Below are 140498 nucleotides of genomic sequence, written 5' to 3' on the forward strand. Positions count from 1 at the left end.
TTGTCTTTAGTAGCTGTGCACCAATCCAATATAAAATAAAGTAGCTCATGGCAAGAAATCGACAAAGCTCTGAAGGAAGACAAAGTTATTTGGTTAAAAAATCAACATCCTGAAAGTTGGTCTTTTAGGGTAATCAATGATAACTTGCAAAAAAATTAAGAGTAAACTTCAATTGAAGAGTGGTGTGGAGAAAGTATATCAGAGGGGACAAAAACCAAAGCCAAAGATAGTAAACTATCAATTTTCTTGCAATATCCAGGTAACCTCAGCCTGCAATTGAAGCAAGAATTTAAAAAACGTACGAAATGACAAGTATCTTCACCACGTCAAAACGACGCCACGCCAAAACAAAACTTTTTCCTTAGCAATTTTGATATCTATAGAAAAACAGCAAAACAAGCTCGTACGACTCAAAACGTGGTAGAAAACTAATAGCCTTAGAAAGTCAGAAAGAAATTTGATCTTGTCCCAACAATCTGGGATCAGGGAATTTTTAAACGCTGATAGTAGTTCAATAGTTTCGTTGTGTATCTATAATCTCCACTCTGATAATCCCTACCACCAAGCTCAGAAACTTTTCAATCTTACGACTGGCTTCTCGGAATCAGTAAAAGTACAAAAATTTCTGGGTACAATAAATCAGTTGATTTCTTTCTGTCAAACCCAAAACTTATTTCACTCATACCCTGAAGAAAAATTTTGTAATAAATTTTGTGTGATAACTTAGCCTCAATGTTGTAATAAACTTATTAAAGATTTTGGCTGTTTATTAAGTCTCTTAAGATTTACTGAAAGTTAAACATCAAGACCAATTGGGCCATACGAGGAATAATTTTGTATCCAAAGAAGGGGGCAGCTATTATCGTCCTGTGTGTACTGGGACGTGATTGATGAGATTGGCAATATCAAAAATGGCTGTGGACAAAAATCTGGAGAAAAGTCTGCCCTTCTCCAAAAATTATTCGAGGCTCTTCCTCCGTGGCCTCTGCGATGCTCAAGAATTGAAAAAATATCATTGCTCTGCTCTAAAGGACGTGTCTTGAGTCATATACCTTGACAGCTTTGATCAGTATAGGATGCAGGGAAGAATTGCGTATCTTTGGCATGGTTGAGGAGCCAGCTGATAATTTTGCAAGGGGGTGAGTGCAGCTGAGAAGACCAGCGTTGTAATCACTGCAAATGTTGTTAGTTATTGCATTACTTTTATCGCAAGTGAAAGCAGAAAACCAAGTCATATAATTACAAATTTGTTAGACAAAGAGTACAGTTGACAAAGAAATACAGTTGACAAAGAAAAAAACGAATTTGAAAAAGGCTCCAGTAATTGTTGATGATGACCTGAACGCTAATCGTGCAAAGACAACTAGTGAATTGATGAAGAAGGTGAATGTTTTTAATGTTTTCATTGTTTTTATGAGGGCCAATGAAAACTTTGTGATCGAAAATGCGTACAAGTTCCAGAAATAAGACACAAATGTTTTTTCATTTATGTATGTAAGAATGTAAAATTTTTCTCTGTGGTCCATTGCGATATCTGACCTATCAGTTTGCTAACTGACATTTCTCTTATATGCTGAGCTTTTTGGATTCGCTGTGGTGACATTGAGCAAAATTTGGCTCTGAGAGTGAAAAAACGTTCAAATTGTCCACGAAAAACAAACAAAACGTATGCGTTGCTCATATTAACTTCAAAGATGTATCTAAAAAGCGTTTGCAAGTGAATTCTTTTGTTAATGGCATGAAAAAGATTGCCATTGTGGATCACAAAGCTAGCCAACAGCAGATCATTAAAACTGTTTCGCGAATTTATCGCCAATAAACATGAACTAATTATATGTCAATAAACTCAAAAATGAATCGACTTGTTGGTGTAATGGGTTTTCTGCGCATTAAAACCGGCTCCTAAGCGATAAAATCTGTTTGAGCAATCGAATTTGTATAGGATGCAGGGAAGAATTGCGTATCTTTGGCATGGTTGAGGAGCCAGCTGATAATTTTGCAAGGGCGTGAGTGCAGCTGAGAAGACCAGCGTTGTAATCCTTGCAAATGTTGTTAGTTATTGCATTACTTTTATCGCAAGTGAAAGCAGAAAACCAAGGCATATAATTACAAATTTGTTAGACAAAGAGTACAGTTGACAAAGAAATACAGTTGACAAAGAAAAAAACGAATTTGAAAAAGGCTCAAGTAATTGTTGATGATGACCTGAACGCTAATCGTGCAAAGACAACTAGTGAATTGATGAAGAAGGTGAATGTTTTTAATGTTTTCATTGTTTTTATGAGGGCCAATGAAAACTTTGTGATCGAAAATGCGTACAAGTTCCAGAAATAAGACACAAATGTTTTTTCATTTATGTATGTAAGAATGTAAAATTTTTCTTTGTGGTCCATTGCGATATCTGACCTATCAGTTTGCTAACTGACATTTCTCTTATATGCTGAGCTTTTTGGATTCGCTGTGGTGACATTGAGCAAAATTTGGCTCTGAGAGTGAAAAAACGTTCAAATTGTCCACGAAAAACAAACAAAACGTATGCGTTGCTCATCTTAACTTCAAAGATGTATCTAAAAAGCGTTTGCAAGTGAATTCTTTTGTTAATGGCATGAAAAAGATTGCCATTGTGGATCACAAAGCTAGCCAACAGCAGATCATTAAAACTGTTTCGCGAATTTATCGCCAATAAACATGAACTAATTATATGTCAATAAACTCAAAAATGAATCGACTTGTTGGTGTAATGGGTTTTCTGCGCATTAAAACCGGCTCCTAAGCGATAAAATCTGTTTGAGCAATCGAATTTCGAAAGTTCGACGCATTGTTGGTGGAATTTCGGTTTAATTTTAGAATGCCTAGAATGGTCTAGAATGCCATTGAATTTAACAAAAAATACCCTCAATATATGTTAAAATGAGTTCCTTGAGCAATTGTTGACTAAAATACACAATTTATTATGCCAATCAACTTCAATCTTACGAAGGAGTGATCGTAAATTTGATTACCTATATCTTCGCCAAAAGGATTCCTTGACTCTGTAAATCTAACATACGGTTTCACGATAGCTTTTTCATGTGTTTTTCTGTGTGTGTTCGTAACAGAACAAAAACTCATATTGATTACCTTTAAGTTGAAAACATTGCCAACAACAAAAACTTCATTTTTGACTCCAATTTCGAAGGCGGCCAATTTGAGAAATGTCATGAAATTTTTCTATTCAAATCATTGCGATATTAATTTTTCGAAATATACGAACGTTCAAAGGCAATGATATTTTGTTTGATATGTTTTTTAGTCTTCATCGAGTGCATTGTAAATGCCTGCTACCTTTACGGAGGTGTTTTTACAGAAACAATTCTAAAGTTGTTAAAGGAAATTTGGTTTGACGAGGAATTCAAAAGTGTACGGCGCTGACGTCAAACACCGTAACAGAAATTTTGTTTGAATTCACTGCCAGACATTGCGTTTGTAAGCAGTAAGCTTCAAAACAAACTGTTAAAAAATTTGATAGGGAAACGGGAGAAGTTCTCTTTGAATTGATTTCTCTGACTTATTACTGCTGAAGGTCGCTGGAGCTCATCAATATTGTTAGGAGGACAAATTAGCAAAGTTTAAGTTTTGCCTCAATAAAAAGTTCCTTCGACGATACGAGTATTGATGTCGAAAATTGCATAATAATTTACTTTCTTGTTCTCAAATCTCGTGCAGTATTTTGGCTCAAGAAATGAAGCAACAGCATGTTTTCTTGTTGGCACCACATTGTTACAATTTTTGCCAATGTCAGAAAAAAGTGGTTTTGATATCATCAGAGAGCTATATCCCAACGAGTCCGCCGGTCCTTTTAAAATACCCGCTTGAGTTAGTATCGATGGTAAGCAAACTTTAGCCCCCAACTGGCGTTTATTCTAAATAAATACATTAATGACTGTGTCTTTCTCACGATGCTTAAAACAGCTGTTATAAATGGCATCATAGACCCTGTAAACTATCGTCTTATCTCGATATTTTTTTTTCATTTTGGAACACAGCTCACACATGCAAAACGTATTGAGATTGGGTTATTACTATCGCCGCTTCAATTTGGATTTCGATGTTCTTTTTTGGCCCAAAACGCTATTCTATTTGGATTTGAATCAGTCCAACATGGAATTGATTGGGTGACGAAGTTGTAAAAAAGGAAAAAAACTCTACAAAAATGTCAACCAGAAAGTCATATAATTCATACATTTTAACCCAATAACCAATGGGAGATTTAACTCAATAATCAAAAAAATGAACTAAAATGTTGAAAAAATCTTTTCACCGGTAAGTTCAGTCAAATTGGAGACAAAATTTAATTTGGATGTTATTTCACCAGAAGGCTGACCAGATTTGTTAACTTTTAGACAAGGTCATAAGTCGACAACAAAAAAAACAATTAAAGGTAATAATTAAAAACACACAATTCATATAACACAATTAAAAGAACTGATAAAATTTAAAAAATAAATGCCTGAACATTTGCTCCACTAGAAAGCGGCTGAGATTTCCTGTTAAGGAGACTAACTTACCGCTTGACAAAAAACAATGAGCTGCACGAAATACCTTATTTGTTGTACACAAAGCTTAAAAAGGCTTATTCGCTAAGTGTACCTAGGTGGACACTCCACTAATGCGTACTGAGGACGCCAATTGGACTGTTGAACGTCTGCTCAAAATAATAACACACAATCTTCGAAATCAAATTGCGTCAATTACAAATCCACGATTAGCAGTCAGTCGAAAACAAAATACATATTTATATAAGCTTCAATTTTTACATTGGGAAGCTTTCATTTATTAGATTAAACAGCAGACCACAAAAATGGCCTCAAAGACGGTCATAACTACACTTCCACTAAGAATTTTAAAAACAATTGGTGCCACAGTCCGAGACATAATTTTCTATGAACTCAAAACGTTAGTGATGCTCGTTCATACCACTGAAAAAATCAATGACACTGTTGATAACTCAGTCTGTGATATAACTAAGAACAACAAAAAAAAGAACTGCGGTCAAAGTTCGAAAGTTTCATTTTACTTCCAAATTAAGTTGTTAAAAAGCAATCAATAACAAGAAGTATTATCTGAAAATTTTATTTATGTTTATTCAGTCCTTGTTAGGAATTCAATGACAGGCTGTCAGTATGGAGACTCGGTAACAAAACAAAAAAAAAGAAAAGAATGTATGAAATTCAAAACCTTTCATTTTTTTTCAAAAACACATGTTGGTAAAGTAAAAAAAATCCAGAGTTATCCATAAACCAATTTGGTCAAGAGTATCTATTCGACCGATTGTAAAATACTTGCTTATATTTTAATATACATTCTCAAATTATTATTAAATAGAGAGAAAAATGCGAAAATAGAAATCAATTGACCGCACTTTAAAATAATAGTCTAAAAACCTACCCTTTTACTTTCAGATCCGAGTCTGTTTAATTTTACAGCACTGTTCATCGCAATATTAGTCTGGTCATCGCTTCAAGGCCAGCAGAACTCGAAAATTTTTGAAATTCGTAGTTGATTGAAATACAACAAAATTTAATAGAAACGGCCAAAGATGTGAAAAAAAATCACAGTTTAAAGTGTAATGTTCATAAATCTCGTAAACTCTTCGAAAATGACAATTTTTTCAAAGTTTGATTTCTATACTCTACACTAGACTGGTTTTATAGTTATACCATGATTGACTGAATAAAAAATGATTCAAAAACTTTCGACAGCGATTTAAAACGAGCAACAGATCCTAAACTAACAAAATCTTGGAAGTGAAACAACTGAAAATTTTTTTAAAAATCTTGAATTATTGGCGAAAACATAAGAAGAGATCCCAATAGAGAAACCAAATAATAGAAAAACCGAATAAGAAATGTTCCAACATTTTGTAACGAAAAATATTAAATAATATATTGAAGTGTTCATCAAGAATATTCAGCAACATTTTGGACTCTGCACAAATGATTCAAAACGGTTCCCCTAAACAAAATGTCCCCTAAACAAAATGGAGACGTGATTTAATGATTTATCGCACAAAATGTGCGCACTCATATTTTTTTTCAGGTTCTTGTCCTTCAATATAAACAAATTCTTTCTAATAATCAGTATTACGCCGCAAGAGTCATATTATTTTAATTGCCTTTCAATCAGACGAGATGTAAACACTGGAATAACACAGATACATTTTTGAATTTGACTATTTGATGAACAATAATTTTTCTAAAACTTAAATTTAACTGCATGCAATAGAGAAAGCTTTAGAATAAAATGAATAAATTTTGAATTTGACTTCCTCATGAACAAAATAATTTTCTTAAACATAATTTTAACTCCGAAAGAATTTGTTTCTTTTTGTTTTTATACCAAACTTGTGTCAAGTATGTACCAAATGTGAAATTAGACATATGAGATAGAAGAGAGTAACCTGATCTGCTTCACAAAAAATTTTTGAGAAAAAATTCTGTTTTCATTGGTGTAACAACAAATGCTTCCTGGGCGTGGGTACAGACTGAAAGAATTTTTTTGACATCGCCGCTTTTTTAAGCGTATTCCCCGCTATTTTCAGACAATTTACTAGCAAAACTTGACTTTTTTCCTAACCTCTGCTCATTTACTACAATAATTCGTGATCCAGGTGTGGAACAAACCGACAACAAAAGTGATAAAATTGTAGTTCTGAATCAGAGATGCTGAGACTTGCGGTCAGACTTGACCAATACAGGTATTAAATCGATATTTGTTTGCGCTCTTGAGACTAAGTCTTGCATTCCAAAGTAATTACTATCAAACATTTGTTTCTTTTTATTCCCCAAAATAATAGAATCAATCCCATCAGCATATAAAACATTATGTTTAAGCCTTAATAAAGAAACTGTTGTAGCAAAAAACTTGTGATCAGATATTCGCGCCATGAGTTTACAAATTGTATCAGGTTTCATAGGTTTCATGATGAATGCGTCAATTGACAGGTTCCATTTCTCTCCAAGGACTCTGACAAAGTCATTGCTTTGTTCAATGTTTTCAATTGGTAATTTTTCGAAAACTTCGGGTTTATCGGACACAAACTTTGCAAGACAAAAACAGTCTTCAAAAACACTTATAAAAGTCTGCTGAACATTATTTGAAGCGTTGCTAATTGTTTCAAATGATTGGATGTAGTTGTCGATATAAAAATGGTTCTTGACTGTTCTGACTGCAACGGGATATTAGTTTGCGTTTTTCTCAACGCATTGGTTAAAGACGTAGGTTGCGCACAATGGCGAATGGCGAGCAGGTGGCACCAAATATCACTTTTTTAAACTGATACTGTTGAACTTCATTGTCGTTTATCCACAAAAAACGAAGTGCAGACTGATCAATCTGGTTGATTGCGCATTGCATGAACATGCCTTTAATGTCAGCTAGGACTGCGACCGACCGTGTTTTCACGAAAGCGCATGAGGACTCCAAGAAGACTATTAAGCAGTTCTGGACCTGTTAATAGGTTGGTGTTGAGGGACTGTCCACGGAACTTGGAGGCAGCGTTTGGGACTCGCCGAACTTTCGCGGGCTTGTTAGGATTCTCAATTGGGTGATGTGGGAGATACGATATTCGATCCGGAGGTGGTTCTTGCATCTCAACTGGTTTCACACAGTTTCTTCTCCAGTTCAGTTTGTAAAACCTTTTTGCAATTATCACGGAGTTGAGCATTACATTCTTGTTTCTTATTAAGACCTTTAACTTGATTGAAGGCGGAAAAATATTTGTTTTCCAACTTGGAATTTTTTTTCTACGGAAGTCCTTTTTCAAATCTTTCTTGTTGAAATTCATTGAATTATCCATTATTCCAAGAAAATTTTTATGCTGGGAAGAAGAAGGTTTGCGGTCAGGCTGAACGCTTTCTGATTCGGTTCTCCAGAACTGTTGAACAAGTTCGTCTAGTGCGGGTTCTTCTGTTCGATTTCTTGACACATTGAAAACAAAAGTTTTCGTTATTTTGTCCTATACTTTCTGATGATTTTTTTGAGAAATGGTTTGCATATTCATCGGCATATATCCAACCTTATTTAAGTTTTTACGACAAAAAGTTGATTCTGATTTCCTTGAATGACGTGAGTGAAGTAGGTGAAAGCAGAGGCGTTAACACCAAGTAGTCCACCGATTTTGACATCGACATTATTCGGAAAAAGAATATGGCTTAAATGTTTGAACGCAACGCAAGTTTGGTTTAACTGAAACAAATTTGCAGCACCGACATTCAAAGATGGTGTAAGCTCTAGAGAGTTCAAAAGAAATTTCTGATGACTTGTAAGGAGTAATAGAATGAAGCTACACTGGCTACCAGGGTCAATTAAAGCGTATGTGTCACAGGCCTTTTTTCTTTTCAAGAAGGAAACACGGACAAATTGAAGCTGCTCATTACAGTTCTTTGGTTCATCGAGGCTCTGGTTTATGCTAAAAGACTGCCTTTTGCATTTTCCATTCAGATGTTGTCTTTGGGGGTTGTTCAGGTTTTGAGCGTTCAGGGATTGTCCATTACGACTATTCAAAAATTTATTCTGTTGGTTTTTTGTTTGGGAGCACAACTGACAGTATTTTCAGTCGGTGTCTTATCATTCGACGAGTGTTGATCAGTTTTTCTGGATTTTTTTAGTTGAAAAGGCTGCTGTTGGGCGTTTAAATTGTTTTGCTGGATTGAGCTTAAGTTGTATGGTAGAAATCATTGCATATTGGCATCGTTTTGTTGAGGGGCAAGTTTCGTTGTAGTGGTTGTTACTCAGACAGTTCGTTCACAACCTGAGTTTGCCTTCGAAGCTGTATATTTCACTGGGATGGCAAAGTTGGTACTTAGGGCAAAAACCAATGTTTTGATTGATTTTGCATTTTTTACATGACATGATCAGGAGGCGTTGAAATTCGTCGGAGAAGAGTTTATTGAATTTCATTGCAAATTCTGTTGAAATGAAATTTTTTATTCACTTCCAAGTTGGTAGTTTGATTGTCTGACGATTGTATTATGTTACTTCGGTATTTGGTGTTGGCATGGCAACCAGATTCCAATAGTTTTATGTGGTGTTGTGTTTCTTAAAGGGTTTTCTCTGTTGACTTTGGCGTAAACCCGAGCTTGGAGCTCTAACCACTGCTGAAAGTCTGCAAGGGAAGGGTCTGATTGAAAACCATTCAAACAGGGCTCAGTCGGTCCATTTTAAAATCAGATGGCGTGGAGTCTTTTCTTTGGCTTATCTCAGCAAAATTATCGACTGGAGGTCTGCTATGAAACCAAAGTACGGAAAAAACTGCGGAAGTTTTTCTTTTAAAAATAGGAAAACGCGATAAAACTTTGTTTGCTCTGGTGGTTCATTTGCCTGTCTTCAAGTTGATTGACAAAGGCATTAACAACGATGGTTCTGTCACCGATGTGGTTTTTCCGCATCGTTTCAGGCTGTCTGATAATAAGACAAGTCACACGAATACGCATTTATCAAGTCTCTTGCATCAAATTCTTTGCAAATCTGTGTTTTGATTTTTGATGTGTAGCTGTGATTGAAGTGTTGTGGTGAATCATACAATAGAAGTTGTTGATCCACTCATGGAAGTGAAGAGGATTTCCATTGAAGTTTTGTAGCTTTAATGGTGGTAATTTATTTGAATGTTTATTATCAATTTTTTTAGGTAGTGGAACAATGTTGAAATTAGGATTTGAATGGTTGACTTAAAAATCATTGGCAATTAAATTATCGGGCACAAGATTGAAATGACGAAGCTGATTTTGTTCTGCTTTTTGTTGTATTTAGGGAGACCATGAAGTCTGGTATACTTGCACCGGGCATGAAAATCGTTTGAGAAACAGTCGGGCTATGAATCTGATGTTTTTGTATACCATTGGGCCAAACTCTGGGCTGCAAAGAGGGTGCGAAGAACTTTTAGTTCAATCGGTAATTGACGAAGGTTCTGATGGTGAGGAAGTCTCGGAGCTTCCACAGCATTTGAATTAGGAAAGGTATATGGATTTTCAAGAAAAGTTCAGCTAGTAAGGGTCTGGAATAACTGAGGATTCTGCTTCTTGGGGGAAAACACATTTGTTATGAAGGGAAGCGTGCTCAGTATATGCTGGAGGATGGGTGCACTGAGAATCGTTAAAATTGAATTAATCTGGAGCAACATTTGAGGGGGTTTTGCGGCTGCTGAGGGAAAATATTTGACCTCGTTGGAACATCGGAGGGGTGCTGAGTTCCCGTGAAATTGTTTTAGGTGCAATGCAATCAATTTCGTTAGCAAACGCTAGTAGGGGTTGCTGTTTAAGTCTACTAATTGATTAGGTTCGGTTGCTTTTGGCCATCCGCTCCTTTTCGGTACCATCAAAAATTTGCATTGATTGGAAAAGAACCTTCTTTCCATATACTGGTTTCGACATTAAGTGCCCAGAATTACAATTAGGGCGGAGATTTTGAGCACAAATGTCTGCTTTTGTTCCAATGCCATTGCTGGAGATGCTCAAGTTAGAGATAGGCGGCAAAACATTAGGCAATTTATTTTCGTTTGATTCATTGTTGAGATTAATCTGCGCTGTTTGGTGGCTGAGGCAGAGATAAGAAATATTAACTGTATCAATTTGGCTATTAGTAGTAACTCTGTTGGGGGTGAGCGCATCAAGAACTTGTATAAAAGGATTGAGAAGAGAATTATCAGTTACAGCAAGAGGTTGGTCTTTTCGACTATTTCCTGTGTTTTGAATCTCTGACTGTTGTTGACGGTGATTGAGCACAAATTTCGAGTGATTTTTTGGAGCAGTTGAATTTTGAAGAAAGAGCGTTGGTCTTCCTTGCCGAGGCGGGATTGCAGGTGGCTTGTTAGTGTTGGCTGTGCTAGTTTGCTGTTGTTCTGTCTCGCGTCGGAGCTGGTTTTCTTCGTTGTCATCTATTAAGACAGGGTTCAATCGTCGGAACTTGTTGCCTCTGCATAAATCTAAACCGATGTCATTTCTCATCCGGCTGGAGGACTTTCTCAACTGACTATCGTCGTCCAAAGGATCGGCTTGCAACTGTAGATCATCAATACGATTGGCCAGTTTGGCTTGTCCACCCAGAATTGATGTAACTGTCTTCAGATAAAGCTGCTTTTTCAATTCTTTTTCTTGAGCTCTGCGTAGATCGAGCAGCATTAAAAGGATCAAAAAATTTTCTATTGCTGAATAGTTTTCTCCAAGTGCAGACCTTTCATTGTCATTTCTGTCGCTTTGAACAAATTTATTGCAAACTGGCATTTGGCACTGAACTGCATAGAAATCTTGTAGTTTTTGTCTTCTATGAACTGAAAGTTGCTGTTAAACACTTTGAAGTTCTTTAATGAAGACAAAAAACGCCGGAGGGATTTGAAAAATCGTCTAAGAGTTGATTGCTAACGAACCTAGTTTTTTCTTCGCGAAAACACCAATGACGCAAATTTTCCCAAACATTGATATCCTTAATTAATTTCTGTTTGTTATATCTACTTTTTATTCTTTAGAGAAAAAGTAAAGGCTTTTCTGAAAGTTCACGCCTTTTATTCGACTTTTGTCTGAGATACCCAAATAATTGCTTGCTTTCGACCACGTGAAATCATTGTTTCGTTGAAATCGCTAACTCAACGATGCAAGATGAATGTCTATGCCACTTTAGTAGGCAGGAATGTTGTGTTATGTCACAAATATACGGTAAAACTAAATTAAGCGAGAAAGATAATTTTCAACACAAATCAAATTCTTTGTAAAATTTTGGAACCTGATAAAAATTCTCAACTAATAGCTAATGATCTACAACCAGGATTCAAAATTAACAATCTGTTTTTACTTCCCTAGCCCTAATCTTTCAACCTTAGCCACTAAACTCTGACAAAATTTTCCGTAAATTTATAAGCAATTTTCTTTTTTTGAGGAGTTGTTTTTCTGTGGGCTATAAACCTAAAAAATTTTTTTGAATCAGATGCACGGAGGCAACAATGGCTACAGGAAGTTCACGAAAAGATGAGAAACTTTATTAAATCACAAGGAGCTTGAAAGATTTGTCGAAATTGTAATTTTCTCCTTTTCTAAAAACTTTTCTTTTGATCCACTTGTCAACCTTAGTGAACTTTTGCTTCTTCTGTTGCCCTCCAAAACTAAGCCATGAGACCAATTTTTTTCAGTTGTTGCTGAACTTCCTTAAAAATTGATGGTGATGACGTCTGATATCTCTCTGGGAAAAAGAATCCGTTTCGATGATGAAAAAAATATATCGGTAACTTCTGAAACCGTTTTTCTTTCGTCATTTTTTGTTCTCAGTATTGTAACATCTGAAACCAAGGGGCTGAAAGACTTCGCAGAAGGCAATGTCCGAAACCAAGGAATGCTGCAAATATTAATTATCGCGGAGAAAATTTTGCTCTTTTTTTGGTGGGTATGGCACGATTTTCTCGGTTATTTTTTGACGAGCTTAATTTTTTTTCAGCTAATTTTCATTGAAAATTTTCAAGAAATTTCGTAAATTTTCAATTCTGAAAAAACTAATTGAACGTATCCAAGTGAGGACATCTTTAGTTTATTAACAACAAGTTCAAAAGTGAGGTTGAACTATTAAATTGAGTCTAATTGAGTCTCAAGAGTATTTTTTTGTCAACATAATATAATTAATCGAAGAAATTATTTTTTGCCACAATGGAAACTACTTCAAAAGTGAGTGTGAATAATTAAAAGGCGATTCTATAGGAATATCAGTCAAAAATTTTAAAGAACGATTTTTGAATTTCTGTTTTCAAAAACGTATTTTTTTTTCGTCAATTAATTTTCGATTTTGAGAAGCTTATTGAATATTTCCAATTATTTTTTTTTTGGCTCACTAACAACAAGTTGAAAAGTGAGCCCAAACTATTACAAGTAGATTGTATAAGAATATCAATAATTTAAGGAACTTTTTTTTGAAATTCCGTTGTCAAAAAGGCTTTTTTTCGTCAATTTACGTATTTGAAAAGCTAATCGATCATATCGGAGAATTAAACTTTTGGCTCACTGGCAACTAAATCAAAAGTGAACTATTAAATGTAGATCTATAGGATTTTCAGGTAAACAATTTCAAGAACGTTCTTTTGAGTTTCAGTTTTTGAAAATGCTTTTTCGTCCATTTTGGGTTCTGAAATGGCTAGTTGAAATTATCCGATCAATGACCTTTTGGGCTCTCTAACAACAAGTTCAAAAGTGAGGTTGAACTATTAAAAGTCCATTCTATCGGAAATTCAGGCCAAAAATATCAGAACGTTTTTAGAATTTCTATTTTCAAAAACGTTTTTTTCGTCAAGTTTCCTTTTTAGGAACAACTTTTTGCTTTAAGACTTTGTCATCGCGTTCAAATAATTTCAACCAGTATCAATAAAGGACATTTTGTCTAAAATGCCAAGGAAAATTTGATAAAGTGAACAAATTTTAGGTTTTGTCTTTTTTCTTTTTGACCTTTAGAAAAATATAGATTTTTGGATAAAAATCACCGGGGAAGAGGACTTCTTGAGGTGACGTCTGAAACCTCGAGCGATCAGCCACGTTTCCATCTGAAACCGTAGTAGAAAAAAATCCTCCTGGGGTATAGTGTGACACCCCAAAAAGATCGTCCTTCTGGGTAACGTCTGTGAATCAAAAACTTTGTCCTCAGGGCCGTTGTGGTTAGTACTTTGATCTATTGTGTTTTGTATTTTGTGCGTTGCAGAGTCTGTGGGCCTTACGTTTTTTCTGTGACAGTTGTTTGGCGATGCATTTGTCTGGTGCCCAGCACAGAATGTAAAACTTGGATGTGGGGAGACTCAAGTCCTTTATTTAGGGACGTAAAAAAGTTTCTGTTCGAAGAGGGCTCGAAGAAGGGTCACCAATTACTTGTTCTATATATACTAAAACAAGTTCTCTAGTCAAAGGGTTTTATTCAGTAATGGTTTTTGTTACAGTCTTTTTGATGATTATATATTTGCGGGTGACCGTTTTCAACTTGTCCAATGACTTGTGTCAAGTTTTCATGCGCTGTCACTCTTGACTTGATTGTTACACAGCACATACCAAAGGAATTTCTTTCAATTTTTTTTATGTTCCCAAATAATTGAGTCAATCCCATCAGCATATACAACATGATGTTTACGCCTTATTAAAGATATTGTAGTAAAAAACTTATGATCACATATTCGCGCCATGAGTTTTCAAATTGTGTTCGAAGATGGAAAAACGTAGCTATAGATAGTGTCGAAAACAAAATTAAACTTTAAATGATTTTGCGTGACTGAAAACGGTTGACTTGCTCCAATCAAAGAGCAAATTGGTAGCGGAGAAAAGAAATATAACGAAATTCTGAAGGTCCGTTTGTTCTGAAACGAGATGCGATTTGGGTTCTACAAATCTAATTGGTTTATTATTGCAATTCGTAGCTGAAAAATAAGCATATGTAATAACAGGAAAGCTTGCATAATATTTTGTGTCGAAAAATATGCCCACAATAGCTTTTACACTAATTTACAGCATTGAGAAGAATAACTGGGCAATGTTTCTCTTCCCAAATTGTTTAGACAAGTTAAAGGAAAACGTTTTTTCTAATTTTATTTATTTCACAGTTTACGTACGGTTACACCTTTTCTTCTCAAAACTAGGATTGCCAAAATCGTGTTGATAAGAAAGTGTCTTTGAAGATTTTGGAGGATCTTTTTATCGATCTTATGTTTGTATTTCGTTTCGTCTAGGCATCAAAACTTCAACGGGTTCAAGCATCATTGCTTGAATCTATAAACAACTGTTTGAAGAAAATTTAAATAAACTAGATTAAGGAATTGCTTACAGAATTGCCTTACTATCTCAACGCAATAGTACGCAAGTTTTATATTCCGAAAATTTGTTGTTGATACTGTTTTCTCAGGCCGATCACTTGTTCCAAGAGGTTATCAAATATAATTGGAATCGGGATAGAACAACAACCAGTTCAAATGTTCTACGGCAGCTACTGTAATAAAAGAAACTGATTAAAAAATATTTTCAACCCTTTTCTGGCCTTGATATTCCAAAGTTTAGAAAAAAATTTTAAAAAAAGCGGGACAAAAAATTGAGAGTTCTACTCAAGTTCTAACAATTTAACCGTAGAGGAAAATTGAAAGCCATATTTTCAACAAGTTATTTTTGTTCTTTTTAATATTTCTCTTATAGCCAGAAGCAATAACCAGACAAAAGGCCAGAAATATTTTTAAAAAACTCTTTAAAATGTGACTTAAGTTTGAGCTGCATTTTACACCAGACATTATAGTACTTCTCACAAACAAAAAAAAACATAATGAGAACCCAAATTGATTTGAAATTTAGCAATCTTGTTAGACATTCACATTCGTAATCAGCTAAATTTGAAAGCAGCATTGTAAATTACGAAGCATTACAATTTTGAATGTCTAACTAGATTGCGAAATTTCAAATTAATTTGGGTTCTCATTATGTTTTTTTTTTGGTTTGTGAGAAGTACTATAATGTCTGGTGTAAAATGCAGCTCAAACTTCAGTCACACTTTAAAGTTTTTTTTTCAAAAATATTTCTGGCTTTTCAAAAATACATAACGCTCCATTGATCTAAACTTTGCGCGAGAACATGAACAAACTTATTAAAGCATTGATAACAGGTTTTGACCTATTTGATCCAACCAAATTTATTGGAAGTTGAACTACATAATCAAATGCGTTTCTTGTGTTCAGTCAATTTTTACCAATCGATAGATTCATCGCTGTGGGTGGTATCAGTAGGAAGCTCGTCCAGCGTAGAATAACTAATACGATTTTTTTTCGTGTTTTTTTTCACGGAGTTATCGTGGTTTAAAGTTTTATGAACATATGACGGATTTTTGCTGTTACTGTTCTTATTTTTCGTTTTTTTTACGCTATTATTTTACAGTTTTCAACCAAAATTATGCTAAAATCAGTAAAAGATAGTCCTATTGGTGGTTTACTTCTAGAACAAAAGGGTGCTGTTGAACTTTTTAATCTAATTTTGGCTAAAATCGTTGCGAAATTTTCCAAAATTTAGCCTATTTCATTAAAAATGGACCAAAATTACTTGGAGGGAATCTTAAATTAGTCAGATTAAAACACCTAGGAACTGCTGGCACAAACCTCGTTAAATCCGAAGAAGGAACGTTTCACTTGTGCATTCTTTGACAGTGTTCCTGAGTTAATAGTTCGTCAATTCTTTGCTAATTTAACTCGATAATTGTGCAATCCATAATTTGCTCTTAATTTATAGAATTTTCGTCAAAAGATCTATATCCACAAAATTTAGAGCAAATACATGTTCCGAATTGATGAACGGCAATACTATGGCTAACTTTTTGCAATCGCAGATTTTTGAAAGCCCAGACAAATTCGGATTGTAATCAGTCGATGTTTTTCTAAAAACTTTCACTTTTTGCATTTTTGTACGTCTATTACAGAAAAGAACTATTCAAATCAAAGCGTACTTTTGACAGGTTCAACTGGTTTTCTGATGAGTTTCAAGGACACTTATCTGGTTTTTCGTCAAAAACTTATGGTACTTTTGACTTCTAAAAATACATTTTCAAAAAAAAAAACAACTAATGATTGAGATTTGCAACTTTTTTCATTTTTTTGGTCAACTTGTAATATAAGGTTATTAAAAACAGGTCGCGTTGTCTTTATAATGGGGTAATATTTTTATTTTTGCGGTTTTATGGCTTTGGTACTACGAATTTTCACATTTTCATTTTTTCATTTTTGATTTTTTTTTGTCTTTTCACATTATTGACAGGTCGGATTTTACCTTGTTGACATTTTAAAAACGGCACAATTAAACACATTAGTTTTTGAGTTGATGGAATATGATTCTAACTGCTTCGGCACCGTCTAGCAGAATTAAATGGATTTTCTTTTGTTTTACTTGTCGTTCTTTTGTATGATTCCAACCTAGTCTCATTGTTTACTGGTTGTAAATCAAGTTGGTTTTTGCAATTGATACATTGAACACATCGGAAAATTAGTGAAAAAAAAAATTGTGTTTACATCTGCTGACCAACAAGTTTTTGATTATTATGATCTAGCAAAAACAATTATGATCTGTATTGTTCCTTTTGACAGTTTCTTTCAAATGACCTGATTCTTAAAAAAATTTAATGGCCTCCATAATTAAGTCAATTTATTGATATGTTTTTGATTAACAGCTTTGAAAACTTTTTCGAAGATAAAGAACTGAGGGATCAGCAACACTTTTAGAAGAATTTTCTGAGTTTTTGAAAGTGGATCCGAAGGATAAAACCAAACAAATTGTGTCACAAAACATATTGTTTTGTATTATAAAACAAACTACCTGCCACAAGCTGAAACTCTCTATCGTGCTCAAACTATTTGGTAGATTAATATTCGCCAATTTCTTATCATGTAGTTCAAATTGAGTGAATGAAGAACATCAGAAACGATAGGAGATCCTAAGTTTTAAAAAAACTGATCGTGTTTGACGCAATGACGAATGAATTTGAACTTGATAGCTTTGATGAGAAACATACACGATCTTGAAAAATCTTGCCAAAATCTTGCCAAGTTATATGGCAAGATAATATCAAGACATGTACATACTTGCAAGATCTTTGCATGATGTGAAGAAACAAGATCTTGGCACAATTTCCGCAAGAGATAAACCGCGACATGTCAAGACGTACCAACTGCTGAAAATTCAAAAGCAAAAAAAAGAATTAGCTCGAATTCGTAAGACCTGTCAAGAATTATAAAGATTTATCAAGCATTAGCAAGAATTATGAAGAATATTGGAAATTGCAGCTCCCGTTAATTTATTAACCAACAAATGATCAGATTTTTCCTGGATAATAAAAATTTTGAGTGAGCGCTAGTCAGTATGTGCATAGTACACACCTTATACAGGACGGCCACCAAGAATAACCCACAAAGGTCCCATGTAAGGACTTAAAAACGAAAAATTTTTTAACGTGATATATAACAACATCAAATAAAAGGAAAAAAAGTTTCAGTAAACTCAGTAAACCGATTCCTAACTAAGCGATTACAGTACTCAAAACATCTGAACAAAAGAAAATTGACCATAAAAATCATTTTTCTTTAAAAAATTCATTTTTTTCAAAAAGCAGCATATCTTGGCGCTCAGTGTCATCAAGGTAGTCCATGCAGTGGGTGCCAATGAATCATGGAATAAAAAACCGAAAAAACTGGAAAAGGACAACATTTTAACTTTTAAAGTGTGAAGCATTTTGACACAGAAAAATTTTTGCCCGCGAAAGACAACTCTTGTTTTAAGGAGCACAATTAGGTTTAAAATTTAGTACTTTTTAGCATCGGACACGTCTACTTCTAATAATTAACTGATCATGATTGACAGAGTATGAGAATAACCCAAATTAGAGAGAAATCAACAAAAAAATTCGAATTTTTGAATACGAAGTACACCTAATGCTTCTACTATTTAAATATATATAATAATAAGTACAAAACCTTTTTAAAAACAAAATTTGTCACTGCACTGGGCTTATCAAACGACTATAGTTGCAAAAGAATCCCAAAAAAGTTGATTTAAAAAAAGTCAAATTTTATTTCAAAATCATCAAATCTGGTTTTGCAGGTGCATCAGAACTCTCTATTTAACAAAAAGGCACCAAAAATGCAGAAAAATGGAGAACTTTTTGTTCCCCTCATCTGTGCCAAAGTTTAACAAGTTATTTATCAAGTTATTAGGTTTTTTTTTCAATTTTAGAGATCAGAGGTCGAATGAAATCAATATATTTTTCTAAGAAATAGCAAATATTAGCGACAGTTTTTGAAGTAACGATTCTGTAATTATACTGATGGAAATAATTTAGAATTTTGTCATGAAATTGGATTTGATTTGAGATTTATTTTTGCTCATTGTCTTTTAGCAAACTTTTATGAGGTCACTTTATATCAAAAATTGTCTTTGATCCACTTTACAATTTTTTGCATTGTTTGCACTCAAAATGAAATTAAATATAAAATTATTGAAAAAAAAAAACGTTTGTTTGCGGATTTGAAAGGTTTTTTTGTGTGTTTTTTGTTGATATATGACCAAGACTTCAAAAATTCAAGGACAAAAACGTCTGTTTAAACGCGAAATGTCTCGGAGAGAGCAAATAAAATATATAATGTTGAGAAAAATAGCAATTAGTACATTCTGATTACACATAACTCTAAAATTCCATATTTTTTTCCCATGATCTTGGCAAAATTACTTAAGAAATTTTCTTGATTTACCTTGACAGGATCATGGCAAGATCTTATCAAGATGTACCCGGAATTTTTGTCCTATCAACATCTTGGTAAGATTATCCGTGCTTTGTCAACAGTTTCAAGATCTTTCATGTCTTGGCAAGGTGTATCAAGCTTCGTTTCACTGGGTGTAAACAGAATAAAGTTTATTTAAAGGAATCTCTCCAAAGATTGGGAAAAGTTAAACAACATCTATATAATAACAAAAGTGTTTCAACACTAATTTTGTAGGAAACTAATTCTAGAAATTTTTAACGTATATCAGTCTCAGCAGACTATATTTTTTGTTCTATGTGCTTTTTCTGTTTTTGTTCGAAAATATGTCTATTTTATTTCCCTAAATTCATAGAGATAAACAGTACTCTTGAGCTAAGAACCACTAGCAAAACTAAAGATATACAAAAGAGCACAAATCATCACAATAATTGTTTTTTCGATCATACACTTCTATTTAAGGTCTGTAGAGCAGCTCTAATGTCCTAAAGTTAGAAATCGAGCACCAGTTCACGTCTAAATGAAGGCAATTTTAGGAACGCCACTCAGAACGCCCCCCATAATGTCCCAAATAAAAATTTAAAAACAATTAATTTTTAATGTGACGTATAGCAACATAAAATAAAAGGGAAAAGACTCAGTAAACCAAATAATAAATAAAAAATTACAGTAATTAAAACATCTAAACTAAAAAAACGACCACAGAAATCATTTTCTGAAAACAAAGTCATTTTTATTCAAAATCAGGAAATCTTGGGGCTTAGGCTCGCCAGAGATCAATCCATGCAGTGGGTGTCAAGGAACTATGGACCAAGAAATTGAAAAACTATGGAAAAGAATAAATTTTTTATTTTTAAAATGAAAACAATTTTGAGAACTCTTGTTCTACAGAGCACTAGTGGGTACAAACGTTAGTTCTTTTCAGAATTGGACACGTCTAATACTAAAAATAAACAGGTCCTGAACGATAAAGAACAAGAGAAAATCCAGGTTAGAGGGAATCAAAAATTAATCTCAACTTTAAAATACGAAGTATGCCTAATGCTTCTGCTTTCCAAATCTATAAGTGCAAATCACTTTTAAAAACAAATTTGGTCACTGCACTGGTTTTATTAGACCAGTATGACACCACAAAACTAACAAAAACTAAGTGATAATTTTTGTTCAGAGCACACAAACTTAGTTGCAAAAAAATCCCGAAATTATTAATTTTAAAAAGTCAAAATTTTTTCAAAATTATGAAATCTGGTTTTGCAGGCGCATCAGAACCCTCTTTTTAACAAAAAGGCACCAGAAAAGCAGAAAAAGAGAAATTTTTGCTCCATGAATCTATGCCAAATCTCAAATATAACAAGTTTTATTAACAAATTATTTAACAATTTAATAGGTTAATTATTTTCAATTAGAGAGATCAGAGGTCGAATGAATTGAAAATTTTTTTCTAAGAAACAGCAAATATTAACGACAGTTTTTGAAGTAACAATTCTAAAATTCTACTGAAGGAAATATTTTAGAATTTTGTCATGAGAATGGATTTGATTTGAGATTTCATTTTGATCACTGTAATACAGAATACATTTATGAGTTCACTTTTTATCAAAAGTTGTCTTTGATCCATCTCACAATCTTTTCATTGATTGCGCCCCCCGAAAAGAAATTAAAAATGAGAATAATGAAAAAAACGGTTATTTATGGATTTGAAAGGTATTTTTTGTTGATATATGAACAAGAGTTAAAGAGTTCGACAACAAAAAATATTGTTTAAATGCGAAAATTCCCGGAGAGACCAATTCAAAAATATAATGTTGAGGAGAAGAGCAATTAGTACATTCTGATTACTTATAACTCTAAAATTCCATGAAACTTTTTTCCATGATCTAGGCAAATTTACTCAAGAAATTTTCCTGATTTACCTTGACAAGATCATGGCAAGATCTTATCAAGATGTACCCAGAATTTGTGTCATATCAACATCTTGTAAGATTATCATGGGGGTCAAGATCTTTCATGTCTTGGCAAGGTGTATCGAGCTTCGTTTCACAAGGTATAAACAGAATAAAAGTTTATTTGAAGGAATCTCTCCAAAAATTGGGAAAAGTTAATCAACATCTATAAAATAACAAAAATTTACCAACAAAAATTTTGTAGGAAGCTAATTCTAGAATCTATTTCCAAGTTTCTAGAAATCAATTTTTTAGGTTTATCAGTCTCAGCAGAAAATATTTTTTGTTCTCTGTGCATTTTTGTTTTTTTTTCGAAAATAAGTGTACTCTATTTCTCATAATTTCTCTTACATTCATAGAGATATACAGGTCTTTGAGCTATGAATCATTAGCAAAAATACAGATATTTAGATGGGCAAAAATCATGACAATATTTCGTTTTTGATCATACACCTCTATATAAAGTTTGTAGAGCAGCTCTAATGGCCTAAAGCTGGAAATTGAGCACCAGTTCACGTTTAAATGAAGACCGCCTCCGAGAATGCCCCCCAAAAGATCCCATGTAAAAATCTAAACACAAACAATTTTTTATGTGACATATAGTGACATCAAATGAAAGGAAAAAGACTCAGTAAACTCAGTAAACCGAATAATAACTAGGCAACTACAGTATTTAAAACATCTAAACTAAAAAATGACCACAGAATTCATTTTCTAAAAACAAAGTCATTTTTATTCAAAATCAGCAAATCTTGGGGCTTAGGCTCAAGTTCAATCCATGCATTGCGTGTCAAGGAACTAAGGACCAAGAAATTGAAAAACTATGGAAAAGAATAAATTTTTTTGTTTTTATAAATGAAAACAATTTTTAGAACTCTTGTTCTACGGAGCAAGAGTAGGTACAAACTTTAGTTTTTTTCAGAATCGGACACGTCTAATACTGAAAATTAACGGGTCCTGAACGATAGAGAACGAAAGAAAATCCAGGTTAGCGAATCGAAAAATAGGCTCAGTTTTTGAATATAAAGTTTACCTAATGCTTCTGCTTTCCATATCTATAATCGCAATTCCCTTTTATAAACGGAATTGGCCACTGCACTGAGATTATCAGACCACTATGACACCACAAAACTAACTAAAACTATCTGATATATTTTGATCTTAGCACACAAACGTAGTTGCAAAAAAATCCCAAAAAAACTTGATTTTTTAAAAAAAGTCAGAAATTTTTCAAAATCAACAAATGTGATTTTTTAGGTGCATCAACACCCTCCATACAACAAATAATGCACCAGAAAAGCAAAAAAATGGATAATGTATTGGTCCCCTCATCTATGCCAAACATCAAGTTTAGCAAGTTTTAAGATTAATTATTTTCAATTAGAAAGATCAGAGGACAAATGAGCACAAGAACTTTTTTAAGAAATAGCAAATGTTAGCGACTGCTTTGAAAGTGAAAATTCTGTGTATCTTCTGAAGCAATTAATTTAAAATTTTGTCATGGGATTGGGTTGGCTTTGTGACTTAATTTTGCTCATTGTACTTTAGAAAACATTTATGAGTTCATGTTTGTTCATGCACCGTTTTCTCACTCTACTTTAAAAATAGAGTGCAAAAATTGCACGTGGCAAATGCACTCGTTCTTTTCTCCAAATCTTTTGGGCGTGTGCGTGACCAAAATCACTGCTCCAATTTGATTTCAAAATTCACGAAAATGTGTGAACAGATTTTTGTTAAAAACATAGCCGGACAAGTCCGGAATAACAACCCAAAGAATTGATTTACCTTTGACCTCACCAAAAAGTGAGCCGTGCTAGGTGTCCAATTAGAATATTTAGTTTCACGTCATAGAGATCAAGCAATTTACAAAATTACCAAATTACAAAAAAACAAGCAAGATTGAAAAATCAGATCTGTTTTTTAAGATTTCTAAACTATTTCTAAGAACTCATGCCACTAAATAAATTCCCTTGTCTCTCATTATCAGTCAATAAAACTTGTCATTAATGAGCTGAAGTGATAAGAGAGCAAAAAGTTCAAAAATTACTTGCAAAAATCAAATTTTCATTTTTTTAGAACCGGCAGAGTATTAATCAAAGAAAATAATGGCTATGAATTGAAAAGATTTTAAACAAAAAGAAATGATTTTCTTTAGAAATTAAAGAAAATGGTCAACAATTGAGCTGCCCCTTGATGAATTCTAGAATTTTCAACTAGGTCCAATTAGAGCACATATGTATCAAACAAAAAGCACTCAAGGACAAGAAACTTTGAAAAGAGTCAAATTTACGCAAGTGACAAAAAACTCCCTCTCAGAAACCAAAAATATTGCACAAGTCTGTTATCTGTTGTCCAAAAATACCCCTTAATGAGTTTCCTCAGTGTTACGTCTATCAATAAAAAAAACTTCTCTATACATCTGCAGGCCAACAAATTTTTCATTAATTTGATCCGGCGAAAAAAAATTATGGTCTGTATTGTTCCTTCTGACCATTTCACTCTAAGTGAGCGGAAAATTTCGCAAAAAAATAGTGCAACAGTTTTCTTAAATTTTATAATGAATTGGGCTCAACAATCAAGTCAAGTTATTGATATGTTATGATTAGGTGTTTTGATTTTTTTTTGAAGATAAGGAACTGAGAGATCAGCAGTAACTTCAAAAAAATTTTCTGAGTGTCTAAAACTGAATCCAAAGGATAAAACCAAATAAATTTTGTTACAAAATATATAATTTCGTATTACAAAGAAAAACTACTGTCCTCCAGCTGAAAATCCTCTTCGTGATTCAACTAAATAGTAGTTTAAAATTTGCCAAATTCTTATCGAGTAGTTCAAATCAAGTGAAGGAAGAACATCAGACATATAAAAAAGGAGTTCAAAATTAATGAAAAACTTTGACTTGCTGCTCATAATCAGCAATTCGATTTTTTTTCCAGAATTGATAGGAGACCCAAAATCTAAAAAAAATAATTGATCGTGTTTGCCGCAATGGTCAATGAAATGAAACTTGATGGCCTTGTTAAAAAACATACGTAATCATGAAAAATCTTGCCACAATCATGCCAGGTGATATGGCAAGATAATATCAAGATATGTACATTTTTGCAAAATCTTTGCATGAGTGTCATGAAACAAAATCTTGGCAATATTACCATGAGAGATTAACCGCGACATGGCAAGACGTACCAAGTACTAAAATTTCAATAGCACCAAAAAACAAGATTCAAATCGACTTCATGACACTTATCAAGAATTATCAAGATTTAACAAGCATTAGCAAAAATTATCAAGAGATTCGGAAATTGCAGCTCTCGTTAGCGTTTTAACCAACAAATGAGCTGATTTTTTAAAATAAATTCTACTATATTCTACTATATTTCTAATGATATTTTTTAGTTTTGAGTGAACGCTAGCTCAGTATGTACATAGTAAACACCTTGTTCAGGACCCCCACCGAGAATGCCCTCAACAAAGATCCCATGTAAAAATCTAAATACAAAAATATTTATTGCGACATAGTTCACTTTTTATCAAAAATTGTCTTTGATCCATTTTACAATCTTTTTATTGATTGCGACCAAAAAGAAAAATAAAAAAATGAGTTTAATGAAAAAAAAACCGGCTATTTACGGATTTGAGAGGTATTTTTGTTGATATATGAAGACGAGTTAAAGAATTCAACAACAAAAACGTTTGTTTAAATGCGAAAATTCTCGGAGAGAGCAATTAAAAATTTGCAGAAAAATGGAGAACTTTTTGTTGCCCTCATCTATGTCAAATCAATCTCAAGTTTAACAAGTTATTTATCAAGTTATTAGGTTTTTTTCAATTAGAGAGATCAGAGGTCGAATAAGTTCAAAATATTTGTTTAAGAAATGGCGTTTGTTAACGACTGCTTTTAAAGTAACGCTTCTGAAATTCCACTGAAGGAAATAATTTAGAATTTTGTCATGAGAATGGATTTGGTTTGAGATTTTTTTCGATCGTTGTATTTTAGAAAACATTTACGGGTTCATTCTATATCAAAAAACGTCTTAAATCCACTTAACCTTCTCTTGTTTACAAACTTTTACATATAACATTTTTTCAATGGTTGTGACCAAATCAAAACTAAAAATGAGTTGAAGTGAAAAAAACCGTTGTTTGTTGGTTTGAAAGGTTTTTTGTTGATATATGACCAACAGAATAGAATTCAAAATTTCGAGGAATGCGAAAACGTTTGTTTGAATGCGAAAAGTCTCGGAGAGCGCAATTAAAAATATAATGTTAAGGAAAAGATCAATTAGTACATTCTGATTTTTTATTACTCTAAAATTCAGTGAAACTTTTTTCCATGATGTAGGCAAATTTACTCAAGAAATTTTCTTGATTTACCTTGACAAGATCATGGCAAGATCTTATCAAGATGTAACCAGAATTTGTGTCATATCAACATCTTCGTAAGATTATCCGTGCTTTGTCAAGAGTGTCAAGATCTTTCATGTCTTGGCAAGGTGTATCAAGCTTCGTTTCACTGGGTGAATAAAAGTTTATTTGAAGGAATCTTTCCAAAGATTGGGAAAAGTTAATCAACATCTATAAAATAACAAAAAATTACCAACAAAAATTTTGTAGGAAGCTAATTCTAGAAACTATTTTCAAATTTCTACAAATCAATTTTTTAGGTTTATCAGTCTCAGCAGAAAATATTTTTTGTTCTCTGTGCACTTTTGTTTTTGTTTCCATTGTCTTGGTAAATTTATTCAAGAATTTTTCTTGATTTACCTTGACAAGATCATGGCAAGATCTTACCAAGATGTACCAAGAATTTTTGTCCTATCAAGATCTTGGTAAGATAATCCATGCTTTGTCAAGACTGTCAAGATCTTGCATGTCTTGGCTTGGTGTATCAAGCTCCGTTTCAGTTCACGTCTAAATGAAGACAATTTCATATTTACCACGCAAGCAAGTAAGATCAATTAGTTCCAGTTTTGTTTGCATAAACAATAGTAAATTGTTTTGAGTTACTTTTCGTACTTGTAATTTTATAATTTACTGTATAAAGTTTTGACATTATAGATAGTTAACTTGGATATGTTCTTCATAGTTGACAAAAAGTTGAGACCGCGAGATGGTGAAAATGACTTTGCTTGGATTATTTGGGCGCTAGTTGAGGTAAATGTTTGTTCACAAATTGAGAAGAGTTGGCTATTTGGGAGAAATCATGCAAATTTTGGGATAATTTGGCATTTTGGATTTTTGGGCTTCGTTAGTTTGTCCTAACACAGACGTGAGTTCAAGTTATTCCTCTCAAATCAAACACAAACATTGTTTCTCCAAAAAAATGTCGGATTTCTTTCCAAGTAGTTGTCAGTAATGTGTCTGTAATTGCAGACGCAGAGAGTAAACTTTACAAATTAACCGAAATTGCAATAAAAACACAAAAAATCAACCAAAACGCCTAATAATTACAAAAAAATCACATTTCGTGTTTTCAGAGGAATTTTGGCGGATTTAAAACAATTGATTAATACGTTCAACCCGTATTCAATTTTATCATCTACTACTGAAAGTTCATAATCAAAGACTATGATGACTTGAAATAACTGATAGTGCAATTATTTTGAAGGAAATTAAAAAAATTTATTTGGTTTCAAAAACATTTTCGGCAAAAATTTATATGATATTATTTTGTTGTCAATAACGTAGCCAAAGACAATCCCCAATAGATGCGCAAGCAAATTTTCACAAATTGGAAACATTTGAAACGTCAATTTATACCAAGTTTTTTTCCTATTGTAAAGAAGAAACAGAGCAAGACTCATGCGTGTCTTTTTCGACACTGAAAAACGAGGAGGCTCGGTAATGTGCGTTCGCACATATTGTTACGACCCCAGCTCGTCCACATTTTTTTTATTTAATTGTCTACCAAATGAGGAAGAGATGAAAAACCTCCAAAATTTCCCATATTGTTTGACAAAACAACTAGGTGAAAATATAATGCTGGATTAGAGGGCCGATGAGAATTGCCATTAAAAAGAGTAATAGTCAAAAACGAACATAAAAATCATATAATAGAAAACACTAATTACGACCAAAACTCGGTGTCAATATTTAAAAAAAAACCTAATAACAAAATGGATATGGAATCAGATAAAACTTGAATTGATTAAACTAACTTGTTCTTCATTAGATACGTTATGGGACCTGTCAATAATGAGACTCGGTAACGGGTCGACAAATAAAAGCAAGAAGGGTAAATTTCAAATATACGTTTCTGTTTTTGAAAACAACCAATTTCAAATTGTTCAAAATCTATACGCATCCAAGCAATTAAGAACTGTTGTTCCATAATATATGAGACGTCTACAAAAAGAACTGCAAAAATGAAAAAAAAACAAATAAAATTAAAAGTAACCAGAAAGCGTTGACACAACCGTAACAACCATCAGCTTTTCATAAAAAAGCAATAAACAACCACAATTGTGCATTTTTTCAAATGCAATTTGGGTCACTACATTTGTTTAATCATGTGGTAAAGAAACAAGAAAATCTCAGAAAGGATCGAATACCCAAAAATCATACTTCTCTTATGAAAATTCGTAGTACCAAAGCCAAGAAACCACTAGTCGAAAACAAAACCGATAAAACTGGTTGACGAGAAAGAGCATTCGACCTCTATTTGCTAGAAAGAGGATGCAACCTGTCAATAGAGAGACCCAGCGAAAAAAAAATGAGAGAAATTCGATAATAATGACAAATCTGAAAAATCCACTAATTTTTTTCAAAACAAAAATTTTCAGGAGACTAAATAATCGATCGATTTAAACCAAAACAGATTATAATGCAGCGCTTAAAAAGCCAGTTTCTTATCAATGAGACTGATTCTTAAGACGACAAAAAACAACAAACAGGAGCAGAACGCAAGAACTCAAAAAAAATTTCAGCACGAAACCAAAGTGCTGAGATCATTTAAATTGTTAGACATTAAGGGTTTTAATCTAAATAAAAACGCTTGAATTCCTGGGTTGTATCTCTTTGGATTTTAATTGGGTCTTCTTTGTAAAGATTCCTTGTGAAATAGACAATAAAAGGAACCAAAAATTTTGAAAAGTATCTTAGCAAATTATTATGAAAACACATTTTTAAGCTGTAAAAATGATAGTCAAAATATAACCAACAACAAAAACTTTGTTTGCAGCAACACCAAGTTGTTGAGCCCTGTCAACATTTAGACTGAGTTACTGGATGATTTAGAGAACAAAAATTGGGAAATTCGAAAATGTATTCTTGAAAAAACTAAATAAAAGTCTTGAATAATCTGCAGCTATGAATTTAAAACAGCAAATAGCTTCAGTTAAACATTCATAGAAGCAGTTTAGTTCTTTGATTATCAAAAATATGTTGAACGAAGAAGAACAGTTAGAGGCAAAGCAAAAAATTCATTAAGTCCAGACAATTTTTTCAGTGATATCTATAAAAAGGTTCTGTTGAACGTTCTAACAATGCCAGTTGGAGCTGTCTTTAACTTGATGGTTTGGTGGTTTGAAAAGGCAAAAAATAACCTTAATATTTGGTAAAGTGCAAAAAGGACAAATCGTTTGAAATTTCGTAGCAAGAAGACCCAGAAACCATTGGTTAAACATAAACCTTTATAAAGAACGTTTTCAATTCTTTAAGAATAAAATTTCGCTGCATGTGTTGAGACTAAGTTTCATGTGGACAAAAATAAAATTTAAGGAAAACTTCAAATATTAACTGATATTTTTGAAAGCAAACATATTTGAATTGATAAGAGGCATTAGATAAAAACTGAAAGAACTGTATAGGTTCATGTAGAGTTCGTAAAAATACCAGTTGGATCTTTGATTAATAAGAACAATACCTGCGGCTGCCAAAAATGATAAAAAAAGCCAAACAAGAGAAATCAATTAAAGTTCGCAAAAAACACATAGCCAAAGTCATAAAAAGACGATCGTATCTCTGAAAACATATGGTATATTTTTTGACCTCATTTTGTTGTAAGTAGGGTCTGTCATTAATTGGGCTTTGATTTGAAATCGTTTTTGTCAGTAATCAACCTAAAAAGAAACACAAAGGTTTTTAATTAGACCGAGCCCCAATAAAATTCGAAAAATTATCGTATGTAAGATACGTCCAAACCTAGACCTGATTTCTTTCCCGTACAACAAAAACAGTTTATTATTCCAAATGTTTGCAAATTAGGTTAATTAACAAAAGAAATAATTCAACAAACCAAAAATAAATGTTGTTTTTGTAAAATTATTGAGTTAGTTTATCAAAAAATTTGAAAGATTTCAATTCCAGAAGATTCCTATAGGACGTGAGAGTACAACCAGCATTTTTGAGGAGTTTTCAAAGATTGTGACAGCAGATGTTAGGTCTCTGCTTCCGACTTATTTATACAAAGTGGGGCAAAATAGCGAATTTGAGCAGCCATTTTTGATTAAAAAAGACTTAAAATCAAAAAATTTGGGCAAAATTGACAAAAATTTTGTCCAGAAACACGCAAAATGGGAATAAAAACAACGTGATTCCGTCAAATGTCCTCAATATTCAAACCTTCTTTATATCCGCGTAAAAAAAACAAATATCAAAAAAATCTTTTCAATTACATGTTCTACGCTAGACGGGATTTTTAATGATACCAGTCTCAATTCTCTGCAATGAATCGATCAACCAATACTGACTGAACAAAAAGAAAACCATTTGAGTATATAGTCCCCCCATAAGTTGGTCGGAATAAAAATTTGCCTATACATACACAGCACATTCAACCAGTTGTCAGCATAAATTTATTGCATCAAAATACGCACAAATTAAAAATTTCCAAATGGATCCAGGCTTGAAAGCAATATGTTTCATAAAGAATTGTCAATGATTAATTCTGATTTGGAGGCTGTTTTTTGTACATTTAGCAGCAAACTAAAGCTAGGTTTTTTTAATAAATATGAATTTTGATTAATTTTTTTCGGTTGTTTAAATTTTACGTTAGAAATTGAAATTAAAATCAACGTTGTGATGAATAATTTGTCTCAATTGTACTCAATATGGAAAAAATACTTTTTTTTTGCTTCTAGACTTGATTTTTTGTAAAATATTTTTTTAGGTTCACAGATAGTGAAAACAAACTCAATTGAATAGTTTTGAACTCATAATAAAGATGCAAATTGGATCGGGGAAAATATTTTAATCAATCTTTAGGGCCTTAATTTTTTATTAGCCACAATATTTACAAAAAAGACGGAGCAGTAACAAAAAAGCTCAGCGTGTTGTAATTTTAACAACTACTTTGTATAAAGTTGCATTTCAATCTGTTTGAGAAACAACAATATAATTATTTGTTAGGCGCTTTTTCATCGGTATGTTATTAGCTCTGTCATTGAGCGTGCCAAAAATATCATGGAAAATAGTAAATTAACTTCACGAACATCATCAAAACTTTAATCTCCTATTGAATTTTTTTAAAAAAAAAATTAGCGATTCGTGAGACCACAGTATGACAAAAAATCTTTCCATTGAAATTCTTTTTCAGGTTTTGCTCGCAATTGAAAATTTTTGATATGAAGAAATGAGTTTTCAAATCGTTAAGCACTCAAACATGCTCAAACATGCTCAAACATGCTCAAAACTTTTTTGTTTTTGCGCTTTTTTGTTTTATTTTGGTGTAATTTTCTTTATAGAGAATTAAAACACTTGCCAGATTTGATGAAAAATTTCACTAATTTTCCCTTGAATTCCTGCATCTTAGAAATACTGATGTATTTGAAACTTTTGACGCTTTTGTGAGTGAAAATGAGAGTAATAATGACGCTTATGAGACTGCAAATTGCTGTTGCCTTGAAGCCTTGTTTTCTTATCAAAACTTGATTGCATCACATTTTAACCTCAACCTTTGATAATTAAGAAACTGCAGTAATTAACTTTATTCAATCGTCAATATCTAAAGTTCCTCAATTTTTCCGAAATTTCTGAATTCTGTAATTTTACGCTCAAAATCTTTTTCAATTGTTTCGTTGCGCCGTGAAAATGCTTACAGTTATTTAATTGAATATTGATGTGCAATTTGTCGCCAGCAAAAATACATAGCTAATTTTTCAACATCAAGGTTTTTAATTTTAAAAATCTGGTAGAGATATCTGGTATGGTTTTATCTGGTTTATGGAATTATATCTGGTTTATATGGATTAATGAAATGGATTTTTTTATTTCCCGTACAAGTTCCTCCAAATTAAACTATGGATTAGAGAGATGCGGAAACAAACAATTTTGTTTTTCTTTCTGGAATAATGGTTTTGAATCGAATCACGAATTTTGACCTGTCACGAGCACCTAAAATAATTCCACTGAACAAAAAACCTGTTCTCAGAAAAAACTTTTCTAACTTTTACTCGGATAGAGAGATTAATTAAACCTTGATGAACAAGAGGCCACAAGAGAATGCGTACAACAGATGCCAAAGTTCGACAGCTGAACACCATTTGTTGTGATGGTTGCACACTAGCCTTACAAGGAACAGATGATGGTTCGAACCCAGAAATTGTTCATTTTCACCAATTGCGCCTGCTCAGAGCCCCCACCCCCCAACGGATCATGAGTTAAATGTTTGCAACCAGCATGATCATTTTCAGGGTGGCTACACAAAAAAGTCACGTGACCAGATATGCAAAGTTGTGGTGGCATGTGTGGACTACTTGGAAGATTCGGTCTGTAAAAGCAGAATCCGCTTCATCACAACATCCACACTCAGAATATCTGTTCTCACTGTGGACGACTTCGTTATCGTAAGTTATCCTGAGTAAATTATATATTCGCTTGGTCGAACAATTTCTTAAGCAATCTCTTAGAAATTGACTGAGAATTTCAGCTAAAATAGTTCAGCTAAAGAAAAATTTTAAATTGAAATCTGTAATAAGCTTACAAATAAGCTTAAAAAATAACGCTCAACAAGCCACGGGCATGGATTTGGGCACATAAAGCAAATTACTTTAATTATATTATCGTTTGGGTAGAAATGAACGCATGGGTTAAACACGTACATCCATGCTGCGATTTTTAATTCCAATTTTTAACTTAGCACATAGTCACTTTATTTTTCTCATAGAGTCTAATTCTCACAAAACTGCCAAATGACGAAAAAAACTGCCACTGCACAAAATTGCAGTATCATTGCTCGTATAAACTAATTGGATTACTTTTAGAGCGTGAATTGACCACGGCTCTTCAACGATGATGTATGACATTAATTATTATGATGAAAGGACGCAGATCATGAAGGTGATGAATAATGACGGCTTTTCTCATTTCATTTCAGCAAAATTGAAAAATCGGTGATTCCTCGTCTTTTCTTTGTTGCTTTATTTATAGTTTACCTGGTTCTGATTAGAAGCACTGAGAACATATGGAATTAATAATGGAGCACTTAGCGGTTCCAGACGCGAGCCAGACTTTTTAAATCTACAAAATGTAATTTCAAATTTTATAGCCATAGCAAAAAAGTTGGTTACAGCAAAACATTTTAAGAATCATTTTATTAACATATGATTAGTTTGGTCCTTGTTCTAATAGAAGAAATTAGTAAAATATAGTATGTGTCTATCCATTGAAAAACGTTCATGTTATTTTCTTCTTTTCGCTATTTACTCTCTTATTAAGTTAAATTGCTTAGAAATTTCTGATCATCGATCGGTAAGGTCACTCCATTTAGTTTGGCACATATTTTCCAGAACACGTTCGACAGTAAGCTATTTTTCTCTCAAATTTACTCAAGAAGGAAGGTATTCGTATATTTGACAATTTTATATAGTCCTAAATTAAATTTTAAGAAACCTGCAAATAAATTATGCTTTCAAAGTGACGTTGGAAAAATTTAGCGTCACTAAAACTGTCGGAATGACATTTGAAATATTTGAGTAATGGTTAAGTGACTCTGCTTGAAGTCACTGAAAACTTCTCGCGTCTATCGAGAACCGCGAAGTGGTTAGAGATATTAAGTTAGAACTTCTGCAGAGTCACTTAATCATGCTTAACACAATCACGTGCACATTTTATAATACCGAAGATGCCAGAAGTTACTACTTAGCGAGAAGTTGACTTCCGTTGACTTTCGTCATTTTAAAACGTGCGCGTCTCGTGTTTTAAGCATGGTTAAGTGATTCTGCAGAAGTCTCTTCAAAATTTTGACTTATTAACTTAAAAACGCCAGAAGTTCACAGTGACTTCAAGCAGAGTCACGTAACCATTACTTAAAACGCGAAACGCGCACGTTTTAAAATGACGAATTTCAACGGAAGTCAATTTCTAGCTAAATAGCAACTTCTGGCATTTGGACTTCTGGCACTGTAGACTTTCGGCATTTTAAAATGCGCATGCGAGTGTTTTAATTGTCAAAAAACTTTCAAAGTGACGTTGGCAAAGGTCACAAAACCTTGCTTGAAATACGTATATACAAGTTTTGGAGTGCCAAATTTCTACAGTGCCAGCTTCTACAATGCCAGGGGTACCTATATAAATACTTCTAACATGAACCTGCATATGAAATCTTTGAAATGTGTTATCTTTACTAACTCGCAGTCTTCAATTAATATGAAGAACACAAACACTCAGTTTAATATCTGGCACTGTATATACCAAAAAGAGAATTTAAAATTTAAATCTGCATGCATAAAGCCCTTCTATCTATTCAGACATAGAAACGAAAATATTATTTAAGAGACGAATCACTACATGATACAGAGCAATAGTCCTGAGAAGAATATAGGATAAAAAGAGGGTCTTGGGTACCCGCAGAAACAAATGAAGTTAGATCTTTTTTGAATGAAAAATTTTACAAAAATTACGTACAGTGGAAATAGAAGTGGTACTATTAACACCATAAAATCTAACTAACATCTGCGTAAAATCATTCATTCGTCAGATTAGCAGCTTACTGATTCTTTTGATCAGCAAATTTAAGCATTCAATTTGCACTTTCTGCTATTTTTGGGTGAGCAAAACGAAATTGCTTAAATTTGGTGTTCATTAAAGATACGGGGTTTTATCAAGTTTAACAGCCACCTCCATAGGCCCGTTTGCTTCCATAACTCGTGAATCTAATTTTTTTTGATATTTATAGGACAATACTGTTAGTTAGTCTGAGAAAGCGGGAAGCCAAGTTGACTGGTATGTCACACTAAAGAGCTATTCTTTTCTCACAACCTTGCTTTTCATGTTCATGCCGAAATCTGATTAGCTCAGTGCCTGGCAGAAACAGAACAGTAATGACCGAACCTATTACCTAGAAAGAGATCAAAAACCTTTTTGTCGACAAAAAATGATTTTCGTTTTTTTTAAAATAATTTTTCTGCTGTTTAGTAGTACCTTTTATGCTGCGGTTATTTTAAATGCATGCGTTAGAAACAGTAAGCCTTGCGCTAAAATCTATACCTTGCCACCTGAATACTAGAAGAGGTGTTTGCTTAACTTGTTGATGTTTTTGGCAGTCATTTCAATATCGAGTCAAGGCATTTCACAGATATGATTTAATTGGTTTCATCATTTTCAAAACTGAAAGACCTTTATACAATTTAAATGATTCGTTGAATAGTTATAAAAATCAATACATAGTGGCTTGAATTCATGGGAGAGATAAAAAAGACGTAATTAATTTTTTTAAAGAAAATTTTCTCTGAACAAGTTTTTGCTATTTGTGTTTTCTTGTTGGGATTGGTTTTGAAGCAGCCGTCCTAAAGAATTAATATTTAAATTATGATAACATATGGTAACATCTACAGATGATTTCATTATCCTAAGAAATGTGGTAGTGGAAAAGAACTGTGGAGCTCGATTACGGTAATACCTCAATTCTGCTAAACTTAACTATATATGAATAATGTCTTTTTTTCAAAATGACTCCGTAATTACATAAAGGATAGACTGTTTTCATTTTAAGAGTTATGTGGCAAACGAAATACTGAATGTAGACTTTCATCCAATCAGAGTCTGAAAAGACTCTATTCTCTTATATTTAGCACGGCTGACTTCAGTTAGTCTATTAGATAGTAGCATAGTAGCTACAACATGCGCGTAACTCCTCTATTGACTCCGGTGTCATGTACCTAATTCACCGAAATAACTAAATCTTGTCTTTACTGTTTTAGTTAGTCGGCTAGTCTGAGAGAACTAGGTAAGTCTGCTGCGCGCGCAATAATAAGTAGCCCTAAAATAAGGCTGTAAAAGGCGCACAACTAGGGCCTGCCTTAGTTAGGTCGTGAAGTCAGTGTTGCTTTCGCTTAGCTTCCAGTACTAGCTCATATTTCCATGCCAATCATCAATGTTGTTTGAATTTGAACGAAATAATTGCCTTCGTTTTTAATAAACTTCAGTGTTCACAAAGTAACTGTGGCATCTGAAGGAAGGGACTTAGTGTGTTCTGTGGTTGAAGACGAATTTATGGTCATTTATCAAATTTGATAAATTTTTCAAATTTGATAAATTTTTCAAATTTGATATCATTTTTCAAATTTGATGTATTTTTCAAATTTGATATATTTATCGAATTTGATAATTTTTCAAATTTGATTTATTTTTCAAATTTGATATCGATGTTTAGGGAAGGCACTTCATGGAAACGATGTGAACATAGGAGAATCGTCGTCGGTAAGATATCCAGGAATAATACTAGACAACAAATTAAACTTTAAAGAAGAGATCAAAAGAATACTCTCCAGAATGGCGTGCAGCATCAAAATCTTGAAAGATATAAGGAACTGTTTTCCTATAAAAACTAGAGTAACACTATTGAACGCGCTTGTTTTAAGTCACATTCATTTCTCATCTCTTATGCTTGTTGGTATCAGAAAAAATCTCATGATAACATTAGAAGAACAATTTAATTGGGGAATAAAAGTGTGTTTCAAAAGAAAAAAAGTTTGATCGCTCGACTGATTTAAAAATAAAAAACAGAATCATGCCTGTTGAATTCCTTCTCAAATATCGATGTATGGTATTTTTCATGAAATATGCTAGGAAACAATTACCAGCTTTTAGTAACAACAATGAATTGCAAACTTCCAATTGTAAGCAAAATGCGAGAACGGGAAAAATTTATCCGGCTATGAAAAGTAATTCGGAATTCCTCGATAAATCATTGATGCTGCAAGCCATGAAATTGTACAAGGAAGTTCCATATGAACAAAGACAAAAACTTGATAAGGTTAAAAACATCAAAGGTTTTTTGAAAGAATTCTATTTCAAGGAATATCAGAAGGACCCAAAGGCACTGGAGTACAGAGATTTGTTGAGGGACCTTTTTTAAGCTTTCATTGTTTTTAATTTCCTAATTATCCAATATAATTTTTTTAATGTTTTTAGTATTCCAAACGTTGTAAATAAAATATATTCTTATTGTTTTATGTATTTTAGAATTTGTACATTGCCATTTTGTTGACACTTTTAAGGTGTGTAACATTTTGGAATTCAATGTTTTCTTTTTTTATGATCTGAGCATGCAATTTTATGTGAGCATGCAATCTTGAGTAAGAAGCAGATCTAAAACTTGGAATTGCTTGAATACTCCGTCTGTAGAATAGTTTAGCAGAGGCCGATTACCTGGCCTCATTGGCCATTGTAATTTTCCAAGGAGATGTGACAGCCTCCAACTTTTTTGTTTCACTTATTGCAGCATCAACAGCTAGCAAATGTTCTCGAATAGGCAAACATTAATCACAAGAAAAATTTTTTCTCATGCTCATGGCCGTCAAATGGCCGATAATGCTCATGGCCGATTTCTTTTCATTGATAGATCTAATTGTAACCGCAAATATTATTGCAAAAGGGACATTATTAAACTCCCAGGCGGGACCGGGGCGTAGGATAACTTCTAATGGGTGACAATAAAGATCTGGCATTTCTATAATCAACTCGCGTAGCATCTATATGATTGCAAATTTAACTCCACCTTTGGTTTCTAGCCTCAAATTCTTGGTTACAATAAATTCACAAAAATTTAACGCCAATTCACAAAGAAACGCGATTTACATTTCCTAGAAATTGTTTATTTCTTTTTCATCAGTTTTCTAAACTTTTTTCTGTGCTATTTATATTTACTGGTATATATAGTTTACCTGGTTCTGATTAGAAACACTGAGAAGATGAGGCATTAATACAGACGTGAGCCACACTTTTTTAAATCTACAAAATGTAAAATAAATTTTTGTAACCATAGCAAAACAATTTGGTTGAACATATACATTTTAAGAATCACTTTATAAGCATATGAATATTTGGATCTCTGTTCTACTGCAAAAAATAAGAAAAACATAGTATTTTTTATACATTGAAACACGTTCATATAATTTGTTCATTTCGCTATTTACTTTCTCCTTTAATTTATTATTGTTTTTTCATTCCGGAACTCTATTGTTAAGTTGTTGCAATATTTGGATGTTAAGAAGCTTCTTAACTCGAATATTTCGAATGACAACAATTTTGAAAGGAAAAAATCAAAGTTTGAAATTATAGAGTGATATCAGGGCCAACGCAAAGATGTGATTCAGCAGTAAAAAATTTCTGTCATTAGAACTTGATTTTTAGGGTTTGGGTTGCAGCAAATGTTTCACAAATGCTCAAGTGGATAGGAAACTGAGAGCCATTGTTGACATTATTTCCTTCTACTGCGGGTCATTCCACAAAATTAGACAGGTCAGAATGAATTCCGAGATTAACAATTGGCGCTGACAATCTTATGATTATCTTTCCATACTATCCGGTTTATCGAGCGAGAACCATGGCTGAGCTTATATATCCATAAAGAGACCGTACGTTGCTTTCGATGTGTATGCTATTGTTGATGTAAATGCTGGGATTTTCCAGACCTTGATCCATAGTTTAATGCAATCCAGACTGATTATGTTTTGAATATATGCACTGATCCGTACGCTACGATCTGAACTCGGATCATTTCAGTCTCGGATCAAAATTTCAAAGATAAAAAGATACAATGAAAACCTTGAATTTCAATATTTTTTTAAATTTTTGAAAAGATTTTATCAAGGTTTTCGTAAAGATGCTGACTATGGCTACATGAGGAATATGCTGCACATACATTTGATAAACAGGCTGAAAATATTGAAGTTTATTCTCGACTTTTTGTGTTTTTAAAAGTTGTATTTATGTGAGAAAATTGATGTATTGTGCGCTGAACTTTTGTGAAAGGTGTTGATAAGAGATAATGGTTTCACCACATTTAGCCACTGGAACAAATATGCAATACATTCGGCATTTTTCATAGATAGTTTCTACATTGAAAGGATTCCTTAAAAAATATGGAAAAATATCACTTTTCGAGACGCTTAACAGAGTCGGATCGAGATAGTTTGTTGTGTTCAGAAAATCTTCACATTACCACAATAGCTTAATCGCTCGATACGCTCTGCTCCTTATTCATTTTGTACTATTTGCCATTTGCTTGAGATTTTTTCCAGAGCATTCTGGGTCCTGGTCCGGAATACGAACGAAACAACGAGTTCAAAATGTCCTTCTACCCGAAAGACTACCAGCTTTCAAGCGAGGAGGGAGCCAGCAGCGGTGGACCTCTGGATTCTACCCCTGAAACTGATCAAACCCTGTTACAGTTGCCAGCCTTGGGTCACTTTTTTGAGAGATATGTCCAGGAAAGGTTCTCCAATACTCCAGGGTCCGCATTCAATTTGAAGTTCATTCCACAACACAGAGAGGTACGATTTTTGGAACTGGTTTTGAAACAGTGTTTAAGGGGGTTTAATTTTTAATATACCAGTTATTTAGACGTTCATGATCTTAATTACCGCGACGATGCTAGTCAGTGTATTTAATTTAACAGAATGATTGATGCCCTGAGCGATCTCTTTCCAGATCATTTGGCTACAGTCGTTTCTGATTTTGTTCTCTTTCTTCTCTACAACACTTTTTGACCAAAGGACATAACCTACGCAGTACAGAATTCAACATAATAATAATAATAATAATAATAATAATAATAATAATAATAATAATAATAATAATAATAATAATAATAATAATAATAATAATAATAATAATAATAATAATAATAATAATAATAATAATAATAATAATAATAATAATAATAATAATAATAATAATAATAATAATAATAATAATAATAAATTGTTTATGGTTGGTACAGGATAATTATCATTAATTTTACAATGATTGCAAAAACAGAACACTATTTGTAAAATCAATAGAAATCGCACCAACCAAGAGCACACTATTAGGTCTCACTGACCTGTTTTCAAGTGCCTCTAGCGGAAAATAATTCACTGTCAATACCTATTCACTAAGGGTAAATCAAATTGTTTGTTTTTAGTAAATTGAAAACAAAAGAGACAAAAAAAATAAATACCATAATCCGTAGTTTTGTTTTTTTGTTAACTAAAAATTGCTTCCGTTAGTTGTTCATTTTCCAGTATGAAATTGTCTAAAAAATTCTGTGAAAGTTTACGTATTTCGTTTTCTTTCAGGTTTTTTACATTGTCTACAAACATTGGTTCGATTATTAAAACTAGGTTTAATAACCTTCTTAACCTTGTATACAAACAATTTTTCACGCATGAGTTCTTACTAGTTGAGATCCTTTTAGACCGACTTCCTGAAAAGTTTTCTAGATCCTGACCACTCAACAAATTTGACAAGGATGCAATTTTGCATTCGCCCCGAAGGATATTAATCAGAGTTTTGAAAAGTTCATATATGTGAAGTTCCCTAACAGTGAAGAGTTTATGTTCTTCTCTCAATGAGCCCAGCGATTCGAAACTCCTTTTGTAGAAGATAATTTTAATTAAACGTTTTGTAAGTTTTTCCAGATATTTTAACACATTTTTAGAAATTGAGCCATAGATGAGAACTCCATATTGCAATATTGGCTTGATGTATGTTCTAAAAAATTGGATCATTTGACGAGATGTTAAGACTTTTCTGAGCCTGTAGAAAATGCCACAAAACTTGACAAGGCGTTTTTCGATGTAGGATACATGATGTTGGAAACATAATTGAAAATCAATAATCACACCTAAATAATTGTACTGCCTTACTGACTCAAACGTTTCATTACCGAAAGAAAAATCTTTTTCAAACTAAATTTTCCGTCGACCATTAAAGAGCACGTTTTTTGTTTTATTTGCGTTGAGGACCAGCTTGTTTTCTTTTATCCAATCATTTGTGTCATTTAGTGCTAACTGATGATTGTTCAGTAGTTCAATGTTCCTACTTCCTGTTATAATTGCTGTGTCATCACCATACAGTATTAGATCTGTTTCTTTCTGCATTGATTTGATGTCATTAATATAAATAAGGAACAGAATTGGTCCCAGTATAGACCCTTGGGGGACACCTGTTTCTACAAGTTTCAACGAAGATTTCTTTGTTCGAATTTGAATGTATTGCTCTCGGTTCTTCAGGAACGATTCAATAAGCTTATATGTTTCCTTACGAAAACCATAACAAAAACATTTTTGTAACAAAAGTTTGTGATCAACTGTGTCGAACGCCTTCTTTAGATCGAGAAATATGCAGCAAGAAACATTAGTTCTGTTTGTCCATAATTGACGAATTGTTTCCACCAACGTAGCAATGGCATCAACTGTGCTCCGTTTGTTCCGAAAACCGCACTGTTTTTCACTCAGAATGTGATAGCGATCGAGGAACTGTACCAACCTATTATAGATCAGTTTCTCAAAAATCTTTCCGATTGTCGGTAGCAAGGAGATTGGCCTGTAGTTTGTTGGCTCATGTTTGTCACCCTCCTTGTGTAAGGGTACAACTTTGGCAATCTTTAAAGCATCAGGAAAATTACTTTTGATAATGCATCTATGAAACAATCGTTCCAAACAACTTGCAAGAGGATCAGACATTTTCTTTAGAAATATGTAATTTAGGCCATAGCAGTCTAAGCAGTACTTAGGTCGAATTTTATGCAGTACCTCTTCTATTTCTTTTTTGGTAATTTTGCTAAAAAAGAAAGAGTTGATGTTTTTCGGTGGTAATTTAGTTTTATTGTTGGGTTCAATTTCAGACGAAAGTTTTTTTCCCAATACTCGCGAAAAAGTTATTGAAGTTTTCAACTTGGTTTTGGGTGAAAATATCTTGTTCTGGTTTTTGTGATTTTCCCATCAATTCGTTGTAGATGTTGAAAAATTCTCTCGATTTTGCCTACTTTCCACGTGTTATTTTTTTTGATGAAAAGTCCATTTTTTTCCTTAGCAAGTTTTTTACAAGATTACTTGTTTTTTGTATGCAAGTTTGTTTTCTTCGGAATTTATTTCATTCAATTTTCTTCTTAGTTGTTTCTTTTTAGTAGTCTCTTTTTTTATTTCATTGTCAATCCAGTTTTTTCTTTTGCTAGGTTTCACTTTTTTCATGAGACAAAATTTGTCTAGAGTTATCGTGAGACTACTGTGAAGCTCAGAGATCTGTTTATCAATTGTTTTCATGGGGCTGCAGAGACTTTTTAGTTTTTTTCCTAAGAAATATTGGGCCTCTTTGAGCACATTTTCATTCTCTAATGCTTTCCAATTTCTCGTAAAAGTATTTGATTCTTTGCAGTTATCATTAAAATTTGTGTTAAAAGTTGCTAGTACAGTGTGATGATGTGAAACATCCGATTGGTCCACTTTTATTTTCAATGGAATGTTGGAAAAAAAGATGTCCAGGCTTGAGTTTGAAGAAACAGTTTCCCTAGTTGGTGTTAAAAGTTTTGGAATATCTAAGTTGTTTCCGTTCATTAGGTTTCTCAAACGCTTTTGCTTAATTCCATTTTGAATCATATTAACATTAAAATCACCACAAATAATCTGATGAGTTTTTGGTGGAACAACGAGTTCATCGAGATATTGATCTAGTATCTCGAAAGTCTCAAAAGTTGTGGCGTTAGGTTGAATGTATACACATGAAATTAAAAGTTTCGATTTTTTCAGTTGCACCGAAACACTAATTATCTGCAGATTGTTTGTTGTTAGTTTTTTTTCCACTCGGTAACAAAAGGTTTCTTTCGCATAAAGACCTACGCCTCCCCCTCATTTTTTTCTTGAAGCTACTAAAAGGGGATGGTAACCATCAAATTTAAAAATTTCACACGAAATCTGTTCAGAAAGCCAAGTTTCTGTAATGCAAATCAAGTCAGATTTCAATTCCATGGTATTCAAGTAAACATTAAACTCGTCAAAGTTTCGCGGCAGTGATCTCATGTTTTGCAGCCAATTTAATGAATTTTTTGTAACGCAAGCGTCGTTTGTGTCTCTGTTGAAAATCAGTTTTTTCTCATAAAAAGCGGATACACAGGCCAAATCGATCCCCCGGACACATAACAATAGCCTAAATTACATTTGGTTTTTGCGGCTCTTCACATATGAGGGAGAGAGAAAAAATTACGGGATTTACCCAAAAAAAAGAAAAAAGAGAGAAAAAAAAGGTTTATGTTACTTCATGTTGGCACTAACCTTTACTGTTCTGTCTTTTAACCAATACCATATTTGACAATTTGAACGGACTCCGCGGAAATCACAGAGTGTCAGTTCAAAAAGCCAAGGGACGGTAGTGTAAAAATAATAATCAGCTCCAAACACCAAAACCTGGAATGCCAAAATCACAGACTAGGTTCAGGTTTCCCGCGGAAGTCACAGGTTGGAGCCGAAAACGCGAACATATGACAATATTTTTAAAAATAACTACTAATTTTTTAACCTAGATTTTTAAGTCTTAGTTGAAAGAGTTATTATCCGCTAGAAACAAAATACTTAATTTAGCTAAAGCAACAAAAAGAATTAAATTACTTCAAACAAAATCACAGTCAGTTATTTACTTCCATAGTGAGTTGAGAGCAATGAAAATTTAGTTTGCTTGGTTGTTTGACCGTTTAGCATCAGGCATCTCGCAATCATTTGCTGAGAAGGTGTTTTCGAATGGTCGTTTTCGTTTAACCGGGATCAGTTTAACCAAATCCTCAATTTCATATACTCTAACAAACTTTGTTTTGTCCGATTTGTCATCATTCACCATAACAGAGACCGTACAATTATGAGTAGACGTAATAAAGTTTCGCTTGCTCGCCTCTTGCTTTATTAGTGCTTCGCACTCAGGCAATGGTTCGTTTATGTAGATATTCAGTCCGTTGATATTGTTTTTCACATTTAGTAATTTTCGTTTTTTTGTCCAGATCAAGTTTTTATCCGCAAAGTATAGAAACTTGCAAACCACTGTAGGCATTGAGTTACCTTTCAAGGTTCCTGCTACGATATGGCATGCTTTTATATCACAATAGGCTAGCTTGATTTGCAACAATTTTTCAAAAAAAAACTAGCGTCTCACTCGTAACATCTTTAGCTGTTCTGGCGTCAAAAGGGGGGTTTATTATTAGTACACTATCTTTCCTCGTATAGCGTTCTTGAGCCCTGAGGCGGTCGTTTATGTTTCCTTGTTTATCTTTCAGCGCATCAATTTGTTTCTGTTGTTCAACTACGGTTTTGCGGAGGCTCCAAACTTCTTTTGTTAGATCATTTACCTTATCGTTTTCAATTGTACTCACGATACTCTGCCCTTTGCTACTGCTGGTTGCATCCATGCTCTCCATCGATGATAATCAAAGAAAAAAAGTCAAAACAGTCAAATAATTCGCTCAATAAAAGTTAGATCAAGTCCAATAATAGGTTAAAGATACGATGCAGAGAAAAGAAATCAGCCTGTGTAAGCGCTGTCTAGAGAGAATGCAAAAACATCAAGGTCAACCGACTGTACTCAAAGCGTTCTATTTGACGTTTTTTTCCGCAGGTCCTAATGTATTCGGTCAGTCGTTAGGGCGTCATTATTGTGGTCTCGAGCACAAGTCAAAAAAAGTAATAAAGTAAATTTTGAATTGGAATTAGTTCCAGAAATAAACAAAATTTAGCCAGTATTTATAGTTCTTAACCATGCTAAAATATACAGAAAAACTTAGATTATCTAAAAAACACTTTACTTGATTGACATGTGAGATAGATTTTGATTCCGATTTCTAGACGCGACCATCTACTTTGTATTTTTCATGAGAATCTTGCATGGTTGGGTTGTAATCGAGTTCATCTGTTTGAAGTCAGTAGTTATTAGAATCAGGTTTCTATAGGTGGGAGGATTTAAGCGAGCAGTGTGTGTTTTATAACACTCTCATGCGCTTTGTATTGAGGTGAATAAAGTTGTGACTTTATTAAGTCTGTCTAGTCTGTCTCAAAAAATGGCTCGCAAGTTAACGTTTTTCAATTGCTAATTATTCAATTTAGAACATGAGGATGTCTCCCATTTTACATCTTTGCGGTTCTGGAGTTTTGTTGCTTGCGATGTTAATTGTAGCACTTGCTATCGAAATGCTAGCAAATGTTGATAAAGTCCATTTCATAAAATTGCAGTAAAACCGAGCGTCCAAATAACAATGATAGCAATTGATCAAAGTCCATTTTAACGAAAAAGATCAGAAAAATAAACGAAAAGATATAGTAAAAAATTATTTTTCAAATGAAATAAACATATAAATGATATTTTCTTCTTTCAGTTGTTTTCGAGTTCGCTTGGACATCGTCGGCTGTGTTCATGGTCTATTTAACATGTTTCCAAGAGTCCGAAACAAAAACGCTCAAACAATCCCGTATGTTAATGTTTCCCTTGATTCATGTTTGTATATTTATTACTAAACAAGGAGGCTCGGTAATGTGCGATTGCACATAAGGTACCGATCCCGCTCATGCACAATTTTGGCATAATTGTCTATCAAATGAGGATCAGATAGAAAAACACAAAAATTCAAGCATTTTTCAAAAAAACTGGTGTATAACGAAAAGATAGCCTCCAAAGCAAATAACTCAGTGGAGTAAAAAATGATGCATTAGATTGTTGAGAAATGCCGACATGAAGAAAGCGAGCGCAGACGAAGGCAAAATTAAACAACAACAACAAACATTAATTACATCAAAAAACTTATGTAGGATTTAAAAAACAAATCCTAATAACAAAGTCAAAATAGAGTCAGAAAAAACTAAAAATAAGCAAAATGACTTGTAATTCAACAAAAAATGGTTATTCAGTTGCTCATAATGAGGCTTGGTAATAAAAAGACAAAAAAGAACAGAAACTTTAAAGTTTGAAAATTTGCTAATTTTTTTTTAAAAAACAATTAATTTCAAAGTAATGAAAACCATTAGGAATCAATTAAAATATCCCATAGGTTTATAATTACCAATGCTTCTATAGAAGGGAATTAAGAACTCTCGGTATTCAATTTTTATGCAGTTACAGGAAGAACAACAAATAGACAACAAACAAAAAATCAATTAAAACTTGCCAGAAAATGCTTTGGAAGCCATAAAGCCATAATTTGGCCACCAAAAAAAGTGTTCGATTGCACCTTCGTCAAACACCAATAATGTATTATGGGATCGCTCATCAATAAAAATAAGTAACAATTGGACAAAAAAGAAAACAAGCAAAATTATATAATACTTGTTTTTTTTTCGAAAAAAATTTATTTCCAAAGAAATAAAAGCCATTAATTACAAAATAAAAAATATGAATAGGTTCGGCCATTTTTGCAACGGAAATTTTTTTTACCTGCAATTATCTGGCATATGTCTTACGTCTACAAAAAGATCGTCAAATATGACAAAAATCAAAAATTAATTCAATTTTTTTGTGAAAAACCCGTGTGGAAGCCAGTAACGTCATAACGAATTCTCTTAAAACATTAGATTTTGTGATACCAATCCCTTTTGACAGTTTCCCTTGAAACGTTTTATGTGATCTCTTATTAAGGAAAATAAGTATCAGTTAGACAGAAAAGAAAAAAGCAAGATTATGTAATAATTGTTTTTTATCGAAAAATATTTTTTTCCAAAGACATGAAGACAATTAATTGCAAAATGAAAAATTGAATAGGTTTGTTTATTTCTCCAAATGAAGTCCTTGAGACCTGAAATTATCCAGAATATGTCTTACGTCTACAAAAAGAGCGTCATATATGACAAAAATCATTTTTTTTTTTCTTTTTTTTTTTTTGAAAAACCCGTTTCGAAGCCAGTAAAGTCATAACGATTTCCTTAAAAACATTAGATTTCATGACACCAATCCCTTTTGACACCTTCTTTGACAAAAATCATGTCATCTTTAACCTTTATTTTATGAGATCAGGTAACAAACAGACAATAAAATGAACAAAATTGCGAAGTTGAAGTGTTTTTTTTTCATTTTGGAAGACAATCGTTTCCAACGTCATGAAAGCCATCATCTAGATTCTAATATCACAACACCGACTCATAAACTTGTCCATGAAAAGTCAATCCAACTGGGTCATTGTACAGGAAAAAAATACGACTAAAAAGACAAAGTAAAAACGACAGTTACAGACAAAATTTAAAATTTCAATTAAATTCTTCGAGAAAGTATTGTCGAAGCGGTAAAGAACCACAATCTATATCTTTAACAATTTAAATATTATCAATTGTGCGTTAATTTGAACGCGAAAAATGTGATATTTGAAACGCCGATAACGTGATAATTTGACAAAATTAGGATAATGAAAAATGGGCAAAACTAAAAAAAAAAATGAGAAATCTAGTAGTATCAAAGCCAGAACACCATAACATAAGGCTTAAAATAGCAATTAAGACTAATTTGAATTCAGCAGAAAGAACGATCACTTTTTGATTGCTGTTACTAAGCTACAAAATGACCAAATTAAGAGCAAAATGGAGGCAAAGTTCAATAACCCATTTTTTTTTAAAATCAATTATTTCAAAAGTCAAAACGACCAAAAGCTTTCAAGCATCCAACTAGATAAACATTTGGGAGCTAGTTAGGAAGCCAATAGGACCTATCACTAGGAAGCTTTGATTTAAAATGTGCTGTTGTTTGATTAATATAAAAAAGATCGAGTTTTTTATATAAAAAACCGACTGATTACAATCCAATTTATTTTTAGATTGTAACGCTCCAAGATCGGTACAAAACTAGTTCTGCTAAAGATGATTTGATGATTGTCCCTTAGGAATACTTAATTTTTCGAATTTCATTGATATAGATATTTTGTTAGTTAAAAAAATTTAAAAAAATGCAGCAATTTTAATTACAGAGCACTCTCAACGGAAGTTGAAGTAGAATTAGCTCCCTTTTCATTCTACAAAGATTGTGTTAGTGGTTTTTGCGTGTACACTTCCTGCAAATTTAATCAAAGTGGACTAAAGAAACTTATTTGCTTTTGATAAAAAAGTCTGAATTTTGTGAAATATTTGGCCGGAATTTGTGACAAAAAAAATTCAATGGAAATAGCCGACAATATATATTGTCTTTAAACGTAAAATCAGCATCATTTTACTTGAAAATTTTTATTAAATTTTATCAAAATTGGTGAAATATTAGTCGAAAATTCCGAAAAAAGGTGAATGAAATCAACGGAATTCACTCTATTTTCTCAAAAGTTTAAACCTCGATATCTCCTTGTACAAAACGAAAATCAAAAAATCTTTTTAATTCCATATTCTAATGATACCAGTCTCAACTCTCTAAGATGAATATATCTATCGGCCAAAATTGACTGAACAAAAAAAACCCATTTGAGTATATAGTCCCCCCCCCCCCCCCCCCCCCCCCCCCCTCAAGAGGTGTCGGAACAATTACGATCAAGTTGCTCACAGCGATAACGCTAGATCGTTTATTCCCAATTCTCATGTCCGAAACATTATTGTGAGCGAAAAACGTTTGGCTTCAGCCGTAATCAGCGTGCGCATGTCATTAAACCACATATAAGTTAATCGCTCTGTTCTGCCCCTAGTTTTGAGGGGTTCATTGGTTCAGTAAACAAGCCTTCCAATCATGTCCAAAAATGTCAGAAAAGTGACATCACAATTTAGTTGTTTCTTGCTATATCTCTCGTTATCACTATAAACACTCCTTTCGTTTCGTATGTAGCCACACATGGCTGGCCAAGATCAACTTTATATTGAAGCAAGGTCCTACTAATAGGTTTCTTTATTGTCTTCCAATCTGTTCGGCTATTCAAATCTATGCGTACGATCGTCAAACGCAACATCTGGAGCAATGATTGATAATCTAAGCTGGCGAGGTCTCCCTTCTTTTGGTCCTTTAAAGTTGTCTGATCTTTCGAAGGCTCAGTTGAGTTGCTACTTTACTTGCGACTTACTATGCCATGTTTTCAATGTCAACTTTGAGTTTAGATTTATTATAAAACGCAGGTAAAGCTACCTAGAATTTGCAAGTAAATTGCTCTTTGTTGCAACTCCCCCTGATCTGACCTGCAAACGCTTTACATTACCTGCAATTCTAGGTAAAATTACCTACAAGTTACCTAGAATTTTTGCACTGCTATCAATACAACTATTTCTACCTGCCATTTGCATTTAAATTTTGCAGGTACACTCACCGAAAACTTTATTATTCACTAAATTATTAGTATTTACCTAAAATTTGAACGTAACTGCAAATGTGTTAGGTAAATTCACTAGCCATTTGCGCATGTTTCTTTTAAGGAAGTCTTTTTTGTCTTTCAGTTAGTCTAACTGCTTATCTGTAGCTATTAGGCGTTTTCATATCTCAGACTCAGTCATTTGTAGGGAATCTGACACCTTTTGAGACAATCACAATATTGTTTATTTTCAACAACAAGTGCAAAATACAGTGAAATTATCTGTTCTGTCCGTAAAATTTTAAGCATAAATTTCCCATACTTCTTTTGGTGATTAAACATTTTGAGCCAAGTGGAAACCAAATGAACGTCAAGAGGGCAACGAAGAATTTATTTATAACAACTGCACGGATGCATACTTCTTATTATAGGGTGGGTATAAGTATTGTTCAAATTGTCTAGTTTTCTGGTCGGTCTTACTTTGAAACATTCTAATAAACATGGAGAAATTTTACTACACTTTAATCACAATTTTCAACTGTATTTTCACGTCAATAGGTACCTACTTAACATAAATCTGTTCTTTTGAGTTTGCTGGTAATTTTTGGGCAATCTATTCTACATAAATGGCACGTATAGTATTTTACAGCTAATTTCGCAGGCATGCTACCTGCAATTTAGCTTGTCTGCAAACGCTAGATGTCTAAAAAGTAGAATTTAATCCGACAACCCACCCGCACACCAATTGTAATGGTTGTACAAACTTGTGATATGTTCACCAACAAGATTTGTAGACCAATTAGAATTAAGCTGTCGTTCTCTTTTATACTTGTCAGCTGAAGCCCCTGTCGTCTGTCGGCCACTAAATTGTTAGTATTCACTAAATTATTAGTATTTACCTAAAATTTGAACGTAACTGCAAAAGTGTTAGGTAAATTCACTAGCCATTTGCGCATGTTTCTTTTAAGGAAGTCTTTTTTGTCTTTCAGTTAGACTAACTGCTTATCTGTAGCTATTAGGCGTTTTCATATCTCAGACTCAGTCATTTGTAGGGAATCTGACACCTTTTGAGACAATCACAATATTGTTTATTTTCAACAACAAGTGCAAAATACAGTGAAATTATCTGTTCTGTCCGTAAAATTTTAAGCATAAATTTCCCATCCTTCTTTTGGTGATTAAACATTTTGAGCCAAGTTGAAACCAAATGAACGTCAAGAGGGCAACGAAGAATTTATTTATAACAACTGCACGGATGCATACTTCTTATTATAGGGTGGGTATAAGTATTGTTCAAATTGTCTAGTTTTCTGGTCGGTCTTACTTTGAAACATTCTAATAAACATGGAGAAATTTTACTACACTTTAATCACAATTTTCAACTGTATTTTCACGTCAATAAGTACCTGCTTAACATAAATCTGTTCTTTTGAGTTTGCTGGTAATTTTTGGGCAATCTATTCTACATAAATGGCACGTATAGTATTTTACAGCTAATTTCGCAGGCATGCTACCTGCAATTTAGCTTGTCTGCAAACGCTAGATGTCTAAAAAGTAGAATTTAATCCGACAGCCCATCCGCACACCAATTGTAATGGTTGTACAAACTTGTGATATGTTCACCAACAAGATTTGTAGACCAATTAGAATTAAGCTGTCGTTCTCTTTTATACGTGTCAGCTGAAGCCCCTGTCGACTGTCGGCCAACATTTGCAGTCCCCTCCCCCATACAGCATCTATTGGCATTCAATTCAAGCACTATTTCTTTTATTATCCTGAATAACTAACTGTATTTGACTAGGGTTTTGTGTTTCTGATCTTATTTGTGCTTTTTCTTAGGGGGACATCGTATTACTGACTCACCAGATCTTGTGCAACTTGATCAGTAGGCCATTGGTCTATGGTGTGGTTGTATTCTCCAAAGGAAGGTACGAATCACGCATATGTTGTGTCACGTTTTACAAAATCATTTTCAACTGTCATTGTGAGTATTTTTTTTTCAAACAAAGATTGTGTGATTCTGCTGAGTTCATTTTGAAACTTTGACATCATAGTCACGTTACCTTTTTCTCGGTTTTCCTAAACTTCCGTCAAAGATCCAAAGTTCTTTCAAATTTGCCGATTTGGCAATGTTAAGCTGGTTCTCTGCCAGATACAAAAGATGTTCGTCAAACTCTCTTTCATGTTTTTAGACAGGAAAATTGACGGTAATAACTGTCTAAGGGAAAACATTGAGTTAATGGGAGCTATCGATATATAGATTAAAAAACCGGCATAAGTTTGCACATTAAATATTTTTAAAACAACCGCTCTCACCTGTTCAAGTATCTATCATCCATGAGCGGGGACAATCTATAGTGATAAGTTTTTGACTCACCCAATGAGCGGGGAGCCCAAATTTAATGAATTATCATACTAGTTGTACCTCAGTGGCGGCTGAAATGTGATTGTCCAGAACAGGAAGTTTTACCTCAAACATTTTTTCCAAAAAGGAAACTATTTTGATTGCATGATTGATTGCATGGGTTGAACTGATAACAATGATCGTTGATCGTTTATGAACCAAGATTTTCTAATTTCGTGAATTATCTATTATAAGGATGCTGGATTTCGCTGATATTCAAGTGTTTTGAATTTTTTTGGGGAGGTGTCATTCTATCATTCAACAATAGTTTTGGTTGAATACGTGTTCTGTCTTTTTATAATTCAAAATTTTTGGTCTCACTATTTGCATGCTTTATTTTGCCTTTGTTACATTTTATCTCAAAGTTAAAGCTCTAGATCTTCAAATTAATGTTGGTTGAGGTACAAATTAAAGCTTTTGTTTGCTTTCTATCTGAAAAATTGTGTGTGCAGTTGGCAATTTCTTACAGTTTACTGTTATTTGAGATTGAAGTTTGAAGTATTTTTGCGATTGTAGTGCTTTTTTAACGGTTTATCGAGTTTCCACAATCCGCAGTCAATTTTGGTTTGCAGTACTTTCGTTTGGCAGTTTGTTTCGACATTTGAGATACTTTGTTATCAGATTTACGAAATTTAACAAATTTAATTTTGAATCAGGAATTATTTAAATTGCGTCAAATTTGGGCGCTCTATTTCCCACAATAGCCTTTTGTATATTTATTTATTTGCTATCGGTCTCTACGTTTTGTAAAGCAGCTTTTGGAACCATAATAATTTGCCACATCGAAAAATTGTTTTTCTATTCTTTTTCATTTTTTTAACAAGGAGGATCGGTAATGTGCGTTCTCACACTAAGTTCCGACCCCGCTCTTCTGCATTTTTGGCATAAATGTCTACAAATGAGGAACAGATAGAAGACCCCTCAAAAATTCAAGTATTTTTCAAAAAAAAAGTGTAGGAACAAAAAGATCACCTGAAACGCAGATAACTCAGTGGAGTAAAAAAAGCCACATTAGATTGATTAGATCCGCAATTATTAAGAAAGCAAGTCAAGACGAACAACAAAATGAAACTACAACAACAACAAACATTAATTACATCCAATTCATTGTCCGTTTGTTAAAAAGGTTATTAGCAAGGTCACAAATAGCGTCCCATAAAACTTAAGCTAAACAAAAACAACTTTTACTTCACTAGAAAAGATATGAGACCACTCCATAATAACGCTCGGTAACAGTTAGACAAAAAAGAAAAAAAACAGCAAAGTTAAAATATTTGCTTAAATTTTTAAAAACAGTCAGTTTGAAAACCATTAGATAGCAATTGAAAACATCCTACATGTTTATGATCACATACGCCTCTATAGTAGGGCATTAAGACCTGTCTTAATTCATCTTTTTATGCGGTTACAAAAAGAACAAAAAATAGAAACAAAAAAAATTCAATTAAAATTTGCCAGAAAACGCTGTCAAAGCCGTAAAGGCATATACTGCGCGCCAAAATATGTTCATTTGAGCCTTCCTCGAACTCCACGAACTCCAATGATACAGTATACGAGATCTTTTTGTTTAAAATCAGTTCAAAAAAAAAGAAAAAAACGGGGGCACAACCAAGTAATACTTTTGTATTTTTGGAAACCAAATATTTTCAAAGTCAGGAAAGCCATTAGCTTCAAAATGAACTAATTAAATAGGTTTGTTTATTCGTGCAAAGCAACCGATTGAAACCCGTAATTAATCAGAATATGTCTTACGTCTACAATAGGAACGTCCAATATCGACAAAAATCAAAAATGAGTTTATATTTTTTGTGAAGAACTTGTGTCGAAACCAGTCACTTCATTACGAACTCCTTAAAAAGGTTAGATTTTGTACACTTGCAACTTCTCTTGACAGCAAAATGTCATATGTGACCTTTAAAAAACGAGAATAAATAAAAAATAGGCATAAAAGAACAAAAGTTTAAAATGTTATTTTTTAAAACAACTGCTTAAAAAGTCATGAAAGCCACCAGCTATATACTAAAATCTGAATAAAAGCTCACTTAATCCATCATGTAATGCCAATGATAACTGTGATTATTCAGATATTTTCGTACTACTAAATAGACAAGGTGAAAACAATAGTTGAAGAAAACTGTAAAAAAAATTCAATTATACTCTTCGAGAAAGAGGTGTCGAAGCCGTTAAAACCATAGTCCATGCCTTTAAAAGTTTTTATATGTTCCAATGTGTCTTATTGTGAACGCCAATAAGGTAATATGTGAGTTTGCAATATGTGGAAATGTGACAAATCCGACAGCCCATCCGCACACCAATTGTAATGGTTGTACAAACTTGTGATATGTTCACCAACAAGATTTGTAGACCAATTAGAATTAAGCTGTCGTTCTCTTTTATACGTGTCAGCTGAAGCCCCTGTCGACTGTCGGCCAACATTTGCAGTCCCCTCCCCCATACAGCATCTATTGGCATTCAATTCAAGCACTATTTCTTTTATTATCCTGAATAACTAACTGTATTTGACTAGGGTTTTGTGTTTCTGATCTTATTTGTGCTTTTTCTTAGGGGGACATCGTATTACTGACTCACCAGATCTTGTGCAACTTGATCAGTAGGCCATTGGTCTATGGTGTGGTTGTATTCTCCAAAGGAAGGTACGAATCACGCATATGTTGTGTCACGTTTTACAAAATCATTTTCAACTGTCATTGTGAGTATTTTTTTTTCAAACAAAGATTGTGTGATTCTGCTGAGTTCATTTTGAAACTTTGACATCATAGTCACGTTACCTTTTTCTCGGTTTTCCTAAACTTCCGTCAAAGATCCAAAGTTCTTTCAAATTTGCCGATTTGGCAATGTTAAGCTGGTTCTCTGCCAGATACAAAAGATGTTCGTCAAACTCTCTTTCATGTTTTTAGACAGGAAAATTGACGGTAATAACTGTCTAAGGGAAAACATTGAGTTAATGGGAGCTATCGATATATAGATTAAAAAACCGGCATAAGTTTGCACATTAAATATTTTTAAAACAACCGCTCTCACCTGTTCAAGTATCTATCATCCATGAGCGGGGACAATCTATAGTGATAAGTTTTTGACTCACCCAATGAGCGGGGAGCCCAAATTTAATGAATTATCATACTAGTTGTACCTCAGTGGCGGCTGAAATGTGATTGTCCAGAACAGGAAGTTTTACCTCAAACAATTTTTCCAAAAAGGAAACTATTTTGATTGCATGATTGATTGCATGGGTTGAACTGATAACAATGATCGTTGATCGTTTATGAACCAAGATTTTCTAATTTCGTGAATTATCTATTATAAGGATGCTGGAATTCGCTGATATTCAAGTGTTTTGAATTTTTTTGGGGAGGTGTCATTCTATCATTCAACAATAGTTTTGGTTGAATACGTGTTCTGTCTTTTTATAATTCAAAATTTTTGATCTCACTATTTGCATGCTTTATTTTGCCTTTGTTACATTTTATCTCAAAGTTAAAGCTCTAGATCTTCAAATTAATGTTGTTTGAGGTACAACTTAAAGCTTTTGTTTGCTTTCTATCTGAAAAATTGTGTGTGCAGTTGGCAATTTCTTACAGTTTACTGTTATTTGAGATTGAAGTTTGAAGTATTTTTGCGATTGTAGTGCTTTTTTAACGGTTTATCGAGTTTCCACAATCCGCAGTCAATTTTGGTTTGCAGTACTTTCGTTTGGCAGTTTGTTTCGACATTTGAGATACTTTGTTATCAGATTTACGAAATTTAACAAATTTAATTTTGAATCAGGAATTATTTAAATTGCGTCAAATTTGGGCGCTCTATTTCCCACAATAGCCTTTTGTATATTTATTTATTTGCTATCGGTCTCTAAGTTTTGTAAAGCAGCTTTTGGAACCATAATAATTTGCCACATCGAAAAATTGTTTTTCTATTCTTTTTCATTTTTTTAACAAGGAGGATCGGTAATGTGCGTTCTCACACTAAGTTCCGACCCCGCTCTTCTGCATTTTTGGCATAAATGTCTACAAATGAGGAACAGATAGAAGACCCCTCAAAAATTCAAGTATTTTTCAAAAAAAAGTGTAGGAACAAAAAGATCACCTGAAACGCAGATAACTCAGTGGAGTAAAAAAAGCCACATTAGATTGATTAGATCCGCAATTATTAAGAAAGCAAGTCAAGACGAACAACAAAATGAAACTACAACAACAACAAACATTAATTACATCCAATTCATTGTCCGTTTGTTAAAAAGGTTATTAGCATGGTCACAAATAGCGTCCCATAAAACTTAAGCTAAACAAAAACAGTTTTACTTCACTAGAAAAGATATGAGACCACTCCATAATAACGCTCGGTAACAGTTAGACAAAAAAGAAAAAAAACAGCAAAGTTAAAATATTTGCTTAAATTTTTAAAAACAGTCAGTTTGAAAACCATTAGATAGCAATTGAAAACATCCTACATGTTTATGATCACATACGCCTCTATAGTAGGGCATTAAGACCTGTCTTAATTCATCTTTTTATGCGGTTACAAAAAGAACAAAAAATAGAAACAAAAAAAATTCAATTAAAATTTGCCAGAAAACGCTGTCAAAGCCGTAAAGGCATATACTGCGCGCCAAAATATGTTCATTTGAGCCTTCCTCGAACTCCACGAACTCCAATGATACAGTATACGAGATCTTTTTGTTTAAAATCAGTTCAAAAAAAAAAGAAAAAAACGGGGGCACAACCAAGTAATACTTTTGTATTTTTGGAAACCAAATATTTTCAAAGTCAGGAAAGCCATTAGCTTCAAAATGAACTAATTAAATAGGTTTGTTTATTCGTGCAAAGCAACCGATTGAAACCCGTAATTAATCAGAATATGTCTTACGTCTACAATAGGAACGTCCAATATCGACAAAAATCAAAAATGAGTTTATATTTTTTGTGAAGAACTTGTGTCGAAACCAGTCACTTCATTACGAACTCCTTAAAAAGGTTAGATTTTGTACACTTGCAACTTCTCTTGACAGCAAAATGTCATATGTGACCTTTAAAAAACGAGAATAAATAAAAAATAGGCATAAAAGAACAAAAGTTTAAATTGTTATTTTTTAAAACAACTGCTTAAAAAGTCATGAAAGCCACCAGCTATATACTAAAATCTGAATAAAAGCTCACTTAATCCATCATGTAATGCCAATGATAACTGTGATTATTCAGATATTTTCGTACTACTAAATAGACAAGGTGAAAACAATAGTTGAAGAAAACTGTAAAAAAAATTCAATTATACTCTTCGAGAAAGAGGTGTCGAAGCCGTTAAAACCATAGTCCATGCCTTTAAAAGTTTTTATATGTTCCAATGTGTCTTATTGTGAACGCCAATAAGGTAATATGTGAGTTTGCAATATGTGGAAATGTGACAAAACGAGAAAAACATGAGCCAATGTCTAATAATAGAAATTTTATGAAATCTAGTAGTATCAAAGCCCGAAAACAACAACTTAACGCGCAAAAAAGATGAAAATTCAATAAAAAGGCAAAAAAATAAGAGGAATCTTACTTCCGTTGCTGACACTAAGCTACCTGTTGAGCAAATTAAGAGAAAAGTAGTGGCAATGTTCAATAAGCCAATTCTTTATTTAAAATTCAAACACTTTTAAAAGACAAAACGACAAAAATTTTACAAGTAAAGAAACTAGATTCATTAATTTTGAACCGCTTATGAAATCAATTGGACCTATTAACACTGAGCTTTGATTTGAATTGTTCTTTCTTTAATTAATAGAAAAAAGATGGAAATTTTTTTTAAATAAAAGACCGACTGAACACAATCAGAATAATTTTTGGATTGTAACAGTCCAAGACTGGACCAAAACCAGCCCTGCTATTGCTATTTGTCTATTAGTATCACTCAATTGTTTCGAATGTTATGGATCTAGATAATTTGTTATTAAGAAGATTAAAAATATATCCGGCGTTTTTGATAATCATAGAGTAAAGTTCGCAAAAAACGGCAAAAATTAAATTTCAGAATACTCTCAATAGAAGTGGAAGTAGGACTAGCTCTCTTTTAGTTTACATATATTGTGTTAGATGTTCTTGGGTGTGTACTTGCGGCAAATTTAATCAAATTGGACTAAAGAAGCTTATTTCCGTAAATTTTTGATTGAAAATTCTGAATTTTAAAAAAATTAGCCAAAAGAAATTTTAGCCAAAAGACTTTATTCAAAATAGTCAACAATAATTTTTGTCTTTAGAAAAGAAATCAGGACTATTGTTAACAATTTCTACATATAGTAGCAAAATTGACGAAATATTAGTCTGAAGTTCCGGAAAATGTGAATAAAAATTTGGAAATTAGACCGCAAATCGGTCTAAAATTCGCAAAAATTTAAACCACGATAACTCGCTATAGAAAAAGAAATATAAAAAAGCTTTATAATCGATATTCTACGTTAGACGGGCTATTTAATGATACCACTCACAGCTCTTTCCGATGAATATATCTGTTGGTCAAAATTTTCTGAACAAAAAAAACCAGTTGAGTATATAGTTCCTCCCCCTCAAGAGGGGTCGGAACAATTATTCTTCATATAGTTTTACCAATCACTTAGAAAATCGGTTTCGCATGTTTTGTAGGGAAGTTGTAACCTGTTAGAAACTTAATAAAAATCAGATTAAATTTTCTCCCGATTTTCCGCTTCCTCCACTGTTTTTTTTTTAAAAATTACGCAAATTATATAGTTGAATTGTTAAATTCAGTTAAGTTTCTACTGATATCTAATCTCAAGTTTTTCTTGGAGAGTGTTCTAGGGACACCCAGCTCCAGTTTCTTCCTAAATTCTTTCACCATACTATTGATTCTACTGAATTCAGAGAACGAAAAACAGTATTTTTAGCATTTCAAACTAGTAAAGAGGGCTCAGCATCACTTTAATGTTTCTGAAAGAGATTATTTGTTCACGTGCATCAATTTATGAATTGTTCCTACCACCTTTCTGTTGAGTTTGCGCTTCAATTTAAAAAAAGTGTTGTCAAGTCCAAGCAAATCTTTTGGGAAACTGACTCAAAACAAAGCACACTTAGAGAAAACTGTTGTGCCCCATGTTTTTTTATAGATCTTTGTTTTAGGTCCCAAAAGATGTATATTCTTAATTTGATCAGACTTTTAATTTTCAAGTTAAATGTGGCATCCTGTAATATTTTTGTTGTGATACTCTTCAGTTTTTAAAAAAGCTGCCAAATTTTATGACTTTTGTTTGCCTAATTGTATGTTTTTTTTCTGTGACCTTTACTAATTTTTAAGAAAAGTATTTCCTAAATACAAGTAGTTTTTTACAAAATTGTTTTTATATAGCTCAATGTATCTGCTTTAGATTTAATTTTTATAGAGAATAAATTTTATTGAAAATTTCATTACGCTGCAAAACGTAAGTTCCACTTTGGTTTTTCGAGGCTTTTTCTGGGCAACAGTGGCAGTACGTTGTCGCGTTTCTTCTTCACTTTATGTCAGTGTTTCTTATCATGAATTTCGTCAATCCTTTCCACGTTTAAACTGGCAACAATGTTTTTCAATTAGCTTAAAATGCTATGGCTTCAATTTCTTTTACATTTACTTAAGACCCAACTAAGAGAAGTTTTTTGTTAAGAATTGTTTTCAATATATGATCCAGGTAGGAAGTAGTATATGGCTAAGAACTTTCAATCAATCCCTCTTTCAATTCTGTATACTTGACACGTTGTTACCGGATTGAGGTCTTCAGGTACTCTGACCGTAGGCAGGAGTAACTTTGAGGCCGACAGTTTCTAATCAACTTTTCACTTTGTAACCTACAGGTTTTCGTTATATTGAAATCAAAATCAGAAGTTGCGCCTGACAAAATTGAATCTGACAAATTTTTGGGCGGAACGAAGTGTAAATTGAAAAGTTACAAAGTGAAAAGTTGATTAGAAAGACAAAAGTCAAAGAGCAGAACAGTTGGTAAATGCATTTTGCTGCGTGAATCGAAATCCAACCAAAGTTTTGGTTAAAAATGCCTCAGCAGACTAAAACTGAATTGAGTAATGAACTTTCAAGACTTACAAACACCATCGAGGACATGCGAAAACAGCTAAAGCAAAAAAACGAAACCGTACAAGAACAGAAGCAATTAATCGACAAACAAGCTCAAACGATCTCAGAACAAAACCATGTTATTGACAAACAAAAGCAGCAGATAGAATTGAAAGATAATGCAAACGCGTACCAGTGTCGAATGATTGATCAATTCCAATCGGAAGTCGGATATTTAGGGGATCAGAACAGTTCGCTATTGGAAAACGTAATGGGTCACAATATTCAAAATTCAACAAATTTTTTGGAGCCGTCGGAACCAAATTTTTTTTCCAAAATTTATTAACAAAAACACTAACCATCTTATAATTTCAGACAGTACATACAAAAAAATACGACAATCTGATATTTCTTATGATACTGGGATTCTTTCTTATCCCTCTGCAACAATTATTGATTTGGGACAAACAGTCGAACAGTATTCGTCAGGAGCGAAATGCCAATCACTCATTTTTCATGCGGGTCATAATAGTATAGATAAGGGTGTTTCGGGGGTGGCCGCAGCATCTCAATAATGTGAAACTGCTACAAAAGCAATCAAAAAGTTGAAACCTCACAGAGTTCTACTTTCTGAAATTCCACAAGTTAAAAATGGCCATTATGAGCGTGAATCGAATAATTTTGAAATTGAAGAGTTCAATAAGCAACTGGGAAATATTGCTTTGGAGTTAAATGGAACATTTAAATGGACAAAAGTAGAGGTTTTGAAATGCAACATTACAACATACGAAATATCTAATGATGGTGTTCACTTAAATTTGGCAGGAGTACAAAAAATTGTCAAGAGTATTCGGAACTATTATCAACAGCATAATATTACTTTGTCACAAAACAACATTGCACTGCGACAAATTCAGCGTTTTTAATCAATCCTTTGGTTGTGTGACTTAATGGTTTTTTTGTCAGCAAAAATGAGCATTTCAAAACTAACAGTTTTTGCTTTTTTTACTTAGCACTTCAAATGAAAAATTTATATATTCGGTTATGTCACACAACCAAAACCATGATTTTTATAATGTGAAAATTAGGTTCCGCTTTTTTCGGTTTGTGAGTATTTGCAAAATAGTTTTTTTACACTTCATGCGCTTGCTCCTAAGCGGTGATATTCATCTAAATCCGGGTCCTTTTTCTCACATTCGTGAATCGGACATGCTGATAGAAATAGTTACAAAAGATTGCAAAAACCTAAATATTTGTCTTTTCAATTCACGCAGTTTAAAAAACAAATATGACTTTTTCACTGACTTTTTGACAAATTTGACTCAAAACACAATAGTGGTCCTAACTGAAACTTGGTTGAATGAAACAGATATTTATCCAGAGAATTTTTTGAGTCCAAAACACAAATTTTATTCAAAATCGAGGTCATCAAAGACAGGAGTAAACAAGGGTGGGGGTGTTGCCATCTGGGTTCCTAGGGACATATCTTCAAAACAGCGAAATGATCTAAATGTACTCAATGAAAGCTTTTTTGAGTCTTTATGGGTAGAAATATCTGGGCTATCGGTTAGCAAAATCCTAATTAATGCTTCGTATTGTCCAAACAAAAACTTGGGAAACTATTTCATTGACGAATTAACATCAGAGACTTCCTCGGCGTACTCAATCACTGACGAAGTTTTGCTTTTTGGCGATTATAATCTCAATTATTTCAACAAAAGGGAATCCACTTTATTGGATGAATTTGCGAGTAATTCCGGCCTTACCTTGGCAAACACAGAAAAACCAACACGAGCCACCAGCCAAGGCGTAACACTAATCGATCATGGGTTTTCCAGCAAAATCCAAATTCAAGATGTTCAGATTTTTTCGTCATCAGTTGAAATGGATCACTTGACTGTTTTATACACTACAAATTTTCCTGTTGAACCTAAAAACAGGAAGCAAAGTTTTATCAGAAGAAATAAAAGAAAGTTCGATGCAAATAAATTTAGTCTTGATCTTTCCAATCAGGACTGGAGTAACTTATATCAATGTGAAGATGGAAATAGCATGTACAATGCTTTCATAAACGTTTTCAGTACTACTCTAGAGTTCCACGACCCAATTATAAAAAGCTTTCAACCAGAAAGAAAAATTGCTGAAAAACCTTGGCTGACAAAAGAGTTGAGAGAAGAAATCGCCAAAACCATAGACTTTTTAATATCTGGAAAAATAACCCATCGGAGCAAGCGCATACCAATTTCAAATATCAAAGAAATTTAGTTTATAGGCGTTTAAAAACAGCCCAAAACGAGTTTTGCAAACAATTTTTCAAAGAACTACCAACAAGTAAAGAACAATGGAGTTTCATCAAAAAAAGAATTGTCAAAGAAAGGGAGTGTCTCGTTATAGACAAACTAGTCGACGGTGAAAGAGAAGTAGGAAATGAACTTGATATTGCAAATTGTCTCAATAGAAGTTTTCAAAAACTAGGCTTATACAATGGACAATATGTGAGCGCTCCAAATATTCCTCGCATAGAAGTTAGGGAAAGTTTTGCTTCAGAACAGTTACACTAAAGGAACTATATGATGCCATCGATTTTCTCGACAACAATAAGTCTCCGGGTCCAAGAGTTTTTAATGCTTGGGCAATCAAGGCAGCAAAGCTTCCAATCGGAACCCATTTGCAATTTGTTTTTAACACATGCATTAGTCAAAATATTTTCCCGAAAAATTTAAAAATTGCTTTCATTAGTCCGGTCTACAAAAAAGAGACGTAAAAATTTGCGAGAACTATAGGCCTATCTCAATTACTCCGATGTTTGCAAAACTCTTTGAGCGTATACTTCTCAATCAGGTTAACGAATTTATACAAAAAGAAAAAATTTTGAACGGTACACAGTTCGGATTTCAAAAACATAAGTCTTCTACAGATGCTGTTTTACACTTAATCGAAGCATTACAAGAAAACTATGATAACTTAAAAATTTCAGTTGCTGTTTTTATTGATCTAGCTAAAACATTTAATTCAATATCGCACGAATTCATCATAAGTATGAATTCGTGCAGACCTCCCATTTTGTTGTCATCCATATAATTTTTCTTAACTGACGTCTTGTTCAGGTCTGAAATGGAAATGTGCTAAAATTTATATTCAGAGATCGGAATTTTGAGTAGGACGATACAATGATAGCATATTTGCAGGTGTTTCGGAAGCTTGTCTAGAAAACTTTTTGAGGCAACTCCGATTGTTTGTCAATAAAATCTGTATTGCAGTGTAAATCCATTTTAAAATTTGACAAGCTTGAGCTAACTAAAGATAAGTATTTTCATTACAATAAACCACATTATCTTTCGGTTTTAGCACAAATGAAAGTTCGAGTCGAGAATTGAACATCTTGTTCAGTTTCACCTCTCACAAAAATGATAAACTCTCAGAAAATGACGACAGAAAATTATTTGATTCCAATTGGCCATGATTTTATATTTCTCACCGCAACTAGCTTTGTCACCTGGAAAATGAAACGTTTTAATTATTTCTATTGAAAACCGATTGAACTGGCTTTGATTGTGGAGCCTCTTGAAAGCTAAATGACAAATATAAATGAGACCCGACGGGACAAGTGGTTTCTTGTTATGACAACACTTGCGAACAAACATTGAACTAGATATTAAGAATACAAATATATAAATTCCACCTCACCATCTTTAGTGTCAAAAGCAGTCTCGTTGACGAAACACTTTTTGAACTCCATCTCGTTCTGAGTTAGAGTTCCTGTCTTGTCAGAGAACACGTGCTTAATTCGACCCAACTCATCATTCAGATTGGACGTTCTCGCTCTTGCCTTGATCACGTTGAACACCATCTGCGGATCCTGCATTTACAAAAATGATCACAATAAACTAGAAAAAGCTGAAAACGAAGAAAAATATGGGAACAGATCTCTAGTCTGCAATGCAGCGAGTTAATCGACAAACCAATTGGGGTATTAAAGTTTGCTATATGAGAAAAAAGTTTGAGAGATCTACAGATCTCTTAGTAAAATCTGACATTTTGCCTGCAGAGCTTTTAATAAGCCAGATGAATGTTTCAAAACTTAGGAATGATATTTCATTATTGAAAACACACGGCACTGAGAGATTTTGTCTAAGTGGTAATGTCTTAGCAAGAAAAAACAACAGAACTGAACAGCTAATTCTCTTAAGGTCGAGCAGTCGATCAATACAAAAAAGAAGCATTCAAAAGTGGAATAAATTTCCGCGTGATGTCCGGACTATCAGATCAAAATCAAAGTTTAAACGCATGTTAAAACAGCATCTGCTCCAAAAATTCAAACTTGTACCGTTGGAAAGGAACGTTGGTGGCTTCAAAAGTTATTTTTACCTTTAGAAAACGGAACCACTAATTTTGATTTTTAACATTGTACTGATTTTGTTTATATAATTTTAAACTTGTAATATTTAAGCCCTGGGTTATATTTTCAATTTACTTGTTTAAAAAGAAAAATTTTCGCTGAAAATTAGACCAGGATTCACGCTGTGAATAGAAATCTGATATCTGATCAAATATTTGATAGTTTGCTATTACAAATAAACAAGGAAGTGGGAAAACAGATAGGATCATGTTTCTGTTTTTTTTGGATGTATTCACTTTTCGTCCACAATGTACATGAGCTACTGCGAATTGCATTTCTTTCAGAGTAATTCTATCAACATTGCCTCATCAGTTGACGAGTAACATCCAGTATCTCATCGAGCAGAAAGTGACCATGGCCGAAAGGGATAAATCAGCCGAAGAACACATGAACAAAAGGACAACTATTTCGAAGGAAGACAGAAGCAAAGAACCGAATTTAGAATTACCACGGGTAGGCAGACTTTTTTTACTGTACGCCATTTACAGAGATGGCATTTGTTCATTAGTTTTTTTTAAACAAGTAAATTAAAAATATAACCCAGGGATTAAATATTACAAGTTTAAAATGTTATATTCAAAATTAGTACAATGTTAAAAATCAAAATTAGTGGTTCCGTTTTTTTAAAGGTAAAATAACTTTTGAAGCCACCAACATAATCATTTCTGTTTTGCTCACAAAAATAGCTGATGACTTGACTGAGGTGATGCAGAAAGTGAAAGTTAATGAAACAAGGAGGCTCGTTAATGTGCGTCCGCACATGCTGTTCCGACCCAAGCTCATCTACATTTTTGACTTAATTGACAACCAAATGAAGAGATAATAAAAATAGATATTTGAGTTTAAAAAAATCGTTTCAAAACTTAACTACTAATTGAATTACATAATGTCATACATTCTTACAGAGCTCGCGAGATATGCCATTGAAAAGATTACGAGAAAAAAGCAAACAACAAAGTAAGGAACAACAAAAATTGCTCGCCAAAAACTCAATATCTAAATTTAAAAGCACCTAGTAACAACGTCAAAATGCAATCAGATAAAACATTAACTATACAAAATTACTTTTTCCTAGCTATTCAGCACATGGATCTTTCTTAATGAGACTAGGTAACGGCTCAAAAAAGAGACGAAAAAAATGAGGCGAAATTCAAAAATCAAACAAAGTTTTTTAAATCAAATAATTTCAAAAGGCTTAAAATTCAATAGCTTATAACAAAATAGTCTTGATAATTTTACCTAAAAGTCATCATGAAACTAATGGGACCTGTCCCCGGTTAGAGTAAGCCATAGGAAAAGACTAAAGAAACTCAAAAAAGTACAAACAATTTGGGGAAACACAGTTTATTGAAGCCATTAAAATCATTAGCTATTATCTGAAAAATATTTATTTGTATTTCAGATTTTTTTATACACAGTCATCTAAATTTTACTGAAAAAATATATATGTTCATTTGGACCACGTGTGAAAATCATTGGGTTCTGTTATTACCCAAATGTGCTTAAAGAATAGAAAAAGAAACAAAAATACACCACCCACAAAAATTTTATGAAAACGCATGTTGTCCAACAAACAAAACATCATAAACGAAAAATTATCAATAAAATGTTAATTTTTGAAATTCAAGGAATTGGATGGGACTTCTCAATGATGAGAATAAGTTACAAGTTGACGAAAAGAACAACAAAACTGAAAAGTTTGAGAATTCTTTGAAAATGTTTTGTATCATAAACTTTAGGACTATTCGCAATACAACTTCAGTTAACATTGTTCATTCAGACTTCAATTTTATGTTTAAGTGACCAGTCAGCATATTACGGATAAATAAACAGGCAAAATCAGCAATTTCAAAAAAAAAATTAATCGAGAAAATCGTCGAATCCGTTAAAAAATGAACTTTTCAGTAAAAGTTTTCTATTTTCAATTATTTTTTCCCAGCAATGGGATTTTTCTTTTTTTAACAATCTGACCTCAAAAAATAAACAAATATGAACAAATAATTTAAAACCACAAAATTGTTTAGAAAACCCGTAGTATCATGCCGTTAAACTCAATGGCCTTCAACGGAAGCCAATAATTAGGCTCGGTTGGCTCAATTATGCCCCGATGGGATGCTTGTCAGTCATGAGTCATCAAAAAGACATTACAATAAATCAATGGCTATGCAAACAGCAATAAAAACAGGTAAAGTCCAAAACTCGGAAAAAAGTGCGAGAAAAAAGCGAAAAAAAAGACCAAAAAAACTTTAAAAAGTATTATGAAAAACTCGTGCATCGAGCATCGAAGTCATAAAAACAGAAGTTAGAAGACAAAACCGCTAAGCAGATTTTTTTTAGTTGCAGTAGAAAAGAAGAGGGTCCTGTCATTACTGAGACCGTTTACGAAAATAAAATAAAGGTTGACCAATGTTCAAAAAATTGAAAAAAAAAATTTAAATTTTTAACAGCCATTAAATTCAATAGCTTCCAACGGACGTGAATAAATACGCTAAGTTATGCCTCAATGGGTGGATTAAAAAATATTCATGCATCAACAAATCAATAAAACATCACATAAAGCCATATGACAATGAAAACAACAAAAAATACAAGCAAAAACCAATAGTTCTTGTAGAAAAGAGCGAGAAGGAAGTGTCGAAGCCATTTAAATCATAAGCTTTTCTCTGAAAACTTATCAATGATTCATGATTCAGCAAAAGTTTTCTCTAAACCAATGGGACTATCGATTTTAGAATAACGTGATAAGATTTCAAAGGAGCCATTAATACGAGAATGTCCAAAAATTGAAAAAAAAAAATTTGAAACCTTGTGGCATTGAAGTCATATAAACAATCATTATAGGATAAAAACCACTCAGCAGATTACAATTAGTTTCAATAGGAAAATACGAGGTCCTGTCATGACTTACCGTTCTCCAAAATAAGCTTACGATTGACTAATGTTCAAAAAAATATATTTTAAAAAAAAAGTTTTAAAAAATTAAACAGACAACAAATTGAATAGCTTCCAACTGACGTCACTAAAAACAATCAGTAATGCCTCACTGGGCAAACAAGGATAATTCATGCATAGATAATCAATGAGACATCTAAATAAGCCTTTTGACTGTGAAGAAAACAACAATAACAAGCAAAACCCAATAATTACTTAGAAAAGTGCGAGAAAAAAATTTCGAAGCCATTTAAAACATAAGTTTTCCTATGAAAATATTGTCATTGATCTTCGCGAAGCCAAAGGGGGCTATCAATATTAGGATAACGTGATATGATTTCAAAAGGAGCCAAAAATACGAAAATATCCAAAAACTTAAAAAGTATTTTTTTATAATCTTGTGGGATTGAAGTCATATATCCAATAGTGAGAAGCTGAAACTTGTAACCAGATTACTTTTTGTTGCAGTAGGAAGCTCATTGGTGAGACTGACGTACAGTTCACGAAAAAAGGGTTTATGATTGGTTAATTTTAAAAAAGTTCTCGGAAATTTGTTTTAAACTTATTAACAGCCATTAGCTGCCCACTGAAAGCACTAGATAGGTTCTCTTAGTGGTCATTGAAAAACTTTTAGCACATCTTTTAACACATGAGTTTAGGCCAATGGGATCCAAAAATATAGTTAAACCTCATAAAATATCAAAATTTCATTTAAAATTATGAAAACTGAGAGTCGAATCCAAAAAAAAACATGAGCGATTCCTTGAAAGCGATTTTCTTGTTAATTGAGCTTCAATTGACTGTAAATGAAGTTTGTCATTAAAGGAACCTGGATATGAAAGGTGACCAGTCTCTAGTTGACTTAAAATATTGTGAAAAAATTTCTAAAAAAAACAGCTCAAAAATAGAATTCAATTTTTTTGATAGTAAACTTCCCCATGAGACCAGAACTAGTCATTTAATTGCCTTTCGGCTATAAGGAACACAAAATTGGTTGACTTTGTGACGTGAAATGTATTTTTGAATTACTATTTTTATAGAAAAAAATCTTAATAAAAGTGAACAAAATCATGCCAAAATTCCCTTGTTCACACAGAACTGCAATCCTCGATAACTCCTCGAAAAAAAAACTAAATTCAAAAAAATATTTTTAATTTCGAATTCTACGCTGGACGAGCTTTTTAATGATATCACTCTGATTTCTCAAAAAACCCATTTGAGTATATAGTTCCTCCCCCGACAAGTGGGGTCGGAACAATGATTCGAGTGAAAGGGACTTTAAAAATACCATTGAGTGATTATGAAGTTGAACCTTGAAGCCCATTCATTAGCAGTCAAGTTCTCAGTCAATAATTTTAAGTTCCAAATTAACTAAAGACAATAGCGTTTGTGCTCTCCCGACTTTCACCAGGTAAGAACAAAACAAATTAAATCGCACACTAAACAGTTATGATCACAATTTTGTACTACAACTCCTAAGCAGTGTTAGCAAATGTGATTTGAATTCCCTCGTGACGACAAATTTTAATCAATTTTAATGTCTGCTGTAACTTTTGTTAAAAACCATTATAGTATTTTTTGATAGTCAGCACCGTTTAACTCATCGCCAGCTAAGCTAGAAGAGACCCTATAAATTTGCCCATTTCGCGCAAATTTGCTCGGTTTTGATATCATTACACGGGGTGGTAGCAATTAAACTTAATCCTTAACTTCAAATAGATTAACGCTGCAACTATCCCCACGGTGCCTGCTTGAGCTGCTAAGACTCAGGAAGTTGATTGCCAAATAAAGTTGTAGAAAAATTAAGATATTTTATACTGAATTGCGCCTTCGTATTTAAACAACAATTAATTCTGTCTTCAAACAAATTAATCGGCTGTAAGAAACGCACGTTGAAGTAGATTTTAACAGATGTCAATTCGATGAAAAATATATTTAGTGTGATTGAGTAATATTCTAGTCAACCAATTTATTTTGAACCAACTTCGGGCATAGTTTGCGATATTAGTTGACAATCTAAGTACTCAATTAGGAGTAAATAAAATATAGAAGATTTTAAACTTGTTAAGCCGTATATATAAGCCATAAAGAGTATTTTTGTTAAGCCATAAAGCCATTCTTGTTAAGCCATAAAAAGTATTTTAAATTATTTTCCTGTTATTTCAGATAACTGTAGAAAGTAGGAGTTATCATAGCGTGACAACCAGTTTCATGACAACTGTTATCCCATGCCTGATGTGCACTTAAACAAATTTTAAATGATCTCTTGATTGTCTGCATCTGAAATCTCTTAAACTAATATGTAACACAAAAATTCTCTCGTTCTTTATAAGGTAATGTTTGATCAAATATGGTACAAAAATGTAAGAGAAATCCAATTCGAACTACTCATTACAACGTAGTACAACTTCCCTTATAGTAGTGCCAAATCAAAAGCAGAGAGGGTCTCAGATTCCTGCTGTCTTACATGCTTTGCTGTTTTATATTTTTTAACGCAAAACAATTACAGATCCTTCATTGATCTTTTGTGGTTTTTTAAGGATACAGTGGTCTCAAAGAGTTTTGATTGGTAGAATGCCAGCAACAAATTAGGATGAGAAATCAATGCCACATGTAAAAGTAACTTAAGTAACTTTAGTTCAATTTGCTTACCAAAAGTCAAGAACAGAGAACACAGGTGGTTTTGTTAATGCAAAATTTTGAAGAGAGCGAGAAAAGTGTGAAAGAACTTCCGAACAATGAAAAAACTGATTGCACATTCTTTTCATTTGAAGAACAATCTGTTAATAATGCGCCAATTTATTCCGCCAAATTATTTTTTTAGATGTATAAGCGTATTAGGGTGCTTTTGTGAGATTTAGGGTGACTTTCTGGCCACTTTAAGAACTAAATAGCAAATAAAATAGCATGTTTTCTCGTTGCAGCTTCTTAAATGGCTCATATGTCTAATTAATTTTTTAACGATTTTTTTTTCTTTCTTCCTGAATAGATATGCAAAAAATTGGCCAATTAAAAAACCGGCTTTTTTTTCTGAAATTGATTGTTTTGAAATTTGTCTCTATTCCCTTTCAACTTGCTGTTTTGTCAAAGCAGATTAAATTTCTCTGCATAAAACATTCAATATAATTCACTTTTAACACCTCAATCTTCGCGAAGAATTTCAAAAATAGCAGCTTAGGATTTTTGTTCATTTTTGTCTATCGTATCCTTGCTGTTCTCGGTATACGGTTTTTGGTTTTTGTTGTATTTTCTATCATCTGGGTCAATTCATTCTGAAAATTTGTTTAATATAAGCAGTAAGACTTAGTCTTTTAAGATTAATTGTATTGAAGTCGCAACTTGAAGAGATGTTTCAAAAACATGCTAATTGTTTTGTTTTCTCATTAGTACTTTTTTTTCAATTGGCCCTAATATTCTGTATATTAAGTGACTTGATGAAATCAACTATTTACTGAAATGGGTGGTTAGCTGCAGTCTGAATCGAATTTCATTCTTAGTAGAATCGATAATTTTTAGGCTATCATTTTATTTACTTGCTGTCCTCGTCAGTTTTTCTTCTGACCATTTGATTGGGCGCCAAGAAGTCAAACTACTTTCAATACTATTTTCACTGACTTTTTGTTCATTCGGTCGTTCAATTTGTCTGCGGCGTCATTCTGTAATCCTTTTTGTGATAATTTGTAATAAAACTTTATTTAATGTAATAAATAAACTTTAACTAATATAATAAAATGTTACCTAATGTAATAAAACGTTAATAAAATATTACCTTAATGAAATCACCCATACACTCGGTAACTAGACAGTAACCTGTGCATGAATATCAATTCAAGTTAGTGAAGCTAGATTGTTATCAGGCTCTAACAATATAAGAACATTAGTCTTTGATTCAATAATATTTAGAATTGGAATTTAGAATTTCAATGATCAGAGCAGCACGCCATTTAATTTGGTCTTTTTAATCGAGGGGTTTCAGCCGCCTATTTCTTGCTTTTTATCCAATCTTCCAGCGGTGTTTATATTTTATCTTACAATATACCCTAAACTTTTATACCCTCTTGTAAGACAAAACTCTTTTTCAACAATTTCCTGACAACGTTTTTGCAAAATATTTTTCGGTCCGACTAAGGCTGTTCTCTAGTTTACATAAGCCTTAAAATATTTTTCAAAAAATAGCAAATATATACCGGATGATTTGGCAAAACAATATAACGTCGTCTATCACACCTACTTTTTTTCCTCTGATCAGAGTGAAAAGTATTTTTTTATGAAATTCGCATGTGAAAGATTCTTTCTTTCTATACATTACGTCGCCAATCCTACAATGAAGAAATATGGTTAAACTTTGGACAACGGTGACTATAAAATTGCGGACAATCCTTACAAAATACCGTCTCTGATCTCTGATTTTCACGTTTTTAATGTCCACTTCTATGAGCAGGGGTATCGTCATCACTGCACTTTAACCTTTAAATTAAATTGAAAACTTTGACGGAATAAAATTATAACTACTCTCACTTCACTTTGATAAAAAGTAGTACTTACATGCCACTTTATCTCCTGTAAACAGTTTCAGAAATTTCAGCGCAAATTTGAACTACTTCTCCTTACTTGCATTGTTGTCCTAAAAAACCCAACTTTAAAACATCGAGGAGCGGACAATGCTGACATTTGTGATCAAATTTGCTTGCTCAAAATGTAGATTTGACAACGTAATGTAATTGGATTAGTATTCATACCTCAGCTTCTAATCGATCTCCAAGTGATTTTTGCAGTGCAACTATTGCTTTTCTCACCATATAGGTCGCGTTAGTGTCTTTTCCGTTCAAAATTGTCTGAAATGATTTAAATTTCTATAAAAAATTATAACTTCCCAAATAATTTTCGATAGCGTATGGGTGAGAAAAAATAAATTCCTTTTGCAAACGAAAACATCATTGAGGCAGAAATGATAAATTATTAAATACAGAGAGGAAAAAAAATTGCTGTACTAAACAATGTAAGAAGATTTGATGTCATCTGCAGATTAGATATGTTGTCCTCTTTACTGTTTTTTAGTTGATAGACTCTGGATAAGAGAGTTTTTGGTTCAAGAATTTATTGAGTCTTAAATAGTACATTTGCTTTTTATTATTACTGCAACAAGAGAATTTCGAGCGGTCCAGATAATAACAGACATCCATTTTGTACAGGAAAGTGTCAAATTTGGACGAACCACTTTCGGGAAAACAATTTTTGTAGGAAACATAAACGAAAAATCAGCTTTTTTTAAATAAAACATCAGCCAAATTCTTTTAGGTGGTTTTCCTTTTGAAATGATAATAGTTAAATCATCATAACAGTTATAGCGAATAAAGCTTAAGAAACCTAAAAAAATTTGATAAGACTGTAAAATATTTAGCAAACTGGTTTCATAAAAAAGCGATAGCATTCACAACTGTCAGCATTTCTTGATGCAGCTATAAAAATCGTTTTAAATGATGTGAGTTTTCAGTCCAAAAACTGGCATAGGATCTGATCTGAAAACTTAATTAAAACAAATGTTTAGAAAAAAATAGCTAAAACCGTAATCTTGCACAATTGACTTTCTTAATCGTGCAAAAATAAAAATGAACAAACAAACTCTATGAGATCGTCAAATATCAAGTGAGAGTCAATAATCAATTATAAGTATTTGAAATAATGACAGTTCTTTAAGAGGCAGTCTCCATATTGTGGCATGGTATTTTTTCTCAAAAAAGTTTTAAAAAAGCTTTTCAAGCTGTTAATTTCCAACTTATTTGATGAGTGTTATCCATTTTAAATAATGCGGTTTAAATCTGATATTTCCTCAAGTTAATGATCAGAATTGGTAATTTTTCAAAATTAATAATCAAAATTGCAGATTCTTATCTCTAAATGATGCTCAACAACGCTCATTTACAAAAAAATACCTGTCTGAAACAGTGACTTTCTAAAAAAATAAAATGCTTTAAACAGCCATTTCTTAGAAATAATACTCAAAAAAGTCATTTTCTATTAAAAAAAATGTCAAAAGGAGTCATTTCCTACGTTTAAAAAGCGGTTGATCAAAAACTATCATAGTGGTCGAAAAACCATAAGAGAGTTTTGATTGTTTTTAGTTTAACAATACCGATGGAAAACGGTTTTTTCTTGGGCTTAAAAGCTTAAAACTATTCGAAAACCGTTTTTTCCTGATAATACTCTTTTTGGACAAAATCGCATGTGAGGACAACAGAAGAGAAATATTAACTTTGAACTAACTCAAAGTTTTTTGTCATTCATTTTCAAAACATTTTCAGATGACGAGCGGAGTGTACGCCCCGAAGAGCTGAAATTGCGCAATTTGAGAGAAGTCTACTTGACTGAAGATCAATTCAAAGAGTGCCTCAAATCTTCGTCCACATTCGCCCAGAACCAGCATATGAGTAGTGGATTCAGACCACGCGACTATAAATTGTTGAAGGGGGGCGCTACGTTGGGTATAGGGAACCCTAAAAGTCTGTTTACAGAAAAAAAGGAAGCACAAGAGATGCCTGAATTGGTAGGTAGAAGCCTATCTCTTGAAATTTTTTAAATTTTAGAAAAATGTTATTCAGAGCAGTTTTAACAGTTTTTAAAATCTTGTCAGATATTCTTTAAAATGTTTTCTGATTATTGTTTCGTACGTGTTGGGCGTTTGACTAAAAGAAAGCTTAAAGAACTTAAGCGAAATTTGTTTGACTGTCAGCCAATTGCATATGCACGTACATAAAAGTACGGACGCGGTCTACATTTTCCCTTACATAAAATGCAGGATAGGATTAAACTATATATGTAGTTTTAATGAGTGATCCCAACTGAGAGGATCAAGCGGATCAAGAGTATTGAGTGATCTCAACGGAGGGCCACGAATACAACTCAATGGAATTATTTGGAAGCGAAAAAATAGAAAAAATACATTTTTACCTGGGCTTACCACCCAGAGAGTTTAACTACTGAACTGTATAAATCCAGAACTGTATAAAAGTCATTTTTTCACTTGTGAATGCTGTGTTCATGTAAAAAAATGATCAGTCTTTTTCAGAGTAAAAGTGTATTAGTGATTTTAACTCTTATCTGACAATTACTATTATCATGCAATATCAGCTTAATTCGAACATTATTGTAGAATTGTTGTCCGCTAAATAACATTCTGTTTTTACCTTACATGGCAACAGTTGACAGGCGTATTTGCATACACCATGATACTACATAACAAGCATATTCACACATAATATATCACACTGAATGCATATCCATACAGTACAAAATCTCTCAACAGGCATAATCACTTAAAACAAATTGGACAATTTATTACTTATAATGATTGCGGTTCAGTTCAAAACAAAAGTGCTTGATGGTTTAGAATTTCGACAGAGTGCGCTTGAAAGAAGTAAAGTTTATATCCACCCTAATATAATTCCCGCTTATTCTTTACGAAAAAAGCATTGGAAAGTTTGGTAAAAAAAAAACAAATGAAAATTGAGTAATTTTCTTTATTTCCTTGGACAATTACCCTTCGATTTATTAATTAAAGAGCATTTATCAATTACTTTTATCAATTACTGAGGAAGAAAGGCAACGACATGGATGGTGAGGTATCTCCCAGCGGTTTTTCTAATACTGCAACAGGTATGAGTGGTGATACTGTTTTGACTAGGAAAGTTGATGAACAATCGAAAGTAGTATGTGGATTAAAAGACACGAACAAAAAACAGGAACAAAAAACTATTGATCTCGAAAAAAACAGGTTGAAATAAACGACAGACTGAGAGCTCAGGAACGTTACACAAGCAGGGACTGTATTATAATCTGCAATCCACCCTTTGACTCCAGAAACAGTAGAAATGTGTTGCGAAACACGTTGAAGTTTTTGAAAATTTTTTTGAATATAAAGCTGGATGAAAACAGAATTAAAGCATGTCATATATTACATGGCAGAGCAGCTGATGAGCTAGTGGATGCTCCGAGTCGGTGATCTGCAAGTTTGTCTATTTTGACGAAAAAGATAGGGTTTTTGGTGCAAAAAGGAAACTTAAGAAATTCAAGAGTCCACATAATAATCTTAGTATATACCTTAATGAAAGATTTGTCCAAATATGAAGCAGAAAAAAACAGTGAGGCGAAGAAAACGGGAATGATTACCTCAACAATAAACTGTAAAGTGTCAGTTATGGTTAAGAATCTGCAAAACAAAACATCATTTAGAGCAGTAAATCACGTGGACGAACTGAATAACATCCAAAATCCTGTCTTACGGGAGAGTGGACGCAACAAGCGAAAGTTTATGAGGGAAACGGAAGATAAAATTTCTCTTGATAACAGGAGACAAATAAAAAACAAACTCCATAGCTTGCTATTGTTACCAGCGGAAACTAAAATTTTTTGTTCAAATAATTTAATGTTTTTTTTCAGTAATTTTAAAATTAACCCCACACAGTAACACTACTAAAACATTGAGAGCCTCAGCTAGAATTTTCCAATTCAGTCAATTTGCTTACAATATGCGCAGCAGGATGGCATGGTAGTAAATTCAAGGCACATGTTTTCTTTCATTTTAGAGTTCTCACAGTGTTCTATTTCTCATTGTTCTAGCAGGTTCTCATTGTCCTTTTCGCTCGCGATATCTGCAGCTGAATGGGAAAATGAGAGAAGATAAAACTTTAGTTTTATACCTCTCGCTTTACAAAGAAAAATCAAGCCCCTTCCGGCTCACAGTATACGCAGCAAAGAAACAGAATAGATGACGATTTTGAAATGGTTTTTAGTGGCAACATATGTCTAGCGATATCCGCAGAAAATGATGCCCTTAAAATTGGCAGTCTTATTTCTGTTTTATATAAAAGAATTTTATTGAATTAAAAAGTCAAATTTTGCGATATCCGCAACTTTGAAATTAAAAAAAATTAGGTTATATGAAAATTTTCAATTTTTCAATTTTTTTTATTGTCAAGGCCTACGATATCCGCGGTTATTGACATCCACATTCACTTTCATACATTTATATTGATTTTTCCTCTTTCTCACTTTTTCTATCTTTTGTTCAGATTTTCAAATTTAAGATTCTATTAGATTTGACCAAAATGCATCTGAAACCCTTATACAAAATTAGAAATCGGTAATGTGTTCAAGGAAAAAAATTCAAAATGAGTGCAAACAAAACAAACAAAATAATCTCGCAAAACATCAGATCGGTCTACGAATATTTTAATGAGTTTGAAGTGTTGATGAAACTACAGAAAAGTCATCCTTTGGCAATATGTTTGACGGAAACGTTGCTCAAGGATCATTCCAACACAAAGTGCATTAACCTTGATGGCTAACAGGAGATTGCTACAAGCAACCGCAATACCTCTAAAAGAGCAGGGGTCGGCATTTTTGTAAGGACGGTTTTACTACAAACCATTATTAAAAAAATTCAGCTGTACCAGTATTCAAATATTAAGTTTGAAAATCAACTTAAAAATGGCAAAAGTTTTTTATTAACAGTGATCTATAACAAACCGAACACAAGTATAAATGAAATATAGGAAATTTTTGTATTTTTTTGAAAATTAGACTCCGGAACCAGAACAGTTGTATATTGTTTAACATTGACCATAAAAGCAAAAACATCAAGCTTACAAAAAAAGACTTTTTTAGTTCTTACAACTTAAGCGATGTCAAACGTTTGGTATACTAGAGAAACAGCAAAGTTGAAAAGTAATATTGACGTCGTTTACATCTCGAAGACAGTAAAAATTGAAATCATCAGGTCTGCAGTACCTGATCACTATACTGTCCAAAAATTTTTTCTGATTACGTTGAAAAGACTGTACCACCGAAAAACAAAGATTACAGAGATTGGGCCGTTCTTGAAAACCACCTAACTTTAGAGAAATTAGTTTTTAAATTTAGAGACACATTAGGCAGATATTTGTAGCAATTTTATGCTTTGGATTGTGATCTCGCTTTTGAAAAGTTCCAAGAAGCTATCATTGAGAAAATTGACAATTATTTTCCATTGAAAAAATCAAAACCTTCTCAGCAACCAAATTGGATTGACAACACTATAAAAAATTTAGCAGCAAAAAAACTGAGTTTATTCCAAACTTTTTTGAGACATAAAAATAATAAAAATAAGGAAAATATCAATAAAATCAGGTATAAGCCGCGAAAGAAAATAAGAGAAAACAAAAGAATATATTATCAGAAATTGTTTCACAAAAACGCAAGAAACAATTCCAGGAGCTTTTTTAATACATTGAAAACATTGAGTGGAAATACACGAAAAGAACAAGAAGATTTTTCTGAGAAACAGATTGAAAGTTTTAATCTCTACTTCAAAACTATCGGAAAAATTTTGTCGAATAAAGTAATTGACCCTGGACAAAAAATGGAAAAAAAGAAATCTAAACTGTAAGTTTTTGACCTCAACAAATGAAGCCGAAATATCACTAGTCATCAAAAAAATTGAAAAAAAATATAGCTCTGATTTTGACGGACTCAATAACTTTATACTGAAAAAAAAATAGATTATGCTATAGTTCTTACATTGACGTTTTTAGTCAATAAGTGTTTCCAAAAAGGAATTTTTCCAAAATTTATGAAAAAAGCAGTGGTAATTCCAATTTATAAGTGCGGCAATGCTTACGAAGCAGAGAACTACAGGCCAATTAGCTTATAACCAACGACCGGAAAAATCCTAGAGAAAATACTCTGTGATCGAGTGATGACATTCCATGAGAAATACGATTTGCTTGATAAAAATCAATTAGACTTCCGAAAAAAAGAGGGACTACTGATGCATTAGTTAATTCCCTCGAAGGAATCAAAGAAGAATGGGAAAAAAGATTCAAAGAGCTGAAAGCTGTCTTCATAGATATGAAGAAAGCATTTAATACAATTGAACAAAATTTGCTCCTGGAAATGCTAAAAACATAGAAATGAGAGGAATCGTGCAAAAATTACTGAAATCCTATCTGAGTGACAAAAACAATGCGTCAAATCGGTCGAGTTTGGGTCAGAAATCTTATCAATAGAATATGGAATGCCGCAGAGCTCGGTGATAGGACCACTGCTCTTTCTAGTTTACATAAATGATATTCTGGAGTGACTCAGCTGCAATTTAAAGTAAAAATGTGCAAGTAAAAATGAATTTGAGGAGTCAATCAAATCTGTATCCGACTGTTTTTTGTGAAACAAACTGACACTCAATTTAAAAAAAACGCACCGTGTTTATTTGAATGCAGTCAGAAAATCTTCTCAACAAGAGATAATTTTCCAGAACAATGCGATCAGTCAAAAAACGTCTTTAAAATACTTCGGAGTACATATTGATGAAAAACTTAGTCCTAATCGGCATATCCTCAAATTATGTTCAAAACTATCCAAATTGTTGGGTCTGTTTTATAAGTTGAGATCAATTTTGACAACTACACAGCTTCTTGTAACATATAAAGTTTACGTACAACCAATAATAAATTATGGTGTTTTCGTTTACGGAACCAGAAGCAAGGCGACACTTCTACCTCTAGAAACAAAAATAAACAAATTGCCAGAATCATCTTCAAAAAAAGAAAAAAGGAGTCAACACTGCAAAATCGAGAAGAATGTAAAATGCATTCGATCAATGATTTGCGCGTTTTTAAACTGTTTAAAAAATTAATAGAGATACTTAGATCGGAATGCGAAACTAACAGTCTAAAATTTTTTTACAACAACGTTATTATATTAAGCCGATCATTTCAAATCCTTTGCATCTCAAGCATTTGACAATCTGTCTTTAAGGTTTCATAGTACTGGTACTGGCATCACTTGATGAGGACTATCGGACCTTTGATGACCTATCAATTAAGTGGCGGTTCTGTGCGGCCTGGTTTGTACAGCATGGCTAACTTACTTGAAAACAATTAACTATTATTATTATTATTATTATTATTATTATTATTATTATTATTATTATTATTATTATTATTATTACTATTATTATTATTATTATTATTATTATTATTATTATTATTATTATTATTATTATTATTATTATTATTAGTATTATTATTATTATTATTATTATTATTGTTATTATTATTATTATTATTATTATTATAATTATTATTATTATTTTTATTATTATTATTATTATTATTATTATTATTATTTTTATTATTATTATTATTATTATTATTATTATTATTATTATTATTACTATTATTATTATTATTATTATTATTATTATTATTATTATAATAATTATTATTATTATTCTGATTATTATTATTATTATTATTATTATTATTATTTTTATTATTATTATTATTATTATTAAAGTTTTTTTAATTTTTCCGACAAATCCTCCGCAATGTGTAATATTATGAGCAGGAGTGTGAGCTTCTTTTTGTGACAGTCTGATTCAATTATTGTTATCAGAGCAACAGAAAGCGCAAACTGTCAGAGATGGGCAAGAACTTCAAGATAAAAAAAATTTTAGCCTTTGTCAAAAATTTGCTCTGGTTTGTACAGCATGGCTAACTTACTTGAAAACAATTAACTATTATTATTATTATTATTATTATTATTATTATTATTATTATTTTTATTATTATTATTATTATTATTATTATTATTATTATTATTACTATTATTATTATTATTATTATTATTATTATTATTATTATTATTATTATTATTATTATTATTATAATTATTATTATTATTATTATTTTTCTGATTATTATTATTATTATTATTATTATTATTATTATTATTATTATTATTATTATTAAAGTTTTTTTTAATTTTTCCGACAAATCCTCGGCAATGTGTAATATTATGAGCAGGAGTGTGAGCTTCTTTTTGTGACAGTCTGATTCAATTATTGTTATCAGAGCAACAGAAAGCGCAAATTGTCAGAGATGGGCAAGAACTTCAAGATAAAAAAAATTTTAGCCTTTGTCAAAAATTTGCTCTGCTGCAGCAGATTATGTTTAGTTTTTTTTTCAATAACAAACTATCTCGCCATGCAAAGCATTAGTATCACGTTGTAAAAATTAACCCACCAACTGAAAAGTTTGATACAGTTTGTCTCTGTTTTTTTTCAACCGATCGTTTGCTGAGGATTGTTTTCTTTTTTTCATAAATTGTTTCACAAAAGAGCCCATTTATTCATGACTTTTTTGTTGCTGGTTTTGCTGTTTTAGGATATCAAAAAGTTAAAACTACTTCTTTCAATTCAAACTGGGCAATCCGAAACAAAAACAATTCAACGACTTAAACATAAAAGGACATATACCAATGAAACGAAAATATTATGAGAGATTTCAGAACAAGAAGAGCTTCAATTTGATTTAAATAGAGCTATAAAATGGTCGGGCTCAAACAAAATAAATTTCAACTTTGACAAATTTAGCATTTTCGAAATCTCATACAAAAATAAATATGATTCGTCCGCAGAGTTATTTGCAAAAGGCATTGCTACCAAAAACGAAAAACAAATTAAGCACCTCGGAATAATTTTTACGCCCAGCATGACTTGGAATTGTCACCCCGATATGACCAGAAAGAAAGAATTTCAGAAATTTATTTATCCTAGAAGACTAATACACCGCCCCACAAAAAATAAACTGTCAAATGCATATTAGTGGAAACATTTATATTCTCTGCGGTTGTTTATGCGTCAAATATCTGGAACCCAGGACCTCAATATCTCCAACGCTTGGACAAACTGCAAAGATCAAGTTTAAAACGGATAATTTGCCGTTCAATTTTGGGTGAAAAGGAATACGTTGAAAGCTTCATTCGAAATCGCTTATTGCCAGTCAGTGATATTGTAGTCCTTAACGATCTAATTTTGGCCAATAAACTTCGGTTGTGCAAAGACCAGATCAAGTGCAAATTTTTATTCTGAAACCAGAAGATCTTTTTATTAACGTTCTGAAGGTAATTACTTTAACGAGGTTGCCTGATTCAAAAAATTTTTATCTCATTTAAACAGTTTTACTAACTATTCACCACACAACATTCCATGTCAGTTTCAAAGACAAGTGAAAAAGATTTTGAAAGGGGAATCAGTGATAAAATTTAAATATAAAAGTTACCCTTGAAGAGGGAAAGTCTGCCAGAAATTTTAATTATTGAAACTTGATTTTCCCCTATTCTGAGGACTACCAAGCTGGTTATAACTATGTTTGGTTGAATTCATTATTATTTTTTTTTCTATTTTCGTTATTTTTATAGTTTTTTGGGTTCTCAAAAATAACTAGCTCAATTCTAAAGCAGACTCAAATTCGTTAAGGAAAAAACAACAGATAATGGAATGAGAAGAATTGCAAAAGTTTAGAAACATTGATTTCACCTTACAATTCAAAGGGGACTGTTAAGAAGCAAGCAACGCGCAATTAAGCATAAATCGTGTTCCTTTATAGCTTTCCTTATCAACGACGAACACGAATCCCATGCTTATTTTGAAATATTTCCCATATCTAAAAAATCTTCCTGCAAAATTAACAATTTTAGCGACAAAATCGAGCAACCGATCAACAACAAAGTAAATTAGAGAAAAATATGGTAAGAAGAACTAGAATCCAAAAGATTAAGAAAAACGTTCAGACAATTAAATTGGCAACAATTTGCCTCGCCTCTTTTGAAGAAACCTTCAACAGCAAATGCCTGTACATGTACCAAATAATACAAATTTTACAATATTATAAGAAATCACTAGTCACATGTCACAATCTTTTTGGGACGTTTCATAGTTATTTAATTGAAGTTGAACCTCGGAGAGGAAGAAGTGGAATCTGATCTATGAAGATAGTGATTCTGTTGAATCGGTCAGAATTGAACACTCTTTGAATACTGTTTCCACGATCTTTTTAGAGATAGAATTGAATTAGTCAATATCCCTAGATTATCCCAAAAAGGAATAATCATTATTCCAGTATTCACAAGAAAATGGTTTACGTACTTTTTGTCGAATCATTTGTTAAAGGTCTGAGAAATTTTTGGAATGTGAAATAGAGAAACTAATTGACGCACTTTCTGAGCTCGCAGGTTACTGTTGTTAAGAGAAAAGGCGAGTTTGAGACTGCCAGAGAAAATTTTCACTGTTTTTCAAGTTGCATCACCTGATACTCTTAAAGACAAAACCACGTTAAATTGTAGAGACTAAATAATAAATTTAAAACCAGAAAACAATTTCCTTGGAGCATTTTTTTGAGAGATAGTTCAAAAAACAAAAGAGGTTAAGTTTTGTATATTTGCCCAAGACATGAGCACTCAGGAACACACTTCCGAAATCGGACTGCTCACAAAAAAGATTTTCAACACTTTTGTTCTCTCATATTTAAAAATCTTTTGTTCCACTTGCAAGTTTGAATCAAAACTTCATAACGGCATTAGAAAACCAGCTCAACTGAGTCAACGAAACTGGTTGCGATAGAGAAAAGCTTGACTCAGCCTCAGACCTCAGAACCAAACTGGAAGTACAAGTCTTGCTGCTTTTTTAAAAATTCTTTTGAAAGTACCCAACTTAAACATTTTGACAAAAGTATTTTTAAGCTGACGGTTTGAAAAACTGAACAGTCTCACTGCCTCCCGAGGTTAAAAATTTTTTTTGGGAAACAAACTAACCGCATGAAACAACATGGTGTGGTTTTCTTCTCATCTCCTTTGGACATTATGAACTCGAGTGAAAATTTTTGATTGCTAACTGCAATAAAAATATAATATCAAATTGATGCAGTGCGGTAAACATTCGTTTTTCTTCCTTTATTGAAGTCTAATCGGCTGTAAATTTTGAGGTTTGCCATCATTTTTAGCCTAACGAAATCTATGCAAAATTATTGTGGCGAATGTGCTGAACGTTTTCTAGATTCAACATCCGCACAAACTAGGGTTCCATACATTATTAGGGGACATTTTTAAACTAACGGTTTTCAAGTAGTACAATTATAAACAATTGGACAAAAAAGCAAAATTTCAAACTTACTTTTTGAAATTAAATAAATTGCGCTTCAAAAATCACAACTCATTAGTGAGTGTTGTTGCTTCGTTTCTGTTGCTCGAGTTAGCAATCTATAATTGAAGTTAAAGAATCTCCTAAACGAAAAAAATGGAGAGATAGTTTGTACTGTCATGAAAAATGGAAAGTTAGATGCTTTGAAAGGGAATGTCACCTCATCGCACCAAACAAAACTGTCGAGTTGAGAGCACTTAATTAGAACGGATAATTAATCCGGCATATAATCTAATAAATTAATAGCACTACACTAGGCGCTAAACAAATTACCGGGCGCTGAGACTAACAAGGTATTGGTAAAAACAACTTTGTGCTTATAAATAATAAGCTTGCCTCAATTCAGGCTTGAATCACCTCGACAAGAATTGGAACTGCGCAAACGGATTATTTCACTAGATACTAATTAATATCTCTTGATCTGTTGATTTGTGCAGCTGACAGAGGCAGTTAGGAAACTTTTTCTATACCTCAACAAAAAAACGCAGGTCGCTTAAAATGAAGGAAGAACGGGTTCAACTCAGTGTTCTGACACAACCACAGTTTTGCAGCGTTTTTTAAAGGTGGAAAGTAGATGTTGGGTGCCGGTAACATAAATAATTGATTCTCTCAGTTTTTAAAGATCCAGGTTATTTTTCAATAAATTTAATAAATATTCCTTGGAATAAAAGAATAGTTATGGTAATCATATTTCCCCTCAAAAGGGAATATTAGAAGACTGCTCACTATGAACGAGATCGAAAGATGCGCTGAAGATTGTATCCCGAACAAACAAGTACGGGACAAACCAATTCACCCAAATAACGCATCTCACCTCCATTCAGTTTTTATTTAGTAGGAGTATTTATTTAGACCACCAATTTCGTAAATTCAATCTTTCAGCCCCCCCCCCCCGCCTCGCAACTTAACATTAAGTTGAACGCAAACCAGTCATAGGCATATATTTTTGCCTTTGACTTTTATATTTTATCAGGTTAGACTGGCATACATATAGAGATCCGCAGTGCGTGTGATCTGTAACTGTCGGGTCTGATTTGATAACACTCATAAATGCATAAATGCATTTCGGTTCATTGATTTTAAGTATTGCTTTTTAATCAACACCTGTTGCGATAATAGCAGTTAAATAAACTGCCAGTGTAATAAATTTTAGTGCCCGATCGACACTGGAAAAACACCTCAGCATTAGACTACGAGTTTATCACACTCTTTTATCGCCATTGTTATTAAATAAACAATGGCGATAAAAGAGTGGTGATAAACTCGTACTCTAATGATGGAAACAGTTTGATAAACTTTTAGTCTAAAAAAACTCGTGTGGCGTGTGTGTTGTGTGTATGCGGTGTGTGTGGTGTTGGTGTGGTGTGTGTGTGTGTGTGTGTGTGTGTGTGTGTGTGTGTGGTGTGTGCGTGTGTGTGTTGTGTGAGAGTGTAGTTTGTGTGTGGTGTGTTTGTGCTATGTGTGTTGTGTGTGTGTTGTGCGTGGTATGTGTGTGTGTGTTTGCGAGTGTGTGTTTGTGCTGTGTGTGTTGTGTGTGTATGTGTTGTGCGTGGTATGTGTATGTGTTTGCGTGTGTGTGCGCGTATGTGCGGGTGTGTGCGTGTGTTTGTGTTTGTGTTTGTGTGTGTGTGTGTGTGTGTGTGTGTGTGTGTGTGTGTGTGTGTGTGTGTGTGCGTGGGTGCATGTGTACATGTGTGCTTTGATAAACTTGTAGTCTAAAAAAACTTGTGTGGCGTGTGTGTAGTGTGTGGTGTGTATGTGTGCGGTGTGTGGTGTGTGTGTGTCGCGTGTGTGTGGTGTGTGTGTGTGTGTGTGTGTGTGAAAGTGTGTGTTTGTGTGGTGTGTGTGGTGTGTTTATGGTGTGTGTTTGTGAGCGTGTGTGCGTGTGTGTGTGTGTGTTTGTGTGTGTGTGTCTGTGTGTGTGCGTGTTTGTGTGCGTGTGCACGTGTTTGCGTGCGTGTGCGTGCGTGTGTGTGTGTGGTTGTTTTTGTGGGCGTGTGTGTGTTTGTGCGTGTGAGTGTGTGTGTGTGTGCGCGCGTAGGTGCGTGTATATGTGTGTGCGTCCCTTTCCTTGTGTGTTTGTGTGGGTGTGTGTCTGTGTGTGTATGTGTAAGTGTGTGTGTGTGTGTGTGTGTGTGTGTGTTTATGTATAAGTGTATGGTTGTATGTGTGTGTGGGAGTGGGGCGCATGAGGACAAAACGAAGAACAGATCCGAAGAAATATCACTTACCTTTGAAAATGTAATTGTCCACAAAAAATGAAAATGAAAAACCAATAAAACTGTGTTCAAATTTGAAATGATCGCAACAGGTGTTGATTAAAAAAATTACCACAGGGTTGTTATCGCCCTCGAAGTTATCATAACACCTCGGCTTCGCCTCGGAGTTTGATAACTTCTCGGTGGCGATAACAACCGTGTGGTAATATTCATTAATTGAACCGACTATTTTGCGTAACCAATTGGATTAACTCACGAAACGAGTTTATTTACATATATTGTTCATTTTCAATTTAAAAATGAATGCAAAATAGCATCTCAACCTATCGCATTTCAACTTTTTTAATGATTTTAATGACTGCTTTTTTACTTTTACACAGGAATGGGGTGGGAGGGTTCCTCTGTTCCTGCATGACAAAGGAGACGTGGACATTGCAGTGTGTACTCTCTTTCACAAGGCTCCACTACCCAAAGTCGACAAACTGCTCAACCTCATTGTTAGTACATTCATAAATATTACTACTACCCGTATCAACGCTAAAAACGAAAAATTATGTAACATTGGCGTTGAATTTATGTAAGATCAACGCTTGAGCGTAGATCTTAGATGAATTCAACTCATTCAACGCCAATCCTACATATTTTGCGTTGAATTTAGCGTAGTTCTTACACATTTTGCGTCGAATTTAGCGTAGATCTTACATATTTTGCGTTGAATAAAGCGTAGATCTCACATATTTTCAACACATTCAACGCCAATCTTACACTTTTTTTGCTTTGAATTTAGCATATATCTTACATATTTTGCGTTGAATTAAGCGTAAATCTCATATTTTCAACGCATTCAACGCCAATCTTACATATTTTGCGTTGACACTACTTAATTTTGCTTTTTGATATTTCTGTGGGCCAGCGAACGTGGGGGGAGGGGGGAGAATTTGGAGTACGTCTGGAGGGGGTGGGGCGCAGTCTAGGTGAGTACGTGCGGAAGGGGGCACGTGGGGGTGAGGTTGGGGGGGGGGTACTACGTGTGGGGGGTACGAGTGGGGTGCTGGGAGGGGTTTGTGGAGGGGGTGCGTGGGTGGGGGGCTAGGGGTTACGTCTTGGGGGGGGAGGGGGTGAGTTGGGTGGTCTATAGGGGGGGGGGGGGGGAGGAGGTAGGTTGGGTCAGGGGCAATTTTTTGCAATTTTTTCTATAAATCAGAAACTTAGAGCACAATTTGAACAAAAATCGAATGAGATCTGAGCTGAATTCAACGCAAAATTATTTAAGATCTACGCTTAGAAACGGCAAAATTATGCGAAACGTGATGTTACAGTCCGATTTGTAAAGAGTGCGGATCCTAAGAAAATGCAGGTTCTGTGGCAGCGTGGTAGAAGAGGTGACAAGTAAACAGGAGGTCAGTGGTTCGAGTCCCATACCAAGAGTTTTACGCGTTTAATTTTTTTTGTAAAGTGAACGCTAAATTCAACGCAAAATATGTTAGATCAACGCTAAATTCAACGCAAAATAATTAAGATCTACGCTAAATTAAACGCAAAATATGTAAGATCTACGCTAAATTCTGCACAAAGTATGTAAGATCTACGCTAAATTCAACGCAAAATATGTAAGATCTACGCTAAATTCAACGCAAAATATGTAAGATCTACGCTAAATTCAACGCATTCAACGCAAAATTATGTAAGAAAATTGCGGTGAATTTTCCGACCTGCAACGCTAGTTACCGCTGATCTTAGATAAATTTGGCAAAATTCCTCGGCCCGGGTTCTCTTCAATTATTGTAAGATAAGGTTGTGTATGTGTATGAATGTGTGTCCGTGGGGTGGGGGGGGGGGGGGTCGTAAAGGCCCGATTGCCAAAGAAAATTGATTCTGGGAATTTTTCTGAAAAACCTTTGAAAAGTTTTGCTCAAATGTTTCCTGGCCTATCCGGCTTCCTTCGTCAGAATTTTTCGAGACCTGGACTAATTTTAATCTTTGTATTTTTGTGGTTATAGAATAGTCTTCTGAGCAAAGCCAAAACCAGTTTCGACGCCATTTTTGCCAACAAGTCTCTCATGTCAAACACAAAAGCACAGGAGATGGCCAACACCGTTTTCAACTACATGGAACGCAAGCCAGAGTTCGAGGTGCTGCAGACACTGCAGATGAAGACCAATAATCAGGATGGCGCAACAGGAGGGGGAGGAGGAGGCAGCGGGAGTGGGGGAGGTGCCAGTCACTATAATGTGGCATCGAGACATTCTGTCAGCGGGGCCTCGTCAAGGTATGTGCAATGCCCAAATTTACTCCGGGAGGGGAGGGGGTTCTCTTTTCAGGGGGTTCCAGATTTAGTCCAGCCAATACATAAGGCTGTTGTTTTTGAACTGATGATTTTTTTTTATTGAATTGAGAATTTCAACCATATATTTTTATCATCTTATTTTTACCATTTTATTTTGGTTTAAAAAGATTTTGTGTCTTTTTAATTTGGTTTGGAAAGATTTCTTAGCTGACCATGGACTCTCACAGCTACCCTTCTAGTGAAATTGGTATCCAAAAGTTTGGTTTCAGGGTGATTGCCTGCAGGGTGAAATCCCACATCAACTATCCGGCAACAGACCATTTTCACAATTTGATATTGCGGCATTAAAATTTCAGCAACATGAGGATCTGAAAATTTGAATAATTGCATTTTTTTATCAGTCAAAGATGTTTTAAAATCGGTAGGAATTATATTCTTGGTGCTAGCTATATGCTTTGTCATTGCTTCTTAGGGCGGACCGTCTGTTTGGCGTTGATCTGATGACAGGTGCAGTGCGTGGACGGGAGGACTTGGAACTGACTAGTCCAGACTCACGGAGGACGTTTGCTTTGGCTCAGGGACTCCTCGAACACAACGAACAGCTGTTCCCTGGATATCCGGCAGAGATACACATCAAGTAAAACTTCCATTCTCTTTTTATATGAATTACCCACTTCTTTTTGGCTTTTCTTTCTCGAGCTATAACCCCTATTCTGGGTTTCATAGGGAAGAGGAACATTGATAAAGATTTGTTCTAAAACTGAAGTCAAAATTCTTTTTAATATCTGGTAAAGCGTTTGCAGGTTAGTAAAATACTCTAGGTAAATTTCACGTGTCAGTTTTTGCAAGTTAGCTTTTCGGTATTAGCACCTGCAGTATGCTGACTACAAAGCGCAGATGAAAGGCAGAAATAGAATAGTCAGAAGAAGGTATTGGTATCTGTTTTTAAACAAACTTTTAATAAACATCGAGTCACCACTGTCTTCGGAATTGCTCATTAATAGTTAAAACACTCATGTGCATAATTTGAAATGACTGAAGTCTGTAGGATGCAGGGAATTGTTATAACCAGATATTGTAAATTAGATAATTTAGGTTAGACAAAATATCGTAAGTTAGACAAGTTAATTAGGTGTTTGAAGTAAGGGTTCTTTCTTAAGAGGTTATTGTTTCGAATGCGCCAGAGAGGGGAGTTGAGTGATATATCTTAAACAAACAAATTAATGAACAAAAGCATATTGAGCTGTCGATATATTTCATTTACTTAGCAAAGTTGTATTTGTGCATCAGGCCAAAGTCGAAGTGAGTGACTTATATTTAGAAGTAAACTAGAGTGCGAACATTTGAACTGAACTAGATACTTTGAACAGAATTGGAATTTCAATTTGAAGTAACTGAAAATGCAATTTCGAAATTGCAAAATAATGGGCATTTGGAGATCTGGTACACTCAACTCTTTAAGTTATATTCATCATTGGACTCTGAAATTTTGTGACGAGGTTCCCTTAGTGGTTGTTCAACTATAGTATGGATGCGCGGCCAGTTACACGTTTTCGATCAGAGTTATTAGCACGGGAAGTGGTGTTATTCGAAGTTTCTTTTCATATTTTGCAGTATATATTTGATAGTTTCTGGATGAATTAACGGTATAAAGCAGTCGTACCAGCATATACTGGTGTAGTAATGTATTGGGTGAGCATGGGAATGGTTTAGAAGGTTGTGGGAGAAACTTATTTGCTTTTTGAAATAAGAAAAGTCAATTTATCAGTTTTTCTAAAAACCCTGGGTTTAAAATTTGTCCGACCCCTCCCGGGATGAGAAGGAGTTATTGGTTGATAACTGGTCAATGATGGGAGGAACCCCTAATGGTCCTCTATTGCGAGTATAATTTTCAGGCCAATCCGACCATCCACCCCCGCCCCCCCCCCGTTTTTAACACCGGAAGTAGCGTGATTTGAAGGTTTTTAGGTGTGTTACTGTGAAATATGACTGTTTGATTAAGAAATAAAGGGATTAATCAGTCGTAATGTAATGCACGTATGAATTAAGGATTTTGCATGATCTTGGGAAGGGTTTAGGATGTAAAAAAGCGATTTTTGAGAACATTGGTAATTATCACAGGAATGTAGTTAGCACTTAAATTGAAATAGTATTTTTTCCAGAAGTTGAAGTCGGATTGACCTGAAATTTGGTGGATAGACTAATTTGGGTACGAGGAGTCCGATTTTAATGTCAGACTTGAAACCACACCAACCTGCACGGAATAAGCGCACGCCCGTGCTGCGGAAGGTAAAATTTGAATTGCTTGTGGAGTATCGGTAGTAGCCCTATATTTTTTGGAGGGTGAGTGTAATTTTTCAAGGTCTTTCGATTAGTGATATTTTTAACACCAGATTCCGACCGGTAGTCGGTGTTTCGGGATAACTCGAGTACCGAAAACCAGAAAATGGCCTTTTTGAGCGGCCGAATGAGTTTGATATGGTATACATATGATAATCCAGGACAGTTAGTGACAAAAATACCCAACTCAGTCAATTTTTACGAACTCGGATTTTTCGGGTTTCGGCACTCACGACTCGTTAAAAATTTTCGAATTGCAAACGACTCTCAACAGCTGATCCGTTGGTCATAAAACTTAGCAGGCAAGTTGGTGGCAACCTGTATTTACTAAAAGTTTTTATTCAAAGACGTTTTGACCACTACGTCCCGAGATATTGCGTTCTGAATTTTGAGGTCATCCGGGAAGTTGATGAAAAGTCTGCGCGGTTATTGTTCCTGTTCTATTGGGAGTTAGGTTATGTAAACTTGTAGTAAACTTGCAACTACAAAAGAATTTTCCATGACAATAATTAGTTTTGATAAACTTGACTCCTCATTTTGGAGGGGAGACCTTTGGATGACCCCTAGAGGTCAAATTGTGGGCTTTTAGGAAAAAGAGATTTTTGGGCAGTTTTAACTGGGGAATTGCATGAAATGTTGAGAAAGCTCAGAATAACAGTTGCTCTTAGCCTTGGGGATTGAGATTAGTTATTTATTCAACACATGACTTTCGACAGGGATTGATTGCAGCTAGTTCATTTGACAGCGGAAATAGAAAAATATGAACTTTACAGAACAACGTTCAATGTTTACTAAGCAAACACTGATTGACATGTCAAGTGCATGTTTGAGATGAAGCGAAGTAGGTTTGTTTACATAAGAGTCCAAAGGTCATTTCCTTAAGATAAGGAGAAAGTTGAACAATGGCTGGTAGCAGTTGAATGACAGCATAATTTGATACTGATTTGTTTGCATAGCAAACAAAGCCTTCCTACAGAATGTGACAGATTTCAAGTATAAGTTGCAATGTTTTCATAAGAGATTAAGGTTTGTTTGCTTAAGATAAGAGCATATTGGTTGAGTATAAATTGAAGTGACACAGGGAAATTTTGGCACAGGCGGATTTTGGAGATTTTGGGAGAACTTCAGAAGCGAGAGAAAGTAGTTGGTTTAGTGGGACTAAACTGTAACAGATAGTGTGAGAAGCAAGGAAGAGATTGAGAGTGAGATTGAACTCTGGAATTTTGTAATTGCAAGACCAGTTGGGATACTTTGAGCGTTTTTGATTTAGTTCGTTTGGGAAGTGAACCAAAGATACTGTTATTATTAATTTAATTACTATTATAAATTGTCTGTGAGTTTGTCTTTTCCACTGATGTGCAAGTAATTCTCCTACCTTTGTTATCCAATTAAATAGAATTTAGTTTACGAGCCCCATTGTGAATTAACTTATTTCAAGGCAATCTAATTTGCAACAGTATACAAGAGTGGAAGAGGGGAAATAGAAGAGTAACAAAATAACGCTCGCTTCACCAATTCAAAACCTTTGGTTTATTTTATTTGATCGATCTTCTGGGCGACAGAGTCCCCTCACTGTTCAGCCTAGCAGAAATTAAGATGAAGACAGTGGCACTCCTGGGTGGGCTTCATTTCTTTGTTACTTTCTGCTGTGATTTATTTTCCGATTAGTTGGAGAGCGTGCGATATTTTTCGTCGCTCAAACTGCTGAGAGCACACCGAAAGTTGGCTTAAAGTAGCGATTTGGGTTACCAATAGCTTGAATATGTTTGCTTATCAATTAGTGAAGCGTTTTCCTACACCAGGCTGGCTACGAAGTTTGGGAAGTTTGGCGTGAACATTATTTGAGCCTGGCATGAAGCTGGGATGAAAAGATGAAGAAATGATGAAGTGGTTGCCTACAAAATTGCTGGGCCTTGAATGCAGTAAGTGATTTACCAAGAAGTTGTTGCCGGTCGACTCCAGGGAAGCAAGCATGGACACTGACAGTGACGCTGTATCAGTTTGACATACGATTGTCTGACGATCCACTTTTTTATGAGCGAAGCTACAATTTTTTTGTTAGAGAGAAAGCGGAAAATAGGGAGGAATTCATTGAAAACAGTGATACTACGGATCAGAGAACACGACAGCAGTGTTCTCAAAGGCAGATAATTGATACAAGTAAGGGCGTTGACATTTCTTCAATAGATAGATTTCGGCAATCCGGCAAAAGTTCTGAAGCGTTTGGCATTTGGTCCAGCATTGGTGTATCAAGAAAAGGAGTTTTCGGTAATGATCTGTTTGGAGAAGTGGAAGATACGAAAGTTGCTGAGAGTGGTAGTAGATTGGGAACTCCAGGTTACGGCGATGAAGTAAGCCTAATAGTAGTGTTTCGGTCGAACCAGCGGATGAGCATCAAGCAGAAAGTGCTAGAATTGACAGAACGGGGAAATCCGATTAGAAGTCAATGGCTAAAGTGTTGCACAGTTGGGTTCATGATGATCAACAGCCTGGGAGTGAGGAATCTAGACTGTTTTCGATGGATGCTGAGCAGAAAATGGAGAGAAGAATTGTATCGCGTTTTCCGAACATTGCAAGGCTTTTGCTGGAGAACCGATGGTTGAGCCGGAAAGAGACGTGGAGCCGTTTGGAAGCATCAAGACAGCAGTGATGGCAGGATTAGAGGAGAAATGGAAACTTCAGTGGAGGAAGAGGTAGACATCTATTCAAGCATCAGAGGAGGAAGGTTTTCATGTACAGGTGCACGAGTGTATGACGAAAAGAACGTTGAGAGCTAAGTTATTCAAGCCTTTTTACCCAATTGTTGCCTACATTGTATTAATCTATTTTATCGAGACAAATTGATCAAGCACAATAGCCGTAGAGAAAAATTTATTCTTAAAAAAATGATATAGGGAAAAGTGTAAATTTAGTAAATATATTTTTAGGATTTGTCTTTTTTACATTAGTGATTTTGGGGTTACCGGGGAAGATGTCTGTCAGAGGCAATAGAGTTTGATCAAAAATCAATGTCGATGATTTAGGTAGAATATGTAAAAATGTGAAAAGGCGAAAGTATTTTCAAATCTGATTTAATCAACCGCGTTTGAAAATTTGGTGCAGTTAGTTTATATTACCCGGAGCTAAACTCATGGACTCCTCGAACACAACAACCAGCTGTTTCCTGGATATCCGGTAGAGATACACATCAAGTAAAACTTCCATTCTCTTTTTATATGAATTACCCACTTCTTTTTGGCTTTTCTTTTTTGAGCTATAACCCCTATTCTGCGTTTCATAGGGAAGAAGAACATTGATAAAGATTTGTTCTAAAACTGAAGTCAAAATTCTTTTTAATATCTGGTAAAGCGTTTGCAGGTTAGTAAAATACTCTAGGTAAATTTCACCTGTCAGTTTTTGCAAGTTAGCCTTTTGGTATTAGCACCTGCAGTATGCTGACTACAAAGCGCAGATGAAAGGCAGAAATAGAATTGTCAGAAGAAGGTATTAGTATCTGTTTTTAAACAAACTTTTAATAAACATCGAGTCACCACTGTCTTCGGAATTGCTCATTAATAGTTAAAACACTCACGTACATAATTTAAAATGACTAAAGTCTGTAGGATGCAGGGAATTGTTATAACCAGATATTGTAAATTAGATAATTTAGGTTAGACAAAATATCGTAAGTTAGACAAGTTAATTAGGTGTTTGAAGTAAGGGTTCTTTCTTAAGAGGTTATTGTTTCGAATGCGCCAGAGAGGGGAGTTGAGTGATATATCTTAAACAAACAAATTAATGAACAAAAGCATATTGAGCTGTCGATATATTTCATTTACTTAGCAAAGTTGTATTTGTGCATCAGGCCAAAGTCGAAGTGAGTGACTTATATTTAGAAGTAAACTAGAGTGCGAACATTTGAACTGAACTAGATACTTTGAACAGAATTGGAATTTCAATTTGAAGTAACTGAAAATGCAATTTCGAAATTGCAAAATAATGGGCATTTGGAGATCTGGTACACTCAACTCTTTAAGTTATATTCATCATTGGACTGTGAAATTTTGTGACGAGGTTCCCCTAGTGAATTAAGGGTTTTACATGATCTTGGGAAGGGTTTGGGATGTGAAAAATCGATTTTTGAGAATATTGGTAATTATCAAAGGAATGTAGTCCGATTTTAATGTCAGATTTGACACCACACCACCCTGCACGGAACTAGCGCGTGCCCGTGCTGCAGAACGTAAAAATTGAATTGCTCGTGGAGTATTGGTAGTAGTCTTATAAGTTTCGGAGGGTTAGTGTAATTTTTCAAGGTCTTTCGATTGGTGATATTTTTAACCCCAGATTCCGACCGGTAGTCGGTTTTTCGGGATAACCCGAGTGCCGAAAACCGGAAATTGGCCTTTTGAGTGGCCGAATGAGTTTGATATGGTAAACATATGATAATCCAGGACAGTTAGTGACAAAATTACCCAACTCGGTCAATTTTTACGAACTCGGATTTTTCGGGTTTCGGCACTCACGACTCGTTAAAAATTTTCGAATTGCAAACAACTCTCAACGGCTGATCCGTTGGTCATGAAACTTAGCAGGCAAGTTGGTGGCACCCTGTATTTACTAGAAGTTTTTATTCGTTTTTTAAGACGTTTTGACCGCTACTTCCCGAGATATTGCGTTCTGAAGTTTGATGTCATTCGGGAGGTCGATGAAAAATGTGCGCGGTTATTGCTCGTGTTCTATTGGGAATTATGTAGTGAAAATTTTTGGGTAGGTGCAACTACAAAAGAATTTTCCATGATAATAACTAGTTTTGATCAATTTGACTCCTCATTTTGGAGGGGAGACCTTTGGATGACCCCTAGAGGTCAAATTGTGGGCTTTTAGGAAAAAGAGACTTTTCGGCAGTTTTACTGGGGTAGTCTAAGCTGGCTACTTACGAAGCCAATCATCCCCCAGTCGATTAAGATCAATTCGTCTAAAAATTTGTAGTGAAAATTTGTAGTTAGGTGCAACTACAAGAGAACTTTCCTTGATAATAATTAGTTTTGATCAATTTGACTCCTCATTTTGGAGGGGAGACCTTTGGATGACCCCTAGAGGTCAAATTGTGGGCTTGTAGGAAAAAAAGACTTTTCGGCAGTTTTAGCTGGGGAATTGCATGAAATGTTGAGAAAGCTCAGAATAACAGTTGCTCTTAGCCTTTGGGGTTGAGATTAGTTATTTATTCAACACATGACTTTTGACAGGGATTGATTGCAGCTAGTTCATCTGATAGCGGAAATAGAGAAATAAGAACTTTACAGAATAACGTTCAAAGTTTACTACGCAAACACTGATTCACATGTCAAGTGCATATTTCAGATGAAGCGAAGTAGGTTTGTTTACATAAGAGTCCAAATGTAACTTACTTAAGATAAGGAGAAAGTTGACAGGAGAAAGTTATTGCCACAGTTCAGTGTTCAGATAACCTATAGCCCCCAATCATGATAAATATAAAATAATGGGGAAATTATAATGGGAAAAACCCAATAATCAGGGGGCAATATGTTCTCATGGAGTTTTTCAGCTCAACTTCTCTAAATATGTAATTCTGGAATTTGTTTAATAGATATAAATTCGTTGTGTGAAGGGCGATTTGTCGAGTTTTATTCTCTGACTTAACCGCCCCCCCAACCCCAACACAAACACACAAACACAGACACACTTACACACACGCACGCTCTTCGATCCCCACCATCAGTTCAAACCACCCCCCAAACAACATTTCGCCGCTACTTCTTTTCATTGGTATCCCCGACCGCTCCACCCCCACACCCGCGCTTGCAACCCACAACCCCTTCACCCATGCTCACCCCGCACAATTATTTAAGCTAAAGCTAGCCTCCCTAAGCCTAAGCTGGCTACTTACGAAGTCAATCATCCCCCAGTCTATTGAGATCAATTCGTCTGAAAATTCGTAGTGAAAATTTGTAGGTAGGTGCAACTACAAGAGAACTTTCTATGATAATAATTAGTTTTGATCAATTTGACTCCTCATTTTGGACGGGAGACTTTTGGATGACCCCTAGAGGTCAAATTGTGGGCTTTTAGGAAAAAGAGACTTTTCGGCAGTTTTAACTGGGGAATTGCATGAAATGTTGAGAAAGCTCAGAATAACGGTTGCTCTTAGCCTTGGGGATTGAGATTAGTTTTTTATTCAACACATGACTTTCGACAGGAATTGGTTGCAGCTAGTTCATTTGATAGCGGAAATAGAGAAATAAGAACTTTACAGAACAACGTTCAATGTTTACTAAGCAAACACTGATTGACATGTCAAGTGCATATTTGAGATGAAGCGAAGTAGGTTTGTTTACATAAGAGTCCAAAGGTCGTTTACTTAAGATAAGGAGAAAGTTTAACAATGGCTGGTAGCAGTTAAATGGCAGAGCATAATTTGATACTGACTGGTTTGCATAGCACACAAAGCCCTCCTACAGAATGTGACAGATTTCAATTGTAAGTTGCAATGTGTTCATAAAAAATTAAGGTTTGTTTGCTTAAGATAAGAGCATATTGGTTGAGTATAAATTTGTGTTGAGACACAGAGAAATTTTGGAGATTTCGGGAGAACTTCAGAAGGATTCTCACAAGTGAGAGAAAGTAGTTGGTTTAGTGGGACTAAACTGTAACAAATAGCGTGAGAAGCAAGGAAGAGATTGAGAGTGAGATTGAACTCTGGAAGTTTGTAATTGCAAGACCAGTTGGGATACTATGAGCGTTTTTGATTTAGTTCGTTTGGGAAGTGATCCAAAGATACCTTTATTATTATTTTAATTACTATTATAAATTGTCTTTGAGTTTGTCTTTTCCACTGATGTGCAAGTAATTCTCCTACCTTTGTTATCCAATTAAATAGAATTGAATTTACGAGCCCCATTGTGAATTAACTTATTTCAAGGCAATCTAATTTGCAACAGCATACAAGAGTGGAAGAGGGGAAATAGAAGAGTAACAAAGTAACGCTCGCTTCACCAATTCAAAACCTTTGGTTTATTTTATTTGATCGATCTTCTGGGCGACAGAGTCCCCTCACTGTTCAGCCTAGCAGAAATTCAGATGACGACAAAGTCTGCAGTGCCAGAAGTTAAAATGTGAAAGGTTGCTACTTACCTTGAAGTTGACTTCCGTTGACTTTCGTCATTTGAAAACGTGCGCATTGCGTATTTTAAGTATAGTTACGTGACTCTGTAGAAGTTACTTCGAAATTCTGACTTAATACCTTGAACCGCTTCGCGGATTTCGATAAACGCCAGAAGTTTTCAGTGATGTTTCAGTTTTCGTTTTCTCTAACTTAGCGTTTTCTCTTACAGATAGCGGAGCTACTTTACGGGTCCAACACCCAACCTATTCGAGCCTCGAGTTAGTATAGTGCAGATTATGGCTCCAATTTTTCTAGGTTGTGCGGTTGTTAACTAATGTGCAATGTGCAATGGTACTCCTAGTCCACATTGTCCATAACCAGCAACAAATACTCGGATTTTTGAAAAATTGCACGTGCGTGTCGGGGGTGCAAATAATATTAACCCAATAAGCTGGGGGAGGGGGGGGGGTGACGCAAATTTAAAAAATGTCACCTATTTGTATTTCCTTACAAAAATAAACACCATTGAGGCCATATCAAGCTTGGAAAAATAAGTTTCAAAGGAATTTGTAGTAGGCAGAAAGAAGTGGGTTTTTGCACCAATTATAATAGTCCTGCTCGCTTTTTGATGCAATTTTTTTGCAATACCAACATTTTGTCAAATCGTTTTTTGTTTGACCTTTCGACTTTTTCTCCTCATAAATGAGATAAACAGGTATAGATCTCATTATAGCCACAGTTCAGTGGTCAGATAACCTATAGCCCCCAATCATGCTAAATATAAAATAATGGGGGCGTTATAATGGGAAGAACCCAATAATCAGGGGGCAATATGTTCTCATAGAGTTTTTCAGCTCAACTTCTCTAAATATGTGATTCACCGAATTTGTTTAATAGATATAAATTCTTGGTGTGAAGGGCGGTTTGTCGAGTTTTATTCTCGGACTTAACCCCCCTCCCCCCCCCCCCCCCCCAACACAAGCACACACACAGACACACAAGCACACACACACACACTTACACGCGCACGCTCTTAGTACACATTTTTTCTTTAAATTTGTGGAGTTTTGGACATCAATCTCACGACATTAGCAAAGAAAAGATACACTTCAAAATTGAATAGATGTATTTGAAATATTTTCGAACTAATCTCAGAAATCGTACGTGAATCTAAAGTTTCAATTACAGAATTGAATGTTACACATACAGTGAAAAATATAAATTTACCATTAACGAGTTCATGAAAAACCATTATAGTTGTTTTGTCGCTTGTTTCAATATCAACAATATCATCCAATTTCGTAAGACTTCGATTAGCCGGTACCAAAAAGGTTTAACCATCATTATGCTCTGGACAGAAATTGCAATTGACAACCTATTGACCATCACTGAAATTATAATAACGAACAGTTAATTTCCTTATTATGCGTTTGTAAGGCGCTACCCAGGTCGAGGTCCCAGACGAAAATGACCTATGATCAGCCCAGAGATCAGATGACCTATGATCAGACCCAAGTCCATGTCGACCGCACACGGTGCTGTGTTTCCAGACATAAATATAGGGTCTAATAATAGGTTCGAGCGCATGAAAGTCTGCTTAAACGTGTATCTTTTTCTCCATTCAGATCTGCTAATTCGTACCAGAGTGTGTACTCTATGGGCGATCACATGGCATTCTACGAGCACGTGTTCCTGCCCAATGCAGTCCATGACAACTCACTGCCAGCCATCATTATGAGAATGGAGAAACAGGCACTCGACACTGCTAAATTCAAACAAAACAACAACTCCTCAAACAACAGTTAATTTATACAAGAATCATGTCTGCTAATGTAAAAGTACGAGCCAAACTAATAAATCGCAATCGAATTATGACTTTAATTTAATAGAGCTCAAACATTAAACTAAAATTTTGGTAATTTATTAAGGTAAGCCAGAACTCTGCGTGAAGATATATCATCATCAGTTTCATCAGTTGTAAATATTTCGACACCCATGAGTTTTCGACTGTAAATAACAAATCATATTGTTCACACAGCGATCGCCAATTTGGCCGACATTGAGCTCAGCCGTCAATTTAAAAAAAAGAAAGTAAGTCGACAATGCGACAGCGCACTAATTGTAATGACTGGACGAACTAGTGGATTATAATCAGATCTGTCGACCAACCAGAATTAGGTTGTCGGTTATACTTCTTCTCTTTCCTTTTTGTCGAGTAAACCGGCTGTTAAGCAATATTCAAAGAACCAATCTACAAAGTCGCGTTGCGACAGTTCCACTTCCAGTTTATTATTAATTAGGAAAATTAATTGTTTTTTTGGTTAGATTTTATGTTGCCATTTGGAGGCAGCATGCAAAGTGTCATCGAATGTAACTGTTATGTTTGGGAGAAAGTTTGCAACTTTTGGGCTTGGGTCTTATTTTGAGGAAAATAAAATGGAGGAGGGTCCCTCACCTCTGCCAACAGGGGTGAATTGGTTTACAACAAAAAAGGCGACCACAAAAATCACTGGTGCTAACAAAAACTTTAGTTTCTGGTAATTCTCCAGATTAACTCAGGAAATATATTTGTAAAATTTTTATGTAACTCGATATAAGTCAAATTTGTAATGTCACCGAAGCGGAAATTTTGACATATCTCCTGAACCGTCTGTTTCTAATGACTATTTAATTTCCCTAATTAATAAGAAAAGACAATGCACTTTCTGTTTAAAATGAGACCGCCAAATATTGTATGCGAGCTTATTCTTAAAAATTAGCCAACAGGAATTGTAGTGAGTAAGAAAAACTCCACACCGCTCAAAATGGAGACATGCGAGCAGTTTAAATCAACAAGAACGAGTATTACGACTAATCAGACAAATAACCTCATGTTTCTGGATCAGGTCCAAAAGCTTATATTGTAGCGAGGTTAACCTTCTCTTTGATGCATTGGTAGAGGCTGGTGGAAAAACATTAATAGATTTAAGAATCAACTGCAACTGAGAAAACCGAATGCTCTTTTAAAACGGGAACGTAAACCTGATAAAATGCCTAAAGTTCTCTATACATAGACCGAAAGTGACCCTTCCTTGAATTTCCTTCTTTTTCAAATAAAGCAGGTTGAGTGTTTTACGCAAGGTTAACTGACTTTGTAGACGTCACTTTTAAATTCTGGCTTCACATTGCATTTCCTGACGTCAGAATTTCTCAGTGTCTGCAAGCAGAGTCTAATAACCTATTCTTGAATGACAAAAGAGATAAGGCAAATGGAATTATTTTTATTTGGGGTCACCAAGCCCTGCTAATCGAGGCATGATAAATCCAAAGCAATGGAGCTGGAAACTGTCTTCGTGATCAAAGTCATGCAATCCCTTTCTCTCTGTGTGATCGCAACGATTAACACAATTAGAACACATGGTTTCCTGTTCAGCACATTTTACTTATTTCTCCATGACAAAGGAGAACAGACTAAAATTTTGTTTGGCCTCTGTCAGTTCGCTCATTGAACGAGTCCAGACGAGACAACATTTATCACAGAGAATTCGTTTCAAAATTCAAACTTTTTGAGCAAAGTTCAGAAATAGAAAAAAGTCGAAAACATTGACTCTCTGAAAAAGCTGATTTCAATGACCTCTCATTTCTCTGCAATTTATGGCAGCCCTTCCTATGCCTGATTGAAAATATTGCGTACTAAAAAAAGCAAAAACCACAAAAAAGTGTCGTCGACAATAAATGTCAATTTTAGGACAATGTTTGTGCGACTTCGGCTAATGAAAATGAAATGGCGGAGGGTCCCCTACCTCTTCAACCACCGATGATTTTTTTATAATGTAAAACGCACCCGCAAAGATCTCTGGTGACATCATCGACCCTAGTCCTTAGTAATTCTCCAGATTAATTTGCGTATATTTAAGACTACGCGGTTTTTGCGGCACAATATCAGATTAATATGTATACGGAAGGAACAGAAACCATATTCCAGAAAACAGGAGCCGTTTAGCACCTCAATGTTAAAACCCTACCTCAACTATTTGTCAATTTTTAAACTTGAGTTATCCCATTTTTGAAGCAAAAGATACAAAATTGTGATTGCTTGACGACTCTTTACAATGGTTGACAATTGCTATAAGTACCTGCGATTCCATTTTAATTGTTTTTAATATCTTTTTTGCCCGAAATGCTCATAGAAACCACCTCGAGCTACAAAAAAAATTAATTGAAGAAATGGTGTTTTCAGAGACAACCTTCAATCAATCTGCCATCAATCTGAATTCAAAACATAATGAGATAGTACTATAAATGTTTTTTGAGTTGGTAAAGAACGATTTTGAGTAACCACAAAATGATGAACAAAATGAACCTAATTTAGATGCAATCATTATCGATATGACAATACGTTTTTTTTCTATATTGTTAGCAAAATTTTGAATACACTACATAGAGCCATTTTTCGAACTGGTCGTTAAAATTTTGATGAATTTAATAAAGTGAAGACACGTAAAATGATAGGGTCATTTTTTATTGGGTAAAGATGGGATGCAAGGATTTGGTTCAACCAAAGAAGACCTTTGTGTTTGACATCTGATTGATTGAATTAAAAAGTGTTTGTTTTTGGTGTCTAGCAACAAAAAAGATTTCATCATTAAACTGATAATCTTTTCAAAGAAATTGATAAAAACAAATAGTCAAGTTAAATCAGAGATTATTGAGAAATGTGAAGAACAACATTTTTTACTCCTGTCGTGGCATAGCATTAAATTAGATTTTTGAAAAGACAGCTCAACATTGCTGGATAGCAAATGCCAATAATAACTGATCACTGCAGAGCCAAGCTGCAAAAAAGAGTGCAGCTTTCATTTAATTGCTGAATCTGGTATTGAAAGGAATGCTGCTGAAAACATTGACTTCACGGCAAGAAATCTGATGGTTCAGACAAAAAATACTAATTCACTCTAAAACTTTGACTGGCATTATTGCTTAGAAAAGTGTCAATAGTCATATGACCGCGTTTGGGAGCTCCCAGTTTAGTTCATTTTGCTTGGATTATGCGAGAAATTGTAAACGAATATATTTTGAATCACCGGAACTCGCTCTGTAAGTCTCAGCAAACAAAAAAAATGGTCAACGCCTATCCGTCTTCAATAGCCAATTTGCTTACTTGATTCCATGAATCATAAAATTTTAAAATCATATCCCTCAAAATCTAACTAAAAAAACAGTAGAATTTTTTCTGGATATTGATTAAGACTTTTTATAAACATAATATTCGAAAGATCCCGAGTTTGACAAAGATTTGAATTAAATAAACTGAACTTTACGAAAAAACAAAAAGAAAACCAGAATTTAGGACAGCGACGAAACATGGGAGTATAGGGTGTTCCGCTAAGTGGGTATCCCCTGGATACTCAAAATGGGATTGAATGGGGGATATTCTATGTGAACCATTTGCATCCTAAGGAATTTCAAAATGAGTAATATAGGGGTTATCCTACGTGGGATTAGGTTTGGTTAATGCTAGATCACTATGGCTCTGTTTCTTTCCTACTTGACATCAACAGAAACAGAGCGATCAGTTTTGGAATTTTATTTGTCAGGGAGCACTCGATGGCAACAATTGAGACGGCAGATTTGAAAACTATTCACAAGACATATCAGGAAGTGGACAAAAAACCTAAGTATAGTAAAATATATTTGTATTTCTTAGCAACTTGTTTCTACCGGGATACTGATCTCGATTTGCATATTGCATTATGTCTCAGACCCTATGGAAGGGCCATTGGTATTGGTAATTCTAACCTTGACAAATATTTCAACTTGTGCAAAATTTGAGATTGCACGCTCTTGTCCATATCGCTTCTGGTTTTGTCTTCGAACACAGTAAAACAGGAACAAGTTATTCTTAAATCCTACTTTTGCCAGGCAGGAATGAGCAAGTCGATGACGTGACAGTCTTTTTTGTCTCTACGAGAATACTTTTAAGAGAGAGTTATCCAGTTTGTTGAAATGTTGAAACTACGGCCAATCTTTTTTTATTTTAAGACTTTCGACATCAAAAAATGCCACATATAATAAAAAAGTTTTCTGTTTGCACCTAATATTGCAACAATATATTTTAATTTGTACCCCAAAATCATTCAATATACTGACTTCTAGTGAAAAAAGATCTTATCAGTGTGTTGAAAATTTCCTCATGTTTTGCCTTGGAAGAGTGGAGATTACCCGTATTGCTACTTAGAGCAAATTATTCACAGCGTTTCACTTCGTTTTCTCTTTGACGAGTTTTATGCAAAAGTAACGGAAAAGATGGAGAGTTTAAAGTATTTACTTGGAAGTGACGTTATCAATTTAGATTCTTTGTTATGCCCAAAAGTTTTATTACCTAAAATTACATGGCAACATACCAGTTTGAGATTCACATCTAGTAAGTTGTTGCAGAGAAACAGAGAATTGAACACTGTGTTTTTTTAGAAGATATTGTTTTAAATGTGTCAACTTGGCGACAAAATTGACGCTGATGAAGCTATAATTGATCTTGGCCGTTTTGTAACACAACAGTTCCATAATCCAAAATGGTTTATTTTTTATTTTACCCAGCTCCTCACTATATTTATTCTTATAGCTATTTCTTACTCAAATTGGTGTTTTTGAACTTGATTCTGATTTTCTTTACTCTCCTGCACAGTTGAATACACTACGACAAAATTATGAATAAAATAATTTTTTCTGCTGGTAGAGGTTTCATAGCTGTTTGTGGTCGATCATGTTCTGGAGAAACTGAATTGATTCACAAAATATTACTTCAGGACACGTTCTCACCCAAATTCCAGTCAATGTTTTAACTCTACCATCATTATCAACATAAATTTCAGCTCTTAGAGAGAAAAAATAACATCAATTTTTACATAATTTCTAATTTTGAACAAATAACAGAACGAGATGATTTTCTCTTAGTATTTGACTATTTTTTTGAAGATTTTTTTAAATATAAAGAATTTTCCAAATTAACGACGGCTGGGCGTCATAACTTAAAAAACCCACATTACCACGTGATGTCCAAGAAATTGGTGTAATTGGTCGAAAACTTAACTACACATTTAGTTATCGAGTTAGTTACCGAGCAACCTTTTGATCATTAAATTGTTAATAAAGACCCAAAGTCTTTACTTTTCTGCGAACCGCTTAACGGTTCTCTAATATTGCGACCGTTGGGCCATCAATTTTTTACTTGCCTCCCGCAAAAGTTGTCATTATAAACTGAACGGATGGAAAGGAAACAATGTACGATTCAGCAAATGCGACAAGCATCGGATACCAGATTGAAAAAATTAATCAGAAATGCTTCTAACAGTCATATTTATCATCTTTTTGATTGCTTCCTGAACGTGGTTAATGGCAACGTTCCCAATAACAAAAATTTCACAAAACAGAAAGTTTAAAAAAGTCTTTCTAAACGGAAAAAAATGAAGACAAACTTCTGTAAGAGATACAGAACCAGTAAAAAACGCTGCTTGTTTCTCCTTGTCATATGTACTGGAAGAAATAATAATTCATTCAGAATAGTTTTTTCTGATTGCAAAACGAATACTTTTGTTAAAAAAGCAGTAAAAAAACGAAATTCTTGTAAAACCTGTATATAGTAATGAAGGAACTCAGTAAACATTCATGCAAAGAAAGAATTCAATTTTTGAAGACAATGTAGAAAAGTCAGATGGATGGATCAGTCCAAAAAGAGCCACTAGTAACTGAACAGGAAGTAGAAGAGCCCTTAAAATTGAACTCGGTTGGTGATGACTGCAGAATCGGTCCAGTTGTCACAATAAAACGGAAAGTAAACCAAATTTTTATTCTTTAATGGCACAATCAAAACTACTGAAGGAGAAACACAGGATCACACGGGCAGTAAAAATACTCGATCCTATCCTCCGTTAAGACATCAGTGCAATTTGAGGGCAAGCAAATTACCATATTTTAGCGAAAAACCACAAAATGTACAATTTTTTTTAATTAGATATGATCTGCAACAGCCTACTAAAAGACTGACGAAAAATAGGTAGTCATAATTTATAAAAGTATTCCCAATCAAGCACGAATTTAGTTTAAGCACTGGTGACAAGCAACTTTTTCGCGCCTAAGAGAGTGAACATGAATTCTTCCTGCCTCAAAAAAGTCTACAATAAGAAAGCCGTAGCCCAAAACGAAAGACAACAGAAATAAAGGAAAAATTAAAAAGACAAAAAATAAGCCGAACCGAAATAAATTGGACTTCTTGTTTTTTGAAAAAAAGAGCTTGGAGCAATTGCTTAGCATCCTTTAACAGCCCAAAAGCAACGGCATGCACACAGCAAATAGTCAATGACTCAGGCGAAGTCATATTTAGAAACAAAAGCGTCCTTCACAAAAAACCTTCACAAAAATATTGCTATTTTGATAAATCGGATCAAATTCTGAATACAGTAAAAACATTTGTTACTTGAGTCATTAAACTTGCACCAAAAAAGTTTTTAAATAAGATGTGCCACAATTTGTCTCCTTGAGCGCTCGAACAGGCACACTTAGGAAACTAAAATTTTTCATTAAGATTTTGTTAGAAATTGCAAAAAGGACTAAGCTCTCAGAAAGGGATACAAGAGATCATTCAACAAGGTCTTAAAACTAACAGATATTCCACCGTATTCAACGGCAATGTATTCTCTCCTTTATGCAAAAAAGAAAGATTAGAAGAAAAATTTTGGAGAATTATATTAAAACAGACAAATTTGAAGGCAAATTAAAATATTTTTGCGAGAGAAACAGAAATAGTAAAAGCGTTTTGATTTCCTTGTCATCTGTAATTCAAGAAATCATAATGCATACAAAAGAGTTTGCTCTGATTGAAAGACGAATGTTCATGTCAAAGCAACCAGAAAAGGAAACGAAACTCCTGACAACCGTGTACAGAGTAATAATTCAACTAAGTTAACATTCATGAAAAAAAAACAAAGCAATTTATGCGGAAAATGTGGAAGAGCAGATGCATCAGTCCAAATAGAGCCTTTTGTAACTGAAAAAGAAGAATAAGAGCCCAAAAATATCGACTCGGTTAGTGATGGCAACAAAAATGATCCAGTTGTCACAAAAATAACCAGAAAGTAAATCAATTTTAATTCAATAAAGGCACAACTAAAATTGAAGAAGAAACACAAAATCCAACAATCAGAGTTAATGCTCGATCTGATTATCGATTCAGTTACCAGTGCAATCAGGGGAAAACAGATTATTATATATCAGCGGAGAGTCATCAAATGTACAATTTTAATCATTTTTTAATTTACAGCATGCTACTGAAAAGATTGATGAGTCAAAGTACTCACCTCTTTTAACTGTTGTCCTAATCAAGCCCAAACTCTTAAATATTTTTGCCAAGCAAGTTCTCCGAGCCTATAAAGAGTGAACAAGAATTCTTACCAACTCAATAAGGTCCGCAATTAGGAATGTGTAGCCCAAAACGAACGACAATAGATAGAAATGACAAAATCAAAAAGACAAAATGGCCTCTCAGAAAGATTGAGATTTTTTCTTCTTTTGAAAGAGAGATTTCGAGCATATTTTATCAAAATGCTCTGCGTGTTTTGGAAGTCCTAAGCAGCTGCATGCACAGAGCAAGTAGTCAATGGTTAAATTGAATTCATACTCAGAAACGAAAGGCTCCTTCACAAAATACCGGAGGCTTTACTAAATTTAAATTAAAAGTGATTGTCGTGTTGATAATTTTACAAGTTAAAAATAGAATTGTCAAATACATTTTAGCACTAGTTGGATAGCTATTGCGATACCTAACAGTGGGCCAATGAAAAAGAATTATGCAACAGTATAAGCTGAAGTGCTCAAAAAAAGATAAAAAACAACTATCACGAATTGTGTTGCAGGCCTTTTTGAGCTTTCAAATGCTTCTGCTTTGCTAGACGGGACAAATTTGTTTACATAGAACCTCTAATACTTCTCATATTATTTCTATTTTGAAAGAAAGAGCTTCGAGCGACTTTTTTCAAAAAACTCTGCATCTTTTAGAAGCCCAAAGCAGCTCATGCGCAAGCACAGAGCAAATAGTCAATGGATAAAGTGAAGTCATATTCAGAAACAAAAGCCTTCTTCACAAAAAACAACTCGATTCGATAAATGTTTCCTCGACTAAAAGTGATTGTAAAGGACATTTTTAAAATTTGGTTTCTCGTGCTGATAAAATTTCAAGTTACAGTTCAATTGTTCAAAACATTTTGACTCTAGACGGATGTCTATTGCGATACCTAATAGCAAACCTCTGAAAAAGAGTTATGCAACAGAATCAGCTGAAATGCTCAAAAAATGTCATGTACATACAACTATCAAGAATTGGGTTGACGATGAGTTGAAAGCTCCCAAAAAGGATGGGAACTTTCATTAATTTCTGCTAGACAAGAGAAGGATTTGTTCCTATAGAACCTCTAATAAAAATTAAAAAAGTCCTGTTGTGCGGAGAGAAATATTCTTTCTTCAAAAAACATTATCTACAGAAGCCTTGAGGAAAAGTGGACATATTCTTATGTTGATAAATTGGATCAGATTATAAATACAATAAACTCAGGTGTGAACCAAGTCACTAAACTTGCACCAATCGAGGTAGCAATGAACAGGAAAATTTGCCGTGTCTACTTGTCTCCTTGAGCACTCAAACAAGTACTCTTCAAAAATCAAAAATTTATATTGGAGATTTTGTTAGAAATGATAAAAAGGACAAGGCTTTCAGAAAGGGATACAAGCAATCACTTACCAACAAACTTTTCAAAAAGACACGTATTCCATAGTATTTGCCGCCAATGTTTTGTCTCATTAACGCAAGAAAAGAAAAAAATAATAAAGAATTTCTATGAAACAGAATTGCAACTGGTTCGTGAACAGAACAAACAAAATGAATTGCAATACATTTTAAGATGAGTTTACAGTACATGTCATATAGTTTGCTGCGATGGAGGCAATTGAATCAATTACTTTTGCTTCACTTAAAAAATTTTTCAATGACGAATTTCGATTGAGATTTGCGCTATGTGAAATTATTGTTCTAACGAAAATATGATTGGACTTTTTTTTGGCTGCAGCTTATCAAAAATAAAAAAAGTTCATATAAAGCACAGAATCCAATGTTATCTCCCGACCACACAATGGATATAAGCTGGTTTTGTTTTCCAGCGACCTTCAACACAACTCATCAGATTTTCAATTTATTGAGATCAATGAAATATGGTTTCTCATGTTGATAAATTTTCAAGGTACAACCAAGATATCAAGTACATTTTGGCAGCAGTTAACTGTCTATTGTAATACCTAAGATTGGAATCAATGAAAACAAAATTTGCTACAGAAGCAGCTGAAGCTTTCAAAAAAACTGAAAAATGCAAGCAATCATCAAGAGTGTGTGTTGGCAAAAGTACAGAGTTTTTGGAGCTTTCAAAAGCTTGTCTGAGACACGGTGGACTCATTTATATAACACCTCTATAAAAAAATGTCCGTTTTTGCCAAAAAACAGATTCGTTCTTGGAAAAATGTTGTCTAGAGAAAACTTGAGGAAAATTGGACGTATTCCTAAATTGATATATTGGATCAAATTACGAATACAATAAAAACAGTTGTTAATTGTGTCAAAATTTGCACCAAACAAAGTATTTAGAAAAGACCACATGTGATTTCAGATTTTTATCACAAGATGACTTCAGTCTTCAGTGTGGGCAAGCAAGTGGTTAATTTTCTTGTTGTAAAGTGGATTCAGATATCACACAGTTTCTGAGTCTACTCGCAGGCGTTTGAGTGATGTTTCTTCTGTATCGAATAAAAAAAAGATTAAGTTCATTTTTGTTGAAGATTATAATTGTTTTGAGAGTTTGTTAATTTTAAGGGGATTTGCTGTAATCTTCTTTTGTTTTTTGGCTGTTTTTTCCTACGTCTCATTAACAATACTGGAAGAGCACTCAGTTGGATACCACTTTTCAGTCAATATCTCCTAATTGTTCTTTGGGCTACATCAAATGATTGCCAATCACTAGTTGTTTTGAGAATCCTACCTAGAGCCCCTTAAATCAAACTTTTTTATGTTGTAACAGTGGGTGCACTGCTACGGAAATTTAAGGTTTTGCCAGTGTCGGTAGGTCTCTGCTACCAATGACAGCTAATTTGTCTTTCGCCGTTTAACTTTGTGTTCAGATCTGGGAACTCCAGGTTTCCATTAGAGTTGGGTGTCTGAAGAGTGAACTTTAAGTTTTTGTGAAGAAAAATAGCACACTCAAGGTACTCTAGAGCGTCGGCCTTAACAGTGCACACGACGTGATCGACATACTTTTTGAACCAATTTAATTCCTGTGTGTCCACCGTTGTACATTGTTTCCGCACAATAGGAACAGATCCCATCCAAACAATTTCCTGCATGTTTTTATACAGCGTGTCAGTAATAACTTGTCAATTTGCTTGGAAACAGTTCTCAAAAACTCGAACTTGATTCCTTTTTCCTTGGAAAACAACATGTCGGTTACAATCAATTCACATTCTCTTCGTGTCAAGAGATTTGATCTCCTTTCCCTCATTTTGTTTCTGCAAGGATTTCTCAAATGTTTTCATACATAAAATTGCCAAAATTGATGCCAATGGAGCACTCGTTACTAAAACGACTGATTCAGTCTACCACACTTTTTTGTACTTAAAATGAACATTCGTTACGGCTAGTCTCAAGAAGAGTTTCAAAGCTCATCTGAGAATGTCGGGAACCTTGTCACTGTAGTACAGGTACAATGGATATATTGGGTTCATTGGTGTAAAAACAATTAACATCGATAGGTACTATTAGCTCATGTTCTGCAAACCCGCGTAATATCTTTTTCTTTGTTCTTAAATTCGCAGCTATGTATCCTTTTGTATCCTTTATCCGGTTATTTGTATCCTTTACAATCTTTCCTACTTATTGCCAAAGATACTGATTACGTTCCCAAATTTCATCATTTTTTGTCATCGCTTCAAGGAACGCTTTCCAATTGCTCTTGGCTCGGAAAATGCGGTGTATTGTTCCCTGTATTGTGCTTTCCTTATGTTGAAGGGGTGCACAGCTACGAGAGCTCAGAATTGTTCCAGTATCTGATGGTTTTTGATACCATGTGCAGAATATTTTCCCCTCCGGTTGTACGATAATTGACATGTCCAGAAAGGGCAAACTGTTTTTGTCATCCGTTGTTTCTAATGTAAATTAAAAATTTGGATGACCGCGTCTAACAGCTCTTTTTTGTCACTTGTAACTTTTCTCACAATATCGTCGACATATCTTAGATAAACTTTTGTTTGGGACAAATGTTTATTGTCAATCTTATCGTTTTCTCGGCAGAATGAGCTCATCCAAAACTGGTTTTTCATGCTATCATATTCTGTTTTACTGATTTGCTGACATATTGCGTGGAACCATCTATTGCAAAATTCACACTCAACACCCCTGGATCGTGCTGTTACACCGTGTTCGCAATTGAGACAAGTGCTAAGTGGTGTGTTGGTTTTACATTTAGGTGTTTGTAATTTCAAACGTAGCTCCCACGATTTCATCCAAAATCACTCTCAAGGACTGACCAATTGCCAACCCGTCTTTCTGACAGTACCAATTTTCATTGCATTTGAAATGGACGTTTGTGACGGCTAATTTGAGCAGACGTTGATGTTCCAGGTACGTCTGGTGTATTGTCCCTATCATAAAGCAATCCCAGGGCAATTTTAATGGCCTCCTTTGCGGGAACGTTGGTTTATAAGTTTTTTACATCTAATGATAGGACTTGTTCTTCTTTTTCATGTTTTATTTGCTCATATTGACATAAATTACCTTAAAATTACTTTGGCTTTGTTCAATTGTAAAATTGAAATTTTTGTTTCATAACGTGTTGTTCTTTCAAGTTGGAATTTCACTACAGCTCTTTCAAGACAAGGCACTATAGCTCTTTTAGAGCTGCGTCAAAAGAATTGAATTTCTGTCTAAGCTAATTTTTTATGAATCTAGTTTCCCCTCCCGCACTATGGCACTGTTTGGAACCACTGCACCCTCTGTGGCATATGATAGCGACTATGTTAGTTCTTGCGCTCAGTTGGTTCTTGACCAGAAGGTTCTGTGCGTTTTTCAGCCAATTTTTTATTGATGTTAAAAGAAATTCAAAACTCTGTTGTTGTCCTTCTTTGCATTCAGTGCTATTAAATTTTATTTGATAAAAATATGTTGTGGGATTTTTTTTCCTAGAAAATGTGCAGCAAAGCCTTTGGAGCTATTTTTTAATGTGGATATGTTTAAATCCAATGTCTTAGATGGACCAAAGCTGCCCCTTGAAATGCACCATGAACTCCTAATAAATATTATATTTCACACCTCCTATGAGTCTTTTGCGCTGACTTCAAGTCCATATCAAAACAATGTTATTTTTTAAAAACTAAACTTAAAGTAAATTGAAAATATAACCCAGGGGTTGAATTTTACAAGTTTTAAATGTTATATACAAATTTAGTACAATGTTAAAAATCCAAATTAGTGGTTCCGTTTTGTAAAAGTTTAAAAATTTTTCGAAGCCACCAACGTTCCTTTGCGACGGTACATGTTTGAACTGCTGGAGCAGATGCTGTTTTAACATGCGTGATCTGATAGTCCGGAATTCACGCTGACATTCATCCCAGTTTCTGATGCTTCTTTTTAGTAATGATCGACTGCTTGACCTTAGGAGAATTAGCTGTTCAATTCTGTTGCTTTTTCCTACCAGGACATTACCACTTAAAAAAACTCTTAGTGTCGTCTTATTTCAATAATGAAATATCATTTTTAAGTTTTGAAACACTCATCTGGCTTATTAAAAGTTCTGCAGGCAAAATATCAGATTTTACTAAGGGATCTGTAGATCTCTCAAAATTTTTTCTCATGTAGCAAACTTTAATTCCCCAATTGATTTGTCAATTAATTCTCTGCATTGCAGAGAAATGCAAGTTCTGAGGAAATAGAGCACTGAATGTTAAATTAGCGAGGACTAGTGATTTGAAAATCATCAATCGTGCTTTCAGAGGTAACTGATAACATAAACGGCATATGCATCTAATCGCTGTGGACATATTTGATAGGACTATGTTGAGTTGTATATGAAAGTTTACTTTAGAATCGATCATTATACTCAAGTATCTGCACTGACTTTGTGGCTTAATTTCTTGTCCCCGAAAAACAATTGGACCAAAAATTTTCATTTTCTTTCGAGACGCAAAGAACTTCAGCTTTGCCGGTATTCATGGCTAATTTGTTTTGCTTTAGATAATTATTTGTTTTCTCCAAAATTTCGGAAAAACATTTTTCCAGTTCGCTGACATTGTTTCTGCTAAAAATGAAAACTTGTGTCATCAGCAAATTGAATGATTTCAAAATTTCCTTGTAACTTTTTGTCGAAAATCATCAATGTAGAGAAGAACTAGTGCTCCTAAAACCGTTTCCTAAGTCCTAAAGGTGTGTTGTATTTGCATTTAGATGTTTGTAATTTCAAATGTAGCTCCCACGATTTCATCCAAAATCACTCTCAAGGACAGACCAAATGCCAAAGCGTCTTTCTGACAGTACCAATTTTCATTGCATTTGAAATGGACGTTTGTGACGGCTAATTTGAGCAGACGTTGATGTTCCAGGTACGTCTGTTGTATCGTCCCTATCATAAAGCAATCCCAGGGCAATTTTAATGGCCTCCTTTGCAGGAACGTTGGTGTATAAATTTTTTACATCTAATGATAGTACTTGTTCTTCTTTTTTATTAGCTCATATTGACATAATTTAATAAATTACCTTAAAATTACTTTGGCTTTGTTCAATTGTAAAATTGAAATTTTCGTTTCATAACGTGTCTTTCTTTCAAGTTGGAATTTCACTATAGCTCTTGCAAGACAAGGCACTATAGCTCTTTTAGAGCTGCGTCAAAAGAGTTGAATTTCTGTATAAGCTAACTTTTTATGAATCTAGTCTCCCCTCCCGCACTATGGCACTGTTTGGAACCACGGCACCCTCTGTGGCATATGATAGCGACTATGTTAGTTCTTGTGCTCAATTGGTTCTTGACCAGAAGATTCTGTGCGTTTTTCAGCCAATTTTTTTATTGATGTTAAAAGAAATTCAAGACTCTGTTGTTGTCATTGTGGGACGCTCCTTCTTTGCATTCAGTGCTATAAAATTTTATTTGATAACAATATGTTGTGGGATTTTTTTCCTAGAAAATGTGCAGCAAAGCCTTTGGAGCTCTTTTTTAATGTGGATATGTTTAAATCCAATGTCTTAGATGGACCAAAGCTGCCCCTTGAAATGCACCATGAACTCCTAATAAATATTATATTTCACACCCACCTCCTATGATTCTTTTGCGTTGACTTCAAGTCCATATCAAAACAATGTTATTTTTTAAAAACTAAACTTAAAGTAAATTGAAAATATAACCCAGGGGTTGAATTTTACAAGTTTTAAATGTTATATACAAATTTAGTACAATGTTAAAAATCCAAATTAGTGGTTCCGTTTTGTAAAGGTTTAAAAAACTTTTCAAGCCAACAACGTCCCTTTGCAACGGTACATGTTTGAATTGCTGGAGCAGATGCTGTTTTAACATGCGTGTTCTGATAGTCCCGACTTCACGCTGACATTCATCTCACTTTCTGATGCTTGTTTTTTGTAATGATCGACTGCTTGACCTTAGGAGAATTCGCTGTTCATTTCTGTTGCTTTTTCCTACCAGGACATTACCACTTAAAAAAACTCTCACTGTCGTCTTTTTTCAATAATGAAGTATCATTTCTAAGTTTTGAAACACTCATCTGGCTTATTAAAAGTTGTGCAGGCAAAATGTCAGATTTTACTAAGAGATCTCTAGATCTCTCCAACTTTTTTCTCATGTAGCAAACTTTAATTCCCCAATTGATTTGTCAATTAATTCGCTGCATTGCAGAGAAATGCAAGTTCTGAGAAAATAGAGCACTGAATGTTAAATGAGCGAGGACTAGTGATTTGAATATCATCAATCGTGGTTTTAGAGGTAACTGATAACATAAACGGTATATGGATCTAATCGCTGTGGACATATTTGATAGGACTATGTTGAGTTGTATATGAAAGTTTACTTTAGAATCAATCATTATACTCAAGTATCTGCAGTGACTTTGTGGCTTAATTTCTTGTCCCCGAAAAAGAATTGGATCAAAATTTTCATTTTTTTTGAGACGCAAAGAACTTCAGTTTTGCCGGTATTCATGGCTAATTTGTTTTGCTTTAGATAATTATTTGTTTTTTCCAAAATTTCGGAAAAACATTTTTCCAGTTCGCTGACATTGTTTCTGCTAAAATGAAAACATGTGTCATCAGCAAATTGAATTATGTCAAAATTTCCTTGTACCTTTTCTCGAAAATCATCAATGCAGAGAAGAACTAGTGCTCCTAAAACCGTTTCCTAAGTGCTAAGTGGTGTGTTGGTTTTACATTTAGATGTTTGTAATTTCAAATGTAGCTCTCACGATTTCATCCAAAATCACTCTCAAGGACTGACCAATTGCCAACCCGTCTTTCGGACAGTACCAATTTTCATTGCATTTGAAATGGACGTTTGTGACGGCTAATTCGAGCAGACGTTGTTGTTTCAGGTACGTCTGGTGTATCGTCCCTATCATAAAGCAATCCCAGGGCAATTTTAATGGCCTCCTTTGCAGGAACGTTGGTGTATAAATTTTTTACATCTAATGATAGTACTTGTTCTTCTTTTTTATTAGCTCATATTGACATAATTTAATAAATTACCTTAAAATTACTTTGGCTTTGTTCAACTGTAAAGTTGAAAATTTCGTTTCATAACGTGTCTTTCTTTCACGTTGGAATTTCACTATAGCTCTTTCAAGACAAGGCACTATAGCTCCTTTAGAGCTGCGTCAAAAAAAATTGAATTTCTGTATAAGCTAATTTTTTATGAATCTAGTCTCCCCTCCCGCACTATGGCACTGTTTGGAACCACGGCACCCTCTGTGGCATATGATAGCGACTATGTTAGTTCTTGTGCTCGATTGGTTCTTGACCAGAAGATTCTGTGCGTTTTTCAGCCAATTTTTATTGGTGTTAAAAGAAATTCAAGACTCTGTTGTTGTCTTTGTGGGACGCTCCTTCTTTGCATTCAGTGCTATAAAATTTTATTTGATAACAATATGTTGTGGGATTCTTTTCCTAGAAAATGTGCAGCAAAGCCTTTGGAGCATTTTTTAACGTGGATATGTTTAAATCCAATGTCTTAGATGGACCAAAGCTGCCCCTTGAAATGCACCATGAACTCCTAATAAATATTATATTTCACACCCACCTCCTATGATTCTTTTGCGTTGACTTCAAGTCCATATCAAAACAATGTTATTTTTTAAAAACTAAACTTAAAGTAAATTGAAAATATAACCCAGGGGTTGAATTTTACAAGTTTTAAATGTTATATACAAATTTAGTACAATGTTAAAAATCCAAATTAGTGGTTCCGTTTTGTAAAGGTTTAAAAAACTTTTCAAGCCAACAACGTCCCTTTGCAACGGTACATGTTTGAATTGCTGGAGCAGATGCTGTTTTAACATGCGTGTTCTGATAGTCCCGACTTCACGCTGACATTCATCTCACTTTCTGATGCTTGTTTTTTGTAATGATCGACTGCTTGACCTTAGGAGAATTCGCTGTTCATTTCTGTTGCTTTTTCCTACCAGGACATTACCACTTAAAAAAACTCTCACTGTCGTCTTTTTTCAATAATGAAGTATCATTTCTAAGTTTTGAAACACTCATCTGGCTTATTAAAAGTTGTGCAGGCAAAATGTCAGATTTTACTAAGAGATCTCTAGATCTCTCCAACTTTTTTCTCATGTAGCAAACTTTAATTCCCCAATTGATTTGTCAATTAATTCGCTGCATTGCAGAGAAATGCAAGTTCTGAGAAAATAGAGCACTGAATGTTAAATGAGCGAGGACTAGTGATTTGAATATCATCAATCGTGCTTTTAGAGGTAACTGATAACATAAACGGTATATGGATCTAATCGCTGTGGACATATTTGATAGGACTATGTTGAGTTGTATATGAAAGTTTACTTTAGAATCAATCATTATACTCAAGTATCTGCAGTGACTTTGTGGCTTAATTTCTTGTCCCCGAAAAAGAATTGGATCAAAATTTTCATTTTTTTTGAGACGCAAAGAACTTCAGTTTTGCCGGTATTCATGGCTAATTTGTTTTGCTTTAGATAATTATTTGTTTTTTCCAAAATTTCGGAAAAACATTTTTCCAGTTCGCTGACATTGTTTCTGCTAAAATGAAAACATGTGTCATCAGCAAATTGAATTATGTCAAAATTTCCTTGTACCTTTTCTCGAAAATCATCAATGCAGAGAAGAACTAGTGCTCCTAAAACCGTTTCCTAAGTGCTAAGTGGTGTGTTGGTTTTACATTTAGATGTTTGTAATTTCAAATGTAGCTCTCACGATTTCATCCAAAATCACTCTCAAGGACTGACCAATTGCCAACCCGTCTTTCGGACAGTACCAATTTTCATTGCATTTGAAATGGACGTTTTTGACGGCTAATTCGAGCAGACGTTGTTGTTTCAGGTACGTCTGGTGTATCGTCCCTATCATAAAGCAATCCCAGGGCAATTTTAATGGCCTCCTTTGCAGGAACGTTGGTGTATAAATTTTTTACATCTAATGATAGTACTTGTTCTTCTTTTTTATTAGCTCATATTGACATAATTTAATAAATTACCTTAAAATTACTTTGGCTTTGTTCAACTGTAAAGTTGAAAATTTCGTTTCATAACGTGTCTTTCTTTCACGTTGGAATTTCACTATAGCTCTTTCAAGACAAGGCACTATAGCTCCTTTAGAGCTGCGTCAAAAAAAATTGAATTTCTGTATAAGCTAATTTTTTATGAATCTAGTCTCCCCTCCCGCACTATGGCACTGTTTGGAACCACGGCACCCTCTGTGGCATATGATAGCGACTATGTTAGTTCTTGTGCTCGATTGGTTCTTGACCAGAAGATTCTGTGCGTTTTTCAGCCAATTTTTATTGGTGTTAAAAGAAATTCAAGACTCTGTTGTTGTCTTTGTGGGACGCTCCTTCTTTGCATTCAGTGCTATAAAATTTTATTTGATAACAATATGTTGTGGGATTCTTTTCCTAGAAAATGTGCAGCAAAGCCTTTGGAGCATTTTTTAACGTGGATATGTTTAAATCCAATGTCTTAGATGGACCAAAGCTGCCCCTTGAAATGCACCATGAACTCCTAATAAATATTATATTTCACACCCACCTCCTATGATTCTTTTGCGTTGACTTCAAGTCCATATCAAAACAATGTTATTTTTTAAAAACTAAACTTAAAGTAAATTGAAAATATAACCCAGGGGTTGAATTTTACAAGTTTTAAATGTTATATACAAATTTAGTACAATGTTAAAAATCCAAATTAGTGGTTCCGTTTTGTAAAGGTTTAAAAAACTTTTGAAGCCAACAACGTCCCTTTGCAACGGTACATGTTTGAATTGCTGGAGCAGATGCTGTTTTAACATGCGTGTTCTGATAGTCCCGACTTCACGCTGACATTCATCTCACTTTCTGATGCTTCTTTTTTGTAATGATCGACTGCTTGACCTTAGGAGAATTCGCTGTTCATTTCTGTTGCTTTTTCCTACCAGGACATTACCACTTAAAAAAACTCTCACTGTCGTCTTTTTTCAATAATGAAGTATCATTTCTAAGTTTTGAAACACTCATCTGGCTTATTAAAAGTTGTGCAGGCAAAATGTCAGATTTTACTAAGAGATCTCTAGATCTCTCCAACTTTTTTCTCATGTAGCAAACTTTAATTCCCCAATTGATTTGTCAATTAATTCGCTGCATTGCAGAGAAATGCAAGTTCTGAGAAAATAGAGCACTGAATGTTAAATGAGCGAGGACTAGTGATTTGAATATCATCAATCGTGCTTTTAGAGGTAACTGATAACATAAACGGTATATGGATCTAATCGCTGTGGACATATTTGATAGGACTATGTTGAGTTGTATATGAAAGTTTACTTTAGAATCAATCATTATACTCAAGTATCTGCAGTGACTTTGTGGCTTAATTTCTTGTCCCCGAAAAAGAATTGGATCAAAATTTTCATTTTTTTTGAGACGCAAAGAACTTCAGTTTTGCCGGTATTCATGGCTAATTTGTTTTGCTTTAGATAATTATTTGTTTTTTCCAAAATTTCGGAAAAACATTTTTCCAGTTCGCTGACATTGTTTCTGCTAAAATGAAAACTTGTGTCATCAGCAAATTGAATTATGTCAAAATTTCCTTGTACCTTTTCTCGAAAATCATCAATGTAGAGAAGAACTAGTGCTCCTAAAACCGTTTCCTAAGTGCTAAGTGGTGTGTTGGTTTTACATTTAGATGTTTGTAATTTCAAATGTAGCTCTCACGATTTCATCCAAAATCACTCTCAAGGACTGACCAATTGCCAACCCGTCTTTCGGACAGTACCAATTTTCATTGCATTTGAAATGGACGTTTGTGACGGCTAATTCGAGCAGACGTTGTTGTTTCAGGTACGTCTGGTGTATCGTCCCTATCATAAAGCAATCCCAGGGCAATTTTAATGGCCTCCTTTGCAGGAACGTTGGTGTATAAATTTTTTACATCTAATGATAGTACTTGTTCTTCTTTTTTATTAGCTCATATTGACATAATTTAATAAATTACCTTAAAATTACTTTGGCTTTGTTCAACTGTAAAGTTGAAAATTTCGTTTCATAACGTGTCTTTCTTTCACGTTGGAGTTTCACTATAGCTCTTTCAAGACAAGGCACTATAGCTCCTTTAGAGCTGCGTCAAAAAAAATTGAATTTCTGTATAAGCTAATTTTTTATGAATCTAGTCTCCCCTCCCGCACTATGGCACTGTTTGGAACCACGGCACCCTCTGTGGCATATGATAGCGACTATGTTAGTTCTTGTGCTCAATTGGTTCTTGACCAGAAGATTCTGTGCGTTTTTCAGCCAATTTTTTATTGATGCTAAAAGAAATTCAAGACTCTGTTGTTGTCTTTGTGGGACGCTCTTTCTTTGCATTCAGTGCTATAAAATTTTATTTGATAACAATATGTTGTGGGATTTTTTTCCTAGAAAATGTGCAGCAAAGCCTTTGGAGCTCTTTTTTAATGTGGATATGTTTAAATCCAATGCCTTAGATGGACCAAAGCTGACCCTTGAATTGCACCATGAACTCCTAATAAATATTATATTTCACACCCACCTCCTATGAGTCTTTTGCGTTGACTTCAAGTCCATATCAAAACAATGTTATTTTTTAAAAACTAAACTTAAAGTAAATTGAAAATATAACCCAGGGGTTGAATTTTACAAGTTTTAAATGTTATATACAAATTTAGTACAATGTTAAAAATCCAAATTAGTGGTTCCGTTTTGTAAAGGTCTCACTTTCTGATGCTTCTTTTTTGTAATGATCGACTGCTTGACCTTAGGAGAATTCGCTGTTCATTTCTGTTGCTTTTTCCTACCAGGACATTACCACTTAAAAAAACTCTCACTGTCGTCTTTTTTCAGTAATGAAATATCATTTCTAAGTATTGAAACACTCACCTGGCTTATTAAAAGTTCTGCAGGCAAAATGTCAGCTTTTACTAAGAGATCTGTAGATCTCTCGAACTTTTTTCTCATGTAGCAAACTTTAATTCCCCAATTGATTTGTCAATTAATTCGCTGCATTGCAGAGAAATGCAAGTTCTGAGAAAATAGAGCACTGAATGTTAAATGAGCGAGGACTATTGATTTGAAAATCATCAATCGTGCTTTTAGAGGTAACTGATAACATAAACGGTATATGGATCTAATCGCTGTGGACATATTTGATAGGACTATGTTGAGTTGTATATGAAAGTTTACTTTAGAATCAATCATTATACCTAAGTATCTGCAGTGACTTTGTGGCTTAATTTCTTGTCCCCGAAAAACAATTGGATCAAAATTTTCATTTTTTTTTGAGACGCAAAGAACTTCAGTTTTGCCGGTATTCATGGCTAATTTGTTTTGCTTTAGATAATTATTTGTTTTTTCCAAAATTTCGGAAAAACATTTTTCCAGTTCGCTGACATTGTTTCTGCTAAAATGAAAACTTGTGTCATCAGCAAATTGGATTATGTCAAAATTTCCTTGTACCTTTTCTCGAAAATCATCAATGTAGAGAAGAACTAGTGCTCCTAAAACCGTTTCCTAAGTGCTAAGTGGTGTGTTGGTTTTACATTTAGATGTTTGTAATTTCAAATGTAGCTCTCACGATTTCATACAAAATCACTCTCAAGGACTGACCAATTGCCAACCCGTCTTTCGGACAGTACCAATTTTCATTGCATTTGAAATGGACGTTTGTGACGGCTAATTTGAGCAGACGTTGATGTTCCAGGTACGTCTGGTGTATCGTCCCTATCATAAAGCAATCCCAGGGCAATTTTAATTGCCTCCTTTGCGGGAACGTTGGTGTATAAGTTTTTTTACATCTAATGATAGGACTTGTTCTTCTTTTTCATGTTTTATTTGCTCATATTGACATAAATTACCTTAAAATTACTTTGGCTTTGTTCAATTGTAAAATTGAAATTTTTGTTTCATAACGTGTTGTTCTTTCAAGTTGGAATTTCACTATAGCTCTTTCAAGACAAGGCACTATAGCTCTTTTAGAGCTGCGTCAAAAGAATTGAATTTCTGTATAAGGTAATTTTTTATGAATCTAGTCTCCCCTCCCGCACAATGGCACTGTTTGGAACCACGGCACCCTCTGTGGCATATGATAGCGACTATGTTAGTTCTTGTGCTCGATTGGTTCTTGACCAGAAGATTCTGTGCGTTTTTCAGCCAATTTTTATTGGTGTTAAAAGAAATTCAAGACTCTGTTGTTGTCTTTGTGGGACGCTCCTTCTTTGCATTCAGTGCTATAAAATTTTATTTGATAACAATATGTTGTGGGATTCTTTTCCTAGAAAATGTGCAGCAAAGCCTTTGGAGCATTTTTTAACGTGGATATGTTTAAATCCAATGTCTTAGATGAACCAAAGCTGCCCCTTGAAATGCACCATGAACCCCTAATAAATATTTTATTTCACACCTCCTATGAGTCTTTTGCGTTGACTTCAAGTCCATATCAAAACAATGTTATTTTTTAAAAACTAAACTTAAAGTAAATTGAAAATATAACCCAGGGGTTGAATTTTACAAGTTTTAAATGTTATATATAAATTTAGTACAATGTTAAAAATCCAAATTAGTGGTTCCGTTTTGTAAAGGTTTAAAAAACTTTTGAAGCCAACAACGTCCCTTTGCAACGGTACATGTTTGAATTGCTGGAGCAGATGCTGTTTTAACATGCGTGATCTGATAGTCCCGACTTCACGCTGGCATTCATCCCATTTTCTGATGCTTCTTTTTTGTAATGATTGACTGCTTGACATTAGGAGAATTCGCTGTTCATTTCTGTTGCTTTTTCCTACCAGGACATTACCACTTAAAAGAACTCTCAGTGTCGTCTTTTTTCAATAATGAAATATCATTTCTAAGTATTGAAACACTCATCTGGCTTATTAAAAGTTCTGCAGGCAAAATGTCAGCTTTTACTAAGAGATCTGTAGATCTCTCGAACTTTTTTCTCATGTAGCAAACTTTAATTCCCCAATTGATTTGTCAATTAATTCGCTGCATTGCAGAGAAATGCAAGTTCTGAGAAAATAGAGCACTGAATGTTAAATGAGCGAGGACTATTGATTTGAAAATCATCAATCGTGCTTTTAGAGGTAACTGATAACATAAACGGTATATGGATCTAATCGCTGTGGACATATTTGATAGAACTATGTTGAGTTGTATATGAAAGTTTACTTTAGAATCAATCATTATACTCAAGTATCTGCAGTGACTTTGTGGCTTAATTTCTAGTCCCCGAAAAACAATGGGATCAAAATTTTCATTTTTTTCGAGACGCAAAGAACTTCAGTTTTGCCGGTATTCATGGCTAATTTGTTTTGCTTTAGATAATTATTTGTTTTCTCCAAATTTTCGGAAAAACATTTTTCCAGTTCGCTGACATTGTTTCTGCTATAATGAAAACTTGTGTCATCAGCAAATTGAATTATGTCAAAATTTCCTTGTACCTTTTTTTCGAAAATCATCAATGTAGAGAAGAACTAGTGCTCCTAAAACCGTTTCCTAAGTGCTAAGTGGTGTGTTGGTTTTACATTTAGATGTTTGTAATTTCAAATGTGGCTCCCACGATTTCATCCAAAATCACTCTCAAGGACTGACCAATTGCCAAACCGTCTTTCTGACAGTACCAATTTTCATTGCATTTGAAATGGACGTTTGTGACGGCTAATTTGAGCAGACGTTGATGTTCCAGGTACGTCTGGTGTATCGTCCCTATCATAAAGCAATCCCAGGGCAATTTTAATGGCCTCCTTTGCGGGAACGTTGTTGTATAAATTATTTACATCTAATGATAGGACTTGTTCTTCTTTTTCATGTTTTATTTGCTCATTTTGACATAAATTAATAAATTACCTTAAAATTACTTTGGCTTTGTTCAATTATAAAATTGAAATTTTTGTTTCATAACGTGTTGTTCTTTCAAGTTGGAATTTCACTATAGCTCTTTCAAGACAAGGCACTATAGCTCTTTTAGAGCTGCGTCAAAAGAATTGAATTTCTGTATAAGGTAATTTTTATGAATCTAGTCTCCCCTCCCGCACTATGGCACTGTTTGGAACCACGGCACCCTCTGTGGCATATGATAGCGACTATGTTAATTCTTGTGCTCAATTAGTTCTTGACCTGAAGATTCTGTGCGTTTTTCAGCCAATTTTTTATTGATGTTAAAAGAAATTTAAGACCCTGTTGTTGTCTTTCTGGGACGCTCCTTCTTTGCATTCAGTGCTATAAAATTTTATTTGATAACAATATGTTGTGGGATTTTTTTCCTAGAAAATGTGCAGCAAAGCCTTTGGAGCATTTTTTAACGTGGATATGTTTAAATCCAATGTCTTAGATGGACCAAAGCTGCCCCTTGAAATGCACCATGAACTCCTAATAAGTTTCATTTTGTGGTAGCATTTCTTGATCAGATCTTTTGGAGCAGACCTTTTTCCAAAAAGAAATCTCCTATAGCGTTGCAGGCCGGTTCATAATGTTTTGTTCCGGATCTCGGATAAACTTTTCTGCGTGGCCTTTGTTTTGGCTTTTTCGTTTCTAAGAGTACTCTTTTGTCGATCAATGAAAGAATCTTTTTTGAGCATTCGTTGGCCAAAAACTGGTTGTGGTGTTCCAGCTGCTCAAGCTCTGACCTCAATTGGTTATTCATTATCTCCATATTTTCGATGGCTTCGCCCTTCATAGCAGCTTTGACTTTCAAATCGGCCAACTCTTGCTTCAATACCTCAATGGATTGCTCCCGTTCAGCATTTCTGTCTGCTGCTGCCTCTAAATTATCACGTAACGCCTCAAACTCGGTGCTCAATTTACCCAAAACTTCTTTTGTTGCCTCTTTGGTTTGTTGCAATAGTTATCCAGTTCCTGTCGAAGCTCGACGAGGTCTTTTTGAAGTGATGACTTAGTAATCTTCAACTTCTCTGACTGCAAGTACTGGCTTTGCAGTTCCACTTCAGTTTGCAGAGCACGCGACTGAATATTGGCTGGTGCCAGATGTTCTAGCGTAGATACTTTCCAAGTCCGCGACATACAAGATTCCATTCGATGCATTCCCGGGAAATCTCGCAAATAACTTTCCACAATTCTGGCATGAAGTGCACATATTCACCAATCTCTGGAATCTCGTTACCCACTATATTGGATAAAAATTTTTCGCTTCTAAAGTTTCTCAATATTTTCAATCCTGAACTCACGATTTTTCCTTTTTTCTTTTCTTTTTTTTCTTTTTTTTTCGTCTATTTGGTCTCGAACTCGAGACAATTTTTTGTCTTGAACTCAAGACAATTTTTTTGGTCTCGAACTCAAGACAAAATTTTTTGGTCTTTGAACTCGAGACGTTCCTTGCTTTTTTTGGTCTTGAACTCAAGACAATTTTTTTGGTCTCGAATTCGAGACGTTCCTTGCTTTTTTGACCTTGAACTCAAGCTACTTATTTTTCTTTTTCTTTCTTTTTTTCCTTTTTTTTAAACAACTGATTCTTTTAAGGACTCTTTTTCCTCAATATTTGTTTGTTCTCAGCGTTCATTTTTTAATTTGAGCAATTGATTATTCATACGCGTTATGGGGTCAAGACTCGGCAATAGTTGTTGCCAAAACGCTCCATTAATAACTAACCCTAAATAGCTGAACAGCTCAGGAAAATTTTTCACAAATTGAAAAATGAGTAGACTGTTAAGACTGACACAGCAATGTCCTTCGCTTTTAACCAAATGTATAAGCTTTCGGTTCCGAAAGCTTATACATTTGGTTTGAAATAACAAATGAAATAACAAATTTCCGAAAAATTGTTATTTCATTTGTTAGAAAAAATTGTTGTTGGAAGTGGTCGTTCCAGTGAATTAAATTTTCATGACTGTATTTTCCATCCGAATCTCGGAATGCCTCCCGACTGATAAGTCCTTTACTATCATGGCGAATTTTTCGAGCAATTTGACTCTGTTTACTGCTGATGTGGAGAAAATGCTGCGATGCAGGTTTTCCTCACTTACATTTAAGTTACTATTCATTGACCGCTGATATATCTAGCAATTGAATTTCTTCAGCGTTTCTCCATGTTATTGAAAATTGCCGTCTTCTAACTTGACAACATTTGGATACAGTGGGTTGCCTGCAGTGATTGTATAATTAAGCTACAAAATTTTTGTAACAGGGTCCATATAACTAATAGAGGAAAAATTCTGACCCTCTACTAACACAGGAACTTCTTCTGTGCAAAAAAGAAGTTTAGTTACTGTTGCTACCATCTTTGCACATTTATGAACATATAACACAGATCCTGCTCTTTCGACGTGAGTTCCTTTCTCGAAGAGCGTTACCGATAGACTAACAATGTTTTTTGATATTTCAATCATAGTTTGAATTTTTAGTCGTTGAATCTCGCATTGGAGTGTTCTAATTTTCATATAAAAACTTTCTTCTCTTTGAGAAGTTCGAAATTAAAGTTGTCAACAGCGCTTGAAAAAATATATGGTTTTCTTAAGATTACCAGTTTTCAGTTCTGAGTTTTCCTCGGAGTAAAAAACACCTGGAACTCCGGTTGTTTTCTCCTGCTGTCTGCAAAAACTAATTGCTTTTTGCTCTAAAATTTCTAATGCAATACCTTCATAGTTGTTTTTGTCTACATTTTTTCCGCTGATAAAAGTGGTCTTGTTGTTGCCAACAATTTTTTCAGGGTCCTCCTTATTAAAGTGTTTGATCGTTTGACATGTTGGCTCGCCTTTATTTTCAAAAAATAGTTTACTAAGTCGTCTTCAAATAATATGTGGTTTTGATGAAAGAAGTTTTCGAGAAACCTAGGGGATTCTTAAAATTTAATAGGTTTCTTTGTAGCAGCTTCCCCCAAGTTGCTCCGATGTAAATTTTTGCCTTGATTATTATATTTCCAATCAGTTATTCTCCTTTAGGTGAAACCCACTCTACAGGCTCTGCACACATAGCGCCTTCGCGTCTATTTTTTGCCGTGAAGCTTTGACTACGCTCTTCGACAAAAGTAGTTTCCCTGGCTTGTCGTAAAATTGTTTCACTTACCGACCTGTCGACTTTAAAGGTTATATCTCCAAAACCTGGTTTGGCAAAATTTGTGTTCTGCCAATTGTTCCTAAAAACTCCTTCATTTAAAGAGTATATTGATTTTAGTAGTCTTGAAGTTTCTGTGAGAAAAACAAAAACGTCATATACGTTGCTTTTTTGAAATCTTTTCTTCAGTACTTTTTGTTTTACTACTAGATTCCTGTGGTTTTTTTGGTTTTGGAATTTTTGTTTCTGCTAGTTTTTTCCAGTCTACTCTTTAGGTTTTGAAGGAGTTGCACCTCCTCCCTCGGCAACATTTTTTTGCCTTCTCTTGCCCTTTAGTGGTTTTTTGCTCTTATTCTTTAGCTTCATTCTCAGACGGGTCATTTGTAACATTTAGTGAATCGTTAGCATCCTCAGCTTCGGATTGATTTTCTGTGTTTAGATTGCTTTCACTGTCTGTAGATGATTCTAATTCAATTATATCATCATCGTCTGAGCTGTTCAAATAAGTATTCTTCTGCTCCTTATCTGTTCTTTTTCGTTTCGCTTGAGTCGCAAGCGTGAATGGCTTTTCACGTGTTTTATATTTTTTCAGTCTGTCATAATGGACCTTAATAGTTTTCCCCGTCTTTTTATCATTACCTTGAATTTAAAATCGTTTATAATTTCAATTAATTTGTATGGTTGTCTATAGAAAGAAGTAAATTTTCTTGGTTCTCCTTTTTTAACCGTAGGGGTGAAAACTAACACTTCTTCGCCAAGTTTATAGCTCGGTCAAAACCTACTGCGATCATAATAGGTCTTCTGGCGTTCTTGTTTGACATCCATATAATCTCGCATCAACTGATGCGTTTCCTGTTGTTTCTGTTTCATTGTGAAAACATAGTCACTTGATGTTGCGTATATTGCTGTCTGTGGTGCGCTATAGATGCAATCTATAGATAGCGACAGTGGAAAACCCAGTACCCAATACGCTGGGCTGTATTTTGTTACACTATGGATTGATGATCGATAGGCCATCGTCGCTAAAGGTAGAAATTTGGTCAACTCATGTTGATATTGGACTATGTATTTGGAGAGACATTCTTATATTGTCCGATTTGTTCTTTCAATCATCGCGATCCCTTGTGGATGGCAGGACGTTGTTGATGTCCTCTGAATTCCTAGTTCACTGCAAAGACTACGAAATAATTTTGACATAAATTTCGACCCTTGGTCACTGTGTAAGTTGACTGGACAGCCGAATCTCACTATCCAGTTTTCAACAAACGCCTTGACACGGTTTTTGCCTCTTGATTGTGTTAAGCTACGTACCACTTACTGATTAGATCACCGATAAGCAAAATGTACTTGTTTCCCTGAGACTCGGGAATTGGACCCATGATATCAAGAGATACTTGCCAAAACTGATGACTAGGTTTCCATTTTCTGAGTGAATGCCGATTTTTCTGATTAGTGTTTTTCTTTTTTAGGCACACCTAACAGCTTTCTATCCAATTTCTTACGTCCCTTGTCATGCACAGCCAATGAAATTTTTCAAAAGTGCTTTGGTATTTTTTCTCAATCCCAAAGTGACCTGCGCGAGGAGAGTCATGCAACAGCTTAAGCACGTTGGACACTCTGACCTATGATACAAGCATTTGGAAAGCAGTCTCAAAGTTTGGTTCTGTTTGGTGTTTACGATACAAAATCCCGTCTCTGAGACAAAAATTTGTATACTGAATCCAGTATTTCCATAACTCCTTTGATGCTCCATTTGCCGTGGTTCCGGTCTTTTTTGTTTAGTACTCAGGAGTGTTCTTCTTTGAGTAGTTTGTCATTTTGCTCCAAATCTCGCAGTTTTACTCTTTGCAGTTTTTCTAACTGCCAACCTCGACTACCATATTGTCTTGTTCTGCGTCCATCATTATAGCGTTAACAAAACTGTTTATTCATCGTCTTCTGTGTTTATGCGCGAAAGACAGTCAGCGTGTGGGATTTTTTGCCTGCTCTATGTTTGATGTCAAAGTTAATTTGCCCAAGTTTCTCTATCCTTCTTTTAACCATGCCGTCTAGCTCTTTAAAACTATAGATACAGACAAGAACTCGTTATAATTAAAAAGTGCAAACCAAGTATTTAGTTTGTAAAATGTTGAGTAAAATGAATGATTGCAAATAATTACAGCTTAGTGGCTGAAAAGATTTCCTTACTCTGACTCAGAGTTTTGCTAGCATATGCAATAACTCTATCCTCCGTTCCTTGCTTTTGGGTAAGAATTTCTCCAATTTCTGTCATTGAAGCATCCGTAGTCAATATATACTGATCCGTATCGTTTGGATATCCTAAACTGGCGCGTCCTAACCGAGTTATAAAGCTTCGTTTTTAAATCGGTTACCGCGTTTTTGCACTCTGTACTCCATTCAAATTTTTTGACTTATTCAGTAAACTGTGAAGAGGTTATGCTGTTTTACCGAAACCCGGAATAAATTTCCGATAATAGCCCAAAAGGCCTAGATAGGCCCTGACGTTATTCAGGGATGATGGTTCTTTTCTTCTTTCTCTTACTTTCTCTGAGTTAACCTCGACTCCACTCTAGAATATAATGTGCCCCAAGAAGCTGACACGTTTTTGGAAAAAAATTGCAATTTGATCCCTTAATCTTTAATCCATTCTCCGCTAAGCGTTGGAAAACCAGTTCTAATTGTTTCGGATGTTCGTCAAAATTTCTTCCGAAAACGATATGGTCATCTAGATACACAAGAGCCATTTCGTAAAAGAGGCCAGCAAAAAGTAACTCCATTAGGTTTTGAAAGGCACCCGGAGCAGACCTAGTCCCATAGGGAGTCTTTTCCACTTATCCTGGCTCTGAGGCGTTACAAAAGCTGTTAAATTCTGACTCTCTTCCTCGATCGCCATCTGAAAGTATCCCGACAAGAGATCTATGTTCGAGAAGGACATGTTTCCCTCTAGTTAACCAATAACCTTATTAATTTGTGGAAAAAAGCCAGCACATTTTTCTATTTGTTTGTCCAGACCACGATAGTCTACAACCGAGCGATAGGTTCCATCCTCTTTTGTTTCAACAATGATGGTGCTGCCCAGTGGGAATGTTGGATCAAAGTCGTCTCGTTTAAAGTCTTCGACAATTTTTTTCATGGATTTTTTTTCTCAAAGCTCGTGCTGCCGTATGTACGTCTGCACAGCATCCTTTTTTATTTTTATTTTATGATAAATTTGGTCGCAAAGTCCCATATCAATTGAGTTTCCCGAAAATATTACTTCACATTTTGAAGCATCCGTAGTCAATGTCATTGAAGCTCCGTAGTCAATGTATACTGATCCGTATCGTTTCGATATCCTAAACTGGCGCGTCCTAACCGAGTTAAAAAGCTTCGTTTTTTAACTCGGTTACCGCGTTTTTGCACTCTGTACTCCATTCAAATTTTTTGACTTATTCAGTAAACTGTGAAGAGGTTATGCTGTTTTTCCGAAACCCGGAATAAATTTCCGTATAATAGCCCAAAAGGCCTAGATAGGCCCTGACGTTATTCAGGGATGATGGTTCTTTCGTTCTTTCTCTTACTTTCTCTGAGTCAATCTCGACTCCACTCTAGAAAATAATGTTCCCCAAGAAGCTGACACGTTTTTGGAAAAAAAATTGCAATTTGATCCCTTAATCTTTAATCCATTCTCCACTAATCGTTGGAAAACCAGTTCTAATTGTTTCAGATGTTCGTCAAAATTTCTTCCGAAAACGATATGGTCATCTAGATACACAAGAGCCATTTCGTAAAAGAGGACAGCAAAATGTAACTCCATTAGGTTTTGAAAGGCACCCGGAGCAGACCTAGTCCCATAGGGAGTCTTTTCCACTTATCCTTGCTCTGAGGCGTTGAAAAAGCTGTTAAATTCTGACTCTCTTCCTCGATCGCCATCTGAAAGTATACCGACAAGAGATCTATGTTCGAGAAGGACATGTTTCCCTCTAGTGAATCAATAACCTTATTAATTTGTGGAAAAAGGCCAGCACGTTTTTTTCTATTTGTTTGTCCAGACCACGATACTCTACAACCAAGCGATAGGTTCCATCCTCTTTTGTTACAAGTAATGATGGTGCTGCCCAGTGGGAATGTGTTGGTTCGAATTTGTCTCGTTTAAAGTCTTCGACAATTTTTTTCATGGTTTTTTTCCTCAAAGCTCATGCTGCCGTATGTACGTCTGCACAGCATCCTTTTTTATTTTTATTTTATGATAATTTTGGTCGCAAAGTCCCATAACAATTCAGTTTCCCGAAAATATTACTTCATATTTTGAAGCATCCGTAGTCAAAGTCATTGAAGCATCCGTAGTCAATGTATACTGATCCGTATCGTTTGGATATCCTTAAAATTTACCTTAAAATTACCTTAAAATTACTTTGGCTTTGTTCAATTGTAAAATTGAAATTTTCGTTTCATAACGTGTCTTTCTTTCAAGTTGGAATTTCACTATAGCTCTTTCAAGACAAGGCACTATAGCTCTTTTAGAGCTGCGTCAAAAGAATTGAATTTCTGTATAAGGTAATTTTTTATGAATCTAGTCTCCCCTCCCGCACAATGGCACTGTTTGGAACCACGGCACCCTCTGTGGCATATGATAGCGACTATGTTAGTTCTTGTGCTCAATTGGTTCTTGACCAGAAGATTCTGTGCGTTTTTCAGCCAATTTTTTATTGATGTTAAAAGAAATTCAAGACTCTGTTGTTGTCTTTGTGGGACGCTCCTTCTTTGCATTCATTGCTATAAAATTTTATTTGATAACAATATGTTGTGGGATTTTTTTCCTAGAAAATGTGCAGCAAAGCCTTTGGAGCATTTTTTAACGTGGATATGTTTAAATCCAATGTCTTAGATGGACCAAAGCTGCCCCTTGAAATGCACCATGAACACCTAATAAATATTTTATTTCACACCTCCTATGAGTCTTTTGCGTTGACTTCAAGTCCATATCAAAACAATGTTATTTTTTAAAAACTAAACTTAAAGTGAATTGAAAATATAACCCAGGGGTTGAATATTACAAGTTTTAAATGTTAGATACAAAATTAGTACAATGTTAAAAATCCAAAGTAGTGGTTCCGTTTTGTAAAGGTTTAAAAAACTTTTGAAGCCACCAACGTTCCTTTGCAACGGTACATGTTTGAATTGCTGGAGCAGATGCTGTTTTAACATGCGTGATCTGATAGTCCCGACTTCACGCTGGCATTCATCCCATTTTCTGATGCTTCTTTTTTGTAATGATTGACTGCTTGACCTTAGGAGAATTAGCTGTTCAATTCTGTTGTTTTTTCCTACCAGGACATTACCACTTAAAAGAACTCTCAGTGTCGTCTTTTTTCAATAATGAAATATCATTTCTAAGTATTGAAACACTCATCTGGCTTATTAAAAGTTCTGCAGGCAAAATGTCAGCTTTTACTAAGAGATCTGTAGATCTCTCGAACTTTTTTCTCATGTAGCAAACTTTAATTCCCCAATTGATTTGTCAATTAATTCGCTGCATTGCAGAGAAATGCAAGTTCTGAGAAAATAGAGCACTGAATGTTAAATGAGCGAGGACTAGTGATTTGAAAATCATCAATCGTGCTTTTAGAGGTAACTAATAACATAAACGGTATATGGATCTAATCGCTGTGGACATATTTGATAGGACTATGTTGTGTTGTATATGAAAGTTTACTTTAGAATCAATCATTATACTCAAGTATCTGCAGTGACTTTGTGGCTTAATTTCTTGTCCCCGAAAAACAATGGGATCAAAATTTTCATTTTTTTTCGAGACGCAAAGAACTTCAGTTTTGCCGGTATTCAAGGCTAATTTGTTTTGCTTTAGATAATTATTTGTTTTCTCCAAATTTTCGGAAAAACATTTTTCCAGTTCGCTGACATTGTTTCTGCTATAATGAAAACTTGTGTCATCAGCAAATTGAATTATGTCAAACTTTCCTTGTACCTTTTCTCGAAAATCACCAATGTAGAGAAGAACTAGTGCTCCTAAAACCGTTTCCTAAGTGCTAAGTGGTGTGTTGGTTTCACATTTAGATGTTTGTAATTTCAAATGTGGCTCCTACGATTTCATCCAAAATCACTCTCAAGGACTGTCCAATTGCCAAACCGTCTTTCTGACAGTCCCAATTTTCATTGCATTTGAAATGGACGTTTGTGACGGCTAATTTGAGCAGACGTTGATGTTCCAGGTACGTCTGGTGTATCGTCCCTATCATAAAGCAATCCCAGGGCAATTTTAATGGCCTCCTTTGCGGGAACGTTGTTGTATAAATTATTTACATCTAATGATAGGACTTGTTCTTCTTTTTCATGTTTTATTTGCTCATTTTGACATAAATTAATAAATTACCTTAAAATTACTTTGGCTTTGTTCAATTATAAAATTGAAATTTTTGTTTCATAACGTGTTGTTCTTTCAAGTTGGAATTTCACTATAGCTCTTTCAAGACAAGGCACTATAGCTCTTTTAGAGCTGCGTCAAAAGAATTGAATTTCTGTATAAGGTAATTTTTTATGAATCTAGTCTCCCCTCCCGCACTATGGCACTGTTTGGAACCACGGCACCCTCTGTGGCATATGATAGCGACTATGTTAGTTCTTGTGCTCAATTGGTTCTTGACCAGAAGATTCTGTGCGTTTTTCAGCCAATTTTTTATTGATGTTAAAAGAAATTTAAGACCCTGTTGTTGTCTTTGTGGGACGCTCCTTCTTTGCATTCAGTGCTATAAAATTTTATTTGATAACAATATGTTGTGGGATTTTTTTCCTAGAAAATGTGCAGCAAAGCCTTTGGAGCATTTTTTAACGTGGATATGTTTAAATCCAATGTCTTAGATGGACCAAAGCTGCCCCTTGAAATGCACCATGAACTCCTAATAAGTTTCATTTTGTGGTAGCATTTCTTGATCAGATCTTTTGGAGCAGACCTTTTTCCAAAAAGAAATCTCCTATAGCGTTGCAGGCCGGTTCATAATGTTTTGTTCCGGATCTCGGATAAACTTTTCTGCGTGGCCTTTGTTTTGGCTTTTTCGTTTCTAAGAGTACTCTTTTGTCGATCAATGAAAGAATCTTTTTTGAGCATTCGTTGGCCAAAAACTGGTTGTGGTGTTCCAGCTGCTCAAGCTCTGACCTCAATTGGTTATTCATTATCTCCATATTTTCGATGGCTTCGCCCTTCATAGCAGCTTTGACTTTCAAATCGGCCAACTCTTGCTTCAATACCTCAATGGATTGCTCCTGTTCAGCATTTCTGTCTGCTGCTGCCTCTAAATTATCACGTAACGCCTCAAACTCGGTGCTCAATTTACCCAAAACTTCTTTTGTTGCCTCTTTGGTTTGTTGCAATAGTTATCCAGTTCCTGTCGAAGCTCGACGAGGTCTTTTTGAAGTGATGACTTAGTAATCTTCAACTTCTCTGACTGCAAGTACTGGCTTTGCAGTTCCACTTCAGTTTGCAGAGCACGCGACTGAATATTGGCTGGTGCCAGATGTTCTAGCGTAGATACTTTCCAAGTCCGCGACATACAAGATTCCATTCGATGCATTCCCGGGGAAATCTCGCAAATAACTTTCCACAATTCTGGCATGAAGTGCACATATTCACCAATCTCTGGAATCTCGTTACCCACTATATTGGATAAAAACCTTTTTCGCTTCTAAAGTTTCTCAATATTTTCAATCCTGAACTCACGATTTTTCCTTTTTTCTTTTCTTTTTTTTCTTTTTTTTTCGTCTATTTGGTCTCGAACTCGAGACAATTTTTTGTCTTGAACTCAAGACAATTTTTTTGGTCTCGAACTCAAGACAAAATTTTTTGGTCTTTGAACTCGAGACGTTCCTTGCTTTTTTTGGTCTTGAACTCAAGACAATTTTTTTGGTCTCGAATTCGAGACGTTCCTTGCTTTTTTGATCTTGAACTCAAGCTACTTATTTTTCTTTTTCTTTCTTTTTTTCCTTTTTTTTAAACAACTGATTCTTTTAAGGACTCTTTTTCCTCAATATTTGTTTGTTCTCAGCGTTCATTTATTAATTTGAGCAATTGATTATTCATACGCTGTCTGTAGATGATTCTAATTCAATTATATCATCATCGTCTGAGCTGTTCAAATAAGTATTCTTCTGCTCCTTATCTGTTCTTTTTCGTTTCGCTTGAGTCGCAAGCGTGAATGACTTTTCACGTGTTTTATATTTTTTCAGTCTGTCATAATGGACCTTAATAGTTTTCCCCGTCTTTTTATCATTACCTTGAATTTGAAATCGTTTATAATTTCAATTAATTTGTATGGTTGTCTATAGAAAGAAGTAAATTTTCTTGGTTCTCCTTTTTTAACCGTAGGGGTGAAAAATAACACTTCTTCGCCAAGTTTATAGCTCGGTCAAAACCTACTGCGATCATAATAGCTCTTCTGGCGTTCTTGTTTGACATCCATATAATCTCGCATCAACTGATGCGTTTCCTGTTGTTTCTGTTTCATTGTGAAAACATAGTCACTTGATGTTGCGTATATTGCGGTCTGTGGTGCGCTATAGATGCAATCTATAGATAGCGACAGTGGAAAACCCAGTACCCAATACGCTGGGCTGTATTTTGTTACACTATGGATTGATGATCGATAGGCCATCGTCGCTAAAGGTAGAAATTTGGTCAACTCATGTTGATATTGGACTATGTATTTCGAGAGACATTCTTATATTGTCCGATTTGTTCTTTCAATCATCGCGATCCCTTGTGGATGGTAGCACGTTGTTGATGTCCTCTGAATTCCTAGTTCACTGCAAAGACTACGAAATAATTTTGACATAAATTTCGACCCTTGGCCACTGTGTATGTTGACTGGACAGCCGAATCTCACTATCCAGTATTCAAGAAACGCCTTGACACGGTTTTTGCCTCTTGATTGTGTTAAGCTACGTACCACTTACTGATTAGATCACCGATAAGCAAAATGTATTTGTTTCCCTGAGACTCGGGAATTGGACCCATGATATCAAGAGATACTTGCCAAAACTGATGACTAGGTTTCCATTTTCTGAGTGAATGCCGATTTTTCTGATTAGTGCTTTTCTTTTTTAGGCACACCTAACAGCTTTCTATCCAATTTCTTACGTCCCTTGTCATGCACAGCCAATAAAATTTTTCAAAAGTGCTTTGGTATATTTTCTCAATCCCAAAGTGACCTGCGCGAGGAGAGTCATGCAACAGCTTAAGCACGTTGGACACTCTGACCTATGATACAAGCATTTGGAAAACAGTCTCAAAGTTTGGTTCTGTTTGGTGTTTACGATACAAAATCCCGTCTCTGAGACAAAAATTTGTATACTGAATCCAGTATTTCCATAACTCCTTTGATGCTCCATTTGCCGTGGTTCCGGTCTTTTTTGTTTAGTACTCAGGAGTGTTCCTCTTTGAGTAGTTTGTCATTTTGCTCCAAATCTCGCAGTTTTACTCTTTGCAGTTTGTCTAACTGCCAACCTCGACTACCATATTGTCTTGTTCTGCGTCCATCATTATAGCGTTAACAAAACTGTTTATTCATCGTCTTCTGTGTTTATGCGCGAAAGACAGTCAGCGTGTGGGATTTTTTGCCTGCTCTATGTTTGATGTCAAAGTTAATTTGCCCAAGTTTCTCTATCCATCTTGCAACCATGCCGTCTAGCTCTTTAAAACTATAGATACAGACAAGAGCTCGTTATAATTAAAAAAAGCAGACCAAGTATTTAGTTTTTAAAATGTTGAGTAAAATGAATGATTGCAAATAATTACCGCTTAGTGGCTGAAAAGATTTCCTTACTCTGACTCAGAGTTTTGCTAGCATATGCAATAACTCTATCCTCCGTTCCTTGCTTTTGGGTAAGAATTTCTCCAATTTCTGTCATTGAAGCATCCGTAGTCAATATATACTGATCCGTATCGTTTGGATATCCTAAACTGGCGCGTCCTAACCGAGTTATAAAGCTTCGTTTTTAGATCGGTTACCGCGGTTTTGCACTCTGTACTCCATTCAAATTTTTTGACTTATTCAGTAAACTGTGAAGAGGTTATGCTGTTTTTCCGAAACCCGGAATAAATTTCCGATAATAGCCCAAAAGGCCTAGATAGGCCCTGACGTTATTCAGGGATGATGGTTCTTTTCTTCTTTCTCTTACTTTCTCTGAGTTAACCTCGACTCCACTCTAGAATATAATGTGCCCCAAGAAGCTGACACGTTTTTGGAAAAAAATTGCATTTTGATCCCTTAATCTTTAATCCATTCTCCGCTAAGCGTTGGAAAACCAGTTCTAATTGTTTCGGATGTTCGTCAAAAATTCTTCCGAAAGCGATATGGTCATCTAGATACACAAGAGCCATTTCGTAAAAGAGGCCAGCAAAAAGTAACTCCATTAGGTTTTGAAAGGCACCCGGAGCAGACCTAGTCCCATAGGGAGTCTTTTCCACTTATCCTGGCTCTGAGGCGTTATAAAAGCTGTTAAATTCTGACTCTCTTCCTCGATCGCCATCTGAAAGTATCCCGACAAGAGATCTATGTTCGAGAAGCACATGTTTCCCTCTAGTGAATCAATAACCTTAATAATTTTTGGAAAAAAGCCAGCACATTTTTCTATTTGTTTGTCCAGACCACGATAGTCTACAACCAAGCGATAGGTTCCATCCTCTTTTGTTTCAACCATGATGGTGCTGCCCAGTGGGAATGTTGGATCAAAGTCGTCTCGTTTAAAGTCTTCGACAATTTTTTTCATGGATTTTTTTTCTCAAAGCTCGTGCTGCCGTATGTACGTCTGCACGGCATCCTTTTTTATTTTTATTTTATGATAATTTTGGTCGCAAAGTCCCATAACAATTCAGTTTCCCGAAAATATTACTTCATATTTTGAAGCATCCGTAGTCAAAGTCATTGAAGCATCCGTAGTCAATGTATACTGATCCGTATCGTTTGGATATCCTAAACTGGCGCGTCCTAACCGAGTTAAAAAGCTTCGTTTTTAACTCGGTTACCGCGTTTTTGCACTCTGTACTCCATTCAAATTTTTTTGACTTATTCAGTAAACTGTGAAGAGGTTATGCTGTTTTTCCGAAACCCGGAATAAATTTCCGTATAATAGCCCAAAAGGCCTAGATAGGCCCTGACGTTATTCAGGGATGATGGTTCTTTCGTTCTTTCTCTTACTTTCTCTGAGTCAACCTCGACTCCACTCTAGAAAATAATGTTCCCCAAGAAGCTGACACGTTTTTGGAAAAAAAATTGCAATTTGATCCCTTAATCTTTAATCCATTCTCCACTAATCGTTGGAAAACCAGTTCTAATTGTTTCAGATGTTCGTCAAAATTTCTTCCGAAAACGATATGGTCATCTAGATACACAAGAGCCATTTCGTAAAAGAGGACAGCAAAATGTAACTCCATTAGGTTTTGAAAGGCACCCGGTGCAGACCTAGTCCCATAGGGAGTCTTTTCCACTTATCCTTGCTCTGAGGCGTTGAAAAAGCTGTTAAATTCTGACTCTCTTCCTCTATCGCCATCTGAAAGTATACCGACAAGAGATCTATGTTCGAGAAGGACATGTTTCCCTCTAGTGAATCAATAACCTTATTAATTTGTGGAAAAAGGCCAGCACGTTTTTTTCTATTTGTTTGTCCAGACCACGATACTCTACAACCAAGCGATAGGTTCCATCCTCTTTTGTTACAAGTAATGATGGTGCTGACCAGTGGGAATGTTGGATCAAAGTCGTCTCGTTTAAAGTCTTCGACAATTTTTTTCATGGATTTTTTTTTCTCAAAGCTCGTGCTGCCGTATGTACGTCTGCACAGCATCCTTTTTTATTTTTATTTTATGATAATTTTGGTCGCAAAGTCCCATAACAATTCAGTTTCCCGAAAATATTACTTCATATTTTGAAGCATCCGTAGTCAAAGTCATTGAAGCATCCGTAGTCAATGTATACTGATCCGTATCGTTTGGATATCCTAAACTGGCGCGTCCTAACCGAGTTAAAAAGCTTCGTTTTTAACTCGGTTACCGCGTTTTTGCACTCTGTACTCCATTCAAATTTTTTTGACTTATTCAGTAAACTGTGAAGAGGTTATGCTGTTTTTTCCGAAACTCGGAACAAATTTCCGATAATAGCCCAAAAGGCCTAGATAGGCCCTGACGTTATTCAGGGATGATGGTTCTTTTCTTCTTTCTCTTACTTTCTCTGAGTTAACCTCGACTCCACTCTAGAATATAATGTGCCCCAAGAAGCTGACACGTTTTTGGAAAAAAATTGCAATTTGATCCCTTAATCTTTAATCCATTCTCCGCTAAGCGTTGGAAAACCAGTTCTAATTGTTTCGGATGTTCGTCAAAATTTCTTCCGAAAACGATATGGTCATCTAGATACACAAGAGCCATTTCGTAAAAGAGGCCAGCAAAAAGTAACTCCATTAGGTTTTGAAAGGCACCCGGAGCAGACCTAGTCCCATAGGGAGTCTTTATAACGCATCCTGGCTCTGATGCGTTATAAAAGCTGTTAAATTCTGACTCTCTTCCTCGATCGCCGTCTGAAAGTATCCCGACAAGAAATCTATGTTCGAGAAGGACATGTTTTCCACTAGTGAATCAATAACCTTATTAATTAGTGGAAAAAGGCCAGCACGTTTTTTCTATTTGTTGGTCCAGACCACGATAGTCTACAACTAAACGGTAGGTTCCGTCTTTTTTTGGTACCAGTAATGATGGTGCTGCCCAATCAGAATGTGTTGGTTCGACTAAGTCATCTCGTTCCAAGTCTTCGACAATTTTCTTCATGGCTTTTCTTTTCTCAAAACTCATGCTGCCGTATGTACGTCTGAATGGCACAGCATCATTTTTTAATTTTATTTTATGATAAATTTGGTCGCGAAGTCCCATATCAATTGAGTTTCTCGAAAATATTACTTCATATTTTGTGCAAAGTGACCTCACTTTTGTCGTTTCCTCACAAGACAAGCTCATTGAACTTGCGTTCACATGCTTCTCAAAATCAAATTCATCTCTATGTTTTGTATTTTAGTCAGGGTTATTTTGTTGTATTCTTGAAGTGTTTTCAATGTTTTCCGCACATCCGATTCTCGCATTTTTGTAATAATTTTTTATCCTAATTTAAGGTTCAGAACTGGAACCCATGCGACAGCATCAACCATGTCATTCAGCGATCTCGCTATTAATAAATGTGATTTGTCTCCAAACTTTTTCATGGGTTCGACCATTATTTCTGTTTGCTGTGTTATGTTAAATTCTTCATCAACAATTTTGCACTTAATGAAACCTTTGCAGCGACGAAGTAATTCATGATACTCAGCAGCAATTAAAAGCAGATTCTTATTACTTCCTTGGGATTGGAACATTTTTAATGTTTTCCCAATTGTCCCGCAAAAGAGCTCGTTTTTTCTGGGGTTTAAAATACAGTCAAAATTATACAAAAAATTCCATTCCCAATAAACAAGGCGTTATCTCAATTTTGGTTACTAGAAACTAAACTGTTATCTCAGATGTGAATTTTCGAAGTTGGACCTGAATAGCTGTTGACGCTTTTACCGGCATTTATCTATTGTTGGCAGCTATTACATTTTATTGCAAACTCTGATCTGGCTCGGTTCCTCTTGTCGCTTAAAAGATTAACACTACTTCAACTATCAATTAAGGTCATTATCAGTTTGTCTTTCATCTTCATTTTGGCAAACAAGACCTCCACTGGGCTGTTTCTGCCACGCAAAATTTTTACGCAGCCAGCTGAAATTGAATCCCTGCCATCTTCTGCTAGTTCTCGTTTAAATACGGGCAATTTCGTTTGAAGAGATTTGGACTCCCACATTCAAAACAATTCTTGCATTCTTTAGCTGCATGATTTCCCTGACCACCACGGCGACATTTTCTTCCCTCAAAACTCACCGCTGTCTTTGACAGCTTGGTACGACTCTCGTGCGACCGATCTCGGGTTCTGTTCTCGCCTCCTGTTGTTGGCAATCGCGCTCTACTGTCGTAACTGGTTCGTCTGTTATCAGGGATATTTTTGTTATAGCTTTTATAGTTTCTATTTCTATCTCTGGCTTCTTTTGAACTACGCTCACTTCCGCGCAGAAACTCTTTTGGCCTCGCTCCTTGCGACGAAATCAATTTTTGATTAACTTGCCTGTTAGATTCGTTAGTCAGCAGTGTTCGCACTAAATGGTTAATCGAATTAACTAGTTGAGTGTTTTCATTCGACTGGATGGCAGAAACTAGTTCCTCATTATCCTCCAGCTCAATTCTCGTGACAGTTTTAATATGTTGTGCTCTTTCTAAGGCTTTGTCTATAGTCATATCTGCGTCACGCATTTTCTTTCTCAGGTTGATTCGCACCTGAATATTTTCTATGCCTTCGAGATATTCCCTCAAAATTAGATGTTCTCTTATCTCCTCAGACTCCTGAGGGTACGTTTTCAAGGCCAAAATCAGCAGAAAAATCTGTTAATTTCTCATCCTGCTGCTGGACTCTCCTACCCTCCCCCGGAGCACTACATGTTTCTCAATATAATATTGTCTGAAAGCTTTTACAGTCTCATCATAGCTCTTCCTAGTGTCCTCCGAAAGTGTACGATAGAAATCAATAGTCGACCTTTCTTGTCTTAACGCAAAATAATGCGGCCGTTCATCAAGTTCGGTTTCGGCGCTGTTTACTGTTTCTTTTCTTTGCCACTTTTGAAGTTGTGACAAGAGCTCAAAGTGTGTAATGTAACTTTCAAAATCATTCGAACCCGTAAAAGGTTACGGTAACAGCGTTTTTGAGGAGTGCCGCGCCATCAGTGTTTTAATTAAAAGCTGCTATTTTTCAAATTATTTCAACAACTATGTTCGAAAACCGAACTACTTTTTGACACTCTAACACAGCAACTTTTGATTCTTATTGACACTGTATTTTTTTTGGAAAAAATTCCAAAAACTTTAGGTTCAATGATGTATTTTAAATCAAAGTATGTCGAATTCAAAATCGCTGGTTTTTGAACGCTATTTTATTCACAAAACATGTACGAACCGATTTACGATATACGAAATATTAGGGAGTAGTCACTTGAAAGTTTGAAGATGGCAGTGTTTCTTGTTGAATCCCGACACCAAATTCAAATCTCCTCTTTCGGTTTTGATGTTAAGACGTCAGAATTGTGTCGAAAATTGGTTTTCAAACAAAAAATAGATTTCTTTTAGAACATTACAACGCTTATTTTTCTTGGGTGGACGTTTTGTATTTACTTTTAATCTCTGTCGCTACTATTTTAGCCGCCCGTGCGCAATACTCTATGTCTTTGGCTAAGA

The 140498-nt window shown here is 34.5% G+C and overlaps 1 protein-coding gene across 1 annotated transcript; it reads left to right on the top strand.

Annotated features, from left to right (window-relative positions):
* Positions 1-26200: 26200 nt before the first annotated feature.
* LOC142344104 (uncharacterized) lies at positions 26201-98275 on the top strand. The gene is made up of 12 exons (XM_075395593.1): positions 26201-26361; positions 31839-31991; positions 37780-37887; positions 38670-38921; positions 50459-50547; positions 63756-63924; positions 68569-68581; positions 72705-72946; positions 85014-85130; positions 86634-86902; positions 87393-87557; positions 97991-98275. The coding sequence occupies exons 1-12, from the start codon at positions 26281-26283 to the stop codon at positions 98169-98171; spliced, it is 1839 nt and encodes a 612-aa protein (XP_075251708.1). The 5' UTR covers positions 26201-26280; the 3' UTR covers positions 98172-98275.
* The last annotated feature ends 42223 nt before the right edge of the window (positions 98276-140498 follow it).

The sequence above is a fragment of the Convolutriloba macropyga genome, chromosome 8, assembly GCF_964194025.1.
Source record: "Convolutriloba macropyga chromosome 8, txConMacr16.3, whole genome shotgun sequence".
Taxonomy (NCBI): domain Eukaryota; kingdom Metazoa; phylum Xenacoelomorpha; order Acoela; family Convolutidae; genus Convolutriloba; species Convolutriloba macropyga.

Coding starts and splice junctions, on each gene's coding strand:
- LOC142344104 (XM_075395593.1), top strand. CDS start 26,281: ATGTTCTTCATAGTTGACAAAAAGTTGAGACCGCGAGATGGTGAAAAT. Junction 85,131..86,633: donor ACAAACTGCTCAACCTCATT/GTTAGTACATTC, acceptor TTGTGGTTATAG/AATAGTCTTCTGAGCAAAGC. Junction 87,558..97,990: donor CCGGCAGAGATACACATCAA/GTAAAACTTCCA, acceptor TTCTCCATTCAG/ATCTGCTAATTCGTACCAGA.